The 144179-nt window shown below is 44.9% G+C and overlaps 1 long non-coding RNA gene across 1 annotated transcript; it reads left to right on the top strand.

Moving 5' to 3' along the window:
* The first annotated feature begins 50766 nt into the window (after positions 1-50766).
* On the top strand, positions 50767-140619 carry LOC147121885 (uncharacterized). Its single transcript, XR_015077647.1, has 5 exons — positions 50767-50975; positions 66109-66198; positions 119193-119298; positions 135848-136014; positions 138960-140619. It is a non-coding gene; the product is annotated as an uncharacterized LOC147121885 (long non-coding RNA).
* Positions 140620-144179: the final 3560 nt, after the last annotated feature.

The raw sequence follows: 144179 nt of genomic DNA, 5'->3' as shown, positions 1-144179 counted from the left end.
CTGAACTGGGATACACTTTGCTCCGCAGGATTTATATACCGGTGTGGTCACCACCAGTACTACAATGTACAGGAGCCATCAAAAAGTAGTCCATCACCTTAAGGTATCCTCTTAAGGTGGTACAGGTTATATACACTACAGTAAGTACCCAATTTTCTTTGGTTAGGGCAAGTTTTAGGGTCTTTTGTGTCCAAATCTTACCCAAGGGTAAGTCAGACTAGCCTGTAGAGTGGAAACAAGTCTTTGGTTTGTGAATTTTCGGCAGTTGGTTTCTTGTTGGTCGCGGTGGCCCAATATTACCTGGCTGGTGGTAATATTGGTGGCTGTTGGTTTCTGTAGGCCTTTGGTTGCCGCGATCTCCGTTTCTACTTCCTTCCTTCAAGTCTCCGATCTGGTCTTGGTGATCCGTTGAACTGTACTGTGCTGTTTCTCGAACTCTCGCTGACTGAACTGAACCGTTTCTTGATGACGAACTGACTGACTGTTAAACTGAAAAGGCAGGCCTCAATTATACTAATTTGAGGCCTGGCTTATCTGACCGCCAAATCTCGGGTTTCTTTGTTAAATTTGGCGGGCTCATTATTTTTTATGTGTTTTAAAACTTTAACGAGTTTCGGGGATGGTCCATCTAACCCTTAATCGGCCTTTTAACTGGTTCCAGGATTGCCTTGAAACTCGTTTAAAATGCAAAACTTTTGTCAATCTCTTTGATTGGTTTTTGGACTGCTGTTTGATTGTTGTATCCTGTTGGGCTGTGTTCTTTCCTTTGTGTTGCTGGGGGTATGTACTGTTTTATTCATGTACTTTGGCTCTGCGATTTTCGGCGGGAACAAGTTTCATTGTCTTTATGTAAAGGTTGAGGTGGCCTAGGACATTCCCAGACTGTCCAATATCCAAACTCGGGGGCCCACCCCACCTTCCCTGTGTCACAGCCTTTTGCAAGTCTGAATATGCCTTTTAAACCAGCCAAATCTTCCTGGGGTCTTGATTTTTAAAATCCCTTCGGCCCAATATTTCCTCAAACAGTCCAAAATCTCTTCCTTCCTTACATTTAGGGAAAATGTGTAATTTAACTCTTTGAATTCTTCTGTTGGGCCCAACCATACATTTGATCCTTTTTACAGATTTCTTCTGTGATGGTCCAAAATCGTTTTAAATAAGGTTATTCTTCTGTTTTGGGGTTTTGCAGAATTTTGCAAACCTTACACTATTGACCAGAAACTTAAGTGGACCAGCCATATAAATGCTGTGGCTACAAGAGCAGGTCAGACGCTGGATATTCTGCAACAAATGTCTCACCTCCTGACTCCCTAAAGCCTTTCCATAACCTACAAGAGAGAAGTCAAGAGTGTGATGGAATACTCTCCACTTGCCTAGATGGGTGCAGCTCCAACAGCATTCAAGAAGCTCGACACTATCCAGGACAAAGCAGTCCACTTGATCGGCACTCCATCCACTGGCTTAAACATCCACTCCCTCCACCCTCAGCACACTATGGCTGCAGTGTGTACTAACTACAGGATGCACTGCAGCAACTTGCTAAAGCTTTTTTGGCAGCACCTCCCAAACCCACGACCTCTACCACCTAGAAGGACAAGGGCATTGGGTGCATGGGAACACCACCACCTCCAAGTCACGCACCATCCTGACTTGGACATATATTGGCATTTCTTCATTGTCACTGGACTCCCTCCCTAACAGCATTGTGGAAGTACCTTCACCACACAGACTGCAACGGTTCAAGAAAAAGGCCCAACATCACCTTCTCAAGGCCAACCAGAGATTGGCAATAAATGCTGGCTTTGTCAGCAACGCCCACACCCCAAGAATGAATAAAAAGAACACTCAGCTCAGTGATCAGACAGGACAAGACAGGACCGAATGCAACCAATTTATATCCAGGAACGAATGCTTCTGCCAATAAAAAATTCAACAATCTCCAATTCAATACTTTCTCTGACATCAAAATCTAAAAGTTGAGCAACTTAGTCATCTGCCAGTCTTAAGAAATATTATCTAGTTTAACAAAATTTTGAAGACTGTAATGAGACAGTTAAAAAGATTACCATCTCGTGATTATGAATAATAATTTGTGTCATGGCATTACATCCTGTGATTTTGTCACCTCATGCAACACATTTTTAAAAATTGTGCTACTTTTAAGCTAAGTAAGAAGGGAGAGAGGCAAGGGAGCCAGGACTGCAGTTCAGAGTTGGGTCGGAGATAGCAATGGGAAGCTCAGGGGTGGAGTTAGGGAGTTAGGAGGGAGAGAGCAATGTGAACCAATAGTAAGGTTAGGAAGGACTGAGCAATGATATCAATCTGAGAAAGGTTTTCTTTTGGCCAATTTAGTGAAATTGAGCCTGATTTGAGCTGGCATGCAGAATGCGAGTGATTATAATATACTGGAGGCAGGGCGCAAGGGGGCGCTGACACACGGTCGTACTTTGACCTGACTGTCGGGGAGGGGGGGAGGGCTGATTTTCCCAAATTTACCTGTGTCAGCTGTGGCTCAGTGGGTAGCACTCTTGCCTGAATCAGAAGGTTGTGGGTTCAAGTCCCACTCCAGAGACTTGAGCACAAAAATCTAGGCTGACACTCCAGTGCAGTGCTGAGAGAGTGCTGCACTGTCGGAGGTGCCGTCTTTCAGATGAGAGGTTAAATCGAGAAACGTCTGCTTTCTCAGGTGAACGTAAAAGATCCCATGGCACTATTTCAAAGAAGAGCAGGGGAGTTATCCCCAGTGTCCTGGCCAATATTTACCCCTCAATCAACATAACAAAAACAGATTCTCTGATCATTATCACATTGCTGTTTGTGGGAGCTTGCTGTGTGCAAATTGGCTGCTGTGTTCCCTACATTACAACAGTGACTACACTTTGAAAAGTACTTCATTGGCGGTAAAGAAGAGCTGTAAAGAAGACCACGTCTGGTGGTCATGAAAGGTGCTATATAAATGCAAGTCTTTCTTTTTACTGAGAACACTCCTGTGATTTGCAGCAAAATCTCCCCGTGACAAATCACTAACCTTAGCCATGACAATCTTCATGAAGCAATGGAACTGAGTGAGCTGTGAAGGAAAGATGTGTGGGGAAGTCTCTCAGGGGGAGATATAGCTCCTTTGTAAGTGTGATACAGTGGGTTGTTCAGTAACTAACGACTGAGCTTCTCTCACTTGAGAAATTTCTCAATGCGCGAGAGCCAGACTCAAGATTTTTGATTCATTTAAATGGCTATTTGCCTGAGGCTTGTCTAGAACAAAGAACATCAAACACAAGAAGGGAAATGTGTTAAACAGAGTGTTCTGAGTTTCATTTGATTGTTCAATGTGACTTTTTCATCATTTTAAACATCCACATGTGTTATTTGTGATGGAGTTTTATCATTATGTTCGCATTGTGAACACCAACGTAGTTCAAACATGTTCAATGTGTTTTGCACGTATAGGATGAATAACTCTTTGAGATGGAAGCATGCCACGTTTCATACATTTAAACCATCAACGTCAAGTGTCTGCAATCAATCATGAAAGACAGTTGTTACCTTTTGAATCTTCAACTTCTCCCCCAGCCCTTCACATTTTCCACCTATTATAATATGCTTGAAAGATAAAAGAAGGAACAAGCTTTTTATGTGAATAATAAAAGGCAGACAATTTAGTCAGATGAATCAGTACTGTTAAATTCCCCAAGTTTAACTCTCTGGAACCTTTAGCATTGGAGCCAAGTTATGACAGATTTTCAGCATACCACTTCAATTTGAAAATAAGCCAAGCTACACATGTTGGGCCCTTGATCTTTATCAGTTTAGTATTACACTATAATTATTTCAGATTATCAAGTTACCATTCTGGCTTGATGTCTTGATCTAAGGTTAATGCAAAAATACAAGAGATTTCACAGCTAGGTTTCAATACACTGAAATGCTAAATCACAGCTTGGAATAACAGAGGGTTAGCACCCAGATTTTACCTCTGGCACTTGGGCTCAAATCTAACCTGGACTGATTGGGAAGAAGGAAGAGGGATAGTGTCCTCTCTTGGACACCTGTAAGGATTCTACATGAAATGAGTTTGGCCAGGCCCAAGTCTGATCACAGTTTAATAACTGGCACTGCATTATCAATGGGAATGGTCACAAAAATGGTTCGTTTGTGAGTTGAGTATATCACACTGATGGGCGGGACAGTCTAGACTTGGGGACAACTCCTATCGATACAACTCCATGACCAACTGGCAGGAAAGATTAAAGGGTGGTCTAATTGAGGTATTTAAGATGATGAAAGGAGTTGATAGGGTAGATAGAGAGAAATTAATTCTTCAATGGGGGAGTCCAGAATAAAGGGGCTAATCTTAAAATTAAAACTAGGCCACTCAGGGGTAATGTCAGGAAGCACTTCTTCACCAAAGGGTAGTGGAAATCTTGAACTCTCGCCCTCAAAAGCTGTTGAGGCTAGGTCAATTGAAAGTCTCAAAACTGAGATTGATAGATTTTTGTCAGGCAAAGTTAATAAGGGATATGGGGGGAAAAATCCGGTTGCTTTGCGCCTCCCATTAGCGCCCTAAGAGGGCACTAATGGGGCACAAAGCAACTAGCGCCCGGGCACGGCGATGTTTGCGCGCTCGCGAAATTGAGCAGAAATTTTGCGGCGACACTAAACACTACTGCCACGATCTCCTGTGCCCGCAGATCGTGACATCAGTTGAACGTGCAACGCCCCGGTAGTGCCCCGGACCGGATATTGAGTGGCGCCCCCTGTCTTACCGCCTGCTGCTAGCAACGACAGGTTGAGGGGAGCGTTTTGCAGTCAGGAAGGGACTGGGGGAGTGCTATTTAAAGGCGACCGCTTCCTGCCTTTTTTTGTCGCCAACATTTTTGCACCACACATTCTGACAGAGAGAGAGAGATTTCTGGAGAGATTCAACATTGTGTGAAGGAGTTTTGGGTACTGAGCAGCACTTTGCAGGTTCATTTTGATTTGACCTTCCTTTAGAAGAGACTATAGGGCTGCACTCTGAGCTCTTTCCCTGGGCCTCTCCATTGTTCTTTCCAGCAGATTTGATGTACAGGTCGCTCCAGGCCGAGATTCAAGGCTGCAATGAGGAGGGTGTGGATGGAGAGCAAGATCGACCCAATCCCCTTTAAGAACTGGCCGGCGCCATTGTGTCTGTGTTCCATTGCTGACTGACATCACATGAGCTTCGCCAGCCCTCTGAGGTAGCAGCTCGCTCCTCAGCATTAGCGCCTTAAGAGAGGTGTGTAGTGCCTGATTTAGCGCTCCAATCACCTCTGGGGCAATAGGAGCCAAGTTTGCAGTCAGAAGCGATAATTAGCGCCAGGCACTAAACTTTGCACCCGGCCGATAATTGCGCCCCAAACGGGGTGATACCGAATTTCTCCCCCATGGAACCTAGGCAGGTACAGATCAGCCATGATCTAATTGAATGGTGGTACAGGCTCGAGAGGCTGAATGGCCTACTCCTGTTCCTATGGGTGCTCATGGGAAGTGGTAGAAAAGCAACGGATACACCAGTCACAGGGAGGCAGTTAATGAGTTAAATGGCCTGATACGAGACTGTTCAATGTCTTTTTGTCTTTACCGATGGTGACTGACCTGGTGTGTATTTCCAGCATTTCCTGTTTTAATTTTATATTTCCAGTTGCTCCTTTTTAATTTTGAAGATTCCAAGAAAACGCAGCATCTTGGGATTTTCATTGACTCCAAGTTTCCCATCACTTCCCAAAAATGTCATTTTCCCATGGGGACCACTTAATCCCACAGAGTCTCCTCCAGCCAGATGGACGGGACAGTCTGGACTGGTGACAACTGCGTAACTCCCATCGATACAGCTCCACCACCAACTGACAGGAAATGTGTGCAGAGAAAATCCAAAGATGCAGTTTCACCTCCCTCCCCCAGTAGATTCAGTAAAAAAGCATTTGTCAGGAATTACAAGGCTTTCATCTAATCCTGGGAATTCAATGACTTCAGAAATAGTTTCTGAATGACATCGGTGGCCTGAAATTGTATTAAATTCTTCAATGCAAAAATGACAAACACGGTGGTTGTGCAACCAAACCACTTATTGTTTGGCAATGATCATGCCAAGCACAGATGAGATAGTGTTACAGAGAGATATGGGAGGGGCGGGGGTGATTTTAACCCTACCCACCCAGCAAGTGGGCATGGTTGCCACCCTTTACCATGGAGCTGCCTGGATCCGCCAACTGTGATTTTTACGCAGGTTCCTGGACAAGCAGCTAAGGTCGGGCTCCAATGACATGTTCGGGCCCCGCCTGTAATTTTAACTCAGGACTGAGTGGGGAAGCCGCTGTGGCTTTCCTACCAGGCCGAAGGGAGGAAGGACCTGTTGCAAAGCTTATGAAGCCCAAACAGGCACGTTGTTGCTTCAAATGATCCTCTGTGAGGCCAAGAGGAGCAGGAATGCTCCTTTTCTCCCCACAAGGAAAGTTCAGGCCGCCCCTGCCCAGACACATAGAAGATAGGAGCAGGAGTAGGCCATTCAGCCCCTCGAGCCTGCTCCGCCATTCAATGCGATCATGGCTGATCATCCAAATTCAGTACCCTGTCCCTGCTTTCTCCCCATATCCCTTGATCCCTTTAGCCTTAAGAAATATATCCAACTCCTTCTTGAATATATTTAATGAATTGGCCTCTACTGCCTTCTGTGGTAGAGAATTCCACAGGTTCACCACTCTCTGGGTGAAGAAATTCCTCCTCATCTCTGTCCTAAATGGCTTACCCTTTATCCTTAGACTGTGACCCCTGCTTCTGGACTCCCCGACTATCGGGAACATCCTTCCTGCATCTAGTCTGTCCAGTCCTGTCAGAATTTTATAAGTTTCAATGAGATCCCCTCTCATTCTTCTAAACTCCAGCGAGTATAAGCCCAATCGACCCAATCTCTCCTCATACGTCATTCCTGCCATCCTAGGTATCAGCCTGGTGAATCTTCGCTGAACTCCTTCCATGGCAAGAACATCCTTCCTCAGATAAGGCGACCAAAACTGCACACAATACTCAAGATGTGGTCTCACCAAGGCCCTGTACAACTGCAGCAAGACATCCTTGTTCCTGTATTCAAACCCTCTCGCTACGAAGGCCAACATACCATTTGCCTTCTTCACCGCCTGCTGTACCTGCATGCTTACCTTCAGCGACTGGTGCACAAGGACACCCAGGTCTCATTGCACTTCCCCTTCTCCCAATCTATTGCCATTCAGATAATAATCTGCCTTCCTGTTTTTGACACCAAAGTGGATAACCTCACATTTATCCACGTTATATTGCATCTGCCATGCTTCTGCCCAATCACCCAACCTGTCCAAATCATCCTGGAGTTTCTTGGCATCCTTCTCACAGCACACACGCCCACCCAGCTTTGTGTCATCTGCAAACTTGGAGATATTACATCTAGTTCCCTTGTCCAGATCATTAATATATATTGTGAATAGCTGGGGTCCAAGGACCGATCCCTGCGGTACCCCACTAGTCACTGCCTGCCACTCAGAAAAAGACCCGTTTATTCCAACTCTTTGCTTTCTGTCTGCCAACCAGTTCTCTATCCAAGTCAATACCTTGCCCCCAATCCCATGTGCCTTAACTTTACACGCTAATCTCTTATGCGGGACCTTATCGAAAGCCTTCTGAAAGTCCGCTCACCTTCTCTTCTGGAATGGGCGTCCAATTTTCCAGAGGCTGGCAGAAAGGATTTATTTTTAAATGTTGGAGTCTTACAGAAAAAGTGTATTCACACTTATGTTTTTTTTAAAAAGACACTGAGGCGCTAGGTGATTAAAATGCTAATGAACTCATCGTTGCTGTTTATTCCCCACAAAGACAATATATGTTAACCCTGCTCACCAATCAATAAACAGCTAACACCCATTGTGTTGGGAAGTGACTGGTTCCAAGCACTTAGCCAGGCTGGTCAGGCAAGCCTTTCCTTCTGGCGGTGAAGAGAGGGGAATAAAAAACTGGGATAGAGACACAGGTAATCAGCCAAATCTTCAAAGATAAAGTTGCCAGGGCAAGCTTTAACCAGGCTCAGAAGTTTAACATGCAGGAGGGTAGTTAAGAATTATTTTGTTTGTGTTAAGCATGATAACCCTTTGATATAGGGAAGTGCAGCATGTTCATTCTTTTCTTAATTACACAAAGACAAGTTGTACTGATTGAACTAAACCGCTACAAAAATCAATAATAAGTATAAAACCGGATGGACCACCTGGCATCAACCTAGGCACCGGCTTCGGACATGACAACGGCCCTGTTGTGTATGTACCTTTAAGAGAATAACTGGTCTCAGACTGCAGTACCAGCAGTGACCACCCCTGTATAAAAGGCGCTAGTGAGCCTCTGTTGTTTTAGTTTCACTATTGACTTCCACCAGTAAAGACGTGTTTTGTTCAGCTCCTGCTGTCCGTGTCTCAATCATTCACGGACAGAATACTGGCGGCGAGCAGATACGAACCTACCTACAGTCTGAAGCACCTCCTGGGATCCATTCCTACAGCGAAGTGAGCAGAGGTCGAGGCCAGAAAGAAAAGAAAGTAAGAGGCAGTAGAAACGGGCGTCGACCGTGGGCATCCGCCCTGTGTTGCAGAGTTGAAGATTGCTGGAGAAGCTGTCGGATGTGGGGCCTGGTTCCTGTCGACAGTGCTTCAGCTAATCGGGCTGGTGGCAGGTAGTGCACTGATCTTTCCTGGGCTGCGGCGGTCGCGAACTCGAGCGGGTGGTTTGCAACGGGGCCGAGCAGCGTTGTCGGGAAGAAGAGAGAGAGAGGGTGGAGCACACAGGGCGCGGCCGGTGCTACGAAGCTGGGCTGCGTATAGACCCACGAAGAGGGAGGCAAGAGTCCCACAGGGTTGTTCCACGACGGGAAACTAATTAAAAAAAAGAAATATTAAACGCGCAAGAAACCGCGAGGAGCTGCAGGTTGCAACGGGAACCGCGGAAAGCAGCGCTAACAACAGCGGGAAAGAAGGCAAAGCGCGGGAGGCGCCATCTTACTCAGCGGGGAAGAAGGCAAAGCGCGGGAGGTGCCATTTTGTTAAATCGGGGAAGAAGGCAAAGCGCGGGAGGTGCCATTTTAGATTTGCAAGATGCCGAAGACTGGCTGTATCACTGCTTTTGATAATACAATAGAGGACTGGACCACGTATGTGGAAAGAGTCGAGGTATATTTCGAGGCAAACAAAATAGCGGAGGAGAAAATGGCATCGATATTGTTAAACTTAATGGGCGCTAGAACGTACAGCCTATTGCGGGACCTGGTCACTCCAGCCAAACCGAAGGCGAAGAGTTTTAACAAAATTGTTGCTGTTCTACAGGAACACCTAAACCCTGCACCGCTGTTGATAGCAGAAAGATTTAAATTCCACAGGAGAACTCAGCACAAAGATGAGAGCAATGCTGAGTATCTTACGGAACTACGCAAGCTATCAAAGCACTGCCAGTTCAGAGCAGGACGGGCAGATACCCTATGGGACAAATTTGTCTGTGGACTCCTGAGTGAAGGAACACAGAAGAAGTTACTATCAGAGAAAGAGCTGACGCTAGATAAGGCTTTCAGCGTGGCAGTATCGTATGAAGCAGCAGCCAGGGGAGCTGCAGAAATTCAACAAAAACCACAGGAATACGGCACCCACGAAATGACACGGGGATTTACAAAATGTTATCGCTGCGGCAGAACTAACCATGACCAGAAGGACTGCTGGTCCAAAGACAAAATATGCAGGCAATGTGGGAAGATGGGACACATTGCACGAGTTTGCAGGTCTGGGAAGAAGACCAGCGACAACAAAAAGGCTACTAAGGAACCGTACAAGAAAGTACAAAAGATGATGACAGTAGTTCCGAAGACCAGATGAGCGATAGTGAATCCGGGAACAGGAGACTAAGCTGTCTCAAACTTCACAATGTAATCGCAAAAGAGGATCACCGAACCATTTGGGTCACCCTCACGATAGCAGGGTCCCAAGTTAAAATGGAATTGGATACAGGATCAGCGCTAACCGTCATGAATCGACGAGACTACGAGCGGCTATTTTCACACATACCCTTGAGAGAGACATCCATCGTCTTGACGACGTATACGGGGCAAAAAGTATACCCCAGAGGAAAAATAAGGGTGCCTGTCGAATACAACGGCAAGAAAATACGGAAATTGTATCTCTACATACTGCCAAATGGTGGACCACCGTTATTGGGACGGGAATGGATCAGGAAGATAAACTTAGATTGGCACTCCATTCATGCAATGACGGTGAACGGTAAAAAGGATGAAGACGTCACTCCTGGACGATTGTCAACAATCTTAGCTAACGCCAAAGAGGTATTTCAACAAGAACTGGGCACGCTTAAAGGCGTGACCGCCTCGATAAAAATAGAAGAGAATGCAGTTCCCAAGTTTTTCAAAGCAAGACCGGTACCATATGCAATTCGCCCAGCCGTCGAGGCAGAGCTGGAGAATCTGGAGAAGGCAGGCATGTTGTCTAAGGTCGACTGGAGCGAGTGGGAGACACCCATCGTTCCTGTCATGAAGAAAACGTTAAGCAATTAGTCCGGGGAGCCAAGGAAGATTCGCATCTGTGGGGATTTCAAGGTGACGGTGAACCCTGTCCTTCACACAGTACAATATCCTCTTCCAAGGATAGAAGACATCTTCGCCTCACTGTCTGGAGGGAAGCGTTTTACAAAAATTGACCGAGCACAAGCATATTTGCAGATGGAGGTTGAAGAGTCCTCTAGGAAGTATCTCACGATAAACACTCACAAAGGTCTTTACCAGTATCATCGATTGGTATTCGGAGTAGCATCGGCTCCGGCGATATGGCAAAGAGCGATGGAACAAGTCCTGCGAGGGATTCCGGGGACTCAGTGTTACTTGGACGACATCCTAGTGACAGGTGAAGATGACAGTGAACACCTTGCCAACCTAGAGCAGGTGCTCACTAGACTACGTGAACATGGGCTGCGAGCCAACCGCCCCAAGTGCGAATTTTTTAAGAAACAGATATCGTATTGTGGCCACGTGATTGATGAAGAGGGGTTACATAAGTCCCCTGACAAAATTGAAGCGGTTGTTAAGGCCCCAGTGCCTGAAAATGTGTCGCAACTGAGGTCATTCCTCGGATTGGTGAATTACTATCATAAGTTTTTGCCGAATTTGTCGACAATTTTGCACCCACTGAACGCCCTGCTACGAATGGGGGTAGCATGGAAATGGAGCGATGATTGTAAGCGTGCTTTTCAGAAGAGTAAGGACTTAATCACTTCAAGGGAAGTATTGGCTCACTACAACCCAGCACTGCCGATCAGACTGGCGTGTGATGCGTCTCCCTACGGCATTGGGGCGGTACTGTCACATAAATTCCTTGATGGTTTAGAGAGGCCGATAGCTTTTGCGTCACGCTCGTTAACTTCTGCCGAGCGTAACTACGCTCAGATTGACAGAGAGGCCCTCAGCCTAGTGTGGGGGGTGAAGAAGTTCAATCACTACCTGCACGGTCAAAAATTTACTCTACTAACCAATCATCAACCTCTTGTCTCCATTTTCAACCCTCAGAAGGGCGTACCGATAATGACAGCGCAACGGCTGCAGAGATGGTCCCTTTTCCTAGGGGCACACCAATATGACATTGAGTACAAAGGAACTAAACAGCATGGAAATGCTGATGGATTGTCACGCCTACCGTTACCGACGGTGGAAGAAGAAGACCTTGCAGTGGATCCAATGGAGTTATTCCACTCGACCATAGTCGAATGTCTCCCTGTGACGAATGCAAACATAGAAAAGGAAACACGGAATGACCCGACACTATCACGGGTCTATGATTTAACGGTGAAGGGATGGCCAGCACATGGCGAACCACTGCTGCCAGCATTCTCGCCGAGAAGAGAACAGCTGTCAGTGTGCAGAGGAACCTTGATGTGTGGATCCAGAGTAGTAATTCCACCTAAGTTGACAGATAGAGTGCTCAATGAGCTTCATGAGGGTCATCTGGGTGGGGTAAAAATGAAGGACTTAGCCAGAGCGTTTGTGTGGTGGCCAGGAATCGATAGAGAAATCGAAGAGATGACCAAGAGCTGTGCAGGATGCCAGAAGGTTCAAAACGCCCCACCACAAGCTCCTCTGCATCCATGGGAGTGGCCCTCATCTCCATGGCAAAGGGTGCACATTGATTTTGCTGGTCCCTTCATGGACTCGATGTTTTTAATTGCAGTGGATGCACATTCAAAGTGGCCAGAGGTAATAAAAATGTCCTCAACCACCACGGAAAAAACTATCACAGTTTTACGAATCATATTCGCCAGGAATGGGCTGCCTGAACAGATTTGCTCTGACAATGGACCACAGTTTGTGTCTGAAGAGTTCCGGAGGTTCTTAAAGAACAATGGTGTTAAGCATTACACATCTGCCCCATATCATCCAGCCACTAATGGATTGGCCGAGAGGTTTGTCCAAACATTCAAGAAGGCTATCAAGGCAATGTGTAATGAAGATATACCCCTACAACACAAGGTGGACAACTTCTTGTTTGCCTACCGGAATGCGACACATGCGGTTACCAACCAAACTCCAGCCATGATGTTCTTCAATCGAAGACTACGATGCCGCTTGGATTTGGTTAAGCCAAACGTCCGAAGAGATGTGGAGAACAGGCAGTTTCAGAATATGAATGAAAGGCCGACCAGGAGTTTTAAGATAGGTCAACCAGTTTTGGCCCGGGACTACCGCACTGAGAAATGGCAGCCAGGAACGATTTGTACACGACAAGGACCTCTCATGTATACCGTGGACGTTGGGGAGAGCATTGTAAGACGCCATGCTGACCAGATTCTAGAGTCACTGGAAAGCGTCAACTCCACACCACGATCTGATACACCTGGTAATGAAATCGATGTTCCAATTGCAGAACCGGTAATATTGGAAGCAGATGAACCAAACAACGACATTGATCCCGACTCAACATTGCCAGAAGAACCTGATACCCCAAAGAGGCGTTATCCAGACAGAATCAGGAAGCCTCCTCAAAGACTGAACTTATAATTGCTTAAACTTAACCAATGTATCTTGCAACAGTAATTGTGATTGTAATTAGTTATCATTTAGTTGTTAAATGAATGTTATGTACTGTTTATCTAAAAGGGGAGGAATTGTTGTGTATGTACCTTTAAGAGAATAACTGGTCTCAGACTGCAGTACCGGCAGTGACCACCCCTGTATAAAAGGCGCTAGTGAGCCTCTGTTGTTTTAGTTTCACTATTGACTTCCACCAGTAAAGACGTGTTTTGTTCAGCTCCTGCTGTCCGTGTCTCCATCATTCATGGACATAATAGGCCCACCCAGCCCAGTCAACCCTGCAAAGTCCTCCTCACTAAACTCTGGGGAGAGCTGTCCCACAGCCTAGTCAAGCAACAGCCTGACACAGTCATACTCACAGAATCATACATTTCAACCAAAGTCCCAGACGCCTCCATCACCATCCCTGGGTGTGTCCTCTCCCACCAGCAGGACAGACCCACCAGAGGTGGCGACATAGTGGTATACAGTCGGGAAGGAGTGACCCTGGGAGTCCTCAAGATTGATTCCGGACTCCATGGCATCTCATGGTTTCAGGTCAAGCATGGGCAAGGAACCCTCCTGCTGATTGCCACCTACCGCCCCCCCAGCTGATGAATCAGTACTCCTCCATGTTGAACACCACTTGGGAGAAGCACTGAGGGGAGCAAGGGCACAGAATGTACTCTGGGTAGGGGACTTCAATGTCCATCACCAAGAGTGGCTCGGTAGCACAACTACTGACCGAGCTGGCTGAGTCCTGAAGGACATAACTGCCAGCCTGGGCCTGCAGCAGGTGGTGAGAGAACCAACATGAGGGAAAAACCTACTTGACCTCATCCTCACCAATCTACCTGTTGCAAATGCATCTGTCCATGACAGTATTGCTAGCAGTGACCACCGCACAGTCATTGTGGAGATGAAGTCCCGTCTTCACACTGAAGACACTCTCCATCGTGTTGTGTGGCACTACCACCATGCTAAATAGGATAGATTCAGAATAGATCTAGCAGCTCAAAACTGGGCATCAATGAGGCACTGTGGGCCATCAGCAGCAGCAGAATTGTATCCAACCATAATCTGTAACCTCAAGGCCCAGCATATTCCTCACTCTACCATTACCATCAAGCCAGGAGACCAACCCTGGTCAATGAGGAGTGTAGAAGAGCATGCCAGGAGCAGCACCAGGCATACTTAAAAATAAGATGCCAACCTGGGGAAGCTGCAACACAGATCTACATACATGCGAAACAGTGGAAACAGCATGCTATAGACAGAGCTAAGCGGTCCCACAACGAAGGGATCAGATCAAAGCTCTGCAGTCCTGCCACATCCAGTCATAAATGGTGGTGCACAATTAAACAACTCACGGGAGGAGGAGGCTCCATGAATATCCCCATCCTTAATGATGGTGGAGCCCAGCACGTGAGTGCAAAAGACAAGGCTGAAGCGTTTGCAACCATCTTCAGCCAGAAGTGCCAAGTGGATGATCCATATCGGCCTCCTCCTGAGGTCCCCACCATCACAAAAGCCAGTCTTCAGCCAATTCGATTCACTCCACATGATATCAAGAAACAGCTGAGTGCATTTGGTACATCAAAAGCTATGGGCCCTGATAATATCCCGGCTGTTGTGCTGAAGACTTGTGCTCCAGAACTAGCCGCGCCTCTAGCCAAGCCGTTCCAGGACAGCTACAACACTGGCATCTATCCAACAATGTGGAAAACTGCCCAGGTATGTCCTGTCCACAAAAAGCAGGACAAATCCAATCCAACCAATTGCTACTCCATCAGTCTACTCTCAATCATCAGTAAAGTGATGGAAGGTGTCATCGACAGTGCTATCAAGCGGCACTTACTCACCAATAACCTACTCACTGATGCCCAGTTTGGGTTCCGCCAGGACCACGTGGCTCCAGACCTCATTACAGCCTTGGTCCAATCATGGACAAAAGAGCTGAATTCCAGAGGTGAGGTGAGGTGCCTTGATAACAAGGCAGCATTTGACCAAGTGTGGCATCAAGGAGCCCGAGTAAAATTGAAGTCAATGGGGATCAAGGGGAAAACTCTCCACTGGCTGAAGTCATACCTAGCACAAAAGAAGATGGTTGTGGTTGTTGGAACTTGATATACCTATCAATTCGTCCAATAAAAAGCGACGAGTTAGGAACGTAACTAAAGGTTTTTATTGACTAAATAACAGAGCCCACCCTCGTGGGTGATCGGGTCCAACAAGGAGGAATACCAGCCAGTCGACTACCTTTATACCTGGGCAGGTAGGTGGAGCCATGGGCGGAGTCGGAGGTGGTCAGCCCAGGTATAACAGCGTGACAAGTGGCGACCTCGTATCGTGATACAACAGTGATAACGGTGATAACAATACAACAGTGATAACTATAGTGTAACGATAAAAGTGGTTTACCACATTCACCCCTTGTTTAGATTTGAGTCCGGCGGGGTGAAGTGTACTACCAGTTCTGGTATGTCAGTCTGTCCGGAGGCCTCGTAAGCCTCTCCGATCGTCGCAGCGGCGGTGCTGCATTATCCGGTGTTAGTGCTGGTGTCTGCGTGGTCAGCGAAGGCTCGTGGGGTTCCGGCATGCCGTCTACCTGGGCTGGAATTGGGGGGGTGGTGGGGGGGGGTAAAGGTGGTGTCTCCGGAGTGCCCGAGGGTGCGAGGTCTCGTAAGGAGACAGTGTCCTCCCGCCCATCTGGGTAAGCCACGTAGGCGTACTGGGAGTTGGCGTGCAGGAGGTTCACCCTCTCGACCAGGGGGTCTGTTTTATGGGCCCTCACGTGCTTTCGCAGCAAGACGGGCCCCGGAGAGGTCAGCCAGGTTGGTAGAGTGGTTCCCGTAGTCGACTTCCTGGGGAAAACAAACATTCGTTCATGGAGGGTGGCGTTAACGGCAGTGCAAAGTAGTGACCGGATGGAGTGCAGCGCTGTCGGGAGGACTTCCTGCCAGCGGGAGGTTGGGAGGCCCTTAGACTTTAAGGCTAAGAGGACGGCCTTCCATACCGTCGCGTTCTCTCTTTCCACCTGGCCGTTCCCTCGGGGGTTGTAGCTGGTGGTCCTACTTGCTGCAATACCTCTCGCTAGTAGGAACTGACGGAGTTCCTCGCTCATGAAAGAGGAGCCCCGGTCACTATGTATATAGTTTGGGAACCCGAACAAGGCGAAGAGGTCGTTCAGGCATTTAATGACCGTGGTACTGGTCATGTCTGGGCAGGGGAAGGCAAAGGGGAAACGGGAGTACTCATCAACAATGTTGAGGAAGTACACATTACGGTCAGAGGACGGGAGGGGCCCCTTAAAGTCGATGCTCAGGCGCCCGAAGGGGCGGGTGGCCTTGATCAGGCTTGCTCTGTCCGGCCTAAAGAAGTGCGGTTTGCACTCGGCACAGGTCTGGCAGTTCCTGGTTATGGTCCTGACCTCCTCGATGGAGTAGGGCAGGTTGCGGGCCTTAATGAAGTGGTAAAGTCTGGTGACCCCGGGGTGGCAGAGGTCGTTGTGGAGGGTCTGAAGTCTATCACTTTGCGCGCTGGCGCATGTAATTCGTGACAGAGCATCGGGGGGTTCGTTCAGCTTACCTGGCCGGTACAAGATATCATAATCGTAGGTGGAGAGCTCGATTCTCCACCTCAAGATCTTGTCATTCTTGATTTTGCCCCTCAGCTTGTTATTAAACATAAAAGCGACCGAACGTTGGTCGGTAAGGAGGGTAAATCGTTTGCCTGCCAGGTAGTGCCTCCAGCGTCGTACCGCCTCCACAATCGCCTGGGCCTCCTTCTTGACCGACGAGTGTCGGATCTCAGGGCCCTGTAGGGTCCTTGAGAAGAAGGCCACCGGTCTCCCCTCCTGGTTAAGGGTGGCGGCTAGGGCGAAGTCGGATGCATCGCTCTCGACTTGGAAGGGGATGGACTCATCCACTGCGTGCATAGTGGCCTTGGCAATGTCTCCCTTAATGAGGGAGAAGGCTGCGCACGCTTCCTCCGTAAGGGGGAAGGATGTGGACTTCATGAGGGGTCTGGCTTTGTCCGCATAATTGGGCACCCATTGGGCATAGTAGGCGAAGAGCCCCAGGGTTCTCTTAAGTGCCTTAGGGCAGTGGGGGAGGGGTAGCTCCATGAGGGGGCGCATTCTTTCGGGGTCAGGGCCGATAAGTCCGTTCTCTACTACACAGCCAAGGATGGCAAGGCGCGAGGTGTTAAACACACATTTCTCCTTATTGTAGGTGAGGTTCAGCCGTTGGGCTGTACGGAGGAATTTCTCCAGATTCACGTCGTGGTCCTGCCGGTCGCGGCCGCAGATGGTGACGTTATCTAGGTAGGGGAATGTGGCCTGCAGTCCGTTCTGGTCAACCATCCGGTCCATCTCCCTTTGGAAGACCGAGACCCCGTTGGTGACACCGAAGGGGACCCTAAGGAAGTGGTATAGGCGCCCATTCGCCTCGAAGGCGGTGTACTGGCGGTCCTCGGGGTGGATAGGGAGTTGGTGGTAGGCCGACTTAAGGTCGATGGTCGAGAATACGCGGTATTGTGCAATCTGATTGACCATGTCAGATATGCGGGGAAGGGGGTATGCGTCCAGCTGGGTGTATCTGTTTATGGTCTGGCTGTAGTCGATGACCAGGCGATTTTTATCGCCGGTCTTAACGACCACGACCTGGGCACGCCAGGGGCTGTTGCTCCCCTCGATGATGCCCTCCTTCAGGAGACGCTGCACCTCAGAGCTAATGAAAGCTCTGTCCCCAGCGCTGTACCGCCTGCTCTTGGTAGCGACGGGTTTGCAGTCGGGGGTGAGGTTAGCGAACAGGGAAGGTGGCGGCACCTTGAGGGTGGATAGGCTGCAGGTGTTACGCGGTGGGCGGTTTAACCTTCGCTGGTTGTCGACTGTGAGTGGGGGGAGGGGTCCACCGTATGCTAGGGTTACACTTTGGAGGTGGGATTGGAAGTCCAGCCCTAGTAGGACGGCAGCGCAGAGCTGGGGGAGGATGAGGAGTTTAAAGTTTTTATACTCTGTACCCTTAACCGACAAGGTCACAGCACAGTAGCCGCTAATGTCCGTGGCGTGGGACCTCGATGCCATCGAGATTCGGTTGCGCGTTGGCAGGACAGGGAGGGAGTAGTGGCTCACCGTGTCTGGGTGGATGAAGCTCTCCGTGCTTCCGCTGTCGAACAGGCAGGTCGTGGCGTGACCGTTTACTTTGATGTCCATCATCGACTTGGACAGGTGGTGTGGGCGGGCTTGATCCAGAGTGACGGAGGCTAGTGTGTAGGTAAGCGAGTCGTTGTTGTCTGCGGGCGAGGCGGTCGTCGGGTCCGGGGGCCCGGTGGCAGTCGGGCGTGGTGGGTAAAATGGCGTCTCCCACGAGGTAGGACAAAATGGCGGAGAAGATGGCTGCCCCCATAACTCACATGAGGCACTATTGGGGTCGGTTGCCTTGATCAAAGATGGCCACCCCCATGACTCACGTGTGGGGATACTGGCCTCAGTTGCCGTGAAAGAAGATGGCCGCCCCCACAGTTCGCATGAGGCACTGCTGGCCTCTGAAGATCCGCTCCTGCAGGCCTTAGAGAAGTGGCCTTTCTTCCTGCAGGTTGCGCAGGTAGAGTTCCTGGCTGGGCAGCGCGACCTCGGGTGCTTCTCCTGGCCGCAAAAGAAGCAGCCGGCGGCCCGATCGCGGGTGCCCGATGTCGGAGCCGGTACCGGGGGTGGCGGGCCCGGTCGGGTCCAGGACGCCGACGCTGAGGTAGGTCCCGGGGGCGGCGCTGCGAAGGGTATTGCGGTAGGGGTCGGGCCCGAGTCCCAGGGTCGCGAGCAGTACCTGGAAAACGCCTCCTGGTCCTGATGGGCCACCTCCAGGGAGAGAGCGAGGGCTTCAGCTTTGTCCAGGTCGAGGTCTTTAGCTTCAAGCAGTCTTTGCCGTGAGTAGTCGGACCGTAGGCCTTTCACAAAGGCATCGCGGATATTATCTTCCGTATTTTCAACAGCCGTCACCGCTTTAAAGTCACAGTTCCTGCCGAGTGCTCTTAGCGCCCGTAAAAATTCAGCTACAGACTCTCCTGGCTGTTGCGGGCGGGATCTTAGGAGGTGCCTGGTGTTCATGTAATTTACCGGGCTGCGGTACTGCTGTTTCAGTAGGTTGATAGCGGCCTCGTATGTAGTCGTATCCTGGATGAGTGCGTATACTCTCGGGCTCGCTTGGGCGTTCAGAAGTCTTAGTTTGGATCTCTGCGGGGCGCCGGATTCTTCCAGGTAGGATTCGAAGCAGTCCAGCCAGTGTTTGAAGTTGAGGGCTGAGTTTGCTGCCTGTGGGTTTAGATCCAGGTACGGTGGTTTGAGGGCTTGCAGCCAAGCCGGCTGGTGTGGCTGGTGTAGCCCGGTGTCTGAAAGCTGCTGTGGCTGTGCTTCTGGGAGGGCTTCTGGCTGGCCAGTAGTAGACATCTTTAAAATTTAGTCAATAAAATTGATATACCTATCAATTCGTCCAATAAAAAGCGACGAGTTAGGAACGTAACTAAAGGTTTTTATTGACTAAATAACAGAGCCCACCCTCGTGGGTGATCGGGTCCAACAAGGAGGAATACCAGCCAGTCGACTACCTTTATACCTGGGCAGGTAGGTGGAGCCATGGGCGGAGTCGGAGGTGGTCAGCCCAGGTATAACAGCGCGACAAGAGGCGACCTCGTATCGTGATACAACAGTGATAACGGTGATAACAATACAACAGTGATAACTATAGTGTAACGATAAAAGTGGTTTACCACAGAACTCAAGCATCCAAGGACCTCAGGGCAGTGTCCTAGGCCTGATGCGCCATCAATTACTCAAAAGACTGAGGTTAAGCGAGTAACAACCAGGCTTTTATTAATTAAAGAATGAAGGTCTTGTCTCGAGTGGTCAACCCGTCCAGAATACTAAGGGACTGGGGGGTAGTCACTTATATACCTGGAATAGTGGGAGGAGTCAGCCGAGGCATGTCCAGACCTGTACCTAGTGGAATACACATACACATACAGACAGGTATAACAGTGGTTTACCACAAGGCCCAACCATCTTCAGCTGCTTCATCAATGACCTTCCCTCCATCATACAGTCAGAAGTGGGGATGTTCACTGATGATTGCACAGTGTCCAGTTCCATTCGCAACTCCTCAGATAAGGAAGCAGTCCATGTTCGTATGCAGCAAGACCTGGACAACATTCAGGCTTGGGCTGATAAGTGGCAGGTAACATTCGCGCCACACAAATGCCAGGCAATGATTATCTCCAAGAGAGTCTAACCACAGCCATCAACAGTATTACCATCACCAAATCCCTCAACATCAATATCATGTAGGTCACCATTGACCAGAAACTTAATTGGACCAGCCACATAAATACTGTGGCTACAAGAGCAGGTCAGAGGCTGGGTTTTCTGCATTGAGTGTCTCACCTCCTGACTCCCCAAAACCTTTCCACCATCTACAAGGCACAAGTCAGGTGTGTGATGGAATACTCTCCACTTGCCTGGATGAGTGCAGCTCCAACAACACTGAAGAAGCTCGACACCATCCAGGAGAAAGCAGCCCACTTGATTGGCAGCCCATCCACCACCTTAAACATCCACTCCCTCCAGCACTGGCGTACCGTGGCTGCAGTGTGTACCATCTACAAGATGCACTGCAGCAATTCACCAAGGCTTCTTTGGCAGCACCTCCCAAACCCTCGACCTCTTCCACCTAGAAGGACAAGAGCAGCAAGCGCATGGGAACACCACTATTAAATCCGTGAATCTTAAGGTATGGTGTTCTTCAATAAATAGACGGAGACTGCAGATCAACAATCAACAGGTGTTTACTGGATGAGGGTAGTCTAAAAACTAACAGTACAGATGCCTGCTCAGGGCTTATATAGAGGTGTGGTCACTGCCGGTACTACAGTATACAGGAGCTGTAAAAGTAGTTCTCTCTTAAAGGTACATACACTACAATTCCTCCCCTATTAGATTAACAGTACCATAACATTCAAATAACAGTTAACACTTTTAACATGCACAGTAACTGAAATACTCCATTTATAGATTCAGTCTTTGGGGCGGCTTCCTGATCCTTTCTGGATAGCGCCTTTCCTGAGTGTCTTGTTCTTGGTGCGGAGGCAATTCTGGCCCCCTGTCGTCAGTTAGTTCATCAGTTTCCGATGCTACTGTTTCTGGGGTAGATGCTACCAGTATGCCGGGTTCATCACCAGGTACGCTAGACATGGGGTTGACTCTTTCCTGTGACGCTAGGATCTGGTCGACATGGCGTCTCACAATGTTCTCCCCGACATCCACTGTGTACATTAGTGGCCCCTGCCGTGTGCATATCGTTCCGGGTTGCCATTTCTCTGTTCGGTAGTCGCGGGCCAAGACTGGTTGTCCTACATTGAAGCTCCTTGTCGGCTTCTCATTGATGTGCTGGAATTGCTTATTCTCAACATTTCTTCGCACATTTGGTCTGAGCAAATCCAGACGAGATCTCAACCTTCGGTTAAAGAACATCATGGCCGGGGTCTGGTTGGTAACTGTATGTGTCGCATTTCTGTAGGCTAACAGGAAATTGTCCACCTTATGCTGCAGTGGAATGTCGTCATCGCACATGGCCCTTACTGCCTTTTTAAAGGTTTGTACAAACCTCTCAGCAAATCCATTTGTGGCTGGATGATACGGGGCGGATGTGTAATGCCTTACCCCATTCCTTCTCATAAATTTCCGAAACTGTTCGGACACAAACTGTGGTCCGTTATCAGAGCAAATCTGCTCTGGCAAGCCGTTCCTGGCAAATATGGTCCGTAGGATTGCAATCGTTTTCTCCGTAGTGGTGGAGGACATTTTGATCCCCTCAGGCCATTTCGAGTGCGCATCCACTGCTATTAAGAACATTGAGTCCATGAATGGGTCAGCAAAATCAATATGCACCCGTTGCCATGGAGAGGAGGGCCACTCCCATGGGTGTAGAGGGGCATGTGGTGGTGCATTTTCGACCTTCTGGCATCCTGAGCAGCTCTTTGTTAGGTCCTCGATTTGTTGATCGATTCCCGGCCACCACACATAAGCCCTAGCAAGGCTTTTCATTTTCACCCCTCCCAGATGGCCTTCGTGAAGCTCATTGAGCACTCTCTCCCTTAACTTGGGTGGAATTACCACTCGGGATCCACACATCACTGTCCCTGGCATACTGACAGCTGTTCTCTTCTGGATGAGAATGCTGGCAACAGTGAGTCGCCATGTGTTGGCCATCCCTTCACCGTCAAATCATATACCCGAGACAGTGTCGGATCATTTCGGGTCTCCTTCTCTATATCCGCGTTGGTTACTGGCAAGCATTCAATTATCGACGAATAAAATATTTTGAAAGGGTCCACTGCTGGTGCTTCCACCGCAGTAGGCAGTGGCAGGCGTGATAGCCCATCAGCGTTTCCATGCTGTTTCGTGCCCTTATACTCTATTTCATATTGGTTCGCCCCTAGAAAAAGGGGCCATCTTTGTAGCCGTTGCGCAGTCATCACCGGAACGCCCTTCTTTGGATTAAAGATGGAGACAAGTGGTTGGTGGTCAGTCAGCAAGGTGAACTTCTGCCTGTGCAGATAGTGGTTGAACTTTTTTACTCCCCATACTAGGCTGAAGGCCTCCCTGTCAATCTGGGCATAGTTGCACTCAGCTGAGGTTAGTGACCGAGACGCAAAGGCTACTGGCCTCTCCAACCCGTCTGGGAATTTGTGCGACAGCACCGCTCCAATACCATGGGGTGATGCATCACACGCCAACCGAATTGGTAGTGCTGGGTTGAAATGGGCCAACACCTCTTTTGATGTGATCAATTCTTTGCACTTCTGGAAAGCTCATTTACATTCGTCATTCCACTTCCATGATACCCCCGTCTGCAGTAGGGTGTTCAGTGGGTGTAATACTGTAGACAAATTTGGTAAGAACTTATGGTAGTTCACCAGCCCGAGGAACGACCTCAGTTGTGACACATTTTCTGGTGCTGGAGCCTTGACTGCTGCCTCAATCTTCTCAGGGGACTTATGTAACCCCTCTTCATCAATAACGTGACCACAATACGAGATCTGCTTCTGGAAAAACTCGCATTTGTGGCGATTAGCTCGTAGCCCATATTCCTTCAATCTAGTGAGCACCTGCTCCAGGTTGGCGAGGTGATCACTGTCATTTTTGCCCATGACCAGGATGTCGTCCAAATAACACTGGGTCCCTGGAATCCCTTGCAGGACTTGATCCATTGCCCTTTGCCAAATAGCCGGAGCCGATGCTACCCCGAACACCAGCCGGTTGTATTGGTAGAGATCTTTGTGAGTGTTGATCATGAGGTATTGTTTCGAGGCTTCTTCTACCTCCATTTGCAGATACGCTTGGGCCAGATCAATCTTAGTGAAGCGTTTTCCTCCAGATAGCGAGGCGAAAATATCTTCAATCCGCGGAAGCGGATATTGTACCATGTGAAGGACTGGGTTCACTGTCACCTTAAAGTCCCCACAGATGCGAACCTTCTTTGGTTCCCCAGGCGCATTACTCAACGACCTCTTCATTACAGGAATGATGGGTGTAGCCCACTCGCTCCAGTCCACTTTGGACTGTACTCCTGAATGTTCCAAACCTTCCAGCTCCGCTTCGATGGCTGGGCGGATCGCATAAGGCACCGGTCTGGCCTTAAAAAACTTTGGGCTTGCATTTTCCTCTATTTTAATCGTCGCTGTTATGCCTTTTAGTGTTCCGAGTCCCTCCTGGAACACTTCTTGTGCGTCAGTTAGCATTTTTGACAGTCGTCCAGGTGTGACGTCGTCATCCTTTTTGGCCTCTACCGTCAGTGCCTGTATGGAATGCCAATCTAATTGTATCTTCCGGATCCATTCACGTCCTAGTAGTGGTGGTCCTCCATCTGGCAATACATATAGGTCCATTTTTGGTATTTCCTGGCCGTTGTATATCACGTTCACCCTTATTTTTCCTTTGGGGTAGACTTTTTGCCCCGTGTACGTCTTCAAGACAATCTCTGTAGCTCTCAAGGGTAAATCTAAGAATAGCCGCTTGTAGTCCCTTCGATTTATGACTGTTAGGGCTGATCCTGTGTCCAATTCCATTTTCACTTGGACTCCGTCTATCTTGAGCGTGACCCAGATAGTCTGGTGATCCTCCATTTTGATTACATTATATAGTTTCAGACAACCCAGCTCCTTGCTTCCGGAGTCTGTATCACTTTTCTGTTCATCTGAACTACTCTCCGTCACCTTATGTACCTTTTTGTACTTCTCTTGTGGAGATTTCTTGCTGCTGGTTTTCTTCCCTGACCTGCAGACTCTTGCTATGTGTCCTGCTTTTCCACACTGTCTGCACACTTGGTCCTTGAACCAACAATCCTTCTGGTCGTGTGTTGTTCTGCCGCAGCGATAACACTTCCCTGCTCCATATGACATTTCATTGGTGCCATATTCTTGCGGTCTCCGTTGTATCTCTGCAGCGCCCCATGCGGCTGCTTCGTGTGATACTGCCATGCTGAAAGCCTTGTCCAGCGTAAGATCCTTTTCTGATAGAAGCCGTTTCTGGGTTCCTTCACTTTGAAGCCCACACACAAACTTGTCCCTTAACGTATCTGCTAGTCCCATTCCAAACTGGCAGTGTTTTGATAGCTTGCGCAGTTCCGTTAAATACTCAGCATTACTTTCGTCTTTATGCTGGTTCCTTTTGTGAAACTTAAATCTTTCTGCTATCAGCAGCGGTGTGGGGTTTAAGTGGTCCTGTAGGATTTCCACTATGTTTTCGAAATCCTTATCCACTGGCTTCTCTGGGGTTATTAGGTTTTGCAGTAAGCCATACGTTTTTGCACCCATGGAATTCAACAAAACCAGTGCTTTCCTGGCATCTGGCACTTCATTCGCCTTGCAGTACACCTCAATGCGTTCCACATATGTCGCCCAATCTTCGACTTCATTGTCGAACACTGTGACACTGCCACTCTTTGGCATCCCTGGGTGTGGTTAGACAGGCTAAAATGGCATCTCCCGCGCTCTCCCTTCTTCTCCGCTGGCACAAAATGGCGTCTCCCGCGCTTCGCTTTCTTCCCACGCTCACCCTTCTTCTCTGCTGCGGCTTCAAAAATGGCGTCTCCTGCACTCTCCCTTCTTCTCCGCGGCTCAAATGGCGTCTCCTGCGCTTCCTTTCTTCCCCTGCGGACGCTGCTCAGCCCTTGAGCCCTGGCTGCGCTCTGCGCATTTTCCTGTGCGCCTCTCTCGTTGCCGCCGCTCGGTCCTGAACCCCGGCTGTGCTTTACCCTCTCTCTCTTTTTGTTTTCCGTCGACGCCGCTCGGTCTTCAACCCCCGGCTGCGCCCTGTGCGCTTTACCTTCTCTCTTACCCTGTCGACGCTGCTCGGCCTTTTCTGTGCCGTCGGTCGGCTCCAGCCGCCGCTGTCCGGGAAGGGTCTGCGCTGTACCTGTTGCCAGCCTGTTGCTGGATCGCCGTGGATAGAGAACCAAGCCCAGCTCTCAACAGCCTCCCCTGCGATGCTCACTCTCTGCCGGATGACTGGGCGGTTGCTCGTGGTCGACGCCCGTGCTTCTGGCCTCGACTTTCTTCCACTGTCCTCCAGGAGCGAATCCTTGGGAGGAAATGCAGAGTTGCAGGTAGGTTCGAATCGACCTCGTCGCCACTATTAAATCCGTGAATCTTAAGGTATGGTGTTCTTCAATAAATAGATGGAGACTGCAGATCAACAATCAACAGGTGTTTACTGGATGAGGGTAGTCTAAAAACTAACAGTACAGATGCCTGCTCAGGGCTTATATACAGGTGTGGTCACTGCCGGTACTACAGTATACAGGAGCTGTAAAAGTAGTTCTCTCTTAAAGGTACATACACTACAGCCACCACCTCCAAGTTCCCCTCCAAGTCACAAACCATCCTGACTTGGAAGTATATCACCGTTCTTTCATCATTGCTGGGTCAAAATCCTGAAACTCCCTCCCTAACAGCACTGTGGGAGTACCTTCACCACACGGACTGCAGCGGTTCAAGAAGGCGGTTCACCACCATGTTCTCAAGGGCAACTAGGGATGGGCAATAAATGCTGGCCTTGCTAGTGACGCCCACATCCCAGGAATGAATGAAAAAAACTAAGTGAATCTGATCATAACTGTTACTCTGCATGTTGACTTGCTGTTAAATAAAGTAGTTTAATGATTCGATACTGGCCTTGTTTTACCAAGTGCTTTCTTCATCTGCCTCCAAAAAGATTATAGGAGCACACAACTCGTGACCTCCATCAACGAGAAGGACAACGGAAGCAGGTGCATTGGAACATTTTCCCGACTTCGACATATATCAATGAGTCAAAATCCTGGAACTCCCTCGGGAACAGCACTGTGGAAGCACCTTCACCACATGGACTGTATCAGTTCAAGAAGGTGGCTCACCCCACCTTCGCAAGGACAACTAGGGTTGTATATGAGGGAATGTACGAAAGTTAGGATAGCCAGTTCATGTGTCAAAGGGGTGCTTGTGTATTGAGCCAAATCCAGCCCATAAGAGGTGTGTGATCTGCAATGGGATCAACTTGCTGCTGACCATGAGAAGGTATCTATGGCTGACCCTAAACTTGTAACAATGACATTATGGTCAATATCAGGCGACACCTACAAATTTAGTATTTTTCTCCTAAAAATCAATAGTTCAAATAAGAACCTGGTTTCTGATTTTGACCTCATCTTTTAAAAGATATTTTGGAAAGAAAATATCCAGATTGTTTAGCACATCTTTAGCCATTCTGTAATGTATATACCTTTAAGTGGGGAACTATCTTTTACAGCTCATGTATACTGCAGTGACCACACCTGTATATAGCCCTGAGTAGTAATCTGTACAGATCAGTTCCACTGTGAGCCACATTGAGTAAACACCTGTTGTACCGTTCTCCGCAGTCTGTGTCTTATTATACCCGGACACAACATTGGCGACAAGGCAAGTTCGAACCTACCTGCAACTCTGCATCACCTCCCGGGGATTCGTTCCTGGAGATCAGTGGATTGCAGGTCAAGGCCAGAGACTCGGGCGTCGACCACGGGCAACCGCCCAGTCATCCAGCAGAGACTCGAGAATTGCGGGGGAGGCTGTCGAGAGCCAGGCTTGGCTTTCCAGTCGAGGTGGTCCATCAAAACGGGCTGGCAACAGGTAGTGCGCAGACCCTTCCCGGACAGCAGTGGGCTAGAGCCCGACCGAGCGGCACAGCAAACGGCCGAGCAGCGTTGACGGGGGAGAGAGAGAGAGGGCAGAGCGCACAGGGCGTAGCCGGTGTTCAGGGGCCGAGCAGCGTCGGAGAGAGGGAGAGAGACGTGCAGAAACCCACGAGGCGCCGCCATTGCCACGAGGACCGCCGAGAGCGGCATTGGCAGCAGCGCAGGAGAAGCGCGCGAAACCTACAGGGCGCTGCCATTGCCACGAGAACCGACGGGAGCGGCGTTGGCAGCAGCGGGGGAGGAAGGAAAGTGCGGTAGATGCCATTTTAAGCCATTGGGAGACGCCATTTTAAACCACACCCAAAATGCCGAAGAGTGGCAGTATCACCGCATTTGACAATGAAGTCGAAGATTGGACTACATATGTCGAACAAATAGAGGTGTACTGCAAGGCAAATGAGGTGTCAGATGACAAGAAAGCGTTGGTATTGTTAAATTTAATGGGTGCAAAGACGTATGATTTATTACGAAATCTAGTAACCCCAACGAAGCCAATGGAAAAGAGTTTTGAAGACATAGTAATGATACTAAAGGAACATTTAAACCCCACACCGCTGCTGATAGCAGAAAGATTCAAGTTTCACAAACGGAACCAGCATAAGGATGAAAGCAATGCTGATTATTTAACAGAACTGCGCAAACTATTGAAACACTGCCAGTTTGGAGCGGGACTGCCAGATACCTTAAGGGACAAGTTTGTGTGTGGGCTTCAAAGTGAAGGAACCCAGAAACAGCTTTTATCTGAAAAGGACCTTACGCTGGAAAAGGCTTTCAGCATTGCGGTATCATATGAAGCAGCAGCACGGGCCACTGCAGAGAAACAACAGAGACCGCAAGAAAATGGCACAAACAAAATGTCATATGGAACAGAGAAGTGCTATCGCTGCGGCAGAACAACACACAACCAGAATGATTGCGGGTTCAAAGACAAAGTGTGCAGACAGTGGGGAAAAGTAGGACACATAGCATGGGTCTGCAGGTCGGGAAAGAAAACCAGCAATAAGAAACCTACCAAAGAAAAGTACAAGAAGGTACATAAGATGACGGAGAGTAGTTCAGACAAAAGAGTGATAACGACTCCGAAAGCAGGGAACTGAGTTGTCTGAAACTACATAATATGATCACAACGGAGGATCACTGAACCATTTGGGTCACTCTCAAGATAGCAGGAGTCCAGGTAAAGATGGAATTGGACACAGGATCAGCCCTAACAGTTATAAAACGACGGGACTACGAGCGGCTATTCTCACACATACCCTTGAGAGACACAAAAATTATTTTGAAGACGTACACGGGGCAAAAAGTCTACCCCAAAGGAAAAATAAGGGTGACCGTTATATATAACGGTAAGGGAACACCAAAGCTAGACCTGTATGTATTACAAGATGGAGGACCACCATTACTGGGACGTGAATGGATCCGGAAAATACAACTGGATTGGCATTCCATACAGGCACTGACTGTGGCTGACAAAAAGGATGACGACATCACACCTGGGCGACTGTCAAAGATCCTAACTGACGTGAAAGAAGTGTTCCAGCAAGGACTCGTAACACTAAAAGGCATGACAGCGACGATTAAAATTGAAGAAAACACAAGCCCAAAATTTTTGAAGGCCAGACCGGTACCTTATGCGATCCGCCCAGCCGTCGAAGCAAAGCTGGAGAGTCTGGAACGTTCAGGTGTACTGTCCAAGGTAGACTGGAGCGAGTGGGCTACACCCATCGTCCCTGTGATGAAAAAGTCGTTGAGCAGCACGCCTGGGGAACCAAGGAAGGTTCGCATCTGTGGGGACTTTAAGGTAACAGTGAACCCGGTCCTTCACACCGTACAATATCCACTTCCACGGATTGAAGATATTTTCGCCTCGCTATCTGGAGGGAAACGCTTCACTAAGATTGATCTGGCCCAGGCGTATCTGCAAATGGAGGTAGAAGAAGCATCAAAAAAATACCTCACAATCAACACCCATAAAGGTCTCTACCAATACAACCGGCTGGTATTCGGGGTAGCATCAGCTCCGGCTATTTGGCAGAGGGCAATGGAACAAGTCCTGCAAGGGATCCCAGGGACCCAGTGTTATTTGGAAGACATCCTGGTCACGGGCAAAAATGACAGTGATCACCTTGCCAACCTGGAGCAGGTGCTCACTAGATTGCAGGAATATGGGCTCTGAGCTAACCGCCCCAAATGCGAGTTTTTTAGAAATTCACCTTGCTGACCGATCACCAGCCTCTTGTCTCCATTTTTAATCCGAAGAAGGGCGTTCCGGTGATGACTGCGCAACGACTACAAAGATGGTCACTTTTTCTAGGGACACACCACTATGAGATTGAATATAAGGGCACAAAACAGCATGGAAATGCTGATGGGCTATCATGCCTGCCACTGCCTACTGCGGAGGAAGCACCAGCAGTGGATCCTGTCGAAATATTCCATTCGACTATAGTTGAATACCTACCGGTAACTAACGCTTGTATCGAAAAGGAAACCCGAAATGACCCGATACTGTCTCGGGTATATGATTTGACGGTGAAGGGATGGCCAGCACACGGCGACTCACTGTTGCCAGCATTCTCGACAAGGAGAGAACAGCTGTCAGTGTGCCGGGAGACCTTGATGTGTGGATCCCGAGTGGTAATTCCACCCAAGTTAAGGGATAGAGTGCTCAATGAGCTTCATGAGGGTCATCTGGGAGGGGTAAAAATGAAATGCCTAGCCAGGGCTTACGTGTGGTGGCCGGGAATCGATAAACAAATCGAGGACCTGACCAAGAGTTGCTCAGGATGCCAGAAAGTCCAAAATGCACCACCACAGGCCCCTCTACACCCATGGGAGTGGCCCTCATCTCCATGGCAACGGGTGCATATTGATTTTGCTGGTCCATTCATGGACTCAATGTTTTTAGTAGCCGTGGATGCGCACTCGAAATGGCCTGAGGTCATCAAAATGTCCTCCACCACCACGGGGAAAACTATTGCAGTCCTACGGACCATTTTTGCCAGGAATGGCTTGCCAGAACAGATTTGCTCCGACAACGGACCACAGTTTGTGTCCGAAGAGTTCTGGAGGTTCTTGAAAAAGAATGGGGTAAGGCATTACACATCCGCCCCGTATCATCCAGCCACTAATGGATTGGCTGAGAGGTTCGTACAAACCTTTAAGAAGGCAATAAAGGCTATGTACAATGACAACATTCCGCTGCAGCACAAGGTGGACAATTTCCTGTTCGCCTACCGGAATTCAACACATGCAGTCACCAACCAGGCCCCAGCCATGATGTTCTTTAACCGAAGGTTAAGATCTCGCCTGGATTTGCTCAGACCAAACGTACGAAGAGATGTTGAGAGTAAGCAATTCCAGCACATCCATGAGAAGCCAACAAGGAGCTTCAATGTAGGGCAACCAGTCTTGCCCCGCGACTACCGAACAGAAAAATGGCAGCCAGGAACGATATGCACACGGCAGGGCCCACTAATGTACACAGTGGACGTTGGGGAGAGCATCGTGAGACGCCATGCTGACCAGGTCCTAGAGTCACAGGAACAAGTCAACCCCATGCCTCACCCATACGTACCTGGTGATGAACCCAAAGTACAGGTAGCATCTACCCCAGAAACAGTAGCATCAGAAGCTGATGAACCAACCGACGACAGGGGGCCAGAATCGCCTCCGCACCAAGAGCAAGACACTCGGGAAAGGCGCTATCCAGAAAGGATCAGGAAGCCTCCCCAAAGACTGAATATATAAATAGACTATTTTCAGCTAATGTTGCATGTTAAAAGTGTTAATTGTAATTAGTTTGATAGTTAATTGTTAAATGAGTGTTATGGTACTGTTAATCTAAAAGGGGAGGAATTGTAATGTATATACCTTTAAGTGGGGAACTATCTTTTACAACTCATGTATACTGCAGTACCGGCAGTGACCACACCTGTATATAGCCCTGAGTAGTAATCTGTACAGATCAGTTCCACTGTGAGCCACGTTGAGTAAACACCTGTTGTACCGTTCTCCGCAGTCTGTGTCTCATTATACCCGGACACAACACATTCCTCCTCAGTAACAGTGAAAAACAATAGATTCAAATTCACCAAAAGCACAAAAAAATCCCTCCACTGCACATTGCAGAGCATATGGATATTAAATAAAATATAAAAATCTTCCATTCACAGATCGTACTCATTTGGACGGAGACGGATTCATTTTGCTTCAATATGTGACTTATTTTGAGGAATCTCACTTTTGAAAGTTAACACAGCCTCAGTTATTCAGTGGGTTTTTAATCTCTCTCACGTTTTACGATGGTAAAGTCTCACTCCTTGACCAAACTGGAGAGGACCGTGATCATAATGTTAGCCTCAAGCGATATGGAGATGGAGCGGGAAAGTGGAGTTGAGGTCGATCTTATCAGCCATGATCTTATTGAATGGCAGAGCAGGCTCGAGGGGCCGTGTGGCCTATTCCTGCTCTTATTTCCTATGTTCTTATGTTCTAGCCCATCAAATTACAAATATAATTCTAAAACAAGGCATAGCACTCTCTGCTCAATGGTCTTCCTGGGTCCCTTGGGATATGGAATAGTTGCTAATTAATTAGGATATGAGAGTGCAGGAATCTCCAGATTCTAAAACATCTTGGCTTCTGCTTTCTTCAGCTAGTCAGCTGGGACAGAATAAGTCTATCCAGCTGTCGCTTGGAGACCTTATTCTGTCTTACCACTTGGAGACATACGACATAGTTGAAAGCAACGGCTGTGCTAGTCTAATGCCTCAGAAGCATGAAAATGTAGACAAACTGAGCAATGAGTTATGAGGAAAGACGGGAAAAACATAAACTTTGCAGCCTGGAAAGGAGATGAGAGGGAGGGGATTGTGTTGCCGTGTACAGGATAGTCTGCGGTGTACAGGATAGTCTGCGGTGTACAGGATAGTCTGCGGTGTACAGGATAGTCTGCGGTGTACAGGATAGTCTGCGGTGTACAGGATAGTCTGCGGTGTACAGGATAGTCTGCGGTGTACAGGATAGTCTGCGGTGTACAGGATAGTCTGCGGTGTACAGGATAGTCTGCGGTGTACAGGATAGTAAGCAGTGTAGAAAAGTTGACTCAGAGCCACTACCTCAAAATAGACTGTCACAGTTAGATGAGCGGCACACGTTCAAACTAGCAAAAGGACTGAAGTCAGGATGTTCTTCTACACACACACACAACAGGTGGAATGGAATTCCAGTACAGCAGTAGACCAAAATCCTTAGAATAATTTCACAAACAGTCAGATAGCCTTCCTCCTTCTTGTGATATTGCAACCAAAATCGATACCCTTAATTATTTCCAAGCCACAGGTTCGAACATGTACTGCTAGCAAACCAGATAGGGTGCTGGAAACTCCAAAAAAAGGATTATAAATGCACAAAGCAGCTTTACTACTGCACACCCGTGGTAGAATGTCGTTAAGCCACACAATTGCTTAAGTTACGGCTCTAGGCATGCACGTCATCAAATCTTTCAATAGGTGTCACCTATTAATTGGATTTGATGGAACATATGTATATGTATTTAGCACATGTGCTGGTATTTAATATTGCGCTACGCCATTAATTCAGATTAACCATACTAACAATTAGCAAGGTGTTCAAAATATAATTACTTTTAAAGTAGGTTATAGATTCATTAGCATTTTTATGCAATCCTTAGAAATGAGTGTAGAGCTCCAGTCTTGTTTGCAGGGTGCAGGTCTTTCAGTTGGTTTTCCTGCTTCGGCTATGAATGATCCAAATTGATCCCTTGTGCTTTTGTGGTCACATCTCACTCAGTATTTCCTTTAGTATCAGGAGTCAGACTTGGTTCAGTGGTAGCACCCTTACCTCTGAATTAGAAGGTTGTGGATTCAAGCCACACTCCAGAGGCTTGAGCTCATAATCCAGGCAGACACTTCAGTTCTGCACTGTCGGTGGTGCCATCTTTTGGATGAGACGTTAAACCGGGGCCCCAGCTGCCCACTCAAGCGGGTGTAAAAGATCCGATGGCACAATTCGAAGAAGAGTAGGGGAGCTATCTCCGGTGTCCTGCCTAACATTCATCCTTCAACCAACATCACTAAAACAGAACATCTGGTCATTTATCTTATTGCGGTTTGTGGGAGCTTGCTTTTTTTAATTCATTCATGGGATGTGGGAGTCGCTAGCAAGGCCAGTGTTTATTGCCCATCCCTAGTTGCCCTCGAGAAGGTGGTGGTGAGCCACCTCCTTGAACCATTGCAGTCCGTGAGGTGAAGGTACTCCCACAGTGCTGTTAGGTAGGGAGTTCCAGGATTTTGACCCAGCGACGATGAAGGATCGATGATATACTTCCAAGTCAGGATGGTGAGACACTCAATGCAGAAAAGCCAGCCTCTGACCTGCTCTTGTAACCACAGTATTTATGTGGCTGGTCAATGGTGGCCCCCAGGATATTGATGGTGGGGGATTCGGCGATGGTAATACCATTAAATGTCAAGGGGCGGTGGTTAGGCTCTCTTGTTGGAGATCGTCATTGCCTGGCGCATCTGTGGCGCGAATGTTACCTGCTACTTATCAGCCCAAGCCTGAACGTTGTCCAGGTCTTGTTGCATGTGGGCATGGACTGCTTCATTATCTGAGGAGTTGTGAATGGCACTGAACACTGTGCAGTCATCAGCGAACATCCCCATTTCTGACCTTATGATGGAGGGAAGGTCATTGATGAAGCAGCTGTGCACAAAATGGCTGCTGCATTTCCCGGCATTACAGCAATGACTATAATTCAAAAGTACGTCATTGGGTATGAAACACTTTGGGATATCCTGAGGTCATGAAAGGTTAGGTCTGCTGCACCAAATTCATATTACGCACTGGGAAGCTGCACAATGCATTGACTTTACCCAAGCAGTAGTAAAGCTGTTTTGTGCAATTTTAATCCTATTTTGGAGTTATATTACTATGTATTAATAGTAATTAATTCAACTGAGGTTAGCAGCGTTTTGACAGAACAGGATTTGAAATGAATACTGGTTGGTTCGACCGAGCCCAACGCATTTAGTAACAGAGCATTGGCACAGGGAGCATTACTCATGAGGTAGATTCCTAGTCGGTGTATTCCAGTGCTAGTGCACGCACTGTGCTTCAACATAAAGAAAGCATCTTGTGCAGCCTTTTTACAACCTACTTCCACCTGTGCGCATAAACAACATCTGCAGTTTCTATTACGTCGGTAGGCTTGTGGGTTTTTTATTAATACAAATCAATGACTTGTCACTAATCCGCTCCACTGTCTAATGGTTTTCAGATTTTTTTTTTCTCTGACTAAGTTGCCTCGTGTGTTTTCTCTCTCTTTGCTTAATTTCAGTTTCTAATTAGTTAGAATATGCCCATTTACTTCTCAGTAATAAGATGGCAGTGCTGTATTGTAGTCTCGCAGCCTGAAACAACCTATAGAGTTGGCCACATTACCATCTACGCAAAGCGCACACAGTTTTTCTCCCCATAAGGCCTCTTACATCTTTTGCAGCCTCCATTAGTCGGGAGCGAGAGCCAGATCTCAGTGAACTGTAGCAGTCGGGTCAATAATAATGTTTTAAATGTAATCCTAGCATGCTTAATGGTATTCTTTTCTTGAATTTAAAAGCTAGGGCCTTAAAAAAATGAAGCCTATTATGGAAAATCTATTTCTATGAAATAGCTATCACGATCTGAGAATCATTTAATATTGATGAGTTCACTATGCGCAATCTTTGGAAGGAGACAGAGTACCTCATCTGATCATTTGAAATTGGGCTTCATGCATTTGCCTGTGCGTGAATCTTAGAAGCACAATACATGAAAACACTGTGGGGTACTGTTATGGCTCCTTGCTGCTGGTGAAGAAGGCGCCTTGCTGCCAGTGCAAATCAGAAATCTGGCCACGAAGCGCCTATCGTTTTTGACAATTCATTTTAATCGTCAGGAAATGGTGGGCAGTTTGCTCCCAAATTTCTGATATGTGCTGCAGGCAAAAACTTTCGGCCAAAAGTATGAACTTGTAAAATGACCCCGTATATCAATAATATAGTAAATCCTTATGCCTGCGTACAGTTCCTGTCAATTTTTTCATTATAAATCCAGGCCTAGAGCTTCTGCTAGTTTGCACTGGTTTTATCAGCACAATCCAGCTGAAAGCAGCCAAACCAACACGAAAGATCGCGGAATTTTACGTCAAGTCTAAATCTAGTTTCCGCGATCTTTAACGCTGGTTTAAAAAATATCGCGCTGGAAGCCAATCCCGCCCACAAACCTGGCCATGCCCCCAGATTGAAGTAATGAACATGGTGAGTTTCCGCCAATTGTACCCGTTTGCGGCCGTTAGAGGGGGCCCTTCAAATTAAGCTTTTTTTTTAAGGCGCTAGACACGCTTTAAAAGTTATTAAATATTAAAAAGTGTTTAATTTACTAAGAAACTGACTGGTATTTATCAATGAAACTAATAAATGGTTCAGTATAGTTTTTATATGTCCTTTTCAGTGATTTAAAATCAGGTTACGCACAGGTGGTGGACTAGGCATTCTTATTAAAAATGCTTATTTTTTGTGATAAATCCATTTTCAGCTGTATTAATAAAACTGCACCAGGTTACCACTCTTAAATATATCAAGAAATATTTTTTTAATGCAAATAAAAAAAATGATTATGTTCTATTACGTTGCCCAATTGTGCTGGTTCATGGAAAATTTTATGTTTGTGATTAGGCAAATGAGTTTGGGTGGAAACTTGAGCCATAACTTCATCCTGGAAAAACAATGCAACTTCAAACACAATTTCCCCCCAGTTTGCTGATTGTGCACAAAGCGAACTCTACCTCTCTATGTCCACATTTATAATGGAAAACCCTATGTATAACTGTCACATCGCACTGACACCCTCCCTCTGGTGGAAGGAGGACAGCACCACCACTGACAGCAGGCTGTAACTACAGCGTGACGTGTTTACATAGGCAGTTTCCATTATAAACGTGGACATATGAATTTATAATTGAAATGAAAATATGGACAGTGTATGATTTTAAAATGGGGTCTCGATTATTTCTGCACACCCTGGTCCACCTTCGACCCGGACTTCCCCTGAATACCACACTTGGTTTCGACAGGCCATGTGCGATGTTCTGGGAAATATATTTGTTTCAGAGGGGAATCGTATGTTGTACTGCATAGCTATTGTTTTCTGCAACAACTCTTTCAATTTATCTTTCAAGAATAGATTAGCAAAAAAAAACCTGTGGTGACTACCACTTATACATGAGCAGGTTTTTTTTATTCCTCTCCATATCGAAGAGCACATAGGCACAAGTGTAGGCTACATGGTTTGTTGTAATGGAATACAGTTTTAAATATATATATGTGTGCGTGTGTGTGTGTGCGCGTGTGTGTGTGTGTGTGTGCATGTTGAGCTCTATATCCTCCTTATCAGATTCTCACAAACAGCTGCAAATTAGTTTTTCCTGCAGTGTTCGAGTTCTCGTCATACACCTGTGGTGGAGGTTGATTTGGGTTAGTTACAAATATCAGATACAGTACATTAGAAATACATAAAACACCCTTCTAGCCATGTGGCATAATGCACTAGGTGTCAACACATGTAATCTACACCCCAGCTTCCCACATAACAGACTCCTATTTTCAGGCTGTCTTTTAAAGAAAGAAAGGACTTGCATTTATATAGCACCGTTTACGACCCCAGGACATCACAAAGCGTGTTACAATCAATGAAGTCCTTTTGAAGTGTAGTCACTGTTATAATGTAGAGAGGTTCTTCCTCACTGAGAGACTTTAACTGCTCCTCCCACCTGATACTAATTTCAGGCTAATTCTTGCAGCCAGTTAGTAGCAGTCACAGTTCCACTTACAGAAGACCTAGGAAAATATTCCTTCTTTACAAGCAGAGGTTGTTTAACATGAGGACAAAAGAGAAAAAGCTGCAATAGCTGTGTAAGTAGATACATCATTGGATGTAGAACTGAACATGCTGAAAAGTGCCTGCATGTGAACATCAGATGGACAGGATCAGACTCAGTTGTGATACCCTCCCTAGTCGAGTAGTCTTCTGACATTCACCGACCAGGCTGCACATGAAAAATGACGACTTGAACAAGGTACAGAAGAGCTGCTAATGTCCATAGAACATATGCCTGGGATAAATTCGTGTTCTCGAGAAAGGAAGGGACAAAACTGGGAAAATGGATAAAAATGGAGTTAGTAACTGAACCGCAAGTTTTTAAATTAATGATAAAAGGTAGCTCCCAATTATTTATTGATGTATTAAAGATCCAGCTGCTTGAATAATTAATGGAATTAAGGGTCTGATTTTCAGAAATTTGCAATTTTTCTGCACTGCTGCTTCACCAATAGTTGCAATCTTTCACAAGCCCAGTACTTTCAAAGGATTTGCATCAAAACTGTGATGTCCCAATCTGAAAATCCCTGCCACTGGGCCTCTCTATAATCAGCCATGTTGTCAAGGTCTGGACAACCTGGAACAAAACCCTAGAAGAATATCCAAGGAATCTTCTCCTGCTTTAAGATGATGTTTCAACAAACTGGCCTTCCACTCTGGATTTAACCGGTCAGATTGAGGGGGGTGAAGGACCCTCGGCCTGGGGAAATGTGTGGGTCTGCTACAGTCCTTTGAGAAGGAACTTGATTAGCTTCTGAGGTGGAGGAAACATTGGGGGGGAAAGGGAACTGGGAATGTATTTGAAAAGAAAGAACGTAAAAAGATATGGAGAAAGGTCAGGGAAATAGGATTGGATCGGATAGCTCCAGTTTACGAGTTAGTGTGTGCACAGGCATGATGGGGTTCATTGGTTAACTAGGTTTGCCTAATGCCGTGTCATGGGTCAACATGGTCTCCTTAGTGCTTGCTTGATGCCTTACAGAGTTGGGAAGGGATTTCCTGGAGCTTTACACAAAATTAGCCAGACTTTCTTTCCTCTGCTTTTTTTTGCTTTCCCCAGGAAAGCTAATGCATTACTAATGCTTGGGGAGAGTGGTGAACAAGATTATATCGTCTAAAGGAAAGAGGTAGCATTGATGGGCATTGACTCTTTTCATATGTCTGCTGTAATTTCTATGAACTCATTTAACTGGAACTAGTCTTATTTCCCTGCCCTATCCCTGTATCCTTTTATAATCTCCCTTTTCAAGTGCTTATCGAATTCCCTCTTAATTAATGTTAAAATTCCTGCCTCAGTAACTACTTTTGGTAAAGCACTTCATGTTCTAGTAACACTCTGTTTGAAAAAACATTCTTCCAGTTTCCCTTTTCGTCGTTCCATTCATGCCATGAGTCTATGCACACTTGTTACTGATTTACAAAGCAGTGGAAACAATCTTTCACTGTTTCCCCTTTCAAAACCTTTCATAATCTTAATAAAACTTGTAAGATCCTGCTTAACGTTTTCTGTTGAAGTGGGAAAAAAACAATTTTTGAAGGTTTCCTTCATAACTATAATTTTTAATTCCTGGCATTATTCCAGTGAATCTTTGCTGTGGCCTTTCTATCTTTTACTTAATGGAACACATGCAATACTCCAGTGGAGGCCTAGTCAATGTTGCGTACAAACAATACTACCTAGCTTTTATATTCACCTCCTCCCCCCTCCGCCCCGCCAACCCCATGTATTAAACACAGAATTCCATTTGTTATTAATGGCCCTTTTATATGTAGCCTTACTCTTAATAATCTATGTATTCCTAGATCTCTCTGTTACTTTACTCTTAAGAATCTTACCATTTATGCTATACTTTCTTTCACTACCCTTTTTCCCAATATATTACTTTCTATTTCCCAGAATAAAACTGCTTCTTTCCCAAATGACCACTTCCCATTTCTCTGCATCTGCCACCTATCTGCCCACTCTGCTAACTTGTCTATGTCCTTCCACAATCTCCTGCATTCTTCATCACAATTTGCTATGCCCCCAAAGTTGATATTTCAGCAAAATTCAATATCATTTCCTTTGTGTCTACGTCAAAGCAATTGACATAAATGGAAAACAAAAGAGGTCCTGTCATCGCACAACTCCCTGGAGCATACCCCTACTCACAGTCTGCCAATGCCAAAAATATCCATTTACTGATATCGGTCCTCTAGCCATTTCTCTATCCGTACAACTGCATGCCCTTTAATATCAAATAACTTCATTTTCTTAACAAGCACCTTACGAAATGCTTTTCTGAAAATTGATCTTTACAGCATCTATCACATTCTCTATCTTTTTATTGTAATTCCTCAAAAAGTTCAATTAAATTAATCAAATCCATGCTAACTACCTTTGATAAGCCCATATCTTTCCAAGTTTTCACTAATTTCATCTTGTATTATAGACAACTAAGATTGGATAAAGTGATCTATTATTTCCTAGTTTATCCTTTTCTTTAATAGGGTAAACATTTGCCACATGCAGCCCTTTGGCACAATTCCTGCTCCCAAAGAATTTTGGAAAGTTATGGGAGTAAGTACCTCTCCTATCTCCTCTCCAACTTTCTCCAGCATTCTATGATGCCTACCATCGGGGCTGCTTGACCTTTCTGTTTTTAGTCCCATTAACTTTTTAATACGGTTTCATTTTGACTTTTTTTTCCAGTAGTGGCTCTTCTATAATCCTCCTCAGGATCTCTAGACAGTCCCACTTTCTCTCAAAACTGACACACAATATTTATTAAGCTCTCTTTGTCTCTAAGTAGACCACTCCTTTTTAACTTATCCTTTTCATTCTTATGTGCTTCTGATAGCCCTTGCTGTTTCCCTTTATGTTGGTCACTAGTCTTTTATACTCCTTTGCCTGAGTAATCTTTTTATTCGCCTTATATACTTTTTATTTGTGTGTCATTTTTCTTCTACATTAAACCATAAACATTTGTTTTATCCCAATCTACCTTAGGACAGTTGAAGTTCCTCATTATGAGATATCTTACAACTGCAAATCTCTTTAAATTGTCTACAAATCTCATCCTCAAATTTCTTTCTTACATTGGTCTACAGTGAACTCCTGATCTCATGTTGATCAGCAAAAGAGATATAAAGACTGCTTAAAAGCAACTCTGAAACTTTGCATAATAGACATCAGTAAGTGAGAATGACTTGCTCAAGATAAGAAAACACAGTGAAAACCCATCCATGAAGGCAACTCCTATTATGAGGCCCGTCACATTACTGATGCTGATGGTAAACGTCAGCTGAGGAAGCCTCACCAGATAAATTAAGATTCCCAACCTGGTGTATCTGGGATCCACTTTTCACTCTGTGGATGCTTACTCCTAACAAAAATTGATCTCGTCATTCATCAAAAAACTGACTGCCAAAAATGAAAGGATATTTTGGCTGTCTTCTCTGATATCGAAGGACAAACAAATTCCCAATATGGTAAAAGGTCCCTTATTATTTGTTATCTCTACCCAAATAGACTCCATCTGGATATCAACATCAATAAGAACTTTTCTTTCTAAGGCTGTAATGGCGTCCTTAATTAATTAGTAAGGGCACTCCTCCTCTCTTTTCCTTCTCTATCCATGCTGAACATTTTTACAAGGAATATTTAGTTCCAAGACTCACCTGGCTGAAACCTTGGGGTCAATTTTAACTCAGGTGCGGGCTATTGTCGTGTTCCCCGAATTTCGTGTTTCCCACACGAATCTAAATGGATGTGGGGGATTGATGCAATTTTAACTCAATTGGCCAATTGATTTCCAATGTGTGGGAAGCCTTTGCAAAGGGGTTTTTCATGACTGAAAGTCCCCTCTGATGACATCATCATTGCTGCTGCATTTAAGGTCCACAGCAAGCCTTGCTTCTTCTGCAAGCTTCCAAGCTTTCTCCATTTGATGGCACAGGAACCTGCAGGAACAATGGCCAGCAGGAGGCCAAGAGCAGCTCCTAAGTTTGATGAGGCAGCACTACAGGCATTGGTGGATGGGGCTAGGGCCCACAGGGAGGTCCTGTTCCCTTCATCAGGGAGGAAGAGGCCCCCCAGTCAGACCAAGGCTGTGTGGCTACAGGTGGCTGGGGAAGTCAACTCCTTGGGGCTCACACGGGGCACCTGGATGCAGTGCAGGAAAAGATTCCATGACCTTCAACGCACTGGAAAAGTAAGTATGAAGTTCCCATCACCCTCAATCTGATCCCTATTGCCTTTCCTCACCAGCACTCAGCTTTAGCAATCTCTTCCTCCACATCCCACTTGACACTCAGATCCATGCACCCTTACCCATTCCATCTCTCGCTATGCTCACAATCACATAACTATGCCACCATGCAGCCCTCACACTCCCTATCACTCTGATGCTATGAACACAACTGACAACACACAGGGAAGGCCCTTGGTCTTGCAACCTCACTCTATCTTTGTCTCCTTCTAAGTATCTATGCTATGCAATCTCTACACTCATTCATTCTCACTCAACCTCCACTTGTCTCCCTCATTGCAGGAAAAGAGAGCTCACAATAAAAGGGAAAGAGCCAGGCCTGGAGGAGGCTCACCTCCTGGGAGGAAGCCGTCCTGGAAATTGTCGGGGTTGAAAAAGATGCGCAAGTTGGGGACGGACAGACGGGTGCATCACAGCAAGCTGGTGACAGAATAGTTTTCCATCTCCCTCATTGACATTGCATGAGTCACTGATAATGATTCTGAAGCTATAACAGATGGACTTATCATCATCTGCAATATGCAATGTGCATGTAGCCTTGACCTCACATCTCTAACTCTTTCCTTTACTCCCCCACAGGACCATCGAGAGCCCCCGTCCCCACTGTCCAGGAGGAAGAGCCTGAGCTTCCAGACTCCTCAGAGGAATCTGCATCCTCTGAGGGCACAGCGTCAGCAGAAATAAACGCACCCAGCACCAGCGCAGACACTCACACCTCAGTGGGACCTGCGGGACATAGAGTAGTGTTGTCACCTGGTGTATCACAGCTCACAAGTGAGCATCAGCAGATTGTGGAGACAGGGACAGCAGTGGAGAGTCCTCGTCGGAGGGCACAGGACTCTGCCAGCTCAGCTCAGCTGCATGTCGACCCTCTGCCTCTGGGCCCATCCATAAGATCAGAGGTGATGGAACTCCATGCACAGATGCAGGAGTCTCTGGCAGGTTTTGTCTCCAGGGTCGCTGTGAGTGTGGAGCGAATGGAGGAGTCCATAGCGACCATGAGCAGAGTCTTTGTGGAGTCATTGGCGCATGAACGCATCAACACGGAAAGGATGGCTACCTACATGGAAATAATTGCTATCTCCATGGTAAGGCTGGCTACGGTAGAGGAGAGGAGGGTTACGGCCATGGAGGAGGTTAGTCGCCAGGGTATGGAAAACATGGTGAGTGTTCAGAATAGAACGACATCTCTTGAGCAGCGATGGGCATCTATTGAACATAGAAACCAGATTTTCATGGAAGTCCTTCTGAGTAGGACTGCCATTGCAGATACGGGTCCCCATGGCCCCCCTGATGTGCAGCAAGGTGCTCTCAAGCCACTTGCAGGCGCGGAGGGGGAGCTGACCCATGAGAGGGAGGTTGGTGGCAGATCTCAAGGAAGTGGGGGTTCCTCTCCAAGCGCTCACACTTCCATGCCACTGCAGAGCCTTCAGTCAGAGCCCCACCGGAGTCCACACCCAACTGAGATAGACGTCTCAACCCCTGCACAGCTGCAGGAGCAGCAGACTGTTGACAAGCCCTCACAGGCTCGCCACCCCAGAGGATGCCCGCCAAAAGTGTCGAGACATGAGCAGCAGGAAAGTGAGCAAGGAGCCTCCATATCGGCTGAAACAACAGGGGAAGCACCACGCAGGAGCATGTTTAAGAGGAAAATAAAACAAAGTAGTCACAAGGGTAGTCACTTGGGTGAAATTTTATGTATTGTCAAAAAAAGCCATCAGATGAATTCTGTCAATAAAAAGTCTGATGACAACTGTTGCAGTTCTGGCATGTGTCATTTCGCGAATGGGGCTTTCACATTGAGGGCTTAGGATTAGTTGCAATTGTCAGTATGCTGGACAAATAGCTAGGAATCCGCAGGGCCTTGGCCATTGTCGATGCTCAGGTAAGAAGCTGCGAGGCAAAAGTGCTTGATTGGCTAGGCTAAGCAAATCTGGCCAGGATGAGTGCATTCTTTGCATCCCGGGCAGCAATGTTCTGGCGTAATGCTGCCGCTAGTTGTTGGTCCTCTGCAGGATGGTAATTTTCGCCCTCCTCCTTCTCCTCATCATCATCTGAGGAGGGTATGTGAGGAGCCACTTGGTCCTCAGGAATCTGCAAGCCATGCGCTGTGCCATGTTGTGAAGTGCACAGCAAACCACGACGATTCTGGAGACCCTGGCTGCTGAGTACTGTAGGGCTCCACCTGATCTATCCAGGCATCTGAAGCGCATCTTCAGCAAACCGATGGTTTGCTCGATTATGGATCTGGTGGAAATGTGGCTGGAGTTGTAGCGCTCCTCAGCTTCGTTGGCTGTTCCCCTCAATGGCGTCATTAGCCAAGTCCTCAGGAGATTGCCCTTGTCTCCAAGTAGCCATCCGTGAAGTTGGTCTGATGGCCTGAATAGCGGAGGCACACTACCCTGGCGCAGTATGAAGGAGTCATGGCAACTGCCAGGGTACATGGCACAAACATGCAAAATTTCCTTCTTGTGGTCACACACCAGCTGAACGTTAAGGGAGTGGAAGCCCTTGCGGTTGACAAAAATACCTGGATTGCGATGGGGTGCCCTAAGGGCCACATGTGTGCAGTCAAAGATGCCCTGCACCCTTGGAAAGTCTGCCAGATGAGCTAATCCAACCGCTCGCGCCGTCACACTTGCGCGATCCTTGGTGAAATGGACGTGATTGTGCGCGAGGGCAAAGAGGACATCAGTTACCTGCGTGATGCAAGTGTGTGCGGCCACCTGGGAAATGCTGCTGATGTCTGCTGATGATCCCTGGAATGAGCCGGAGGCAAAAAAGTTGAGTGCGGTGGTGACTTTGATGGCCACTTGTAAGGAGTGTCCACCTGGTCCTCTGGGCAGCAGGTCTTGCTGTAGCATTGCGCAGATGTCAGTCACTACCTCTCGCGAAAGTCAGAGCCGCCTTTGGCACTGCTGCTCAGTCATGTTGAGGTAGATGACCCTGTGTCTGTAGACGTTTGGGGGGTATCTCCTGCGCCGACGGGCTTTCAGGCGCTGGCCCCTTCTGGCCTGTGCAGCTTCAGGTGGGTGAGCAGCAGCCTGGCGCTCCTGCTGCTGTTGCTGGTGCTGCTGTTGTTCCTGGTTCTGCTGCTGCCACGCCTGTTGCCCGACCTCCTCTAATGCCCAGAAGGGATGGAAATAAATGGCTCCCCTGCTTCTGGCATATGCCTCCGTTGAGGAAGCGCTGAGTGAAACATAGAAACATAGAAGATAGGAGCAGGAGTAGGCCATTCGGCCCCTCGAGCCTGCTCCGCCATTCAATGAGATCATGGCTGATCATCCAAATTCAGTACCCTGTCCCTGCCTTCTCCCCATATCCCTTGATCCCTTTAGCCTTAAGAAATATATCCAACTCCTTCTTGAATATATTTAATGAACTGGCCTCCACTGCCCTCTGTGGCAGAGAATTCCACAGGTTCACCACTCTCTGGGTGAAGAAATTCCTCCTCGTCTCAGTCCTAAATGGCTTACCCCTTATCCTTAGACTATAACCCCTGGTTCTGGACTCCCCAGCCATCGGAAACGCCCTTCCTGCATCTAGTCTGTCCAGGCCTGACAGAATTTTATACGTTTCGATGAGATCCCCTCTCAATCTTCTAAACTCCAGTGAGTATAAGCCCAATTGACACAATCTCTCCTCATATGTCATTCCTGCCATCCCAGGTATCAGCCTGGTGAATCTTCGCTGCACTCCTTCCATGGCAAGAACATCCTTCCTCAGAGAAGGCGACCAAAACTGCACACAATACTCAAGGTGCGGTCTCACCAAGGCCCTGTACAACTGCAGCAAGACATCCTTGTTCCTGTACTCGAACCTTCTTGCTACGAAGGCCAACATACCATTTGCCTTCTTAACCGCCTGCTGCACCTGCATGCTTACCTTCAGTGACTGGTGCACAAGAACACCCAGGTCTCTTTGCACTTCCCCTTCTCCCAATCTATTGCCATTCAAATAATAATCTGCCTTCCTGTTTGTGCCACCAAAGTGGATAACCTCACATTTATCCACATTATAGTGCATTTGCCATGTTTCTGCCCAATCACCCAACCTGTCCAAATCGTACTGGAGTTTCACGACATCCTCCTCACAGCATACCCTCCCACCCAGCTTTGTGTCGTCTGCAAATTTGGAGATATTACATCCAATTCCCTCGTCCAGATCATTCATATCTATTGTGAACAGCTGGCGTCCTAGGACCGATCCTTGCGGTACCCCACTAGTCACTGCCTGCCACTCAGAAAACGACCCGTTTATTCCAACTCTTTGCTTTCTATCTGCCAACCAGTTCTCTATCTAAGTCAATACCTTGCCCCCAATCCCATGTGCCTTAAATTTGCACGCTAATCTCTTATGCGGGACCTTATCAAAAGCCTTCTGAAAGTCCAAATACACCACATCCACTGGTTCTCCCTTATCTGTTTTACCAGTTACATCCTCAAAAAATTCCAGTAGATTAGTCAAGCACGATTTACCTTTTGTAAATCCATGTTGACTTTATCCGATCCTGTCACTGCTTTCCAAGTGCTCTGCTATTACATCTGTTATAATGGACTCTAGCATTTTCCCCTCTACCGATGTCAGGCTTACCGGTCTATAATTCCCCACTTTTTCTCTACCACCTTTTTTGAATAGTGGGGTAACATTAGCTACCCTCCAATCCATGGGTACTGTTCGAGAGCCTATCGAAATCTGGAAGATGACCAGCAATGCATCTACTATCTCCAGGGCCACTTCCTTAAGTACCCTAGGATGTAGATTAACAGGCCCTGGGGATTTATCGGCCTTCAATCCCATCAACTTCCCCAACACCATTTCCCTACAAATACTGATTTCTTTCAGTTCCTCCCTCTCATTAGTCCCTATGTTCCCCGACATCTCTGGGAGGTTAGTTGTGTCCTCCTTTGTGAAAACACAACCAAAATATGTATTTAATTGGTCAGCCATTTCTTTGTTCCCCATTATAAATTCCCCTGATTCTGACTGCAAGGGACCTACGCTTGACTTCACCAATCTTTTTCTCTTCACATATCTATAAAAGCTTTTACAGTCAGTTTTTATGTTCCCTGCAAGCTTACTTTCATAATCTATTTTCCCCCTCTTAATTAATCCCTTTGTCCTCCTTTGCTGAATCCTAAACTGCTCCCAATCCTCAGGTTTGCTGCTTTTTTTGGCCAATTTATATGTCCTCTCTTTGGATCTTATGTTATCCCTAATTTCCCGTGTTAGCCACGGTTGAGTCACCATTTTTGATTTATTTTTATGCCAAACTGGGATAAACAAATTCTGTAGTTCATCTATGCGATCTTTGAATGTTTGCCATTGCCTATCCACCGTCAACCCTTTGAGTGACATTACCCAATCAATCCTACCCAACTCGTGTCTCATACCATCATAGATCCCTTTATTTAAATTCAGGACCTTAGTCTCTGAGTCAACTACTTCACTCTCCATCTTAATGAAGAATTCTATCATATTATGATCGCTCCGACCCAAGGGGCCTCGCACAACATGATTGCTAATTAATCCTTTCTCATTGCATAATACCCAGTCTAAGATGGCCTGATCTCTAATTGGTTCCTTGACATATTGGTCCAGGAAACCATCCCGTATACACTCCAGGAATTCCTCCTCCACAGTATTGTTACTAATTTGGTTAGCCCAATCTATATGTAGATTAAAGTCACCCATGATGACTGCTGTGCCCTTATTGCACGCTTCTCTAATTTCCCTTTTAATGCCATCCCCAAGCTCTGCATTACTGTTTGGGGATCTATACACCACTCCCACTAACGTTTTCTGCCCTTTGGTATTTCTCAGTTCTACCCATACAGATTCCACATCATCAGAGCTAATATCTTTCCTTACAATTGTGTTAATCCCCTTTTTAACCAGCAATGCTACCCCATCTCCTTTTCCTTTTTGCCTATCTTTCCTGAATATTGAATACCCCTGGATGTTGAGTTCCCAGCCTTGGTCCCCCTGGAGCCATGAAGGTGGCGAGAGGAGTTTCCCAGGAGTTCACACTGGAGATGTGTGTGCAGCTCCAACCTTCCATAGGTGTGGTTAAGCCTGGTAAAAGTTGCCCCAGGCCTGAGACAACAAAGTCCTGCCACCTGCAAATGATGACTGATCAAATCTCCTCTTTACTGGTTGACCTGCAGTTGATAGTCAGCAAGCCAATAGTGCTCCCGCCATGTTTCACAGTCGTGATTCCCACCAGGCATGTTTTATGTGGGAAAAGGGTTAAAATTGCAAGGAGCTGTTAAAATGGGATTATAGAAGCCATTTAGTGGTGATTAAGTGCCTTAAAGACCAGTCCCGCCTGTTGGATGCGGAACGGATTCGAGACCATCAGACACGCCTGAGTAAAAATGGCTCGGAGTCAGGAACCAGGCGGCTCACCCGCCAGTTTTTGAGATTTTAACCCCCTGCACACCGCCAAGCCCGCCTCCACGGCTCAGTTAAAATCGACCCCCTTGTGTCCTTCCATTCTAATTAGGGCTTCTGGTTCCCCAAATTTATTTCTCATGATTTGTACATTTGAATATGAACATTGCAACCCTGATCATTTTAAGTTCTTCAATACTTCTGCTTTTTTTAAATTATTTCCTTCACTATCCTTCTCATGTACCTCTCTCTCTTCTACTTCTTTGTAGCTTCTCTTTCTTAAGGTTAAAATGTAAGATTGCTATACCCTTTCACTATATTCATTCTTAACTCTTCCCCCATATAATCTAAGATTTTCCCCTCCTATCTGCCTCACAAGTTTAATCTCCTCCAATTTCAACCCAGCTCCTGGTGAACATATATCACAAAACTACCTCTGATTTGGCACTAATGGGCTATTCTCACTCAGGCTGGTGTGGGGAATGGAAAATATTACACTGGTGCAGTAGGGGTTGAAGCATACCTAAGGCAAAGAAGAGGAAGCTTCATTACTCTGCATCTAACCAAAGTGATCCGATGTGGTGTTGCTTAATGTTTGTCAGTCAGTGCCCAAAATGGGAAAGTGTTCTTTCCATTCTAAGCACAAAATTTGACTGCCTCACATAAACTGTGTAAACTGGCCACATTTGGTCTTCTTTTCCCCAAAATATTAGAATGTAACATATGTAGCCCTGGACCCATTTGGTCAGGTGCAATTCTGCGATTCCGAAAAACATACAAATCACCGAAGGGGAAGTTTACATCCAGCTCTGCAAGCACCACAGATGCAAAATTGCCGATGGAGCTGACATGTGAAGATATGCAAGAGTGCCATTGATTTTAATGGTAATGATGGAATAATTACGTAATGTCGCATGACCTCAACTTGTGCCTCATTGCTTCATCCCCATGATCATCAGAGATTTTAAGAGTGCAGCACAAATTGCAGAGAGGAAAACTTGCTAACCTTAGCATTACAAATTTAAACAATAATTGCAGTCACATCTAACCACTGAAGAGATGTTTCGAGTTTATTTCTGATCCCGCCCCAAACATACAGTAATCTTCACAATAAAGAAATGTTTTTCTGTCAGGATCCATCACCTATGCCAGGTTGATACAGACATTATAACATTTGCATCGGAAAGGGCTGTTGTCCACTGTCATTTAAAATAGCGTGAAAAGGATCTTCCCAATTGGCTCAGTCACTAAAGGTACAATGTGCTACAATAATGACCAGAGGTGTCAGCCTTGGCTCAGTGGGTAGCATCCTCACCTCTAAGTCAGAAGGTTGTGGGTTCTAAGTCCCACTCCAGAGACTTGAGCACAAAATCTAGGCTGACCCTCCCAATGCAGTCGCATGGCCACTCCCAGGGACTGTTTTCAGATGAAATGTTCAACTTAGGCCCTGTCTGCCTTTTCAGCTGGACGTAAAAGATCCCATGGCACTATTTCGAAGAGCAGGGGGGTTCTCCCCAGTGTCCTGTCCAATATTTATCCCTCAACCAACACTGCTAAAACAGATTTTCTGATCATTTATCTCATTGCTGTTTGCGAGATCTTGCTGTGCGCAAAATTGGCTGTTGTGTTCCCTACATTAAAACAGTGGCCGCGCTTCAAAAGTACTTCATTGGCTGTAAAGCGCTTTGGAACATTCTGAGGTTGTGAAAGACGCTACATAAATGCAAGTCTTTCTTTTCTTTCCCACATTTGATCCCTGGTTTGGGCTGAGTTAGCTAATCTGAGCCAGGGCATTGAGAATTACTACAGTTGGCCATGGGTGAGATAGAACAAAACCAAACACACAGCCAGGGTTCTGGTCCCTAATTATCACCTCTGACCTCTGACCGCTGCTGGGAAGTCCCACCCTTGGACAGGAGTTTCAGGAATGGCCTGTTGGGCTGGAGACTCCCCCCTTCCTCAAACAAGGACGTCGGCATGAGAGGGGGCAGAGCCAGGGACTGTCGGGGGGTGATACACAGCCCAATTTTTTTATCCATTGACTTCAATGGAAAAACAGAAAACCGGGCGGGGTAGAAAATAGGCTGCCGATTCACCATTGTCCATTTTGTGCTACTGCTGAAGACCAATTTCATCCCCTCTGTGTCAGGAACTCCCCTATCTCCGGCCCTCAGACTGGCATTGTACCAGCCAGCCAAAGGGTGGATGTGGGCCCAGGATAGGAGCGTGGCCTAGATGCTCGGAGATGAAAATACTACTTTGTGAAAAAAAAATTAACTTCAGCTTCCTTACAAATATTCAACCCATAAAACATTGATCTTAAAACAATTTTAAACTTAAGACACTTGGCTTGCAGAGTAATATTTCATAATGCAGTGATTAATTATACATTATTGGATCTCATCAGAATAAATCTAGATTGCAATTCCGATTTCTGAAAGTTATTTGAGTTTAGTGTTGAGCTGACTTATACCCCTCATCCTGTCCTGAGCACAGGTTAGCCATTCACAAACCAGCAACAATGATATAAAACGATAGTCACTGTTGAACCAGTTAAGCTTCTCATTCCTCCTCCCCTGACCTCTGCCTAATGATGGCTTCAGACCTTTTCCCAGCTAATTCCCCTGTCAGTCTAACTCCCACACAGTCATTCTTCTGCGATTTAAAAAAAAGAGGCTTGGACTGGGAGGAACCGCATGCCTTCAATCTTCCAGTGCGGCCAATGGAAGAAAAAAATGTCTCGCTTAAAGATTATCAGCTGAGCCAATGGTGTGCCTCTATGTGCTTCACGTGACTACATTTCCCCCTGTCTTTCACATGGGTATTATATAGTTCAATTCAGAGCAGCAGATAGAAGCAATACTAGAGCACTGGGATGTCTGCACACAAGTGTCTGACTAAAGTGACTTTAAACTGAATCATGTTTTCTTTGTATAATTAATGGAACTTCCTGGTCCCTTCCCTCTCACCTTGTACTAATACTGAACGAGGCACTGTACAGCTTGAAGAAGATTGATAAGAGTCTATTCTAGCAACTGAACTGTAAGTATTTCTTTTAATACACTTGCCTTATGAGGTAGCTTCACTGCACAGATCCAAAAAATGATTTGGCGTGTGCATGATTTCTGTTTAAATGACCACACGCTTGCAAATAAATATATTGGAAGAAGGTTTGAGGTTTGATGAAAACAGCTCACATACCGCAGAGTAACCTTAGATCACTTTTTTGGTGGGGGTGGGGGAGAAAGTCGGCAGCCTGAGGGAGCTGTCTGTCTGCTGACTGCAGCACAGACTCCTTTAAGCAGAGACAGCCCGCTGCATTATTCAGGGTGCAGGATGAGATAAAGTATGCTGCTTGTGATAACACATTCGCCGTGTCCAATCAGTTCCACTGCGAGCACTAAGTAGAACAAACTGGACTGACCCTACGACGAGGGGGTACGGCCCTGTCCAGCTAACTCAAAGAGTTCAGCTCGTACAATGAGTTGCTGAAAGGGCAGGAGCTCTCAGGGACACAGCTGCAGAGCTTTGAAATTCAAACAAAGGGCAAGCAGGAGGGAATTTTTTTTTGTTTACATTAATTAATCTTTCCTACATATTTCTGCATACAGCACTGAGCAGTGGCCAATAAATCCTGAAGCAATCTGGACTTCTTTATTCAGACAAGCTTAAATCCGCCTCCCATTCTTAGGAGACTGCTCAGATGAAATCGAGTATATAAATTCATTTAACAAGGGAATATATTAGGTATTTTTTTTCCTGAGCCGAGTCCTTTTTTTCGCCCTTTCTTTGTCTGCCATCATGTCATCTACGACTCCTCCCACCGACCCCCCCCCTCACGCATTCCCCCCCCACCACCCACTGTGAGCTGAGACACCTGAAGGCTAGACATAATGATCAACAGTGCTCTCGCCTGTCTGGCCTGCAGCCAGCTTTTTTCTACAATCAAGGAGCCTGCACGCAATGCATGACGAGTCTGTTCTACTGCACCGAGAGATCGGCAACAGTGGGCTTCCATATGCTGCAGATAGCTAACTGCAAGCAGTAAACAGGAGTGAGCTCTTCCTTTGTTAGCTTTTTTTTAAACACAAATTAATATGTCATTTTTGAGGCACCCACATTCATAGCAATGCTGGCAAACCCTCCCGATATAACTACTGCTATAAACTTTGTACAGAGTTTGACCAGACCAGATGGCCGTGTGCCCTTTTATTATTTAGATGAGACTCTTCCTTTCAATAACATCATTCTTCCTGCTCATAAGGCCCTGCTTAAAATTTCCAGCAAATGGAATCAGCTGAGTATTTTCAATACTAATTGACCATATGCAGAGGAAGGGCCCGTGTGGCAATCAGTAGGACCATTGTAAAACTAACGGGATCAAGCTGGTCTTTGTCTCGTTTGCAATAGTGGAAAAATTGGGCAAAAATTTAAATATTTTTGCAATCCTGACGTGCTTTATTTCAGGACTGTCTCATTTCTGACAACTCATTTATATGAAAGCTCTGGAACTGCTGCCGGGGAGCAAACTCATTGAACTAACTGATCTGTTCCAGACATTTCCATTCATTTGTTTCAGTATCGCTGCAGTAAAATAAAATCCTCCATCGCAACGAGCTGTTTGCTGTGGACAGAAAGCTTACCACTTCAAAACTTCGTCGCCCCTTTGAATTTTTTTTTGGAGGGGTGAAAGCTGAGGGGGTGGGTAGAGAAGTACTTAATTAGTGCCAAACACAAATAGTAATATTGAGTGAAGTGTGTGATCCTAGTGCCTTCCACACAACTCCCAAGCAAACTGATCTCCGTCATACATGGGATGATTTATCTCAACTATTGCATTTTTTAAAAAGCTGTCTGGAGTAGTGCATGGTTGACACTGTTTCAATAATAGGCCTTTAGAATTTCTGCTACCTTAGCAGGCATTCCACGCCACCATCTCCAGACAAAATACCTACTTCACTGGCCAGCGTGACTGGGTCTTTGAAAGCAAATGACTTGCACCGAGGAAAGAATTTTGCTTCTTCTGTGGTGATCAACTGAATCGTGCTACAGCTGTGCTTAAGTGCACACAGACAATTTGGTCTTCAAAGGACTGGGTACTTGCACGACTTATGGCCCTTTTAAAACCTTACAATACAAGTGTCTATTACCCGGACTCTTCCTTTATTATACCTTCCTCCTCTACCTGGATTTGTATGCAAGTCAGACAGACAAGTCATTTGCCGGCAATAGGCCATGTTTGATTAAAGGGTGGCGGGGAGGGGGGCGGGGGGTGCGAGGGGGGCGAAGGTGCTTCATCCATTATGGAACGTAGCAGGGGAAATATCACCAAGGTAGCTGTCGTTTACATAACCTTCGAACAGCCAGGTGTGTCTGAAGACATTGGAAGAAACTGGAGCTTTACTTCTCCCAAGATGGAAATTAAACAAAAGAGGTGCAATATATATATATCAATATATATATATATATATACATACACACCTTAAACAGCTCCTGCAGCAAGAGTCAGCTTTTAATGATAAAAGTATTTGACAGCTGAAACAAATCACCACCACGCCCAAAGAGGAGCTGTGGCTTTTTCACTGTATTAGTTCTGTTATCAAAGCACCAAAGAGCGTCTGCAATCTCTCCAGACTTCAGCTCCTAATAATGCGGATTTAGATCGGTTTGATGGAATTAGGAGGTAGTCATAACAAGGGGTTCCTGTGAAATCTAATCTTTTTTTTAAAAAAAAGCACTGCCTATTAATGCTCGGAATTCTTCCAATGCTGAACGTGGGGGGGTGGAGCATGGGGGGGTGGTGGTGAAATGAGAAGCTGGTGGATAATTACGCTGCTGGTGATCTTAAGTATATTCTTTGGATTACCACGTCTGGAAAAGAAGAAAGGCGAGTGTCGCATGATGAATCCGCAGGGGTTGTCTGGACCTTTCATACAGTGCAAAGTCTGTGTAGTCAGTGCCCTAGCCAGGGTCAGCCTTTGCCCTCACACGCTCCTCCCTGTTCCAGGTGCAGACACTTGCTTGCTGCCTTTGCATGAACTGAGCAGGATTGTGGTGATGTAAGGCATGCATGAGTTTCAGCCACTGAATGCTGGCGCGCGGGCCAAATTAAGGATCTACATCTGTATAAACGCCTGCACAAGCTACAACATTCAACCAGACTGAATGAATGATGCTGCCGTAGTCAAATCTGCATCATGAAGCATCATCAGCCGACAGATCGTATATCATTTTACAATTAGCTTAAACCTTTTTTGAGGACCCTGGGAGTTTCAGTGTGCCACAAATAAATTTTAACAAGCTCATATTTTCTTTCAGCCAAAGACACACTCGTTGTCCTCAGTATTTGCTTCATTCTGTTTTGTGAAAACGCAACGCTTTAAAAGTACATAAAGTAGTTTTACAAAAGATTTGCGGGTTTTTTTTAATTTAAAGATGTTTTGAAACCTGAGAGTCCTCAAAGGGTTAAAGGTACCGAGTCACCCCCACAGGGAAGGGGAGGCGACACGTTGCTCAGAATAGCACTAAAGCTGTTACCATGGCAAATGTTCCGTTCAGTTAAATGAAAGATGGCGTTGGAGGAGGGAGCCATTGTCGTCACTCAAATGGAAGATGTTCATTGCATGTTTGCAGTATCTCGATGAATCCTTGCTGTGAGAATTGTTGAGGAATTGCATTTTCAGCACTAATTTTTTTACAACCCCAGACTGGCTACTATGTGGGTAACAGGAATACCTGGCCAGGAATTTTCAGACAACATAGTGTCTTTTGGCTTACAGTCGTAAGAACTAACATTAAAGAGTGCAATAATGTAAGAAGTTCCACACTACGCTCTACATTATGGAGAAGTTTCCAATTAAATAGACTTCTTCTCAACAGTCGTAACGGGCCTTTTACTATTTCCATTTCCCATTAATCCAATGACACATAGAAATAGACCTGGGGAATTTGAAAAGGAAAATCGAATCAGATTACACAACATGGAATACGTTCAGCATGAAGAGTTGATTGGCTAACTCAGTATTTTTTGGTCATTTATTACATTGTTTCCTATTTCCAACCAAGGCCCCACTGCCGCCCCCCTCCCCAACCATTCACAATAGCCATTTCATTCAGGCCATTTATGTGCACGGTTTTTAGTCAATACATTTTTACCACAGATTTGATTATCAGCAAATCTTCTGACACATTTCTTCATAAAAAATGTGTCCCCTGTAATCCATTTTGCCACCCTCTGTCTGAAAGACAAAGCCAAACCTCGTGACAATCAATAATTGAGCAGCCAGCAATTGAATTCTGTGAAGAGATGCATTTAAAATCAAAAGCCCAGACATGCTGTGAGCCTGACTGTCTGGTTGAATTGCAGCAGACATGCGGACCTGTCTAGAGAGAGCTTTGCTGAAAAGCTCTATCACTCCATCTAAACCTAACGTTAGAGAATTCCTCCATCGAGTGTATTAATCCCATCCCTTTTCAGCAGAAGCTGGGTGTTATTGCACTGTTGCTGATTCTGAAAACTAAAAACATACAAAAATGGGCAGCCACCAATTAAAATGCTTAACTAAATCAGTGGGACAGAATCTCTCTTCTGGTCAGAATGTGTGGCCATTGAGTAATGCTGCACCAAGAGCACAGTCATTTCCTCATTTGTCAGACATTATGAGCTATTGAACAACCCGCCATTGAACAGCACATTTTTGCCCAATTGTTCCATTTTAAGAATACCTGATTATTAACAATTTAGCTTAGTGGGTTTAGATTTTTAGTAAAAACAAGTGTAAGAATTCTAACAGTAAGTCAAAATACACTCATTACTGACGCGATTAAAAACCCAAACTAATTTCGAGAATTCATTTGAAAACTAAAAAGTGCCCTGTAGCAGAATTTAATGTTTTCCACCAACTTGAAGTTTTCCTTCTGCTGTTTTATGTTGTGGAAATGAAAGGTAATGAATAGCTTGGTTGTGACCGAGGGGCATCCAGTAAAGCTCAACCCATTTCATTTGCTGTGCATTAGTTACACTCCTGGTCACGCAGCCTTTTCACCAGGGTATTCAGTTTCCTATTTGTGGATCATAATTTATATTTTATGAGGTTGTGCATTACAAGAGTCAACTTTTTTTTTAAGCACCCTGAAGCTTTGTTGGCCAGAAGCAAACCTTTTGGCTTTTAAGATCCAGAACTGACTGTGCAAGCACAGACATAGTCAGTAGTATTTTGTGTTAAGGCAGGTAAAGGAAGGCAATAGAATTGTGGGTTTTCTGAAGAGTGCACCAACAGTACCTGTTGATACAGAGTATATAGGATATAGATTGAGGACCGTTTCAACCTGTTTTAAATGTTTGCTCCCTTTGTCTTCTGAACATGTCAAATCATGCATAGTACATTCGGAAAAACACCAATTTCCCAAGTGAGGTAGCTGGGGTATTGGGTGTTGGTGGGTTATTTGGTCAAGAGAGCATTACAGTCGACCCCTGTCCTATCCGTACACCATGCTCACACTACCAGCTGGGGTTGCTGCAAGATAGTAATCGGGAGCAGGGACCCCAACTATTGCTTTTCTTCTGCCCAGGACACTGGGACCAATTGTTCATTTCACTACTGCTCCGGCTGAGATCAAGGATTATGCCAGTGACCCTCCTGGTCTATTTGGCTCAGTGTTACAATAGGCAGTATGTACCTCCACTGAGTTATTCGTGGAGCAACAATAACACGTATTGTAGCAGTTACACGTTTTCTCAAAGGATATATAATTGTTGAAATCCGTGCATTTCGAAAAAATTAATGCCGGAACTTTGAACATGAATTAAATCTCCAGGGAAACTGGCCTTCAATGGACTAATGCTCAGGTGATCTCCTATGGGAAAAGGCAGAGACTGGGAACGTGAGGAGGCGGGAATGAGGAGCAGTCCTTTCCGTTCCAACCAGCTCACCTCGAAGTGCAGCTCCACATCCAGGACCTGTACAGAAGGTTTTCTTCTCGCCCCAATTCGGACACCGAACTCTCATCTTTTCCCACTCCCTCCCTCTCTGTTATACTGTTTGACTGGATGAAGGAACTGTCTGATATACTGAGTTACTTCATTGTATCCTCTGGCAAAAAAAAGTAGTAAAAACAGAGTAGAATAACCTCTGTAAATTGTCAAATAATCTTATAAATTACAGTAGATCCTGATGCAGAAAGAAGCAAACAGTTAAGAGAGAAAAAAAGACACCCAGAGATGGACTTAATCATTTCTTATCTTATACTCCACCCTCTATTTGACACCAGAATTTGTTAAAAAATTGCAGAGGTAAAAACACCATTAAGCATGACAGAAACTGTATTAGTCAAACTGACCTCTTTGTACAGCAGTTTTATCAAAAACAACAGGAAATGGGTGGCTGGAAGTGGGAAAATTAAACAAAACTGTACCATCTAAGCATCTTTTATGATTAAGAAATCATAATTTTAAACTGTACAGTATTAGAAGTTTTAATTGTACCATCCACCACATTGCACAGGATTCCTTTAAAGACGAGCAGTGTCTTTTTGTTTAACAAATTGAGACTAAGCACTGTAACCCATAGAGTCAGTGTGGATCTCACTCCTATGAAAACAGTCTAATCCATTCACACATTTAAAATTGTGGAAGAAATTTAAGCAACAGTATAGAATTACCATTCCCTGACTTTCATCAGTCTTCATTCCGAAAACACCAATAAAACCATACTTGATTTTGCTGAGTTTGTTTCATAGGAAGGCAACTTAAAAAAAAACCAAATCTAAATGAAGAGATTTTGATATTAAAGACAATCTGATAAGAAATTCATGTTATGGAGATAGTCTAAAGAAAATTGCTTAAATGATATGTTGGATTCATTCCCAACTCTCTTACCCAAGACATCAATGTAGGAATAAAGTATTGAATGTCAACTGGGGACCGAGCCGGGTCATGGCTTTGGCTCTGAGATTTTTCTGCAATCTGCCAAACATCCTAAACTGCCATAACAAAGCAGTTATCATTTTAAAACAATGCCTTTTGGTCATTGGAGCCCAACACAATGTTTATTTTTCGAATATACAGTGCTTTCAAATTTTGCTTTGTAGATTAATACACCACATTGTTTTGTCTGAAATAAAATGTCTGCAAGGTTTCAGCCAACAGTTTTCTCACCCTCGTTGACAGCCATAAACACAGGGCACTGCAGAAATCCACTGCCAGCTCGCACCACAATGCAGGACACAGGTCGATGGGTTATAGTAACCAAGCCAGACCATTGCAGAATCAATCCTTTACAAATCAGTTAACAGATAAAGGCACATCCTGCTTCAGCTCTTCCTAGTATTTCTCATTAAATGTAGATGAACTTGGTTAGTGTGGCTCCTTAATACTGTGAATCAAAAATCGTGTTCTCTTGCTTTCCCTTATACTGTGCAATAGTTGCCGATCTCACCAATCTTCCAAACATAAATTTGTTTTTAAAGAAAAACAGATTATGGGAGACTTACCAGCAGTGTAAGAGGGGAAAAAATCCAATAGTCATACCACTGCATTAGTATTGATTTCTGTCTATCAAGGCTTGTTCCATTTGTTGTGCGAAAATAGACAGGGTCACTTTGATTTAACTACAATGGCAGGTGCAAGGCCATTACCAGGACTTTTAAGATAAATTTATACAGCAAATTTGTTATATTTGTCTTTGGAATTGTGACATTTTCCTTGTACAACGCTTAGAGATCAGAATTGGATTCCATCCCTTCAAGTATTTCATTGATAATTTTACACTGTTATTTTCAATTATGCAACTCATTGCTTAAGCTAGAGGCAACCAACTGTGAGTCTTTTACTGGGGCTTTTGGTCGTATTAAAGGTACCGTATCAATATAAGAAGTGGTTGAGAGAACGTAATTACACAGCAGGTTAACAGCTTTGACTACATTAGTTAATACAAGCTTTTTAAAAAATTCCTCAGCCTAGGAGCTTAAACTAAAACCAGCTATAACCATACAAAGTGACCTTTCACTGGTTTTGAACAGTTGCTGAAATGAAAAATGAAAGGCGGCTGTCGATAATGCCTGAAACAACCCATGCTTTCTCTGCGTAACAGCTTGCGGCTGAAAGGATAAATTTTACACAGTTCAGTGAGAACAGTAACGTTGAGGAATTCTGATTTTTCAGCACTTTGCTTTCCCCTTTCACATACTGTTTGCAGTTATTTGAAAACACATGCACATTCTTAATCCTTAAAGTACAGAATGTCCTTCACAGATTTCAGAATAGCCACATGTTTCCTATCATGCAACATCTGCAAAACTTGACTCTACACTTTCAATGTGGAATATTGAAAAGTTGAACCAGAAGAATGTATGGAACCAAAGGAAACCTTTCAATCATGGTATTGTACAAAGAAACTAAACATTGCTTTAAAAAAAAAGATTTCCCCCTGTAGTCCTCAAAAGGTTAATAAAAATATACGTAGTGTCACAGTATAATAACTTCTTTCTTTCTCAGCCAGCTTTCTCATGAAGCAGAACGCCATGGATTTGTATAAAAATTGTTCCAATGTTTGACCTTTGACCAACTGAAAATGTGAGAAACTTTTTTGAGCTATAATGCAGCATTTCATTTTAAATTTGACTGTGTTCAGCCAATAGGTACAGATACATATAAAGTATTCCCACTGGTCTTGTGTACTGCATGTACACATCCTAATAAAATAAATCATTTAATTAATCCAAAACGGACTAAACCCCAATGACCTTTACCCTTCTCATAGAATCATAGAATGGTTACAGCACAGAAGGAGGCCATTCGGCCTGTTGAGCCCGTGCCGGCTCTCTGCAAGAGCACTTCAGCTAGTCCCACTCCCCCGCCCTTTCCCCGTAGCCCTGCAAATTTCTCCCCTTCAGATACTTTTCCAACTCCTGCTTGAAAGCTGTGATTGAGTCTGCCTCCACCACCCTTTCAGGCAGTACATTCTAGATCCTAACCACTCGCTGCATAAAAAAGTTTTTCCTCATGTCGCGTTTGGTTCTTCTGCCAATCACCTTAAATCTGTGTCCTCTGGTTCTCGACCCTTCTGCCAATGGGAACAGTTTCTCTCTATCTACTCTGACCAGACCCCTCTAAATAAAATAATTATTTGTTACATATTATCAGTGAGATGAAGATCACAACTAACTTTGGCTAAATTTAGTCTAGATGTGGAGAGGAAAGTTGCTGCTGAGTACAGCCTGTCAACCCTGGAAATAGATTTCATAGACATGCTATTGACACACACATAGACCTTTTCTTCATTCCAAGTGCCACCACACTCTATGCTTTCATTATTGTCATACTTAGTCCATGTTTGGTACTTGATTACTTAGGATAGGTCCACTGATCTTCGCCAGTATTACAGACTCAGGATAAATCAATAATGTATTTAGAATAGAACCTTAAGCATGATTAGGTAAACCAGTGTTACATAACATACTTCCTTCTGAGCATGGACCGGTTATTTATTTAAATTGATCTGCAACAATTGTGTGTGTGGGGAGGGGGTCAGAATGGGCACCATATTACCAAGTAGGTTAGCGTATCAAAACAGGCGTGGAATGAATTAACTAGCATCATACAACACTAGTTTAACCAATCATGTTCAAAATTCTAATGTAAAGATCATGATGGATTCAGTTTATTTGATACGAGAAGAGGACTGAAACTAAACAAGACAAAGGTGTAAAGAATCTAGGCGAATAGACGGTAGAAAGTTTGGAATCTTACATAGAATTACATAGAATTTTACAGCACAGAAATAGGCCACTTGGCCCAACAGTTCTATGCTGGTGCTTATGCTCCACTTGAGCCTCCTCCCACCTTGCAAGGAACATAATCAGAGGAACCAATTTGGTTATTAATCTATGCATCTGACTCATGACAAAATGCTTGTCTTCATGATGGGACTGCAATAGAGTAAGAGTGAGGTCACAAATAAGCAGTTTGTGGATGTAAGAACTAAAATATTGTCTTGAGATACAGCAGTATCCTTGGGGCACAAGAGAACCAACCAACATTTGACTTTGAGCATTATCACTCACCCTTGGTCACTTCTGGAACTTTATATGGTGATGCATTATTTAAATCCTTCAAGGTTTTCCTGTGCTATCAATGTGAATATGGATTTGTGCGAGTTGCTTTTATATTCAGTAAAGATTAAGTGGTGAATCCTGACATGGGCAAAGCACATAATGGAACTAAGTACCTTGCAGTTCTGTAACATTTTTTAGGGTGGGTCTCATTTTCTATTTGCAGATCCATATGATTACCCACTGATTAGTGTCTACATAGTACATTAAAAAGTTTTATTGTAATGTTTTTAGTTTAATCTGACTGACTAATTGGAGTGCTGACTACCCTTGATCACGACAGTTAATCATGCCTTATTTGAATGGATTGGAGTGGCTAAAGGTTATGCTCAATTTTCTGTTCATGATAGTTAGTATGATTAATGACACTTTAAAGATATTATATCGTGTAAAAATGCCCACTACTTGGTAAATAAGTACAAAATACCAAAACACATGGAACTGAATAGCTAAAATCTTTAGATGTGACTAAAGAGAATGCATGGACTTGGAGCATACTGTCTAGAAAATTGATGATTAGACTTGAAGATTGATGGACTTGACCTTCAGGCTTTTTGCTTAACCATTGAGCCTGTAGTTAGACAATACCTAAATGTCTATTGTGCCTTACTTGAGATGTGAGGAACGTCTGGTAAGAACACTGCTGAATAGGCCAAGATAATCCTACTGGGGACAAGCACAAATGTACCCTAAAGAGTAGGCTACTTAAATTTTAGAATGGGGAAGCTTGAAGAAACCTAGTTACTGCAATTACATGCTAGACTTCAATTTGTGTGCTTTTAAATTTCATCAAACAGTTGTAAATATAGATGGATAAAATTCTGCACCTAAAACAGTTCCAATTTTCCATTCCTCTGAGTCTCCCCTCACCCACTGTCCCTCTTGGCTTCCTGAATTCAGCACATTCCAGAACTGTGCCATCATAGGTGCCAAACAACGGTGTATGTTACAGCAATGTGAGTTAAGGCACTTCATGCTCTATTCCATATTGGTGTTATTTAAGGTGTTACTTAAAATGTTACTTAAGAGTTTTTTATGCATTTAACTCTCCCAATTGGCGTGTAAGGTGTAACCACTAACATTTTTCTTAAGCCTCGCTGAACTATCTTGGGAAGTATTTCCATGTTAAAGATGCTTTGTAAATGCAAGTTGATTTTGCTGTTGGCAGTTGTTGGTGTTGGCAGTCTGTTGTTAATGCTGGCTGGTGGTGGTAGTGATGGCTGGTGGTGGTTGCTGTTGATGCTGGCTGGTGGTTGTTGGTGATGGCTGGTGGTGGTTGCTGTTGATGCTGGCTGGTGGTTGTTGGTGATGGCTGGTGGTGGTTGCTGTTGATGCTGGCTGGTGGTGGTAGTGATGGCTGGTGGTGGTTGCTGTTGATGCTGGCTGGTGGTTGTTGGTGGTGGTTGCTGTTGATGCTGGCTGGTGGTTGTTGGTGGTGGTTGCTGTTGATGCTAGCTGGTGGTTGTTGGTGATGGCTGGTGGTGGTGGCGATGGCTGGTGATGTTTGTTGTTGGTGGTGGCTGTATTTGGCTGTTGTTGATGCTGGCTGGTGGCTGTTGGTGATGGTGGTTGTTGGTGATGGTGGTTACATCTGTAATGAAGACAAATCCTCTTGCATATTTTCCATACTTCATGCTTGCTACTGTCATGTGACAATATAATCATGTGCACATTGGCACTATAATATTTTTACCAGTTTAACAAATAGTATTTCAACTTTTTCTCTAAAAATAACTTATAATAATTGGTAGTTAGTAATAACCAGGCCAAATACAATAAATATTCTTGTGGTAAGTAAGCAAAATAGCATAAAGAAGATCAATCTACTCTGCCCAGGGTGTATCTAATTGGGGGGAAGAAACTTTTTCTAGCATGTTTTATACAAGTGAATAGATAAATCAATACTTTCTACATTAAACTGCGTACTCTCCATAGTTAAGTGCACTATGTACAATTTTAGTCAGTTAAGTAAAGATATCATTTCTTTCTTAGCCTTAAAAAGATAGTGAAATATTATAGCTTGTCTTGGCCTGGCTTACATAAGCTAGTCCAATAATTTGGCTTAAACTGGTTAAAATATTGTTACAATTACTGAGTCTACTGGGCAGCCCATAGACTGTCAAGATTCATCCATCACTATAATGAGGTGGCATCCGTTCTGCCCATGAGTGCCATGTAGATCTACAGGATTTTAATTCTGTCTGACATACAGTTGGCTTAAGATGGTATATTACTTTCAATATTAATGCAACATACTAACTCAAATCTAAGGGGAAGCTAGATAAGTACATGAGGGAGAAAGCAATAGGAAGATATGCTGATAGGGTGGGAGGAGGCTCGTGTGAAGGATAAACACCGGCACGGACCAATTAGGCCATATGGCCTGTTTCTGTGCTGTAATTTTTATGCAATTCTATGTAAAATCAGTTGGGCACTGACTATAATTGAGCTGGTGCCATCTGACTGGAGTCAGTACATCGCAGAGTGAGACTGGCAATGTACAGCTCATGATCCTCCATCTAAGTGGCCAGTTAAACCATTGAGCCATCGCCATGGCCTGTAGACAGCTCAATTCAAAGCAACCCAAGTACTCCGAGCAACTGCCATTACAGCCACTCTGTGGTTACATGTTATTTGATTTCTTATACTCGCATGACTTTGAATGCTGTACATTTTCTTTCTTTCTTGTCCCCCTCCCCCACATTGGATCAAATATTTGACTGATTTGGTTACATATGGCTGGATAGGAATTTTTTTTCAGCAGTTTAACAGATTTTTTTTTTTTATCTGTTATCCGGTCATCAAATGTGACCTTAAATAGAACATAATATGTTAAATGATACAATGCAAACAAATAAAACCTCTGTTCACCACAGGCATGCTTCCATCATAATAAGTAGCTGCACAGTATTATCATGGTGCCAGAGAAAAACCATAAGAGTCACAAGGAAGACAACAACCATAACAAAGACATTTTGCCCAAGTAAAAAAAAAAGGAATTTCTTTGGAAAATGCTGGATTCAAGAAATGCCATTAATGTATATTATCAACATACATTTAAAAATGATATTGTATCAACAAAATATTCATTTTACATACTGCATGAAATTTCATTTTCAAAATTGAGTTAGGTCTGAAATAGGCCTGTGAATGAGGGCTGTCCCATTGGAATTTGATCTCCTGGGGTTTCTTCAAACTGAGGAACACCGAATTTCCTTTGCAGTGTCCAACAGATTGCATAACATCTGCAAAAAGTGGTTTTCTGCAGATTACTGGTTATTGTAAAGAACAATCAAATAGATGAAACTGCAGAATATTTCTTAGTTTGCACCATTCTGCTGCCAAAACGATGATTTGGACCTCTTGAAGTCCATATTCTCCTGATCAGATTACTTCTTGCTTATTTCATGGTGGCATCTACCACCAGATTATAGAGCACCACGAACAATCTTTTTGGGACGGGTGTCTTTTGTGAAATTCATTCATAGAATCATAAAAGTTACATCAGCAATCTGGAAGGTTCTGAAAGTAGCTGATGACTCTGATGTTAGCTATGGAAGGTTATGTTATCTACGACAGAGTAGAGTGACTGAATTCTGGTCAGGAATGAATTTAAAGGTACTTATCATTGGCCTGCTAGTCACAGATTTGTACTCTTTATTCAACTAAGATTTCGGCAGGCTATCGTTTAACTTTTCTGGTTTAAAATTGGATTTTTAAACAGCAGCACACTTCCATTTTCAAAACTGCTCTGAAGACCATGAGTTGGATTTGTATCACTGATGGTTAGAGTTAGTCAGAAGGGTACAATTGAGCACATCAGTGCAGAGTGGTAGACATGAATGTTTAATTTAAGACGGGGAGGAACACTTGGTTACTCCAAATATCCGATGTTACTTCCATCAGTTTCTAATTATTTGGAGAACTACATTTTCCCACTTACTGTACTGTGAACCCAAGGGTCTCCGTTTCTAGTGGCAGGATATGAAAATAACCTTTCACTTTCCTCATCTGTCACATTGATTAATTAGCAGCTCACTATAATCTCCAAACTGAAGCAGCCTAAAGGAAGTGCCCTTACTGTGGCAGCAAGCTCCAGGCATCTTGCTTTTGCTGTGAGGTGTTGGTGTGTGAAGTAGAGAAGGAGAGATGGAAGTAAAGAAGGAAAGACATTTAAAGTAAAAACTTTCAGTACAGGCTGAGGCACAGGATCAAGGTGAGCCCAACAGGTTGGAGATTTATATCTCAGCCAGCAGCAGTCACAGCCAAGCTGATTCTTGGGATTTATTCCTACTTTTATTGGTTCATTCTTGTTACTTTACTGTAGAAGACTGATTGACTCCTACAAGTTTTCTCAGAGGTTTCCAGATGTTTTCAGCGCTGGCTGTCTTAATTAAATTACACAGAAGATAACATTTCTGGATCAGTAATCTCATTATTACTCCCACTATCTAAACAGATCTCGAGAGTTTCTGGAAATTATGATTCCGGGGTGACATCATCAATTCCCCTTTGCTCGCCCCTCGAATGGCGCTGAGTTGACAAAAATTTCAGGGTTGAGAGAGCCTGACAAATGACTGCCTGTCCCCTCCTCCACCATCTCAGCAATACTAAGCTCTCGTCAAGACATGCCTGAGACAAAAGCAAATAGACTGAATTTTTCCATGAATACGAGCGCACTGTTACTATCAAAATCCCACAGGAAGGAGGAAAGCAGGACACAATTTCTTTTGAACAACAATGGCTGCTGAGAACTAAATTAAAACCTGTTCTGTTCAGATTTAACACTTCAGGCAAGAGTTTGTTTTTTATCTTAGAAAGACCTTGCTCCTCATTTACAAAATAATCTGGCACACTCACCGCTTGGAATATCATACATTTTAAGGTTGTACATTATACCAATTACTAGTGCCAAGGTGTGATTTGGTGCTTAGCTTCAAAAACCTACAGAGTACAAAATGCCCATTTGCAACATTTACGGGACAATATTTTCTTCATCATTCTTAATACTGAAGATATTACAGAAATGTGTTCTGACACATAATTCCACTTGTTTGTCCTCCAGGCCACTCAAGTCTCTGTGAATTTGGGTCAGCAGTTAAGTCGAGCATAAGAGCAACGTGACTGTGGACATCACTGTCGGTTTCACATCAAGGTAGGTGAGGCATATTATGCAGCATACTTGCCCTAGAGGCACAGACACAGATTAGTGTGTTGTGTTGGAAAAGTAGGAAATGATTGAGCCAAGCCATTTTTCTGACCCAAATCTAAAGCCTCACGCAACTGGAAGGTAGAATTTTGCTACCCTCTTATTTACTGCACATCTGCTGTAATTGCTATTTACTGTAACTTCAAACTGTCTGCCATAAAGCAGGTGATGAGGATCACGGGCGCCTCCAAAAAAGCGTTGGAGGTGTCTGGCATTCCAGAGAGAAAAAAAATCCACCTGCCTGGACTCCTGCCCATGTGACGTTCTTCCTATTTATAGCACGTAGAAAACAAACCTTTCATTAGAATGTCTGGTTTAAACTATTTGATCTCTTGTTCTCTTCTGAAGCACAATCTATGCAGCATTAGTAAAGGATTTTTTTTTACAGCCGTTTCTGATTAGACCCCCAAGCTATGTCTAAACTATGCAAACTGAAAGACAAGAGACCATTAGTCGTTATGTATTCTGTCATTTGCTCCACCGTCCCCCTCACTCAAAAGGTGGTCTTTGCCTCATCAAGTGTTTTCAGACTTGCTTTTATGTTCATCTCTTCTACAGTAAATGTGCTGGATATTTTAAGCTGTCATCATGATTAAAAACAAAATCAGCCTGTTAAAGTGGTCAGACAGTCAGAACCTTGAAGATTATAGGTACAGAGAAGAGGAGATGCTGGTAGTCTGAAAGCTATCATTTTAATGATAGCCTTTCTGCGGTTGAAACAGCTGAACCAGCTGTGAAAGATGCTGCTGCTTAGCCTGCTATCTGGGAGCAGAGAATTACCGAGGCCAGCGAGCAAATCCTGTGTGTCCGATTTTAAGATGCAAGAAGTGTTCAGGGTCCCTTTTTACAAGCTTCACACCCTCCAGCTGCTTTACATCCTGTCTCTTCTCATTCACAAGGAGATTCCATTCGCTGCCTTCCCCAGCTTTTTTTTGTCCTACTGATTTAACAGTAATTCTCAGCCTTTGACCACTGTTCCGTGCTGGGAGTTTCCAATCCTTAGCAAACAAAAGAGGATGTTTTAAAACATGAAAGGAAGAGGATGTGTAGACATCCACTTTACAATTGTGAGCCCACTTTGGTCCAGGTTCCTAAGCATGTTCAAACAACTTTCCTCATAACGGCAGCTTCAGCAGGAACACACTGCTCAAATCAATCATCCTAGCTCAACCTGAGCCCTAGCTACCTTTGTTTAATCAGGAGAGGCCTCTCTTCACCGATTCACAATTTTTCATACCAAGTAGCTTTTCAACCTTTCCTGAACCCAATCTTCTCCATGGTTCACAGAATGCAAACTAAGATAATGTGCCCTTCATTCATCAAAATGTGTCCCAATTGCTCCTTTCAAAAGGCAACTCTGGCTGTGTACAAGCAGATAATTTTAGACTGCTTCAGGTTCATTTCAGTGGTTTTTTTTTGGTATTCATCTATTGTTTGTTAGAAAGCCGTTCAAATTGACTTTACATTTGCCCTGGAGGTACTTAAAAGTGATTGGCTGAAAATAAATTTGTTTCTTGTATATCTGGGTATAATACAAACAAATAATGGATTGTTTAGCAGATGTAGCTTTAAATATGACAATTGTCTCTGTCAGATATTTAAATAAAAGAGGGGGGAACAGAGTAATGTTCATTCATTGACTAATGTTCTTCCTGATCCTCAGTGCTAAGGATGAGTGCAAATCTGGGCCAAGTAGATCAAAGTGTGAGCTAATCCAAATCTGGTTGGTTTGATTAAATTGGGATAAAAATAAGCTTTGCTTGGTTCCACCCTGGAGAAGGTTTGATTTATTCATCTCATTAAATGCTAGACATTTTACGTACTGGAAGCATCGTTGGCATTTTGCTTTGGATAATGACTATTTAGTAGTTTACTCCTAGCTGCAAGTTAAAAAAGATTGGGTTTGTTCAGAGTGCATTAAAATGAAAATCTGATCCAGGACCAGTACATCATCTCTATTTAGTGCACCTGTTCACATATTTTAATTTCCCCGAAGATAAGACATTTTATCTAAAGTTCTTAACACTACATACAAGTGGTAAGCAAGTACTTTGTTCCGGTTATTACAGATTTCTTTAAACAGAACCCAAAACAAATACTGAAGAGTTGGAGGCACAGAAAGATGTATTGGTGCAAATACATAATTCTTTGAAAGTGTGAGTGCAGATAAAGTCATATAACAACCTATAGCATTTTGGATTTTATAAACAGATGCATGGAGTACAAGAATAAAGTGGCAATGATGAATTTGTACAAAACATTGGTTCAGTTACAGTTAGACTGTAGTGTGTAATTTTGGATGCCCGGTTAAAGAAAGGACATTAAGGCCACACAGAGCATACAATATAGCTTCATCAGGATGATGCCAGGGATGAGAACCTCTAGAAGCAAGACTTGAGAATTGAAACTATTTCCACTGGAGCAGAGAAGGCTAAGAAGAGATTTAAAAACGATGAAAGTTTTTTTTTACTAGAATAGATTGAAGCTATTTCTTCTACTTGGGGAGTTAGTGAGGAAGGGTCGTCAATTTAAAATGGTCACTGAGTGAGAAGAGAGGTCAGGAGAAATGTATTTATGCAGAGAGTTGTTGGGGCATAGAATGCTTTGCCACAGGGAGTAGTTGAGGCAGGGAGCAGATAAACATTTGAAGATGAAGATGATACAGAAGGCAGAATGGGCAATGGAATTAGTGTTCGATTGCTCTAAGCAAAGAAGTGGCCCAGACATGATGGATTGAATGGTCTCTTTTTGTGCTGTCAACTTTTATGGCACTATAGTTTTGTTTATATTAGCTTTCTGTTTAGCTTTATTGATTTTGTCAATTCATTCATTTCTAATCTTCACTAACATGACCTTCCAGCTAGGAGTGCAGGTAAGTGGAACTACTCAGTTGCAACGCCAACTCTATTCACATGAGTCAGCCAGTAGGAGGTTTTTATGTTTGCGTGAGTGTGGTTATGGGTAATTAGGAAGCCCATCAGTTTTTCCCCCATTTGGAATGCCCCCCTACCAGAAGGGAGCAAAGAATCACCAAAACTCACAATCTTTCTGGTTGGCAAGTTGAAAGGTCAACCATTGTCAGAGCTCAAGTCTGCGGGCACAGAGACGAGAGGTTAACGGCCTAAATTTTCACCGCCAAGATGCTCAACGAAGCCAAATCTTTTAGCATTTTCAAACATCAAGTCCCAGCTTGCAATGTGCGTAGGCATCTGCATATGTACTGATGAATCTCAAGTAAAGTTACACCATTTGCAAAACTTCAGAATCTGATTAACTTGAAGTTGTATTAAAACAATAACCGCTCAAAACAGGGACTGCACCTAGACCTACCATGAAGAGAGGAAGTTACCTGACCTTTCCAGATTTTCATTTTATTTTTAAAGTACTTCAGAATTAAGGCTTGTATGGTTGCACTCAAGATGTAATTTCTAACATCTTTTGAGTTTGAAGATTATTCTGGTGTGATTTAGGGTGTTCACTTGGCTACTGCAATCAGCTATAATCCAGCATGAGCAACTCACCAATAGCTCAACAGATTCTATACTCTAAGTACCTTGTTAGCAGTGTAGAAAATTTAAATGCTTCTTGCAGTCAAGTATATAGCGAGATCTCACCAATACATCTGTAACCTTATTGTACACAACTTGCAATAATTCCCAACTTGATTGCATTTCTTTGCTCCAAATCTCCATTTTGTATTGATATTCAGTTGCATTTATTCTCAACAACGCTCGCTCAGCCAGGTGGTCCTCAAACTGGCTGACCAATTCCCTCTTTTTTTTTATTTTGGGTTCCTAGTGGACCTGTTTGAGTGAGATTCTAACAAGATTTGCTTATCTTCTGTCAATAGAGTGCAAGGATTAGTTTTTAAATCCATCAGCACCGGATATGAGCATGAATAGGAACAGTTTATTGCCACTGCTGTTTACCCAAGCAGTAGTTCATGTAATGTTTTGTGTTGTTTTTACAATCAATAGTTAGCTAGTGCACTCATTTCTAAGCCATGGGGGGGTGGTATTTTTGGATTGGAACTTTTTCCCTCTCCAGTAAAGGGTTCTCTAATGCAGGACATTTCACTCAACTGCGAATTATAGGTTTTGAGAAATCCTTGTGACAGACACAGATCTCGCCCTCTAATCCCTCTTTCAGCAGGCTTTACAGCTGCTGAGAATTAAAATAAGAAAAGGAAGCCTGAGGCAGATAAACATGCAAGTCCTTTATACCCCTAAAATTATAGGGTATGTAGGGTATAAACTCCAATTACTGTAGTGACAGGAAAACAAGCTTCTGGGCCAGAAATAAGCCAATCCAAAGATGATGCAGTGGTGTCTATCTAGAAATGATTTTCTAGTTAATGTTTTAACTTGGTGCGTGCTGGCTAGAAGTAAGCCTCATGGTACATACACTCAGCGCCAGTACAGCTTAATCATTTGCGCCACGGTGCCAAATAAACAGCATCGATGCTGCTGATGTCTCGTCATCTGTTGTGGGACCACCTGGAAGAGATGGCCTTCCATCTGTATTGACAGTGTCGCACTGTCGAAGGTGTCATCTTTTGGATGAGACGTTAAACCGAGGCCTCATCTGCCCTCTCGTTTGGACGTAAAAAATCCCATGACACTATTTGAAGAACAGCAGGGGAGTTATCCCCAGAGTCCTGGCCAATATTTATCCCTCAACCAACATCCCTAAAATACATTATCTGGGCATTGATCGCAATGCTGTTGTGGGATCTTGCTGCGTGCAAATGGCTGCTGCATTTCCCTACATTAAAACAGCGACTACACTTCAAAAAAGTACATAATTGGCTGTAAAGCGCTTTGGTACGTTATGAGGTTGTGCAAGGCACTATAGAAATGCAAGTTATTTTTTTTGTTCCCACAACCACAGGAAATCTGAAAGCAACACAGAGCTGAGTTTTTAAACCTTAGAATTAAAAAGAACTCGGGCAGTCCGCTGAACCATTTTGGCATACATTATGGTAGAAAGGAGCCAACTCTTTCTAAGTTTCACCCACAGTTAGAGGCCGGGGAGCAAAGCTTCGTGCCCATGTTTAAGTATCTCTGCTTTTTTTTGTTTCCAGGCTGGCATCACAGGCAGTATAACCATGGCTGTTGGCCTTCACCACCCTCGGGAAGGCTCCTGAGAGGGCGTAGTATACCTAGGCTATTAAAGAAAATTTAGAGGAACAAGTTACTCCCTGGTGATTGTTAGTAACTTCACAGTCACCCGATGTGAGAATGCGTACCAAAGGAAATGGGATTCATCATTTCATTGGTCACGTCATGTAAATCACTTGGGACTTTTTATTTAATAGAAGCCTGGCCAATCAATGCTGAGAGAATAAGTAGTTACTGTATTGAACTCAATGACACTGTAGTCACATTCTTCTTTCATTCCTGAGAAAGCCTTTCTGAACTCATTCACCTCTGCAGTGCTCACGAGATATGGATCTCTCACATTGCAGACAATAGAACGAGTGTCATATATTGTACAGTATTCAAAAAAGTATAATGTAGCCCCTTTCTTTTTAACTGGCTGTAATAGTAAAAATTTGCAATGGGAATACTGGACTAATTATTTCACAGCCATGTTGTGAGTAAAGTACAGACTTGGAAACTGAGGAAGAGTTTCATCACCTGCACCCCTGTTTAAAGTCAAACAAACAAAAGTATTCTCTAATGGAATATTTTTATTTAGGCAGTGAATACTGGTAAAATCATTCCAGCAAAACTACTTGCAGTAGTTGCCGTGTCTGACGAGGTGAATGGAACTGAATTAACATCAGTCGAGATGCTGTTATCAACCTAAAGTGCTTCGACAATCTGATTTCAATGTTAATTAAGCTTCTTCACACTGTGGGCTCCGTATCTTTCCTATCCATTCCACCAGTGCTGCTATTAGTACTCAAAATTGAAATATTATTTTTAAAAATCAAAAGGAACTAACCAAGTTAACAATAATTCCTTGTAAATGTTGGATTTATAAAGGTTCCTAAACGATGAGAATTGTGGTTTCAGATTGAACAAGAATGGAAATAATGATTCTTTTCAGATGATATAAATTTAATCATAAGTATCACATGGGATGTCTAGTTCATTCTAAACCTTTGAGACTGTGGTTGAGGTGGGGGGGGGGGGTGGGGGGGAGATTTCTGCTAAAAGCTCCATTAGTTATAATTTAGTGATTTCAAAAAGGGGGAGAAATCCCACAAAGAGTAGCACCAGAAAAATAATTTTAAATAAATTGTCAAGAAGAAAGTAACCCATTTTTGGTAAGCCTTTCAATGGCAATAGTCTGCTCTTTTACTTTAATGTCACATGCCAGTGGTTATTAAGTCACCATTTGATGGCACATGAAAACAGAAGTACCCATGCTCTTTGTTAATACAAATGTGTTCATTACTATAAAAAGATTGAAACTAAAGTATTTCAACTAACTGCAAATATAGAGATAAATAAAGAAGTCAGTGGATGTTATTTAACAGGGCCAGTAATGACGGTCACTTGGACATTGGCATCAAATAGTAATGGCTGGAAAGGGACGACATTCTGGAGGAGGGAAGCAAGAAGTTGTTAACTCCACCTAACAGCTGGTGGTGTTTGATGGTAATATACAAACATAAATGGTCATTATTTTTCTTAAGTTAAAGTCCAAATGTGGTTTTGTTCAAAATTCAGTGATTCGACTCTCTGGTGTTACTTGTGATGCATGTGAAAAGGGTTGCCAAGCAACCACTGCAAGACTTATTTTCTCATCATATCTGGTTTATTAAATTATGGTTTAAAAAGTAATATTTTCAAAGGAATGTTATGTACTCAAAATAGCTGAAAGATGCTTGAGGATCTATTGAAGCCTACGACTGATGTGAAGGGAGTTTTTAAGACATACATCTTTCTTTGAAACAACATATATACATCCTGACAGGTTATGGGTTGTGAATACAGTAGTAGTGACCAGCTTGGCCATTCCTGTTTTAGAACTGTAATAATGTGTGTGTGGTATAAACTACTGTACCTTCACATCCCTCTGAAGAAATCCACTTCAGTCAGTTACCTTCATGGATAACCCAGATAAAGTACTCCCTTTGTAAAAATTCTTTACAAATATGGTTCTCAGGCCAGTATTATACAGATACATTGTACTTTTAAACCTCAGGCATCCATATGTCCAAATATATATGTCACTTTGATGCAGTACTGAAGGAGTGCAGTATTGTTAGAGTTGGCCTTTTTTTCAATAAGACTCTAAACCGTGACCATGTTTCCGTGCACGGCTAGAAGTAAAAGATCCTATGGTACTATGGGAAAAACAGCAGGGAGTTCTCCCAGTCTCCTGTGGAATGATGCAGCTCCCAATAATTTGCCAGATCACCCTACATTATTATAGTACCATGACTGTCCCTTAAACATATAGATCATTGGACAGCATCAGGATAGTATCATATAGTATCACGAACATACCATTCACCTGTAAAATACATGTCAAACTGAACACAGGACAAAATACTTCAACACTGGCACCATAGAAAGGATTTGTACCTTCAGTTATCAATGATGGCACAACAAACGATGACGGTGTGTGTATCTCCTGATCTGGAACACTAATCCTTCGAGTATTCTAATGTTAACAGATGTGTTTCTTCTGAGGCAAATGCTGAGCATTAAAATCACAGCTCATCCACGATATGAATCTCACAGAAAAATAAACAACTGATTTTGAGCAAATTGCCAATTAACTCCAATAATCAAATGTTAAACCATGAGTTTGTGCAGGAGGGAGGGCTTTAGTTTCCTGGATCACTGGGTCTGCTTCTGGGGAAGGTGGGACCTGTACAAGTCAGACGGGTTGCACCTGAACCGGAACAGGACCAACATCCTTGCGGGAAGGTTTGCTAGTGCTTTTGGGGGGAGGTTATAAACTAACTTGGCAGGGGGATGGGATATGGAGTGGAGCTATAGTAGGGGATGATGCACAGCCAAATATAGAGGAAGAAACAAGTCAGCCTGGAAGGCAAAGCAAATATGTAACGGCACAAGGGAGTATGTCAAGGCTGGATGGCATTTATTTTAATGCAAGGAGTCTTGCGAGTAAGGCAGATGAATTGAAGGTGTTGATGAACATATGGGAGTATGATATTGTTGCTATCACAGAGACATGGTAGACATGGTTGAGGGAGGGGCAGGATTGGCAACTCAATATTCTGGGGTATAGAATCTTCAGGCGAGACAGAGGGGGGTGTAAAAGAGGAGGGGTGTCGCAATATTAATCAAGGAGTCAATTACTGCTGTAAGGAGGGATGATATCTTAGCAGGTTCCTCTAATGAGGCCATATGGGTAGAACTTAAAAACAAAAAGGGGGCAATCACTTTGCTGGGAGTGTACTATAGGCCCCCAAACAGTCAGGGGGAGATAGAGGAACAGATATGTAGGCAAATCTCAGAGAAGTGTAGAAATAATAGGGTAATAATAATAGGGGATTTCAACTTCCCCAATATTAACTGGGATAGTCAGAGTGTGAAAGGCTTAGAGGGTGCAGAGTTCTTAAAGTGCATCCAGGAGAGCTTTTTGAGCCAGCATGGAGAAAGTCCTACAAGAGAGGGGGAAGGCCGATTTTAATATGATAAGGCAGGGTCTGGTCAAAGTGGACTGGGATCAGCTGTTTGTAGAAAAATCCACATCAGAGCAGTGGAAGTCTTTCAGAAAGGAAATAGAGAGTACAACGCCAACATGTTCCCATAAAGGTCAAGGGTGAGACCAACAAGCCCAAGGAACCCTGGATGTCAAGCAATATATGAGAATGGATTAGGAAAAAAAGGGAGGCTTTTGGCAGATACAAAAGACTAAAAACAGTGGAAGCCCTAGGGGAGTGTAGAAAGTACAGGGGGGTACTTAAAAAATAAATTAGGAGAGCGAAGAGGGGGCATGAAAAAACACTGGCGGGCAAAATAAAGGAAAATCCCAAGGTCTTTTATAAGTATATTAAGGGCAAGAGGATAACCAGGGAAAGAGTAGGGCCCATTAGGGACCAAAGTGCCAATCTGTGTGTAGAGCCAGAAGATGTAGGTGGGGTTTTAAATGAATATTTAGCATCTGTGTTCACTATGGAGACGGACGATGTAGGCATAGAAATCAGGCAGGGGATTGTGATATACTTGAACAAATTAGTATTGAGAGGGAGGAGGTACTAGCAGTTTTAGCAGGCTTAAAAGTGGATAAATCCCCAGGCCCAGATGAGATGTATCCCAGGCTGTTGTGTGAGGCAAGGGAGGAGATTGCAGGGGCTCTGACACAAATTTTCAGAACCTCTCTGGCCACAGGGGAGGTGCCAGAGGACTGGAGGACAGCTAACATAGTACCATTATTCAAGAAGGGTAGTAGGGATAAACCAGGGAATTACAGGCCAGTGAGCCTAACATCAGTGGTAGGGAAACTATTGGAAAAAATTCTGAGGGACAGAATTAGTCTCCACTTGGAGAGGCAAGGATTAATCAAGGATAGTCAGCATGGCTTTGTCAGGGTGAATCATGTCTGACCATTTTGATAGAATTTTTCATGGGGGTGACTAGGTGTGTGGATGAGGGTAGTGCAGTTGATGTGGTCTACATGGACTTCAGTAAGGCTTTTGACAAAGTCCCGCATGGAAGACTGGTCAAGAAGGTAAGAGCCCATGGGATCCAGGGCAACTTGGCACATTGGATCCAAAATTGGCTTAGTGGCAGGAGGCAGAGGGTGATGGTCGAAGGTTGTTTTTGTGACTGGAAGCCTGTGTCCAGTGATGTACCGATAGGGATCGGTGCTGGGTCCTTTGCTGTTTGTAGTGTACATTAATGATTTAGATATGAATGTAGGAGGTATGATCAGTAAGTTTGCAGATAACATGAAAATTGGTGGGGTGGTAAATAGCGAGGAGGGAAGCCTCAGGCTACAGGATGATATAGACTGGTTGGTCGGATGGGCAGGACAGTGGCAAATGGAATTTAACCCTGAAAAGTGTGAGGTGATGCATTTTGGGAGGACTAACAAGGAAAGGGAATACACAATGAATGATAGGACCCGAGGAAGGACAGAGGATCAGAAGGACCTTGGTGTGTATGTACATAGATCCCTGAAGGCAGCAGGACAGGTAGATAAGGTGGTTAAAAAGGCATATAGGATACTTACCTTCATTAGCCGAGGCATAGAATATAACAGCAGGGAGGTTATGATGGAGCTGTACAAAATGCTAGTTAGGCAACAGCTGGAATACTGTGTGCAGTTCTGGTCGCCACACTATAGGAAGGATGTGATTGCATTGGAGAGGGTGCAGAGGAGATTCACCAGGATGTTACCTGGGCTGGAGCACTTCAGCTATGTAGATAGACTGGACAGGCTGGGGTTGTTTTTCTTAGAGCAGAGAAGGCTGAGGGGGGACCTGATTGAGGTGTACAAAATTATGAGGGGCATAGATAGGGTAGATAGAAAGGAACTTTTCCCCTTAGTAGAAGGGTCAATATCCAGGGGGCATAGTTTCAAGGTAAGAGGCAGGAGGTTTAGAGGGGATTTGAGAAAAAACTTTTTCACCCAGAGGGTGTTTGGAATCTGGAACTCACTGCCTGAAAGGATGGTAGAGGCAGGAACCCTCACAACATTCAAGAAGCATTTAGATGAGCACTTGAAACGCCATAGCATACAAGGCTACGGACCAAGTGCTGGAAAATGGGATTAGAATAGACAGGGCTTGATGGCCGGCGCGGTCACGATGGGCTAAAGGGCCTCTTTGTGTGCTGTATAACTCTATGGGGGGAACATTCAGTTGGTAGCGCCACCCGTTAGCGCCTTAAGAGGGTGCTAAGTGGGGCGCAAAGCAACTATTGCCCGGGCGCGGCGATATCTGCGCCTCTTGCGAAATTGACCAGACATTTTGCAGCGGCGCTAAACAATACCGCCACGATCTCCTGCGCCGGCAGATCGTGACATCAGTCGAGTGCGCAATGCCCCGTTAGCGCCCTGGACCGGAAATTGAGTGGTGCCCCCGCCTTACCGCCTGCCGCTAGCAACAACTGGTTGAGGGGAGCGTTATGCTGTCAGAAAGGGACTGGGGGAGCGCTATTTAAAGGTAACCACTTCCTGCCTTTTTTTGTTGGTGACATTTTTGCACCACACATTCTGAGAGAGAGAGAGACATCTGGAGAGATTCAACGCTGTGTGAAGGAGTTTTGGGTACTGAGCAGCACTTTGCAGGTTGGTTTTGATTTGCCCTTCCTTGTATCTATTTACAAGAGACTGTGGGGGCTGCACTCTGAGCTCTTTCCCTGGGTCTCTCCATTGTTCTTTCCAGCAGATTTGATGTACAGGTCTCTCCAGGCCGAGATTCAAGGCTGCAATGAACAGGATGTGGATGGAGACCAAGATAAACCCTCCCCTTTAAGATAAAAACAGAAAATGCTGGAGAAACTCAGCAGGTCAAGCAGCATCTGTGAAGAGAGAAACAGAGTTAACGTTTCAGGTCAATGACCATTCATCAGAACTCCCCTTTAAGAATTGGCCGGTGCCAGTGTGTCTGTGTTCCATTGCTGACTGACATCACATGAGCTTCGCCAGCGCTGTGAGTTAGCGCCTTGATCCTTGGCCTTAAGACAGATGTGAAGCGCCTGATTTAGCGCTCCAATCACCTGCAGGGGCGATAAAAGCCAAGTTTGCAGTCGGAGGCGATAATTAGCGCCAGGCGCTAATCTTTGCGCCTGGCCGATAATTGTGCCCCAAATGGGGCGATACCAAATTTCTCCTCCTATGACTCCATGAGACCGCACTTTTATCAAAGCAGCCCATAAACTATAATTCACTGGGAATATTATCATGAATGTGTTATGACATCATTCCCATTCATTTAATAAAAGGAATAACTCCCACTCTATTATTAACTTCCCCACAAAAGAACACAGAGTGATGGTTTTAAAAGAAAAGCAAATATAGTGTTCGCAATAACTGGCTGTTTGCATCAACTGTTTGAAATAGAACAAAACTTCAAACTGTGCTGTAACTTACCCCAGAAAATTAGAAAGCGGTTCACATGGAACATTGCAAATGAACGTGTATAATAGCAAATAAATGACTTTATAATACAGTTTCAGCGAGTACTTAGTGGGCAAGGGGCAGCCTACTGGCATCCATCACTGGCTCACAAATGCAAGATTAAATTACATCGACAGTCTTGCAAGGTTGCCAGAAAGCTCTTATGTGTTCAGCGTACAGTAATTATCAACATTACCTCTAATAAATGTGATATAACATCAGAACTCGACTAAGGTTTTAAATGGTCTAATTCCATGGCCACTCTCAAAAATCTTACATTAAAACACATTCTAACAAGGTATCAAATGATATTCCCAGAAGAACGGGCTGGACTCAAACTTTTCGTGCTGAATGTGCTCTTTTTTGGTTTGGATTCTCCTGTCTCAGCAACATCCCCATGGCTGGGGTTACAAAAAATGAAACTCCGCAAACCTTAACCTGTATTAATTATATACAATTGATTGGAAACTTATACTAAAAAGCTAGCCTTGGTCTTCTAGTTATTTTAACATACAATGGATAATTATGAAAGGCAACAATTAAATCAAAATTGGCTATTTAACAGAGAAAAGCTCAATTCAACATGCAGACACTAAATAAGTAAAGCAGGTGATAATGCTCAAACTAATATATATGTTTCATTGTTCTATTCTGTGAGAACATTTTTAGATAAGCAACGAACACTGGAACAGACAATGAATCTACTATAAAAGTGGTTATGACCTAATATGTATGTGGAACTTAGCGCTCCACTGATAAAACAACAGGAAAAAACTGATGACTCTTTACTACTGCACTCAAAGCTATAAAATGCTTACTTAGAGACAGTTCTCAGAGAAAGAGCTTTCAGACATTGCTTATCTATCATTGTCACTTAACAGAATAAATGAGGTTTTCATACAAGAAGCCACATCATTATCTTAAACAGACTGATTGGCCAGGTGCTGGGGTAAGATAAATGGAAATCTTTTTTAAATCAAAGATATTTTCTGTACAGTCACAATCAGAAGCCTAAAATCTCAATAATGATGACTTGGCTAAAGAAGTTGGTAGCACACTTGCCTCTGAGTCCTGAGGTGCTGGGCCCAAGCCCCACTACAGATTTGAGCACATAATCAAAGCTGACACTTTGACGCAGTACTGAAGGAGTGCTGCATTGTCAGAGTTGCTGTTTTTCAGACAAGACGTTAAACCATGGTGCTGTCTTGCTGCCCAGCTGGAAGTAAAAGATCCCATTGGATTACTGGAAGAAGAGCAGGGACTTCTCCCAGTGTCCTGTGAGATTCCTTCTTCAACCAACACCACCAAACACAAATTATTTGGTCCTTCATTCATTTGCTATTTGTGGGACCATGCTGTGCGCAGATTGGCTGCTGCATTTGTCTACACAATAACAGTGACTACATTTCAACTGTAATTCATTGGCTGTGGAGTGCTTTGAGATGTCCTGAGGAAATATATAAATGGAAGTTCTTTTTTTCTTACTTAATGAGTAGAAATGGTAGTAGAAATCTAGAATTCTCTCCTCAAAAGGCTGTAGATGCTGGGACAATTGGAGCTTTCAAGACTGAGATCAATAGATTTTTGTTAGGAAAGGGTATCAAGGGATGTGGAGCTTAGGCAGGTAAATGGAATTGAGATGCAGATTGGCCATGATCTAATTGAATGGCAGAACAGGCTTGAGGGGTTGAGTGACCTCCTCCTGTTCCTATGATCCTAATGTTGAAGGAGTAGCTAATATTATATGGTGTTGAAATAAACAAATAGCCTAAGTGGTATGAGGGCAAAAAAAATAATTTAAATAACCCAATAAAATGTATACAGTAGTATTCATTTAACAGGGAAAATTTGGTAAACGGGATGATTGAATTTTCACCAGAGTATGTAGTTTAACATATCTAGAAGGAGCCATAGTTAACAAAATAGTGCATCGCTTATCTAAAATTAGATAGAAATGATTTGCACCTACTTTATATCTTAGTTTGGTCAGTACAGTCTAAACTAATCAGGGAGATGTCACCAGAGAAATAATTTACAGTGTGAAGAGAAGCAAAGAAAACGAGTGCACGTGATGAGCTTGGCTTAAAATAACTCTTCATTATCTGACAGACATAATTATTCAGTGACAGAACAGCAGAGTCTGTGACAACAACAATATCTATTTAATTTACTGTCAAATCACAGGCACCAATTTGATCAGGCATCTAAGTGGGGACTGCAAGCTCTGTCATACCACTACTAGTCTTGTGTCCTTCTACTTTGCTGTCCTAATAATGGTATTTAAATTACAGACTTGTAGTTGTTTTGCAGTCACAATAAAACCTCAGCATATTCTCCAGTCTCTCATTACAGTCTGTCTGTGCAGCAACAACCCTCTCATCTTCCTTTCATTCTCCTCAGCTGCCTTCAGTGAATAAAATATTCAAGGTATCTCAGTGAAATAGAAAGATCTATCTCTCTCTTTGGGCGAATATTGCAACACTGTACAAATCTTATTTCAATTTCAGTAGAACTTTTCTTACATTTCCTTTAAAGAGGTTTGAGGAATAATGAAAATGAACCCAAAGCAGCTTTCAAAAATATTGCTTGTGAATTCCCCCATGGCATTGTTTTATAATGTGGGCCCAGTAAGCAATTTGTCCCACTTCCAGCAGAGATACAGCCTACCAAAAGGATTTTGCTCTTTATCTCTCCTGAACCCATTCTCTCTGCTTAACAGTGAGTCTCCCTAATCCTTCACCTTGCCTCAGGATCAAGCCCTGCCCATAACGGGATATCAGTTCCTGTCTCTTCTTGACTCCATTCAAAAGGGTTTGTCTCTTTTGCTGTCTCCCTCCCCTGGTCTCTGTTTGTCTGTCTGTCTTTTCCTCTCCTTATCATTTCAAATGGATGTGTCACTGCCACCTTACTCAATCATCATATCTTAAAAAGGATCTCTCTCCCTTCTCACCCTCTAACAGTGTCCATTTCTTTCGCTCCCCTTTACCCATTGCCTGTGTCACAGTGCTGTTGAAATAAAGGCCTAGAAATTGGGTTGGTAGCGCCGGCGCTGAGCGCCTAAAGAGACCTAGAATTGGGGCGAAGCCCTATGTTGGGGCGGGCGCTATGAAGATAGTGCCAACTCAGATATTGACTATACATTTAGCGCCTGCGCAAAGTGTTTGTGCGCGCCCGCGAGCACAAGCGACTCATGACATCATTTCAGTGTGCAACGCCTTTTAGGAGCGCCTGAGCGCATATTGGGTGGCGCCCGGAGCCTTAGCGCCCAGCGCTATTAGTGACAGTTCGAGGGAGGGCTAACAGGCCCTTCTCGGAGTAGGGGGGCGCTATTTAAAGGGGACAGCGCTAGTGCAGAATCTTCTGCCACTTGGACTGCTCATTGCGATCGCTGCTACAGAGAGTTGGCGAGCAAATGTGGAGCGGAGTTCTGGGAATTAAGCTTTACAGTACTTGGGACCTTCAACCCTGTCTGAAGCACTTGCAGCACTACACCTAAAAGCCTTTTGACCAACTGGCATCGGAATGGGAGCTTGTTTGGAGGGCGATGGCCTCATCGCCCAACACTGTGAAGGGGCAGAGAGACGGCGGGAGAGAGGGCCGGGATTCGCCAGAAGGAGGAGGGGCAATGGAGGTCGGCCAATCCGACGGGATGCTGCGAGGGTCTTCAGGCAGCAGGTGACAAGCCTTGACATGTCGGAGGAGCAGTGTTTGGAAAGGCTCTGAATCTGGAGGGACATTGTTACTGATCTGTGCCACCTGCTTGGCCAGGATCTGCAGCCGCGTGAACGCTGCAGAACCTCTCTGTCCGTGATGGCTAAACTGACTGATGGCCTCCATTTTTATGCCAACGGATCCTTTCAGTCAGCCATTGGGGACAATGCGACTGCCACTCAGGCTGCAGTCCACTGTTGCATCCGGCAAGTGACAGATGCCCTTTATAGGCGAACGCGTCAATTCATAACCTTCCCTCGAACCCTGCACAAGCAGGCGGAGGAGGAGGAGTATGAGGAGGAGGAGGAGGAAGAGCAGGCGGAGGAGGGGGAGGAGGAGGAGGAGGAGGAGGAAGATGGAAGGGCTGCTGAAAGTGGAAGGTCCATACGTCAGAGGCTCCTCTGGACTCCTGTCGACACCCCTGTGGCGGAATGATGAGAGTCTTAACTCATGCGCACTTTGGATGTTTGAGGGCCTCTGAATGCCAGCATCACTGAAAGTAGTCACATGCACCATGCCACATTGAAACTTCTGTTTATTGGCACAAAAGTCTTTCATTACAGCCAAACAACGTCATGTCAGCAGAAACCATAACTTTAAAAAAAACTGTGAACTGTTCGGCAAAGCCGCAAAACTCAACCAACCTTCTGCAAATATCACAGCAGGTGAGGGTGTCCTTGAATTTGGACAAACAAACGTCTCAGCACCTCCCTCTACAACTGACCCCTTGAGGGAGAACGACTTCTCTTTCACGCCCGGCCCCTTCCCTCCCTGCTGCTCCTCCGTAATTGGACCCCAGTGGCGGGCTCAAGGCTGGGGGATGCCTCCTGACTGTCTGGAAGCGCAGAAGCCCCTGAGGGACGGCCTGGCCGACCTCTGGGCTTGGAGGGTGCAGACCCAGGATGCCTGCTGTGACCATGGCTGGAAGCAGTGTGGCCTGCAGGTGGTGGCAGCTGCAATGCAGGCGTCCCAGCGCTGGCATGTGCAATGGTCTCCTGCCGAGAGAGGACACCTGCACCATGGTCGGATGACACACTGGCTATCTGAGGGGAGCGGCTCGGCTCATCCGCCACAATCGCATGCTCCACTGATTCCTGGCCTTGTATGGGAGTGGAAGGGCCCGGGGTGATCCTGTCTGATGCAGAGAGGGTGGCTGCAGTGAGAGATCGCGTTGCGTTAATCTGGCTGTGGAGGAGCCCAGCAAGTGACTGCGTGGCAACAGTGAGGACCTGTGTGCCAGGTGCCAGTGCTTCGGAGAAGGCCTGGACAGTTCTTCCCATAGCTTCGGACAAGCCAGGTGCCAACCGCTCCACTGCCTCAGACAAGCCCTGCATAGACCTTTCCAGGGATTGTCCGAAGCCCTGAACAGTCCTTTCCATAGCCGACTCAAAGCCGTGGACAGTCCTCTCCATTGTTGGGCCGAAGCCCTGGATAGTCCTGTCCATTGTTGCCCCAAAGCCATGGATAGACCTGTCCATTGTTTCCCCGGACACCTGGAGAGACCTCTCCATTGTTGCCCCAAAGCCCTGCAGAGTCCTCTCCATTGTTGCCCCGAAGTCCAACATACTCCTAGCCAATGAATCTATTGACTCAGGCATCTTCTCCACTGCAGCCATCAGCTCCGTGTGTCTGAGCCGGGCCTGTTTGCTCATCTCAGCCAGGCGACGGACCTCATCTGCACTCTGTGCAGCAGTCATAACGACCTGCCTTGCCCTGCGGGGAGACGGTGGCCGCACTTGCCTATCCCCCGTGCGTGGCTGCATGCCGCTTGGTCCGGCAACTGGTTCATCCTCAGAGCCACCCCACCTCCCCTCCAGGGGACTACTATCCCCAGTCTGCAGATGTCTCAGCTCCCCGGATTCTGCAACGGCTGGTCCGGATTCCTCCTGGTCCTCGCCTCCGGTGGCACTGGCACTGGCAGCTTCAGCGCGTTGAGCCCGAGTTGGTGCTGCTTCATCTGAAAGTGGGAGGTGGAAGAGTGGCTTTAGCAAAAGGACAGCTTTGCTGAAAGGCATGCCAGATTGCAGCAAGGCTCTGACATGGCTGCACACTGAGGATGCATGCTGGCGGGGGGACCAAGTGGAAGGCAACAGGTGAAAAAGCTGAGAGTCTTACCCTCGCTGTCGGTAATGGGGTCGGCAGATGCAGTGGTCACAGGACCAGACAGGCGTCCTCCAAGTATCTGGTGCACTCTCTCCTCCAGATCCGTGAGAGTGACCACTTGTGGAGGTCCGCCACCGGTTCGACGCTGCTCCTTCCGAATCATCGCCAGCTTGGACTGCAGGGGAAATAAGGGGAAGTTCTGTAACATGATGCCTTGAGACCTCATCGCATGCCCCCCATGGTGCAAGAGCCCTTACATGAGGCCTTGAGACCTCATCGCATGCCCCCCATGGTGCAAGAGCCCTTACATGAGGCCTTGAGACCTCATCTCATGCCCCCCATGGTGCAAGAGCCCTTACAGGAGGCCTTGAGACATCTGTCCATGTGTGTGGCCAGAAAGGGCCATGGGTGCTTGCTGACAGCTGGCCATTGGGGCATCATGGCAACAGGGTGGCCGAAGTCAGCTGCAGGTGCAGGGAAGCACAAGTTTGGTAAACCATCACTCACCCTAACGATCCGTGTGAGGTCGTTGAATTTCTTCCTGCACTGAACAGGGGTCCTGGTCGCCATGCTGCTGGAGTTGACCCTCACAGCAACCTCCCTCCAAGATCATCGGTAAGCCTTCTGATTCGGCCTCTTGCCATTATCCGGATACAGGACCTCTCGACGGTGTTCAACTGCAGCCACCAAGTGGTCCAGGGCCTCAGTGCTGAAGCGCTCTGCTCTCTGTCTAACCTTCTCCATGATGAACAAGTTTGTACTGCCAGACAAGAGCGAGCGCCGAATCTGAGGCCTACAGGGCGTTGGGTGTTGATGCTCAGACTGACTGACCCACCCCTTTAAGAGCCGGCCGGCGCCTGGAGGTCTCGTGCTTTCCCGTAATTGACTTCACCTGCGCTGCGCCCGTCCGCGTCAATATTGAGTAGCGCCTGACCTTTTGCGCCTTAAGAGCACCGTGCAACGGCTGATTTAGCGCCTCAATCCCCTTTGATGGCGATGCAACCCAATATCGCACCAGGCGGCGATAAGTTTCGTCTGGCTATAAACTTTGCGCATCGCCAGTTCTAACGCCTCAAGCGGGGCTATACCCAAACCGTGTTGGGAGTTCGTACATCAGAGGTGGACGCCTGTGCACATCAGTTTTCCTTACTCTTTCCTCCATTTTTCACTTATTTATTTTCACTTTCCTGTTTTCTATTTCTTCTTCCTGTTCTGTTTCACTGCTCCTTTTCCTGTTTGTTTCCGCAACACTTTCCCCAAAACATTTCTTGCAGAATTCCCAGTCCAGGAGACTGTGTGGGTTGCAAATGCTGCTCAAGAATGAACAATCCATAGTTAAGTCTTATTGGAAGGATGCTCCCAGGAATGCACAGCTGGGCATCGGGGCTGGGATGCAGACAAACTCCAGCAAATTGATTTCTGTGCAAGCTTGAGAGGGGAGGAGGAGAGGAGGGTAGTAAGATGGCTGCATGGTGACTCCTGATCAGTTCCTTTGCTAAAGCTGTGGTGGTGCCTCAGAATTTTAGTCTTAGGATGCTGATGAACAAACGTAATACATACTTAGCCCAGTTGTCTACCAGGAGTAGGGAATACCTGGAGTCCGAGAAGTTCAAAGGACCAGTAGGATGTACTATTCTACTTGTGGAAGGATGGTAAGCTCTGGCGAAAGAGAGGATTCTTGTTGTAATCAAGTTTATATGCAATGTGATGAATTTTGTTTTATCTGGGATATAGTGGACTGAGTGAGGAACAGTCATGGTGGCTGTGTCTTGGGGAATTACTTTTGTTATAATGTGATTGAATAAAAATTTAGAGGTAGAAATCGAGCGTGTAGGATGGTTTTTTAGGCAACATGAGTGGCAAACAATGAAAATATGAAAAAATGGAAAATAATCAAATAGAAAGGAAAAAAAAGTAAACAACAGCGAGGAAGGCTAAATTGTTATGACATAAGACAGTGGTCACACAACACAACATTTTTTAAGATTCTAGTCACTATAACCTAAAAGCTTTATAGCTTTGTGAAAGCTGGATTTGGGAATTGTTAGGCCAGACTTTGTGTCTCTAGCAGGGTTTGGGGATGACGCATATACACACTATAATTTCCATTGCAGGAGTGGCAACTTGCAGTCCCATGGCCTCTGTGTAAAACCTTTAAACCATTAACCAAGGTCATCTTTCATTTCAGCTGTCAGAGCAGTGATCTTCATCCATTTTTAATTCTCCATGCCGCAGAAGCAGGAGGATTGAAGTTCTGGTATTGTCTTTCTGTGGAGAGTTGCTGGTCACATCAGCAACTCAAAATTCCTTTTGCATTGAACTTGATAAATTGGTTTCCCTCCAAGCCCCTGCTCAGAAAAGTGATTTCCTTCAACAAAGCCACAATTCTTTTCAGAAGTGGAAGCACTTTAGAGAGATCAAAACATGGTAATGCTTGCCAGAATTTTCCCGGTGAACCTCGCATCTCTATTTAATCAAGTTGGTCTGTAGACTTCTCATTTTAGAACCTATTTTAGCTTCCAGACTGATTGAAGGTGACCCATGCCATCTTGGTTTGAGTACCGAGTCAACAATTTGGGAAATCTTTGGATTCAGATCAAATTTAGCATGAAGAGCTTTTCTTTTGAACTATTTCTTTTGAAAAATGAATTTGTTTCTCAGCAAATTCAGGATGGTAGCCCTTTGTTGTGTTTGTTTCTAGCCTTCCCTCAATAACTTGAATACTGGTACATTTGAATTAAATCCAACCGGTCGCAATATGTCATCATTATACAAATGATCAATCTCCAGGAATTCAAGGTGCCTGTCTCTGGCAGATTAATTTCTAATGACAACAAATCTTGTAGGAGATAAAGTGTAATGGGTGGATTGCTCTCATCAGTGTGTTTATTCCTTGTAAAAATAGGGTGATGTTGATGTAATGTCAAATTGTAGATTGAACTATTGTTAAACTTACTAGCCCTAAATTTCCTTCAGGGTTCCAGAAGACTCCCATTGGTAACTCTCTTGGCAGTCTGGTGGATCTACTGGAAAAAGACAGGGACCTGGTTATGCTGGTTTCTAAACAACTACGGGAATTCCCAGTTGGCCTCATTAGGGGTGGAACCTCTGCCTGCCCCTTTGAAAACCACTGACACCAAAGTGGGTAGAGCCAGGGGTGGGTAATCTGTATGTTGAGAGTTCCTGTTTCTCTGGTTCAGAAGGAACTTGGCATAACACTGGAGATCAGTACTTTGAGAAAGAGAAGGAAGACCCGCTTCCAGAAGTTCTTCATTAAAGGGCCAAGCAAGGGATATGACCTAAACCCTGAAGAACAGGTTTGGTCATTTTTTGAGAAAAAAAAATTGAAACAGCCCCTTTAATCAGAGGGCCAAGGGGTGGGAATTCCATTAGTCTTGGGGGGTGAGGGGTGCTGACACCTTCCCCCACACTATGTGGGGCAGACACTGGATTTTCTAGCTGCATGGGGTGGGCAGGCATGAGGGATATGGCCATAGTGTCATGGGTGCCTACTGGCCCCAGATAAATGAGGAACAAGTTGAAGATTTACTTTGATTGGTTACAACAGGAAAATTAATTTCTGGAAGAAACTTACCAAGGAAACAAATTTCAACTTGAGTGCACAACATCTGCTGAAGCTCAAGTTTTGTCTTTGACAAAGAAAAGTAAGGAGGTAAAGGTGGAAATTGTGGAGGTACTGGCCATAATCTTCCAATCCTCCTTGGATACGGGGCTGGTGCCAGAGGACTGGAGAATTGCAAATGATACACCCTTGATCAAAAAAGGGTGTAAGGATAAACCCAGCAACTACAGGCCAGTCAGTTTAACCTTGGTAGTGGGGAAGCTTTTAGAAACTATAATCCGGGACAAAATTAACAGTCACTTGGACAAGTATGGATTAATTAAGGAAAGCCAGCACGGATTTGTTAAAAACAAATCGTTTTTAACTAACCTGATCAAGTTTTTTGATGAGGTAACAGAGAGGGTTGATGAGGGCAATGCGGTTGATGTTGTGTACATGGACTTCCAAAAGGCATTTGATAAAGTGCCACATAATAGGCTTGCCAGCAAAGTTGAAGCTCATGGAATAAAAGGGACAGTGCAGCATGGATATGGAACTGGCTCAGTGACAGGAAACAGAGCGTAGTGCTGAACGCTTATTTTTCGGACTGGAGGAAGGTATACAGTGGTGTTCCCCAGGGGTTGGTACTAGGTGATGTGCCTTCAATAACTCAAAGACAAGGAGTTTAAAGGATTCAACTAAGGCTTTTAATCACTAAGAACATTGCAGCATTACAGGTCTTCCCACATCGGGCGTCTGGTAGGAATGACTCATACAGCTCTTGAGACCTTTATATGGCAAAAGACAGGGGCATAGCCAATACACACAATAGGAACAAAAGGGGGCGGTTCACACAATACAAGCAGGTAAAACACATGGGCTGATGAAGGCATATATTTCATCACATTCACCCCTTCTACAGATTTAGTCTGTCCGGGGGTGTGATAGTCCTTCCTGAACGTCGCAACAGTACCTCGGATTCTGACCGGGGGTCCGTGGTGCCCTCCTGGGCATACCCATGTGCTGGGGGTGTTGCAGGTACTGCTGGGGGTGGTGAGGATACCTCTGGGGATGGTGGAGGTTCTTCTGGGGGTGGTGGTGATGGGTCGTCGTCGTCGCTTCCTGCCGAGGCGAGGTCCTTTATGGACACGGTGTCTTCACGCCCGTCGGCGTGCTTGACGTACGCGTACTGTGGGTTTGCGTGGAGTAGGTGTACTGCCTCCACGAGGGGATCCGTTTTGTGGCCCCTCACATGCTTCCGTAACAGGACTGTCCCTGGGGTGGTGAGCCACGAGGGTAGGGATACTCCGGAGGTTGATTTGCGGGGAAAAACAAACATCTTCTCGTGAGGAGTGGCGTTAGTAGCAGTACACAGTAGCGACCTTATCGAGTGGAGTACGTCTGGGAGGACCTCCTGCCAGCGGGAGGTGGGGAGGCCTTTAGACCTTAGTGCTAAGGTGACCGCCTTCCACACTGTCGCGTTCTCCCTCTCCACTTGCCCATTACCCCGGGGGTTATAACTAGTGGTCCGACTCGTGGCTATCCCCTTTGACAGCAGGTATTGGCACAGTTCATCGCTCATGAACGACGCCCCCCTGTCAGTGTGGATGTAGTTGGGCATGCCGAACGTGCAAAACAGGTTGCCGAGGCACTTGATGACCGTGGCACTGGTCATATCTGGGCAGGGGTAGGTGAATGGGAAGCGGGAGTACTCGTCCACAATGTTGAGAAAGTACACATTGCGGTCGGTGGAGGGGAGTGGTCCCTTGAAATCTAAGCTCAGGCGCTCGAATTGCCGTGTAGCTTTGATCAGGTGGGCTCGGTCGGGCCTGAAAAAACGGGGCTTGCATTCCGCACAAGTGCGGCAGTCCCTGGTCATAGGCCGGACCTCCTCGATGGAATAGGGCAGGTTACGGGATTTTATAAAGTGGAATAGCTGGGTGACCCCTGGGTGGCAGAGGCCATTGTGGAGGCCCTGTAGCCTGTCCCCCTGGATGCTGGCACACATCCCTCGTGATAGGGCGTCGGGGGATTCGTTGAGGGCCCCCGGCCTATATATTATGTCGTACTCAAACGTGGAGAGTTCGATCCGCCACCTGAGAATTTTGTCGTTCTTGATCTTACCCCTCTGTTTGTTGTTAAACATGAAGGCTACCGACCACTGGTCGGTAAGCAGGGTGAAGCGTTTGCCGGCTAGGTAGTGCCTCCAGTGCCGCACTGCCTCCACTATGGCCTGGGCCTCCTTCTCTACCGAGGAGTGCCTGATCTCGGGCCCTTGGAGGGTTCCTGAGAAAAAGGCTACGGGCCGCCCATCTTGGTTGAGGGTGGCTGCTAAAGCGAAGTCGGACACATCGCTTTCGACCTGGAAAGGGATGTTTTCGTCCACTGCCCGCAGCGTGGCCTTCTCAATGTCGTGCTTAATGCTGTTGAAGGCGGCGTGGGCCTCGGCCGTGAGTGGGAAGGACGTTGATTTCAGGAGGGGACGGGCCTTGTCGGAATAATTGGGTACCCATTGGGCGTAATAGGAGAAGAACCGCAGGCACCTTTTCAGGGCCTTGGGGGCGTTTGGTAGGGGTAGCTCCCGTAGGGGGCGCAATCGGTCGGGGTCCGGACCGATTTCCCCGTTTTCCACCACGCAGCCCAGGATACAGAGGCGCGTGGTGCTAAAGACACACTTATCCTCGTTGTAGGTGAGATTGAGTCTGAGGGCGGTTTTCAGAAATCTCGCGAGGTTCGAGTCGTGGTCTTGCTGGTCGTGGCCGCAGATGGTGACGTTGTCTAGGTATGGGTAGGTGGCTGTTAACTGGTTCTCATCGACCATGCGGTCCATCTCCCGCTGGAAGACCGAGACCCCGTTCGTTACCCCAAAGGGGACTCTGAGGAAGTGGTAGAGACGTCCGTTCGCCTCGAAGGCGGTGTATGGACGGTCCTCCGGCCTAATGGGGAGCTGGTGGTATGCCGATTTTAGGTCGATGGTGGAAAACACCCGGTATTGCGCGATTTGGTTAACCATATCCGCTATGCGGGGCAGAGGGTAGGCGTCTAGCTGGGTGTATAGATTAACCGTCTGGCTATAATCTATCACCATCCGCTTCTTTTCGCTACCCTTAACTACTACTACCTGGGCGCGCCACGGGCTGGTACTGCATTCGATGATACCCTCCCGCTTGAGTCTTTCTACTTCCGATGCAATGAACCGTCTGTCCTCCCAGCTGTACCTCCTACTCTTGGTCGCTATGGGTCGACAGTTGGGTGCGAGGTTGGCGAACAGAGAGGGCGGCTTGACCTTCAGGGTAGCCAGACCGCACACTGTGAGGGGCGGCTGGGACCCACCGTAGGTAAGCGTGATACTTTGGTGGTGGCACTGGAAGTCCAGACCCAAGATCACGCTCACACAGAGATCTGGCATTATCAATAGTTTAAATCTCTGTAATCATTGCCTTTTACCGACAACATAACCGCGCAGAAACCTGTAATTTTTGAGGTATGAGTCTTATCGGCCATGGCAATTTTGCCCTGTGTGGGGACTACCGTTAGTGAAAGTCATTTTACCAGGCTAGGATGAATAAAGCTTTCGGTGCTCCCACAGTCAATCAAGCATTTAGCCTTGTTCCCGTTTACCTCTATGTCCATCATCGATTTAGACAACGGATGCGGCCTGGACTGATCCACTGTGATCGAGGCCACCAGTGGGTCCTGGAGGTCCGTGTAGTCGGGGCAAGATGGTGGACTCCATGAGGGTGGACAAGATGGCTTCCAAGATGGCCACTCCCACGGCGCGCACGCGGCAGTGGTGGAGTTGGAGGCGGGGTTCCCTCTGCAGACTTTGCTGAAATGTCCTTTCTTCCCGCATTTAAAACAGGTGGTGCCCTTCGCTGGGCACAGATGCCTGGAGTGTTTGTCCTGGCCGCAGAAGTAGCATTTCGGGCCCCGATGCATCGTGGCAGTAGTGGGGCTCCTGTGTGGAGGCTGGGGCTCCGATGGTGCTGGGCTGGCCTGAGACCTGGGAGGTGAAGATGGCTTCCAAGATGGCGGCCCCCACGGTGCGCACGAGGCGGAGTGGGCCGCGTGGCCTGGGGAACAGGATTCAGAGTTCTTCTGGGCCATATCCAGCGATCGCGCTATGTCTATAGCCTGTTTTAAGTCCAGTCCCTCCTTTTCAAACAGTTTCTGCCGAATGTAATTTGAACTGAGGCCCGCAATAAGGGAGTCTCGAATCAGCTCCTCCGTGTACACGATGGCAGACACGGCCTTACAGTTACAGTCTCTGCCCAGTACTTTTAGGCTTAGCATAAAGTCCTCTAGTGACTCACCATGTCGCTGCGTGCGAGTAGTCAGAAGATGCCTGGCGTACACCTCGTTTATTGGCCGCACGTAGTGGGCCTTCAGAATGGTGCAGGCATCCCCGTAGCTGGTGGCATCTTGGATGAGAGGGGAGACCCGATGGCTCACCCAGTTTCGCAGGATTCCCAGTCTCATGTCTCCGGTAGCGGTTGCGGCTGCTATGGTGGTGGATGAGTTTGCAATGAAAAATTCGAAGCATTGGAACCAGTGTCCGAACTGTGTGGCTGTGTCTGAGGCATGGGGGTCCAGATCCAAGCGCTCTGGTTTCAGGAGTTGATCCATCCTGGTGTTTTAGTGATTAAAATTGATGTGCCTTCATAACTCAAAGACAAGGGCCTAGAAATTGAGTTTTGGCGCAGCAAGGGCTTTAGCGCCGGAAGTTAGTGCCGGAGCTAAGTCGCGCTGGTCGGGCCCAAAATTCAATAGTTCTGCGCCCAAACGGCTGCCGGCGCTGCTGAGAGCTGTTTGCGCCTGAAAACTGGCGCAACGCGCTGAATTTCGGCGCTATTCCGGCGCTGCGGCGCCCGCTGCGGTGCGGCAGGTTCGGGAAGTGCAGGCCTCCTCCTTCCCTTAAGGAGGAGCTGCCTGCACCCGGCCGCGGCCCGCGAAAATCTTTTTAAAAATGAGCCCGGCACCTCGGACAAGTGCCGGGCTTGCTTCTGTTCCGGGGGGGGGAGGGAAGTCCGGGGAGGGAGCTGCGGCCAGGCGGCCGGCGGGAAAGCGGCCGGCCGCCGCGGGGCCTTTAATGCGCCGGCGCAAAGTCATGTAAGACTCTGTTGCCAGAGTCTTAGTTGCGGCTGCCACGGGCGAGGCGGCCGCAACTGAATTTCGGCGCTGGGGCCCATCGGCATGGCAACCGGGACGCTGCGCACACCGATGACGTCATCGGTGCCGGCGCAGCGCTACCGGTCTACCGCGGCGGAAGGGCCCCAGGCAATTTCGGCGCCGGCGCCAATTGCAGCGCTAGGCCCTCTAGCGCCGCAAAATCGGCGCTAAGGGCACTGAATTTCTAGGCCAAGGAGTTTAAAGGATTCAACTAAGGCTTTTAATCACTAAGAACATTGCAGCATTACAGGTCTTCCCACATTGGGCGTCTGGTAGGAATGACTCATACAGCTCTTGAGACCTTTATATGGCAAAAGACAGGGGCGTAGCCAATACACACAATAGGAACAAAAGGGGGCGGTTCACACAATACAAGCAGGTAAAACACACAGGTAAAACACATGGGCTGATGAAGGCATATATTTCATCACACTAGGACCACTGCTTTTCTTGATATATACTAATGACTTAGGCTTGGGTGTACAGGGCACAATTTAAAAATTTGCAGATGACACAAAATTTGGAAATATAGTGAACAGTGAGGAGGATAGTGATAGACTTCAAGAGCACATTAGACAGGCTGGTGGAATGAGCGTACACGTGGCAGATGAAATTTAATGCAGAAAAGTGCGAAGTGATACATTTTGGTAGGAAGAACGAGGAGAGGCAATATAAATTAAAGGGTGTAGGAATGTCTAGTTCCTATCCAAAGACTGAGGTCCACTCAGGTGATCAAACAAAACGAAGTTTAATGGAAACAAACAGGTTTAAACAAGTAACTGCAGGAGAACATCGAGTGTAGGTCTATTCAGTTCGGAGGCTTCACGAGGACTGCTCCGGTGGTCCTGTGGTTGACGTCATGACGTCATCACGTTCTTCCCGCCAGTGGGGGATCACGTGATGAACGCGTGACGTCATCGCGTTTACCCACGCTGTTAAAGTAATCACGCTCTGTACAAGTAAACAGTATAAATAAAGATACAGACTCAGGCTGTAGCTAACATGTTGTTAAAGGGAATTATATACAAATGATCTGAGTCCTTTAGTAGCTCTGCCACAAGGGTACAATTCTAAAGGGGGTGCATGAACAGAGAGACCTAGGGGTATATGTGCACAAATCATTGAAGGTGGCAGGGCAATTTGAGAAAGCCGTTAAAAAAGCATACAGGATCCTGAGCTTCATAAATACAGGCGTAGAGTACAAAAGCAAGGAAGTTATGATGAACCTTTATAAAACATTGGTTCGGCCTCAACTGGAGTATTGTGTCCAATTCTGGGCACCGCACTTTAGGAAGGATGTGAAGGCCTTAAAGAGGGTGCAGAAAAAGATTTACAAGAATGGTTCCAAGGATGAGGGACTTCAATTACGTGGATAGGCTGGTGAAGCTGGGGTTGTTCACAAAGATAGGTAGGAAAGTAAATTGTGAAGAGGACATAAGGAGGCTACAAAGGGATATAGATAGGTTAAGTGAGTGGGCAAAGATCTGGCAAATGGAGTATAATGTGGGAAAATGTGAAATTGTCCATGTTGGCAGGAAGAATAAAACAGAAGCATATTATCTAAATGATGAGAAATTGCAGAGCTCTGAGATGCAGAGGGATCTGGGTGTCCTAGTGCATGAATCACAAAAGGTTAGTATGCAGGTACAGCAAGTAATTAGGAAAGCTAATAGAATGTTATTGTTTATTGCGAGGGGAATTGAATACAAAAGTAGGGAGGTTATGCTTCAGTTATACAGGGTATTGGTGAGACCACATCTGGAGTACTGTGTACAGTATTGGTCTCCTTATTTAAGAATGTAAATGCGTTGGAAGCAGTTCAGAGAAGGTTTACTAGACTAATACCTGGAATGGGTGGGTTGTCTTATGAGGAAAGGTTGGACAGGCTGGGTTTGTATCCGCTGGAGTTTAGAAGAGTAAGAGGTGACTTGATTGAAACATATAAGATCCTGAGGGGTCTGGACAGGGTGGATGTGGAGAGGATGTTTCCTGTTGTGGGAGAATCTAGAACTAGGGGTCACTGTTTAAAAATAAGGGGTCGCCCATTTAAGACAGAGATGAGGAGAATTTTTTTCTCACAGAGGGTCGTGAGTCTTTGGAACTCTTTTCCTCAGAGGGCGGTGGAAGCAGAGTCTTTGAATATTTTTAAGGCAGAGGTAGATAGATTCTTGATAAGCAAGGAGGTGAAAGGTTATCGAGGGTAGGCGGGAATGTGGAGTAATCAGATCAGCCATGATCTTATTGAATGGCAGAGCAGGCTCGAGGGGCCGAGTGGCCTACTCCTGCACCTAATTCGTATGTTCATACGTTCACCTTAGAGCAGAGAAAATTGAGAGGAAATTTGATAGAGGTGTTCAAAACCATGAGGGGTCTAGACAGAGTAGATTGAGAGAAACTGTTCCCATTGGCAGAAGGGTGGAGAACCGGAGAACACAGATTTAAGGTGATTGGCAGAAGAGCCAAAGGAGACATGAGGAAAAACCTTTTTACGCAGCGAGTGGTTATGATCTTAAATGCACTGCCTGAAAAGGTGGTGGAGGCAGATTCAATCATGGCTTTCAAAAGGGATTTGGATAAGTACCTGAAGGAAAAAAACTTGCAGGGCTACAGGGAAAGGGCGGGGGGGGTGGGACTAGCTGAAGTGCTCTTGCAGAGAGCCGGCACGGGCTCGACGGGCTGAATGGCTTCCTTCTGTGCTGTAACCATTCTATGATTCTATGAAAACTCAGTGATCTAATTTGTTGGTTGCTTATTCAGTGCCCCAATTACTAGTAGAAACCATCATTGATGTATGAGCTAAAGGCAGCAAAACTGTTAAATTAGTAGTGTGTTATACCGACAGTGCTCTGTGCTGCACATTACAGGACAAGTTGATGATGCTCCACAATTGAAAACAAGTAGTAACAAAGTGACTGTTGGGCTTTAGGATTAAAATGTGCCTTGCTTTTGTGGCTGATACAAGATCTGTTATGCCAGTAGTTAGTTATCTGTATACTGCATGAATGATAATAAAGATCTCCCAAAATCTTGTTTTCACTGAACTGCCTGAAACCATTTCTGTACTATGGAAAGAAATCAAAATGCGTAAAATTCTCTCACACAATTGGAACCAGTTATCAAACACCACCATCAGCCAACGGCTATTCTGCAGAATTCAGTGTCTTCCCTGCTGTCAGACCTCATTGTATTTAGTCATAATGCACCCTTTTCTTACAATGACTGCATCTGAATCATTCCATTCCAGGGCAATAAAAGTCTAAACATGTCTGCCGTGTTTCATTCATGTGGAACATGGGCAGGGTCTGTGATAATAACAGCATTAGTTCTATTTGAGACATTTTTCTGGAGGTACTGTATGCACAGTATGTTTTCTGTATGTTAATACTGGTATCACTGTGTGATTAACATTCTTTCAATAACCACCAAAACATTTCACTTCTTTGTTCCAAATGGTCTAGAACTTCAAACATTATCTTGCCAGAGACCAATGGTTCAATCTTGCCTCACCCAGAATATTGAGTTAACTGAAACACTTCAACTTTACACCTGGTGTATTATATTTTGCCTCCCTACCCCAGAAGAAATGTGATGTGCCCACATTTTATGATGTCACCATATTATATTTCAGAATTTAAAAAAAACTTCTTGGGAATGACGCCCGAAAGTCAGCCAACCTCTCAGAGAAGTGTGCCTCAAACCTCCCTACCATAGCACGAAATACAAAATGTGCATCAGCTGGGAGCGTAGAGATACCAGAGCAAATCAAATAAAAGCACAAACACAGCAACCAACAATCCCAGTTTCAAAGGTTCATTATCGGCTTTCCAAAAATTAGTAATCTTGACTCTTGCCCTGGTGGGTGGTGAAACACTTGCGTATCATTGTGCAGGTAAATGGTCACACTTTGAAAATAAAAAGAAAGGACTAAAGCAAAAAGGACCTTTAATTCTCTCCGTGAAATACACTGGTGCGGTGGTGTGGGGGGTGGAATTGGTCTCAGCCGATAGCGCGTCCGTATTACACCCCGCCTGCTTTTCTCTTCCATAGAAAAGAAAAATCGGTAGGGTAGAAAGCGGGCTGCCAATTTGTTTTCGCCTGTTTTGCACTGTTGCCAAAGACCAGTTTCACCCCCACTCTATCCTCAAAACGTGTTTGAAAGGTGTGTTGTCAGTGAATCTTTACTCATTGGCACCTTGATAGTATTTAAACTTGTCAGTTGACGAGTCTCATCTTTTTAAATAAGTACACAACTAAATAATAAAGCCAGCTCAGTTCTGTGACCGATCCTGGCAAATGAGAAATAGTTTTCTTTGATGGAGCATTGGCACATTCAATTATAATGAGTTTCCCAAAAACCTAGGAGGTGAAATTTGACTTGGGCGGGGACACAACCCCGACGGTATCTCATTGATCGCCCGTAATACGCCCCGCCCGATGTTCAGTTCCATTGACTTGAATAGAACTGAATATCGGGCGTGTCGTATCACGGGCGGCAAAAGCGATTCTGCCTGTTTTGTGCCCCTTCCATGTCCAATTTCACTTTGACTGCATTTACCCTTGGAGTAATGAATACATTTTGCTGTATTCAAAATAGAGTACAAACACATGGGGCTACCCAATGGCCTGACTGCCAACAGATGGATGTAAACCTTGGTGCGTGGCCCTGAGCACCATTGGAGCTATTTCTGCCTGTTTCTAATAATATGAGGCACAGCTGTGGTGAGACTTTTTTCCAGAAGGGGAATAAGCCCGCTATAATCCACCTGTTCGAATCTGTGAGCATCGTACGTTGAACATTGATGGAGTGGCACCGACAGCGGCTGTGGTGAAGCACAAGGTCTAGTCAGTGCCACCCTCCTATTTACCAGACCAAGTGGTTTGTGCAAGGATCTAAGCACCTGGAATTTCCACGGGGGTTTGGGGGGGGGGGGACTGCGGGTTGCCTGATCTCCCGCTGTATCTTTGGCGGGAGATTGACAGAAATCCCGGAGAAAGATGTTTTGGTTGAAGAACTAAAGAAGGAAAAAACGTTGGGAAATAAATTGATTCCACCTGAAAAATAAAATCTTCAAAAAGTTATCAGCCTATTTTCTTTTTTTTAACAAGTTCCTGATGTTTTGGGATAGCTGCACACCCAATAATTAAGAGTTAGGACATTTTCAAATACATGCTAACCATGCATTTTTACGCTGTAACTCCATCGCACACAAATCAATTCTCCTTTGTCTACCCATTCCGCTTTGCTTGTACTTTATATTCCATTAAGGAGTCAGGTTTCTATATTTCTCAAAAAGCATTGTAACCACATGTTCGTTTCAAGATGCACTTCTTTCTATAATCTGGATGAGGCACGACTGAAACATTGGTCTCTTGTCTCTGGCTTCTTAGACAATTCTGCAATGTAATGTTGAAATTCTAGACCATTCAAAACAAAGGGATGAAATGTTTCTATGACTATTTAAGTGATCATTTTTAAGTCAGAGGCTGAGTATTCTGTGGCGAGTGTCTCACCTCCTGACTCACCAAAGCCTTTCCACCATCTACAAGGCACAAGTAAGGGGTGTGATGGAATACTCTCCACTTGCCTGGATGAGTGTAGCTCCAACAACACTCAAGAAGCTAGACACCATCCAGGACAAAGCAGCCCGCTTGATTGGCACCCCATTCACCACCTTAAACATTCACTCCCTCCACCACCAGCGTACCATGACTGCAGTGTGTACCATTAGGGATGGGCAATAATTGCTGGTCTTGCCAGCGATGCCCAGATCCTATGAACGAATAAAAAAAATCTACAAAATGCACTGCAGCAACTCATAGAGTTATAGAGTCATAGGGCTAGATTTTCAGTATAGACAGTTTTGGGGCGCTAACCTTAGCGCCCGCCCGAAGTTAGCGCCCGCCCCAAAGTAGCGCCCCGTTGCCGGAAATTCAGTGGCTTCGCCCGAAGAGAGTGGTGGAGCGCTAAAAGAGGCGTTCCACTCCTACCTTTAGGCGCTAAGCCGGCGGTCCAGAGGGATAGCGCCCAGGCGGGGCGCAGCACGGGTGCGGTCATTTTTGCACTGACAGCAGACCCCGTGGTGCCGACCAGCTCTTAAAGGGGGAAGGGACGAATTGGTCTGCTGCCACGCCCTGCACACTGCAGCCTTGCAAAGAGGCCTCAACACTGCTGCTCAGCCCCAGGGAGTCATGGCAACGCCAGAGAAGGCCCGTCAGCGTGCCCTGCGCTTCTCAGAGGGTGATCTGGACATAATGGTCACAGCTCTGGAGGTGAGGCGCAAGATCTTGTTTCCAGAGAGTGGGAGGAATCCAACCCACCATAACTACACCAAAGCCTGGAAGCAGATCGCCCAGAGGGTGACGTTCACCGGCGAGGCCCCCAGGACCCACAAACAATGCCGTAAGAAATACAACGATCTGACCAGGATTGTGAAGGTGAGTAGCCTTTCCAGTCTCCTCCTCATTCTTGCATGTACACCTGACATGATGGGCAAAGGGACCTGAAAGTCCTATTGGCCAGCCCTCAGCCAGCAGCATTGGGACAGTCATGAGCATCAAATGGCCATTCGGCACTCTACACTTTGGCCAAGCTATTCCACCATGGGAGGCAGTGCACAGTACATCAGGGCTTCACTCTGTCCAAGCTATTCCACCATGGGAGGCAGTGCACACTACATCAGGGCTTCACTCTGTCCAAGCTATTCCACCATGGGAGGCAGTGCACAGTACATCAGGGCTTCACTCTGTCCAAGCTATTCCACCATGGGAGGCAGTGCACACTACATCAGGGCTTCACTCTGTCCAAGCTATTCCACCATGGGAGGCAGTGCACACTACATGAGGGCTTCACTCTGTCCAAGCTATTCCACCATGGGAGGCAGTGCACACTACATCAGGGCTTCACTGCGCACTTACAGCCCGTCCTTTCTCTTGCAGGCTAAAGTAGCGTTTAATCACCAGGCCCGTGCCAGGGGTGGCCACGCCAAGCTGCAGAAGCTCACTCGGCTGGAGGAGCGCGTGTGTGTGCTCATGGGAGCCCGTGTGATTGTCCCCACAGCGTGCGGTGTATCCGACCCTCCACTGCCCGGCAATGGTAAGGACCTCGCCTTTTGGCCCTCTCGCGTCGCACTGGCCCATCCGAGCTACCTCCTTTGCCACTGTCCCACCAATGCGCTGAATCCCACCAGTCCTAACTCCCTCGCTGACGCCGTCTCCTCACTCTGAAGCTACTCTTGTGCATTCCTGCTTTCAGCTGGTGACGACCAGGACCCTGAAGCTGCCAGTGACACCACCTCCGACCAGGAGGAGGTGGAGGAGCACGCCGGACCTTCGGGGGAACAGTCACGTCCCGCAGGAGAGGAGGAAATGCTTGACACCTCCTCACTGGACGAGTGCCTGGAGGAACTGTCGCAGGGCAATGCAGCTTCTGGGACCAGTGGCGTCCAGCCACCCAGCAGCCGTGCGCGTGGCCCGCGGCCTTCCCCCCAAAGGGGGGAAGGATCAGAGGGGAGTGCTGCTGCTCGGCACACTCGCCGTCACCAACGCGGCAAGGGTCCCCTAGTTCGGCCCCCTCCTCCCCAGCGGGAGAGTCGCGACTCCAGTCCGGACACCTTCACTTCGGAGGAGGTGCGGAAGCTGGATAAGATGGCCGACGACTCGGACCGGCGCCACACGGAGCTCATGAGCGTGGTGGGGCGCATGCCTGAGGCCATCGAGTCGCTGGCGACCAGTGTGCGCGAGTTCGGGGCAGCAACTGCCGCGAGTGGCCGCATGCTGACTGATGCCGTCAAGACCCTGGCGGATGTGATGCGCGCGCACACCAGGACCACAGGGCCACTCACTGCTGCCACACGCGCTGTCTCAGGCAGGCATCGCCAGGGCAGGCGCCGCGCTGGACCATCCCAGCAAGCCGCCCGTCGGCTGATTGCTGCGGATCCTGCAGTGCGGGCCCGGCCGAGTGCCACCGCGCCACAGCACCAGCCAGCACATCCCAGACGCCAGCTGGCCCACATTGCGCCATCCGTCACCGCCATTCCCCCTCTGGGGCGTCAACAGCAAGCGGCTGCAGCTGATGGTGGCCAGGCTCAGGTGCGCCACTCAGCAGACGGCCCCTCGAGGCCCAAACGCCGTGTAGGCCGCCCCCCAGCGGCATCTGGCGGAAGGGCATCTGAGCCTCAGGCGCCTTCCCCCAGCCTTGCAGCAGCCACTGGGCAGAGCTTGCGAAGGAGCAGCAGGCCGGGCAGGGGAGGCAAAAGGCTGGCCAAGGTCTCGCCCTCGCGGGCCACTCAGTAGAGGGTGTGGGCAGCTTTCCTTTAATATGGCGGTGGCCATCTTTATTTTGCCCATGGTTGTGCTTTTGGAGGGCTTATTTTTTGCGTTAGGCCGACGTTGAGGCCCAGTTTGAAGAAAGGTGGAGTGGCTCCTCCCCAGTTTGTGGGAGTGAGTCATTTGTTGGGCTTTTTGTGGGGCCCGTTTATTGTTTTTGGGGAATCATGTGGGAAGGGCTTTTCATTTTTGTGCAATAAAAAATTATCTTTATTCATGCAGTCTCCATGGTTGTTCTTCTTAGTGTTTGCTGGCTTCGCCGGCTGAGGGCTTGCGGAGCGGCTGCATTCATCTTCCCTCATGGCCCCTGGCCATTCCCTGACAGGGGGCTTAGAAGTACCGTGTAATAAGGTGGCGTCGTGCGGCCCTTGGCCCTGGTCGCTCCCTCCTGGGAACGTACTCCTGCTCCTCCTCCTCCTCCTCCTCCTCATGCTCCTCCTGCTCCTCCTCCTGAGGTGCTGGTCCAACGTCAGGTGGCAGTGCCTGAGTCCTGCGGATAGCCAGGTTGTGTAGCATGCAGCAAACCACCACAAATTGGGAGACCCAGCCCGGCGAATACTGGAGAGCTCCTCCGGAGCGATCAAGGCAGCGGAACCGCTGCTTGAGGACCCCAATAGTTAGCTCGATGATGTTGCGGGTGGTTTGATGGCTCTCGTTGTAGGCCTCTTCAGCAGCGGTCCTGGGCGCGCGGAGCGGGGTCATGAGCCAGGTGCACAAAGGATAGCCTTTGTCCCCGATGAGCCATCCTCTTGGGGGAGGCTGTGCCTGGAACATGTCATGCACAGTACTCTGCCGCAGGATAAAGGCATCGTGGCTGCTGCCTGGGAAGCTGGCATTGACTGCCATGATGCGCTGCTTGTGGTCACATACCAGCTGCACATTCAGAGAATGGTAGCCCTTCCTGTTGCGATACTGCTCGCCATGCTCCAGAGGGGCCCGCAAAGCCACATGCGTACAGTCAATGGCGCCCTGCACCAAGGGGAATTCCCCGAGTCTGGCAAATCCCAATGCGCGCTGATGCTGGCTCTCGAGGGCCATGGGGAAGGAGATGAATTGGCTTCTCCTTCTGAACAGTGCTTCGGTCACGTGGCGGATGCAGCGATGCGCGCCATACTGGGAGATGTTTGCTATGTCCCCAGCAGCGTATTGGAAGGAGCCGGTGGCATAGAAGTTCAATGCCACCGTCACCTTCACTTCCACCGACAGAGACGTCCTGCACCTGAGCTTTGGCCGCAGATCTCGGCGAAGCAGGTGGCAGATCTCTGCAATCACCTCCTTTCGGAATCGGAGCCTTCTAACACATCGCGCGGCACTCATGTTTAGGTAGGAGCGCTGCTGGCGGTATAGCCTGACTGGGTAAGGCCTACGTGGCCGACGCCTGTAGCCCCCTCTGCCTCTAGCCAGGGCTGCCCCTCTCACAATGCGTCTGCGAGCCTACGGACATGGCGCTGCAGCTGCGCGTTGGCACCCCATGCAGCCCCCATCAAATCCTGGCAAACAGTCTAATTTCCAAATGGCCACTTGCAGCGCTATTGCCTGAGTCCAAAAATACCTGGCTCTTGCTGCTTGAAACCAGTTAGCTATCCTCCTTGTTGTGTCTCCAGAAATGCGTTGCACAAGACTGTTTTCTGAAAAAAGGATGGCCTTTATACTGGAGAGGACGTTCCCTTTAATTAGCGCCCCCCGGGGCCCGCGCTGGTTGTGTTGCGTTCCTTTTTCCAAACGCTCCGGCCGCCCGCCGCACAATGGGGCGGTCCAACTGAAGTTTGCAATCGGGGCGGCCAAAGGGCGTTGCACGAGGATGTGACGTCATTTTCTGCGCGCGCATCCGGGCGGGCGCTAAACTTTGCGCCAGCGCTAACGGGCAACTTAATTTGGGGCGGGGCGCAAACTGCGCTGCGCCCGGGCGCTACACGCATAGCGCCCGGAAATCACTTCTCTTAAGGCGCTAACTGCTGGCGCAAGCGACTGAAAATCTAGCCCATAGAGTTTTACAGCACAGAAAGAGGCCCTTCGGCCCATCGTGTCTGCGCCGCCCATCCATCCCTGTCCAGTCTAATCTCATTTTCCAGCATTTGGTCCATAGCCTTGTATGCAATGGCATTTCAAGTGCTCATCCAAATGCTTCTTGAATGTTGTGAGGGTTCCTGCCTCTACCACCCTTTCAGGCATTGAGTTCCACATTCCAACCACCCTCTGGGTGAAAAAGTTCCTCCTCAAATCCCCTCTAAATCTCCTGCCCCTTACCCTGAATCTATGCCCCCTTGTTATTGACCCCCCTACTAAGGGGAAAAGTTCCTCTTTATCTACCCTATCTATGCCCCTCATCATTTTGTACACCTCAATCAGGTCCCCCCTCAGCCTTCTTTGCTCCAAGGAAAACAACCCCAGCCTGTCCAGCCTCTCTTCATAGCTGAGGCGTTCCATCCCAGGTAACATCCTGGTGAATCTTCTCTGCACCCTCTCCAAAGCAATCACATCCTTCCTATAGTGAGGCGACCAGAACTGCACACAGTACTCCAGCTGTGGCCTCACCAGCGTTTTGTACAGCTCCATCATAACCTCCCTGCTCTTATATTCTATGCCTCGGCTAATGAAGGCAAGTATCCCATATGCCTTTTTAACCACCTTATCTACCTGTTCCGCTGCCTTCAGGGATCTATGTACATGTACACCAAGGTCCCTCTGACCCTCTGTACTTCCTAGGGTCCTACCACTCATTGTGTATTCCCTTGCCTTATTTGTCCGTCCAAAATGCATCACCTCGCACTTTTCAGGGTTAAATTCCATTTGCCACTTTTCCGCCCATCTGACCAACCCGTTTATATCGTCCTGTAGCCTGAGGCTTTCCTCCTCGCAATTTACCACCCCACCAATTTTCGTGTCATCTGCGAACTTACTGATCATACCTTTTACATTCTCATCCAGATCATTTATGTAGATCACAAACAACAAGGGACCCAGCACCGATCCCTGAGGTACCCCACTGGACACAGGCTTCCAGTCACAAAAGCAACCTTCGACCATCACCCTCTGCCTCCTGCCACTCAGCCAGTTTAGGATCCAACGCGCCAAGGCACCCTGGATCCCATGGGCTCTTACCTTCTTGACCAGTCTCCTATGCGGGACTTTATCAAAAGCTTTACTGAAGTCCATGTAAACCACATCCACAGCATTTCCCTCATCCACCCCCCTAGTCACCCCCTCGAAAAATTCAATCAGATTTGTCAGACATGATTTACCCTTGACAAAGCCATGCTGACTATCCCCGATTAATCCTTGCCTCTCCAAGTGGAGACTAATTTTGTCCCTCAGAATTTTTTCCAATAATTTCCCTACCACAGATGTTAGGCTCACTGGCCTGTAATTCCCTGGTTTATCCCTGCTACCCTTCTTGAATAATGGTACTACGTTAGCTGTTCTCCAGTCCTCTGGTACATTCCCTGTGGCCAGAGAGGTTCTGAAAATTTGTGTCAGAGCCCCTGCAATCTCCTCCTTTGCCTCCCACAGCAGCCTGGGATACATCTCGTCCGGGCCTGGGGATTTATCCACTTTTTGGCCTGCTAAAACCGCTAGCACCTCCTCCCTCTCGATGCTAATATGTTCAAGTATGTCACAGTCCCCTTGCCCGATTTCTATGTCTGCATCGTCTTTCTCCATAGTGAACACAGATGCAAAAAATTCATTTAAAACCCCGCCTACATCATCTGGCTCTACACACAGATTGCCTCTTTGGTCCCTAATGGGCCCTACCCTTTCCCTGGTTATCCTCTTGCCCTTAATATACTTATAAAACATCTTAGGATTTTCCTTTATTTTGCTCGCCAGTGTTATTTCATGGCCCCTCCTCGCCCTCCTAATTTCTTTTTTAAGTATGCCCCTGCACTTTTTATACTCCTCTAGGGCTTCTTCCGTCTTTAGTCTTTTGTAACTGCCAAAAGCCCCCCTTTTATTTCGAATGCATTTTTGTATATCCCTTGTCATCCAAGGTTCCCTTTGCTTGTTGGTCCCACCCTTGACCTTTACAGGAACATGTTGGCGTTGTACTCTCTCTATTTCCCTTCTGAAAGTCTCCCACTGTTTTGATGTGGATTTTCCTATAAGTAGCTGCTCCCAGTCCACTTTGGCCAGATCCTGCCTTATCATATTAAAATCGGCCTTCCCCCAATTTAGAACCCTTATTTCCGGGCCGTCTTTGTCTTTTTCCATGACCACCTTAAATCTCACCGAATTATGGCCAAGGCTTCTTCGGCAGCACCTCCCAAACCCGCAATCTCTACCAGCTAGAAGGACAAGGGCAGCAGGCGCTTGGGAACACCACCACCTCCAAGTTCCCGTCCAAGTCACACACCATCCTGACTTGGAAGTATATCATCGTTCCTTCATCGTCGCTGGGTCAAAATCCTGGCACTCCCTCCCTGACATCACTGTGGGAGTACTTTCACCACACGGACTGCAGCGGTTCAAGAAGGCGGCTCACCGCCACCTTCTCAAGGGCAATTAGGGATGGGCAATAAATGCTGGCTTAGCCAGCAATGTCCAGATCCCATGAACGAATAAAAAAAATAATATAATAATAAACGATTTCTAGAGGGCATTGCGAGGACCATTTTTGTTATTCAGAAACTATGACACCATCCAGGTGAAAACCTTTGCGTGAAAAGAAAAGAAAAGTTGAGAAAAGACAGTCGGGTCGATCATGCTCACAATATTTATGCACCATCCAACAACAACTTGCATTTATATAGCATATTTAATGGAGTAAAATGCACCAAGGTGAGTGACATGAGCGTAATCAGACAAAAACTGATACCGAGCCAAAGAAAGAGATATTAGATCAAGTGACCAAAAGCTTGGTCAAAGAGGTTTAAAGGAAGGTCTAAAAAGGAGGATAAAGAGGTGGAGAGGCTTGTGGTTTAGGGAGGGAATTCCAGAGCTTGGGGCCTAGATGGCTGAAGGCACAGCTGCCAATGGTGGAGCGAAGGAAGTGGGAGATGCACAAGAGGCCAAAGTTGAAGGAACTCAAAAGTTCTCGGAGGGTTTTAAGAATGGAAGAGGTTACAGAGACCGCCCCAACCACTAGTAATGCTAACTCCTGAGGGTGGAAAAGGATTAAAAGGATTCAGAACCTAAAGGGCAGAGATGGAGCAGTGATGCATCACGTTGGGAGTGCCTGCACAGCAATGGCATGCAGGTCTGATCCCCACACTGCTGAATTGCTGATCCCCACTGAGCCAATACAAGAGGTTGCCAAGCAGAGGCCAGAAAGGGGGAGTCAGGAGAAGAATCATTCCGAAACTGCTTTTGCATGTTTTCTACTGGCCAAGTTAGAGCAGCATTGGCATCAACCTGGGACCAGATCACCTGCCTGGCCTCTTGCACACAGATGGTAAACAGCCCAGGGATTATAAGGAAAATGCTCAAATGCCTTGTAAAAGACTGTTACACAATGTGACCTTGGCACACAGAAGGCTTTATCATTATATATTTTTTTCCATTAACATTGTTATTTATGTAAAATCATACCAAAATTGTAGAGAAATAGAAGAACGCAGAACATCACGTTCCATATTAATGAAAATCCTTTGTCAACCACACTTCACCTCTATGCTTAATGACAATGTCTTTGGTAAAAGCTGCCAATGTCTACATTTCTCTTTGTTTTCCTGGTAACCCAAAATTATTTTAAAAGACCTCTGTAAAGCATGATGTGCGGTTTTGCTTAGCCTGACTGAAGATATTTTCTTGGTGTGTATTCAATTTCAGAAACTTGGTCAGATTAACTCATTTGAATTTCCATTCCTTCATAGTCAACCAATCTTTTGGTGTTGCATTGGTCTTTTTACCAGCGCAGCTATCCCTGTTCTCAAAAAAACCTGATGCATGTCTACTAATCTTCCATCTGTGTCATCTGAGTGCAAGACACACAAATTTGTAAATTTCCAGCAAGGAAAACGTTATCACATTGAAGTTGCATTTGAATCTAGGCCAACAATCGGTACTCAAGGGAAACCTGCCCTTCTCCCAGCACCCCTCCCAGTTTTTGTAGGAACAACGGTGAGTAAGGGAGTTAGTTTTTAGAAAGCCCAGTTGCATTTCCAGGTAAAGATGGGGATTAGACTGAACATAATGTTCTTCCATCAAAAACTGGAATGAAGTGCTTATTATTTCATAACACAAGGGAATAAATTAGCACAGGGGTTCTCCCACTTCTCCACAGGAACTTCGGCAGAAGAGCTATGGAAACCCCGGAGAAATGGCACAAATGATCTGCGTGGCTCCTCTGCCAAAGTTACGATGGACCAGACAGAGGACCTGTGCAAAAATAAACCCTCAAGAACTTTCAGCAGCAGAAAAAGGTCATTAGGGCCAAACAAGTCCCCCTATTTCCGATAAATCGAAATCGTTGGTCTACCTGTCTTGGCATTAAACCCTTCCGTCCCTTCCTTTTCCAGATATATGGCTCTAATTGCCTCTTGAATCCATGTATATCATTTGTTTCAACAGCTTTCTGTGGTAACTTATTCCACAATGTCATATGTAACAAGTAATTCTGCCTGAGTCGCCTCTTTATTCCAACTATAACTTGTGTCCCTGGGATTTGAGTTTCTCACCATGATGAACAATTGGACTGGATCAATTTGGTTAATGTCCTTCATATTCTTCCAGCCTTTAGAAACTTCACCAGATCCCCAGTAGATTCTATTGATATTACAAATGGTTTTCCTAACATTGGCATGTAAATTAACAAGTTACCCCCAAGATTCTTTGCTCTTGTTCCAATATCACTTCAACAGTACAGTATTTTCATGACACAACTCAGCCCAGGCCCCCCTTCATTAAATAGTTTGAAAAATTCGAACAAGACTGAAATAAGATGCACAAAATCATCAGTCATATGGTCTGTCCAAATCAACAGCATGTTGATTGAGGAAGTTTACACTGCCTAGCAGGCCAAATACAAACTCGAGAGAGAGATAAAACTAATCCAAATCAAGATTCCATATAAGTAGACAAATCCTCACCAAGCTGCATTAAGTGCTATGGCTGGTGAAGGGTTGGAGCAACACTTAACTTGCATCTGTTTATTACATGGGAGTAAGCACTTACATAATGATTGGAATGGTATGTCTGTGGGTGCACATAGAATATTTTTCTTGATTAGGAAAGAATGTTTGGGAATAAATCTTTTCCTAATATGTTGATAGGGTGAGATGAAGTAAGGGGGGGGCATAAACACCTGCATAAACCTGTTGGGTCGAATGGCCTGTTTCTGTGCTTTAAATACAATGTACTAATAATATTTAGAGGGAATGTTCAACCAGTTATTATTTATTGAGGTGATTGGTTGCCACTGAATACAAGAAAACACAGCGGTGATACCGATGTGAGGTGACGTAATCACTTTGGCTTATCCCGCGGGAGAACTCATAAAACAAAGGTTTAAACTTCGGAAAGGATCAGCTGTAGCAGCAATGCTCCACCAGTGGCTAGGAGGTCATATGGGCATGGGCCGTTTCTGGATGTCTCGGTTTAAGCCTACCCAACAATTCTCCCAAAAAAATTAGACAATCCCTTTGCAAAGTGCCAGTAACAGAGTAGTTAGGCATTTGATTCATGTGCGTGGTGCTTGGTTTCTGTTTGTGGCATCAATCCAACCATATGCATGTGTGAGGAGAGTTGCCAGTTCTCAAGCTAGGCTGCTACGTTGGGGCCATCCCAACCTTTGAACAGACAACAACAACAAAAATTTCAATCGTCTGCCTCAAACTTTGGCCTGCTGCATGGTTCCCATTAGATATTCCATGAAGCAGTATTAGTCAGGGCTCGGAAAGTATCCACTCACTCTCATGACTCTAGGTCCAAAGTAGTAGAGAGGCTCATAAAGGGAGAAAGTAATAGAATACAAGTTCCAGAAAGCTGTTACACTCATATCTTAGCTTCAGTAGTTGAAGGCCCATCAGTTAAGCCATGAAATAAAATTTATATTTTGCAGGTGAGTTATGGTTAGCCTCACAGTGGAATACAAGTCATGTTTCACAGCTTGCCATAATATATTCGCTCCACGCTGCACTTCAAAAAAAAATATTTTGCATTAACATTCCCTTTAAAAGTCCACATTATCATGTAACTACCAATCCATCGTCATAAATGGCAAACACCAAGGGCAATTATGACCCTGAACTATATTAATTGTCCCAGAGCCACTTTTAAATTCCAATCTTTGCCTGCTAAAAAACAATTTGTCTGTCTGGTAAACTTCCGATCTGCTGCCTTGCTCCTTTTCATTATACATCACAACCTTCCCTCAGCTGCTGAATAAGAAACTTGACTGCACAGCCTTTCGGACAATAAGAACTGGTTATACAAATACAAACGTTTCATTATTTTTTTGTGCTGAAGCTGGGAGATCCTGGGTTCAGGCACCCACTGTCAACATCAAGCCATTTCCACTCCCAGATTAGGTATAACACAGCTAATAAAGTTCCCTCTACTCTGCTCTAAAAGGGTCCCTCAGCCCTGACCACAGAAGTACACCTCTGCTGCACAAACGTCTCATTTTGTGTCCCATTTCCAACCATCCTTAAGCCTATCTGAATGACAATGCCTCTTATTGCTTAATTAGAGGTACCTTTGTGTTGTGGGCTCATGCCCACTAGGAACGTTTTAGACTGGCCAAACTTATTTTTCACAGGCCAAGAGAGGAGACTTTCATCTCCTCAATTTGGATAAATTTGAATCCAGGTCCTGTAGTTAAAAGTTCCATGTCTAATCTACTCCACCATTCAGCTCCCTGAAACAATTTTGTTTAAGTCCCACCTGAATGATAAGCAGTTGCACACTTTCCATGAACACAAAATACATTCGCCCGGACAAGCTACCCTTACAGAATCAAAATATAGCTGTCCTAAAATTGAACCCCGAGATTCATACTTCCCCTAGTTTAACAGATATCTCAGCTGAAATAAAAACAGGAAATGCTGGAAAAGCTCAGCAGGTCAGGCAGCATCTGTGGAGAGAGAAACAGAGTTAACGTTTCAGGTCGATGACCTTTCGTCAGAACTCAAAGGTCATTGACCTGAAACGTTAACTCTGTTTCTCTCTCCACAGATGCTGCCTGACCTGCTGAGCATTTCCAACATTTTCTGTTTTTATTTAGATTTCCAGCATCCGCCGTATTTTGCTTTTGTGTCTCAATTGAAATGGTGGACAAAGGAATCTGATACAAATTCATGACCGTGCTCATCTGCTTATGTTGCACGGTGCGATTTCACCACAAATATTTTCAGACAGGAGTCAGAAATTACAGTACAGAAGGATATCATTCAGCCCAATGTGCCAGTGCAAGCTCCATACTGGAGTTAACTACCCTAAACCCATTTCTCTGCTCATTCCCCATAAACTCTAAGATTTTTTTTCAAGTGTTTATCTAATTCCTTCTTGAATGTTGTGATTATCTCAGCATCAATAGCTACTTGTAAAGCATTCCATGTTCTAATATGCCTTTGCAAGAAAAAAAACATTTTATCCTCCCTATTTTTGCTTTCAATACTAATCCTAATTTGATAACCACTCCGTACTGAATCACCAACTCCTGGAAATAACCTTCCACTGCTCATTGTCTTTGGCACTTCGATTACATCAGCCCTTAATCTTCTCAATTGCAGTGAATGCAACACCAACTGTAGCTGCAAAATTGATCATTTCTGCACACAAATTCTCTGCTGCACTTCATCAACTTTACCATTCAATGGAAAAGACACTTAATTCCTCTTAAGAGTAAGACATGGCAACAAGTAACATGGTGTTAGAGGTATAGTTCAGCTTCTGAAACAGTCCTCATGGGAAGCGCCATGGTCTCAGGTGTCAGGTGCAGCACACACACAAAAGCAGATTTTAGTTCAACTACCGTAAAAAAAATTTGCCATGTTGATATTTTCTCTTGGTTCAAATGCTGATAACAGTCAACGCAATTAGCAATAGGATAATTGTTTCACTGAGTCACTGTGCACATGTGCAGTTACAAGCACAGCAGGATCTTGAAAGTGACTGTATGGAGCAGTAATACTTCTGCAACAAGAATCTCTCTCGACCGAATTACATATTCAACATATAGGGAAATTTTTGATAAATTATTTTTTGTTGTGTATGTAATATGTGTGCTACTTTGAACCTATGGACAGGACTGCACTACTTGTTGGGCGTAGTGATACGCAGTACCACTACTGGCCATAGGGGTATAAATAGTACTGTGGGTACTGATCCCCCTCAGTTCCCGCCTGTGGGCATGAAGTAAAGAGCTACGTGTAGTCCCTACCTCCAACCAGTAAAGACCTGTTTTATTGTTACTGATTAAGTCTGAGTATTAATTACTTGAACAACTCACAGATTTAACACTGGCGACGAGTCAGGTTCTTACCCTGCGGCAGTTGAAGAGAGGTTTCAAACATCACCACCCCACTAGAAGCGACAGGCTTTAGGACTCTGAAGCCTCCATCAGCGACTGACAGCTTCCAGCGACTGACAGAAGTCTTTCTGAAGTTTCCTTGTTCAACCTAGGTGGTGGGGTAAGCCGTGCAGTGTTGGCTGCAAAGACAGGGCTGGGGAAGTTGGAGAAGATAAGGGCGATCGCAATCCCTGATAAGAGCCGCGGTGAAACGCGCGAGCGGGTAAGCCAGAGCCCGGGAGGGAGCGAGCAAGAGCCGCTTCGGTCGGGAGCCACTTCGCGATCCAGCGATCGCATCCGCTGATAAGGGCAGCACTCGGGCGATCGCGGCGAAGATAAGGGCCGCACTCGAGGGCTGAAGGGAGACGGCGTCGGGGGACGGGTGAAGACCGCCAAGCGCGGGAAAACCGCCATTTTGTGGGCGGAGGACGACGGCAAGAGCGGGAAGCCGCCATCTTTGATAACAAGTAAAAAAAAAAAAATCTGAGAAATTGCAAATCTACAATGCCTAAACACGGGAATATTAGCACCTTTGATAGTGACCTCGAAGATTGGGCCATATATGTTGAAAGAGTAAAAAATTATTGTAAGGCCAATAAAATTCGTGACCAAGATAAAGCTCTAACATTATTAAATTTAATGGGTGCGAAGACATACGGGCAATTGAAACACCTGTTATCACCAGATGAACCGGCGGATAAGATGTTCGATGAGATTGTTACTGTCCTGAAAGATCATCTAAACCCCACGCCGCTGATGCTAGCGGAACGATTTAAATTTTACGACAGAAGGCAGCTACAGCATGAAAGCAATGCTGATTATTTGCTGGAATTGCGTAAATTAGCGAAATATTGCCAGTTTGGAACGGGACTGACAGAGGCACTTCGAGACAAATTTGTGTGTGGTTTATTTAAACAGGATACACAAAAGCGACTGCTCGAGGAGAATGAGCTGACGCTTGAGAAGGCGGTCACTATGGCAGCAGCACACGAAGCCGCAGCGAGAGGCACGGCAGTAATGCAGCTACGGTCACCGGAGCTCAGTGCACACAAATTGGGTGTGAGTTCTGGCAAATGTTATCGTTGTGGAAAGACAACGCATGATCAGAACCAGTGTTGGTTTAAAAACCAAGAATGTAGAACTTGTGGTAGGCTTGGACATATAGCTAGAGTATGCAGGTCAGGGAAGAAGACCAGCAACAAGAAGTCACCGCAAGGAAAATACGCAAAGGTACACAAGGTGACCGAACAGGAGTCCGATTCAGACGCTAGCAGTAATGAACTGGCTAGCTTAAGAGTACTCAACGCTGGTAAGGGTGCAGACCTCCAGACAATTTGGGTCACTCTTCAGATAGAAGGAGTCCAAGTAAAACTGGAATTGGACACTGGATCGGCATTGACGGTCATAAATAAGAAAGATTACGGAAAGTTATTCCAACATGTTCCCCTACAGGATACGGGGATTATATTGAAAACATACACGGGGCAAAGAGTGTACCCCATCGGGAAAATAGAGGTTGCAGTGGTCCACAAGGGCGAAGACAGTCAAATAATGGACTTATATGTGATATCTGAAGGAGGTTCTCCACTACTAGGACGGGAGTGGATTAGGAAAATGAATATGGACTGGCATTTCCTACAAACAATAACGAGTGAGAACTCGGTGAAGATAGTCGGCCCAGACTCTGGAACGGATGATGGTAAGCCCAACTCAGGTGCAAAAGACAAAGTTTCAGCACAGAATTCCACTGAGCAACAACAACATAGTTTAACTGTGGATTCTGAGTCTGGCAAGTCTACTGATGTGCCCATTTCTGAGGGACACCGGGCTCGAACTCAACTCCATTTCAAACTACAACAGCAATTAGAACAAATGCTTCGCCGTTTTGAGCAAGAGTTGAATGCAACGAAAGAGTTCTTTGATATAGAGTTGGAGAATCTGGAAAGACAACAGAAGCAGCTGATGGAGAAAATGGAGCAGGAGCACACAAAACGTCTGATGTCAGAGGAGTTAACGGTCAGCCAACTCCTGCATATGCTGAAGGACAGGACTCTGAAATGGGAAAAACTTGAACATGAACTTCAATATTCAAACGAAAGGGGTTCGGAGCTCTCAAAGGTTATTGGAAGAGCTGAGGTGGCAACACAGACTGAGATGACTGCAACAGAGCAGCCCTTGGATGCCAAAAGTACGCTGACTCACGTCAACGTAGAACAACAGACCGCTGAAACAGCTGCTCCGGTAGAGGGATTGAATAGTCCGATCAATCAATCTCCAAAAGAAGTTGAAGTAGTAAAATCTCAAATGAGGTCATTAGTAAACGACTTGCTGAAAGCCCAGAAAAAGCTGGATGAAGAGGTACGCATGAAGAAGTCTCTTCAGGAAAGATGTCTGGACTTGGAACAAAAGCTGGCTAACGCCCAGCTGGGTATGGAGGAAATAGAAGACCCTCTCGCTGGCCTAGATCAGGACGACACCGAATATTACTATGTCCTGTCCTGCCCAACTTGTAACTTCGACTCCCACCATACAGAAATCATGGAGGAGCACCGAAAGTCTACGGAACATCGGGAGAAGGTGGCTCTACTACGGAAAAAGGAGGGAGAGAAGGAGGAACTGCGCATGCAGCTGGCAGCTGACAGTGGAGCCCAGAGAGTCTCCAAGAAGCAGAAAAGGAAAAGTCGAAACAGAAGATGACCCATCTGAACCATTATTACCTCTACCAGATCACACACGTGGTCCCTCCGAACGGAGCCAATTCAGTTCGGAAGTTCAAACTGTTAAATCCATGGAAGGACTATTGAATGAGTCACTCCAGCAACGTGAACCGACTCCACCACAGAGATTGAATCTGTGAACTGTTTTCCGCAGAGACTGAATCTGTGATCTGTTTTGACATGAAGTTATCTATGTATCTATGTTATTCTGTTATGTAAACCTGAAGTTATATATGTATATATGTTATTACGTTATGTTAAATGGGGAGATGACTGTAAAGCTAGGAAGGGAGGAATGTTGTGTATGTAATATGTGTGCTACTTTGAACCTATGGACAGGACTGCACTACTTGTTGGGCGTAGTGATACGCAGTACCACTCCTGGCCATAGGGGTATAAATAGTACTGTGGGTACTGATCCCCCTCAGTTCCCGCCTGTGGGCATGAAGTAAAGAGCTACGTGTAGTCCCTACCTCCAACCAGTAAAGACCTGTTTTATTGTTACTGATTAAGTCTGAGTATTAATTACTTGAACAACTCACAGATTTAACATTTTTGACCTTCATTTTGCACTGTTGATAAAGGAGGAAGGAACAAGGCCGCTGTAAGAATGGAATGATATTAAAATCAACGATCAGATATACAACTAACTTGATCTCACATAGAACCTGTTTTTAAGTGGAGTCCCCTGTAACTCAAACTGCAGCTAAAACTTGACTATTAACTCATCTCCTGTCCAGAATGTTGAAGCATTTCTACTATTTTCAAAGACTATTGTTTTCAGTCAACTCTAAAATTCTTCTTTCCAATTTTTCTGAGAGCTGCTTTAAATAAAGACAGAATTATCCAGACATGCTATTTCTAAAGGAGTTTTAGTTGCTTTAGCAAAGCAATTTATACAATCCACGTAAGGGAGTGATTGAACTATTTGGTCATTTCTTCTCAACAATACATTTTTTGTTTTGGTGCCATTCACTGTTTTCAAAAGTAAGTAACGCTGTATTATAAAAGGCTGATAAATCAAAACTAAGGAATATTGGAAAGCGTGTAGTTATGTCAGTGCCGTTGGAAAGATTATATTGCACTTACAGACTCTCCGCCCCACCTTCCACTTTAGACTGCAGTACCAAATAGAAATTCCATTGTAAAGCTGAAAACTTTGTGGATTTATTTGGATTAATTCCACTCATAAATCTATGATTTTAATCTGTTCTCATCACCGTAGTTGGGTTTAGGTTATCTGAAACCAGTTCTGTCTTAATGTAGTACAGGAAGTGGGACAAGACACAGTTGGTAACTGAAACCATCAAAAGTTTAATGTCATTAGCTAAGAATGGATCAACTAAGGGGGTCTAAAATTATCAAAAGCAGCAACTCACAGACACTTGAAACTTCCGTGAGTCTCCATTTTCAGTCTGCTGCAATCCCACACCTAGTAAATGACTCGGGGCTGTAGACAGTCAGTGTTTGATGGTATCGGCTGCAGCTGAGCCCCTTGTTGCTGTTTTTTTTTATTTTGCCGCAGACACACTGTCTCGGGTTTGCTTGAAGTGCCTCTGGAGGGCTGCCCATGTGGAGCCAGCACATCCCTGAGGCCGTGCAGTTTGACTTGGCTGTCAGTCCCATCACCTGAGCGCTGTCACAGTTCCAAAGGAGCAGAGAGGTCTCTGGGAACAGGCACATGCATACCAGTCTACAGAGAACACATCTGCTGTGCCTTCTGCTACTTGAGCCTTTTCTAAAATGAGTCACCACTGGCTTAGTTTAGTAATTTATCATTACAGACAGATCTTGTTTGCAGCTCATGCAGCACTGCAACTTCAAACATAATAGGTTGAGGTGCTGGGACCTTTGATCCACATCCACAGTTAAGAAATGTAAAGTAAAGGGTTCGATTTTACTCCTACCCACCCAGCAGGTGGGCAGTTACAAATGAGCAGGTACCTTACCCGCTCAAATCTCCCACCATTTGCAATATTCACCTGCAGGTTTCTGCAGGCAGCTGAGGTGCCTGCCTAAAACAGGCCAGAGCCTCAGCAATCTATGCAAATCGGGGTACTCTTACATCAATAGGATCCCAAAGCAATTTTAACTGTAAAGCAGTAAAGCAGCTGTGGCTTTCCCGCTCAACAAAAGCTGATCTAAAGATGAAAGAGGTGCTCTTCTGGTAAAACTAAAACTTTTCACCGGGCCCCACTAGTTGCGGCCTCCTCAGCCCCGGACTCCATTCCCTTCCCTCCCAGGAGATCCCACCGCTTACCTGGAACCCATTGGGTGGCCAAGGCATTCCGCGTGAAAGGGGGCTGCGGCATTTAAATGAGGCCCAGTGGTTAAAAAGAAAGAAATACTTGCATTTATATTGTGCCTTTCACGACCACCGGACGTTCTAAAGCACTTTACAGCCAATGGAGTATTTTTTGAAGTGTAGTCACTGTTTGAATGTAGGAAATGCAGCAGCCAATTTGCACACAGCAAGCTCCCACAAATAGCAATGTGATAATGACCAGATAATCTGTTTTATGATGTTGGTTGAGGGATAAATATTGACCAGGACTCCAGGGATAACTTCCCTGCTCTTCTTCAAAATAGTGCCATGGTATCTTTTACGTCTATCTGAGAGAGCAGTCGGGGCCTTGGTTTAACGTCTCATCCAAAAGACATCGCTCAGTACTGCACTGTATGTGAGTGTCAGCCTAGATTTTTGTGCTTAAGTCTCTGGAGTGGGAACTTGAACCTACAACCTTCTGATTCAGAGGCAAGGGTGCTACCAACTGAGCCATTGGCTGACACTTAAAAACTCTGTGTCTATGCTTCCTTTGCGGGGTGAGAAATCAGCTCACTGGTGCGGTTTCCCGCTGGAATCCCGCTCCAAGTTAAAATCCATCACATAAACTTGGATTTTGAATATCAACCAGCTCCATTCATATATTCACTCATGTCTACAGCACCAAGGGTCAACATTCGTTGACTACAGTACAAAATTCATGACACTAACATTAAACCGTCTCCGAGTTTTCCATAAAAACACTGAGGGAAGAAATTATCGTTCACTGCATATTGTGGCATTTGTGAAATAAAAACAAGACAGTGATTTTTCATTGATGTGACAATATGTTCTGGTGGATTCAAACTCACATTAATTCATTATCGTAGCATTTAAGTAGCGGGGTCCTAACATACTTAGGGTGTTTGGGACAATAGTTTTGTGGTTAGGTTTACATGAACATAACATAGATCAGAATATCAGATAGCTACCACGTTATGGTTTGGCTTACTGAATCTCAAAAAGACTTAAAACCTATTTGCAGCAAATTCACATATACAATGTTATATATTTGTTTCCTTAAACTGGACGAAGGGAGAGATGGGAATAATACCCTCTCTACAATGCAGTGCAAGTAATTTGCAGAGTGTCGCAGGCTGCAATACTAGCTTTAGGCCTATTTTGCTTTTATGGCCCAACATAGGTTAGTGTGTAGGATTATTTGAATGAATTCTATATGCTTTTTGTATTGAATCAATGTGTAACAAAACTCACATTAATGGCAACCTATCAAATTATTACTTGCTTTTACATGATGAGGAGCTGATACCTGTAATAAGCAACCAATTTTCAAGAGTGGAAGAAGCATATCTTCCATATCCAAGCTCTACAAGTGAAATCTATGTTGACTATCCCAATAACAAATCACATGGATGCTACTCATCATTGTTTCAATGCTGACAGGCAGGCCAATCAATTCTAAGCACCATTATGCTGCTTGTTTCTGACTAAGCCTATGAAAGAGGTGATACTTGTGGCTGAGCAACATGGAAGATTTGCATTGGGTGTTTTTAATTCTGATGAAGACCATTGCATTGAAAAACCTGATTTCAAACAAGAAACAATAAAAACTCACCACCCCATTAAAGTACCTGCTGAAGCGTTTACTGTAACTTAATATTTGTGGGTGGAAGTTTCATGATAATTGAGGGTATTTTCTGAGGGGATTCTGAAAAGTTTTCACATCAGGTACAAAGAGAAAAAATGCTACTCATTTTAAGATATATATCTAGATGGATGAATTAAAAAGTCTAGAATGCCTAACTTATTAGGGAAATTGAATGTTGGGATGATTTCTCCAACAAGCAGAGATGGTTAATTCTGTGCCCCTCTCCCCATGCCACCTTATAAAGATACATAGTGAGATTATTTCTGGTTGGATCCAGAGTACTTCGGGACAATAGTCATCAGCTTTATTTGCTATATCCCAAAATAATCATATCATTGAATGTCTGTGTAGCATAACATTAGGAAAGGCTAAAAACACGATTAATGTGGCACTGCTGCTTCTTGAAGCGATACATGGAGTTGTTTTCTCAATAACTAACAACACTCACACATTACTTGGAACAATAAGGGCAGCACGGTGGCATAGTGGTTAGCACTGTTGCCTCACAGCGCCAGGGACCTGGGTTCGAATCTGGCCTCGGGTGACTGTCTGTGTGGAGTTTGCACATTCTCCCAGTGTTTGCGTGGGTTTCCTCCGGGTGCTCCGGTTTCCTCCCACAGTCCAAAGATGTGCGGGTTAGGTTGATTGGCTATGATAAATTGACCCTTAGTGTTAGGGGTATTAAATACGTGGGGTTACGGGGATCGGGTGGGATATGTGTCGGTGCAGGCTCGATGGGCCGAAATGGCCTCTATCTGCACTGTGCGGTTTCTGTGATTCTGTGAATAACACCGATGAATAGAGTGCAGCCATTTTATAACAAATTAATTGCAGATATGCTATTAGCAAAGATGCTGAAAGATGCTAATCACTGAAACATTGATTCCTGTACTAAATTTCAATTCACTTTTTCCTTTCAGAGATCAAAGGAAAAGATAGGCTGCACATGAAATGAGACCGGACAGTGGAACAGCCTGAAATGAGCCTTAGCAACTGTGAAAATAGCTGAAAAGGGTATTTTTTAATGTAAGTTTTTACTCTTCAATATTAGTTGGCTTTTCAGAGTTAATTGAATAAAGACCTGATAAGACTGCTTTGGTTCCCATTGTAAATCTTTTTAAAATCACAGTGTTTTTGTTTCCATCTCCACCTATTTGATACAGTGCTGGTGGGGAAAGTAATTTCATCCAGCAAATTGGGAAATAAGTGTACAGAGTGCCTCAGGGGTGTAAAACTGGATCATTGAATTCTTCATTGAGCTCTCACTTGAACACTTGAACACTTGGCTTCACCAGTCTCAACTCGATCATTTGTGGAACAGATTGCATTTCAATAGCGCCCGCATGTAACAAAATGACCCAAGGTCTTCAATAGGCACCGGAGCAGGAAGAGGGAGAGAAATGATGAATTAAAAAGATCAGTTTTGGAGAAGACTTTTGAAGGTGGAGAGGAGGTGGTACAAGGCAGAGAATGAGAGAGCGAGGGAAAAAGAAAAAGAAAGAAAACAAGAAAGAAAGAACTGGGGGCGGGGGAACAAACGAAGAGATATCCTTCAGATCTTTGGGAGAGGAGCAATGAAGAGGAAATCAATTCCCCTGCTAATGACGACAGCCACAGAATTATCCACAGTTCAGATCATGTTGCCCGTTCCATCCCCGAACACAGAACAGAACAGCAATAGATGAGGAAAATAAGAGAGAAATGAGAACGTGCAGAAATTATGTATTTATAAACATCAGTTTATAAATTGTATAATTCGACACACTGTATACTTACTAAAATGTACTCCTTCGTGCCTGAGTTTTGCCATTAATTGCCATTCTCGTACCGAGACTTCTTGAATTTCCAAAATAGGAACATCTGGTGCATCATGCAACATCTGGTATTCTGGTTTTTATCATGTTACTAAGAAGGAATACATTTTTAAAAACCTTTGAAGCATCATTACAGAGTACATTCTTGATATTATTTCTTTCCATTTTTTTCCTGAATTGAGCATATAAAATTTAGCGCCTCTAATACACACGAAGTTGCTCATAAAATGGGTGGTTCATCCTCTTATTAAATCTCCATTTAAGCAAAAAAGCCATTGGCGAGATTTATTGTCAGTTTTTAAGTGCCTGATTTCACATTGATCAGCCCCATATCTGTTTTAAATGTAATAATTAAATTTGGTCAACAAAAACATATTTCTTATGGGATCTGTTTAAAAATTGTTTTTTTATATCTAGGATACAAGACTAATATTTACAGACAGAGCTTGCTTTTGACCTTAACCCTTGTGACAAAAGTTCTCCCCCATTTCTTCAATCAGTTTAAAACCAACATTAAGCTTTGCAAGGCTGATGTTATAGTAAGTGACTGGACCAATATTTAGTAAATAGAATTGTGAGCAACTGAATAGGTTTAGTGGCATGGCATGAGGCACGAATGTTGTATGGTCATTTGAATCACCTCCACCCAATTGTTTTGGAGCATGATGGAGAGATGGGGATAGAGCAAAAATCCCCATCAATGGAGTTTAGGTCCAGAATGGTATTAGTTAGTAACAGTTACAGTTGGTTTCAGTTTCTTTGGGCTAGGGAGGGGAAATTAACCAGGGTTGTCCACTTCTTATCGTTATCCAATGAATCCTGCTGGATAGTGCACGAGTGTCATTCCCTCTGTGGTTAAATTGGCCACTAACACTCAATGTGTCAATCCACACATGTAGACTGGGTACTTGAAGTCAGATATCACAAAACCAGACGTCAGCAGAAGTTCACACCTTACACCTTGCTAAAAGAAGGGAAGGAGAAAGAGAAATTGGCAAAATGAATAAATTATTAGCAGCTTCTGTGCGATTTCCCACTCTCGTTTCCTCCCGCACCCCTTCCCCAGACATAGTGATCTTCATATGGGAAATATTACTTTAAGTAGTGACACAATGGCTGAGATTTTCCTAACCTCGGCGGGTCCGGGGCGGGCGACGCAGTGCTGGGTCCCGCCCCTGCTGCTGGCTCCATCCCACTCTGGAAAATGATTTTACGTTGTTAAGCCTGCCCAGCGCGTTTCTCGGTTCAATTAGAGGATGCGGGTCTGGTGACATCATTCATGACACGTCATCAGCCGGTTTCCTTAAAGGGACCATGGCCAACTTTCTCTTAACATTTGTGCTGTCAGTGTTCTAGAGCATTGAAGTGCTGCAAACACTGACAGTGACTGCACAGAGGTGCATATGGAGGGAGTCAGAGCACGCAGGGAGGTCCTCTTCCCTTCCGATGGGCAGAAGAGACCTCCCCAGGAGACCAACACAGCCTGGTTGCACATTGCACAGGAGGGCACAAGCAGGGATATGATCAGGAGGACCTGGTGCAGTGACACAAACCTTTCAATGATCTCATTAGATCGCGAAACCTTAGTACAAAGCCACACTCACCTTCATCCTGCTGTGCCTCTCATCACATCCCCATCATTCTGCCTTCCCTATCCTACCCCTGCACATCCTTACTCACACCAACTTACCTTGCACCTCCACCCATCCCTCTCTCTCTATCTACATTATCACATCCCCATCTCACTAGGCACCCCTCACACTCACCCTCATCCTAGTCCAATCATACCAACTAACAACACACAAGTGTAGCCACTTGGGTGTTTTATCCAACGTTCATGTAAAGTTTCTGTTCATGTGCTGTCAAACATTGAAACCTTTATTTTCAACACTTTCCGTTCTTGGACAGATTTGTGTGCACCTTTGGAAGTGGCTTAGTGCGTTGCAGTGAATGGTGAGCCATAACAGTACCCCCATAATGGTGGTGCATGTGAAAGGAATGGCTTGGATATTGTAGGGTTGCTTTATGGTGTTGGCGTGGGGTGGTGCCAACCTGGCACATCATGTGGCAGCCAGTGTGTACAGCATCAAGTGAAGTAAATCTGGCCATGGTGAGGCCATCCCTGGCCTCCCAGGCAGCAACATGCTCAGGTGCTGATGCCCTGTGTCCTGTGCAGCATCAGGTGATTGCGGAGAAGGTTGATTTTGTTGCTGGTGTGCCTGGTGCTGCTGGTGTTGAGGCTGATTGTGGTCGGATTCAGAGGACTAAGGTGAGACAGTATAAAGGGCACCCATGTTGATGGAATAGATGGCAGGTGAAGTAGAGATGGTGAGAGAGTTCTTCCAATGAGGTAAGAGTGAATGGAGAGTGGAAAGTTGAAAGCCTGCTGAATCTGTGCTAGAAATGGACTGAGAAACAGCTTGTGGCTGAGGAAAGTGAAGATCTATCAGGTGGGAGCTTTTACTGTACAGTTCAAGCTGTCAAGTAATCAGCTGGAACAATGGCCACTGAACTCCCACCTCAGGTTGACAGCCATGGCCCCTAAACAGCGTGGACCCCGTGGCCATGAAGTTAAAGTGAAAAGGTAAGTTAAAAAGCCTGTTAATAATCTGTCAACTAGCTGGTAATGAGTTTAATTGGGTTGCCCGCTGCTGCCTGTCGGGTCTGCTCTGCGCTGACAGACCCGACATTGGTAAAGGCACATTGTGGTGGGTTGACAGCGGGATCCCGACCCACTGTCAAAAAAAAAATCAAATTTCCCGCCCGACCTGCCACCGATCCCGCCCGCTGACCCCCCAAAATTCTTGCCTATGTAATACACATTCCTGTCCAACACCCCACCATATTAATTGTGGTAACATGAAAGAACAACAGAAATTAATTTAAGTTACATTGAAATATTATTCAGCAGCATACTACTTCTCATTAAAGCATCAAGTGAATGTTTTAATGCAATGTATTACAAATCGCTAACACAATTGCCGCTTAAACTAATGTGTGGATTGAAGATGAAATCTATTGTCTTAAGAAACCAAAACATGTTAAGCTTCTGATTTTAAAAAGAGCAAGTGTTTGAAAACGAGACAAAGCAGCCATTCATCACTGGAAACAATAAGACATTGTTTCTTGCTGGAATAAATTGAAAGAAAAGACTTTGGGCTGTTGTGCGAGACAGTTCTTCAGGAGGTATTGTTAACTATGGTGTGTTGAGAGCAAAGTATATTCTAGACATCATTCTGTACAAATAGTTCCATAAAGAACTTGCTTTGTTTGCAATACATCGAATATTTTACTTTATCTTACAATTGTCGATCCTTTCAATAGCAATCTGTGTGTTTGCATTGCAAAAAATATAAGAATAATCTATACAGTGTAATGACCTCCATCCCATTGATATGAATTGATCAATGCAAAAACCAGCATAATGAAAGAATGAGATCATTACTTGACTAATTTTGGAAATAGGATACAGCAAGTAATATGGGAACAAGTTGGGTCTGGTTCCATAAAAGATTTTATATAGATTCTTACCACCATAAAAGGGGTTCTTACATACAACAAACTGAACGGCAATGTCCCTTTCTAATGCTGCTACAGTACCAATAATGGATCCATCACCTCTCCAATTTGTCTAAGCTCTCTAAAGACCATTTTGTAACTGTAAAAGTAAGACATCATTGTACAACAGGCCAACATATAATTCGTAGTAACATTTTAAAAATGTTGTTAAATCAACAACTCCCTCCCAAAACAGTTCACTGTTGCACTCATCTATACTTCAGCCCCATCTGCCTCTGCTATTGGTTGACATAGACATTAAAGATCCCAAGGCACTATTTGACGATCAGGGACTTATGGTAATGTCCTAACATATTCCTCACTCTGACCAAAACATTCACATTCACTAATCATTATTCCCAATGCTGTTTTTACGGATCATGCCATGCACAAAACGCCTTTCCATATTTGCCTACATAACAACCATCCCTGCATTTCAAAGAAATTAATTGTATATGAAGCATTTGAGGTATGACTAGGCACTATATCAATGCAGCTCTTGCTTCTTTTTGTTAGCAGTCAGATGAGGGTAGGCAGCACTTCTTTTGAGAAAACAACAAAACCCAGGTCACCAACATGAGCATTCACCAGAGTTTACAGATGAGCTATTCTCGCTTGCTGAAGTACTTGATTTACTTAAAATCCCCTAATACTGTGACACCGTCCCTTTAAATGCAATTGTGACAGAGAAGAAAGAAAAATCTGTGCTCCTTAGTCACTTTTTTTTAAATCGTGTTGCGGTTTGAAATTTTAAAGGGATGAAAATTCCGATGTACTGCTCCTTGGCATAAACCGGGAAACCGCATTGCGCACTCTTGGCCCACAATATTCTGTCCACTAAAATGACTGGCAGAAAATCACAAGCTAGGAGTGCAATATGGGCTCCTGGCATGCACCACGGAGAATCCCATCAGAATCTTTACCCCTTAGGTTTTAAACTCTCCAAAATCCACTCACAGCAAAATGCCAAAAAAGATCAGTATTACAGTTGGAACAGATGAAAATCTTTTATGAATACTTTTATTTAAAATGGGAATAACTGTACAAAATGCATCAGCTTAGACATTTCATTGCTGCACTGTGTGTATTGTTTAAGTGCATAGACACAACACTTTGTCTCCGATAGACTGAAATTGAATGTATTTTTTAAGAAAGGCTGAGGCAAGCAGCCAACTGGTTATACAACAGAATTTGTAATGATTCTCCTCCTACAGACAGTGGAAATGTTCATCCACTGTACTTGGACCTACAGTAAGCATCCTACAAGAGAAAATGTGAGTCAGTGGTGAGTTGCTCATAGACAAAACCTCCTTCGCACGCATGTGCCTATTTCAAAATCAATCTGAATCACAGGATTAGCGTAAAGTACCTGTGCTTACAACAGATTACACTTAAAACACCCCTTCACCTGGAACCAGTGCTGCATCTAACCTTAAACTACTAATCTACACCGTTCAATGCACCTCTGTACTTCAAATCACTTCTCAGTATATAGTGCACAACCATTGTCTTTCGGATGAGATGTTAAACCATCTGCGCTCAAGTGGAGGTAAAAGATCCCATGGCACTATTTTGAAGAAGAGCAGGGGAGTTCTCCCCGATGTCCTGGACAATATTTATCCCTCAATCAACATCACTAAAAAACAGATTATCTGGTCATTATCACATTGCTGCTTGTGGGACCTTGCTCTGTGCAATATGGCTGCCACATTTCCTATGTTACAACAGTGACTACACTTCAAAAGTACATCATTGGCTGTAAAGCACATCGGGATGATCTAAGATTGTGAAAGGTGCTATATAAATGCAAGCCTTTCTTTCTGTATTCAGCTTTCATAAATGTGCGGCCAGTTGTTTGTTTCTATTCAGATGACTACTGCAGGAAAGTGCATCCCGCCTCAATGATCACATGTCCCTTGGCAGCCAAGCATTCCATGGCTCACAATGAGGTACACGCCATAATTAGTGCCCCGTATTAAGAATAAAAGGTAATCAGGGGCATCCAAAACTAGGGGCCATAAATATAAGATAGTCCCTAATAAATCCAATAAGGAATTTAGGAGAAACTTCTTTACCCAGAGAGTGGTAAGAATGTGGAAATTGCTACCACAGTGGAGTAGTTGAGGCGAATGGCACAGATGCATTTAAGGGGAAGCTGGATAAGTACGAGGGCGAAAAGTATGGAAGGATATGCCGATAGGGTGAGATGAAGTAGGGTGGGATGAGGAGCATAAACACCTGCATAGATCAGTTGGGCCGAATGACATGTTTCTGGGCTGTAATTGCTAAGTAATTCTATGTAATGTCACCACACAATTTGAAAAGCCATGGTACATCAGTCTGACAGCAGGGCTGGCCATTAGAATGAAGGTGGGTGCAAAGGGAAAGCGGCATCAACCCCATCACAAATCATCCATTACTTTTATATTCTAAAGTACGGAAAAGTGCCATACTAATGCATCATCCTGCATAACAGTCAGCAAAGCTGCAACACAAGAGATCCAAAGAGCAAGGACACATAAACAAAAGCTTCGAAGATATTTATCACACCACTTTGGGTCTGTGTATGTGATTTGAAATTGAAGTCACAGAGCTTTAGGTGGTAGTGTAATTATAATTATAGTTGAGACTCGCTCACAAGCAGTACACATTATAGAATGAGGCACTGAATCAACACTTCTCCTGCCACCCAGTAGGTATTAAATAGGTAATTTTAATCTGTTTCTGTTGTGCATTCATGCCAGAGCTTTATCAGATCATTGGGCTAGAAACAGCCTCATTTGTGCATTAGAGCCTAAAGAGGCCTTTCCAGCTTAAGGGAGAGGAACAAGAAAATAATGGGTGCACATACCATTTGAAAACCCGGGTGGGGTGGAAATAAGTAAACTTTACGCTGATACCATACTAACCCTTCTGTAATAGCGCTCCAGATTAAATAAAACGTCACACAGCAAAATGGGAAGAATAGAACCAAACAGTGCACAGTGGCAAAAATACACTTGTGCAGGCCGACAAATGTTTAACACAACACAAAAGGCATTAAATTTAGCTCCTGGGCTTCTGCTAGGGGATGAACATCACAGCCTGGGTCGTTTGGAGGAGGAAGGGGAAGCTGGTGGCGGAAGAATCTCATCAGGCATCAAACACACCTCCCGGTGGGCAGACTAAGGAGCAGCTCTGATTGTGTCCACCTTGACTGCTGTGGGCTGGATCGGCCCACTCTCCCAACCAGAGGAACATAGGGGTGGATCTAAGACTGGCAATCTCAACCCTGATGGAAAGCTTGAATCAGTCCAGATGGCTTTACTTAGAATACAGCACCGTAGATACTAATCAGCCAGTTTTGCTTACGGCTTCTGTATCTTTTATTTTTTGCAGGCTGAGGAAGGAAGAGGGGAAAACAATGCAGTCTTTGATATTATGCAATGACTAGAGCTTTACTCCTGACATCTTCAGAGTAGATTTTAGATTGTAGTGTGGAAAATTGATTACATTATTTCAAAAAGTATTTTTAAATGTTTCAAATTTTCATTGCATCATGAAGAGAACACAGCATGTTATTCCTTTCATGGACTGAATTTCCCACTTGACAATCCAAGCAGTTTCTCTGTTTGAATGTTACATCGAATTTACAGCACAGAAACAGGCCATTCGGCCCAACTGCAGGGGGTGTGGGGTTTACCAGTACTGCTCATTTATTGGAATTGAATTCAGACTGACAGCTGGGATGATAGTGTTCTCTCTCCAATGGCTGTTAAGGGCCCTGGCTGAAATTAGGTTTGGGCAGCTTTAAACCAGCATCCCCCCACCCCCCCACCACCCAATGGGCACGAGTCCGTACTCAAATCACCCTCAGACTTGGCACAGTTGGCAGGAGCTTTGTGCTTTCACTTCCAAGGCCGTAAGGATAATCAGCATGGGGAATGCAAAGAAAGTCCCCTTGCTGTAGTGTCGTGTGGAGCCTTTGGGAGGCTGAGATTTAGACACATTGTCGGGGGTTAGGGGGTGGGGTGGGAGGAAGCCAGCAGGAGATCTGCATTGTAACTAAGCCAGGCTTGACAATACGTCATACCATCATACGATGCTAAAGTAGAAATATCTCTCAGTTTGGTACCTTGCTGCAGTTAACATTTTAAATGCACATACATATACAAATATTTGTAACTCTTATTTCAAACTGAGTGCTGTGCAGTCAGAATGATGTTACAAACCTTCATACAAAAATCAGTGCCCGCAAATGCAATTACAGACTTTTCTACTGCTATTTTTAAGGCCTGCTCTCATCTTGTAGGCTGCAGGGGAATTTATGTTATCAAAGCAGTCTTTTTTTTTCTGATGTCACACATAGGATTACAAGGCAATCATGCACCCAGTGCAAGAGGTGATGGTGGTAGTGTTCTTGTTTTACAGTGAAGAAGATAGTCATCGAGTCTTTTATCCATCCTCTCCCTTCTCCTCCGCACCACCCCCCCCCCCCGCCACCCGCCACCACCAACCACACCCCCCCCCCCCAACCCCCACAGTAAAATTAGATTCCGGGACTTTCCTATGACACCATAAGGGACCAAACTACATCACATAGCCATATAAGATGTTATGAATTGTACTAGTATCCTTTGTGAAGGTTAGGAGAAAAGATACATCAAGAGAATTTCAAAATCAAGAAGGAAGATTTAAATGACATTAAAGATGATCATCATGTTTATAATTTCATTACACAGAACACATCTTCCCCTTATTCTTAGAATATTATTCCGAGAAATGTCCATGAGTTACGACTGTCTTATCAATTGAAACAAACTCAGTGAATAACAAGAAAAGCACTTTAGAAAGATGAACAAATAAACACGAAGGATTCATCATCACCAGGATGAAGTACCAGTATCATGATTTAGATTTGCACTCCTTAATAGTCCTCTTTTGATCCATTAGATAGTAAGCATTATATTCAAAAGAAAACACTGTGATTCACACAAAGTCAGATACTTGCATCATTTAACATTTCAATGGTGCTCAATTAGAAGGTCCAACTGCTGCCTCACTCTTCACTTTGAGTTTGTTCCAGTTTCATCATGCAGCTTGACAGGTTTAATTTCAATACAGATTTCCATGTTCAGGCATTGAGCGTGCTCTGCAACATCTTACAGTAGCAATTAGTCTAATCTCTCAGATCAAAGGAAGCAGACTGCTGGAGAGCGAGAAAGCCCAGGGTGCAATTAATGATGGGCAGTAAATCCACTTCAGAAACTACTCTTCAGTCAGAAACTAATTCTTTGCACTTTGAAGTCATGTTTCTTTGCAAAATTGGTCAGTACACCTCATTTTATACCATTAAAGTGTTTCAGTGCCATTCCCCAAGTATCTGAATTAAATGGGCAATTTCTACCACTTAAAGAATATTGATGAACATTTTCTCCACATCTGCTTGGAGTTGAACAAGTCATTTTAAGGTTGGTTGAGGTACAGGCTTTTGATCAGCATTGCTATTTCAGTAAAAATCTGTCACTTTTAGTCCATCATTTTTTAAAACTTATTTTTGTATGATTATTTTAATTCAAGTGCAGGTGGTGTCATTTCCAAAATGTTCTTGTATTTGGGGGGGGGAGGGTGGGGGGATGATAGAAGTTGGCGGTTGGCTTAAAGCTGTCTCTCATCCCTTTAATGCATTCATTTGTTTCATTTGTTTGAGCAGGGAAACTATACGTAATTTTGTAGGGAACATTAAGAATCAAGTATTAAACCATATTTATCCATTGTACAACCATGTGGCTGTGCTGTCTCGTGCTTAATTCATCCCCTGTAACATTGTTACCACACCATCGCCCCCACTCCCCAATGTATCTTCACCATTGAGTAAAGGTTTGGGTGTAGAAGAATTTTACTGAAGGGCAACTGGTGTATTATTGTAGAGTTGAGTACTCGGCCAGTATGAAGTTATGTGTAGTAAATATGTTGGTAACATCCGGTTACGATTTTCCTGATAAAAACACGAAGCTTGCTGATCTGCAATCCTTAATGTTACTTTACTTTTACCAATAATTCAGAACCAAAATAAAACCCTCTAAGTCAGGGTAGTTTCTGTCTCCGCTAGTTTTTACACTTTCGAAACTACTTTGCCAAGTATGCAAAGTTGCTACAAAAATATCAAAAAGTGCCACCATTTGATAGCATAACCTAGTCACCGTTATTTTTCAAATTCAATACTTAGCTCACTAGTACTTTCCCAGAAACTAGGACACTTCTAGAATGACAGAATCTTACAACACAGAAGGAGGCCATTCGGCCCATCTTGCCTATGCCTCTTTGAAAGAGCTATCCAATTAGTCCCATTCTACTGATCTTTCACCATAGCAATGCAATATTTTTCCTTTTCAAGTATATATCCAATTCCCTTTTGAAAGTTACTATTGAATCTGCTTCCATCACCCTTTCAGGTAGTGTTTTAACTTTTAAGGCACTTTCCTTGCATACAAACGAAAAGTACTAAAAGGAACACAAAATAAAATCAAGTTTTTTTTAAGCAAGGACAGTGTAATATTGTTCCTGTTGTGAATATGAAAAGCCTTTTTTTGTGTGGGTTGTTACTGAGCCCACTAACTCCCCACATGGAAACCAGCTCATCTTAAACCAGCCTTTTATGATTCACCTACACAGCCGGTATATAAAAGCTTTCGACTTCACCGTACCATAATTCAAACATATCTGAAGCCCATTTAAAGTCCCTAGTGTGCTTACTTTACAGCACAGTATGTCAGCAAAGCCTCTTGTTATCACACTAAAGTGTTTAATGCCACCACAGCAGGATCATCGACAACAAGGACGAGCATGTAACGGAGGTTTGTTCAGCTTTCCTTAAAATATATTGCTGCGCCTTTTAATGGATCCCATACACCATTCGGTTAATTGAACTTAGTCGCTAATGTCTGTTTAGCAGCTAACGGATGGATCCCAGTGAGATACGAGTGACTTTTGTTTAAATGTTAACTCATTGGGTATTTAATTAGGTGAAACTGACTTGTAATTACTAAGCATTTTCTATTGGTATCTTTTTCACATTTTTAAAATCCTAATGAAAGCTTTTCCAACATCTAAAGAATTTTGTGTTATGAACTTGCCGAAACTTGATAAGATTGTTGAAGTGACTGAAGTAATGCGATATGTTCTGCAGGAGATGGGTGTGCAGCCCTTTGGGTGGTGACTGTGGTCAAATGTGGAGTCTGAATAGGGAAACCTGTTTAGGGAGAAAAGGACTAGTTAAGGAATATTAAGGATGAGAAGGAAAAAAAGTCAATTTTTCAATTTAGTAATCATGGGCAGTTACTTTATTGGAATTGGCCACATTTAAATTTAGTCGCTGTGTTACAGGATCACAAAACAGGGAGTGAAGCCTTGTGGTGTTTTCTTTAAAAGGTTGGAACACTGGTAGGTGCAGTTCCATACAGATCTCATTTCTCTTTGAAGTAGTTGTATTACCAGCTGCACATTTTCATTTAATAGTTAACCATGAAGGGGTCAAATCAGTCCCTTCTCCCAACTAGTCATTTACAGATTACTTAGCAGACTTATAACAAAACGCAGAGGGCCCCCTGCCATCAGAAAATGGATCCGTCTGAGTCATGAATTGAACCCATGACTTTGAGCTGAATTGTCCCGAGCTTGGCTAAGATGGCAGTAGGACATCTACAATTGACCTCCGCCTCCTGCTGGACATCTGGCGGAGATCGGATCGGGCTGGGCTGCGATGCCTGCCATGGTTCAATAGCTCAACACTCGCTAGATAAGCTGACCCATAAAGAAAGGAAGGCATTGAATCAATACAGCGGCTGGGGCCAAAGCCTCTGGGAGAGGAAGGGGCTGGGGGAAGAAAATTGGGGGGGGGGTGGGTGGATGGCTGGGTGGGGGGAATTAAATGCATGGCATGTACATCAAGACACACAGCAAATGACAAATTAATGTTTTTCAGTTAAGGCCTTGAAATGACAGGCATGTCAGCTGTCACAACATTCACAGAAATGATTGTGTAGGTTTTAATATTCATTCTAGAAGAGATTTTGAAGAAATACACACAGAAAAAAATCCTGTTCCTGAATTCAAGCTGAGCTGAACGAGAGTGTGTCAAATCAACATGAGCTTGGTGAAGATTTTAGTTGTGTCGGGAACATGATCCAATCAGAACTCATTGCATATTGATTTAAGTCTATATTGACCAGAAAACAGATTTTAATTCAATTATCAGAAATGAAAGGATAAAAAAAAGTAACTCGAGATAACCGTCCATGAGGCTAACTGAGTTCACATCTGTATTGCTGGCAAATGATTAGCACATGTCCTTTTGGCTGCACTGTTACAGTAAGTATGCAGCAGCCTGGGAACACTAGATTTTTTCCCTTGTAGTAGCAAAACGTTCCCACCTCAATCAGAGCATTTGCAATGCTATAGTGAAGCAAAGTTGCTTGAATCTGGGTAGAGCGTTTAAAAATAATCACATTGCAATATGGAACATATTAACTCAAACGACCCTCCTGGCTGCTGGACTGTATAATCCTAAAATAGCATAACCACATTAAGAAGTACAAGCCTGGCTTTCTTGAGTGTGGGTGGAATGTGTCTTGTTAATGCAGCTTCAAGCTTCTTTTATGTGGGGTGTTCTCATGGCAATACATCAGTCAAGATGCTCCCAAAGGAACGTGGCATTAAATGAACCCTTTTTGAAAAAAGAATTAAATGTTGGCACTTTCAAAATTAAAAACATTTAACATTAGGCTTGGCCAGGAGCTCCGTAGGAGAGAATTGACTCCCAACGAGAAAGTTCCTGGTGTTGGAGTCACTGACTCATAGATATTTGAATTCTTTGTGCTTCACTGGGTGGGTTTTCCTAGTTCTTAGCCAGACCATGCTGAGGAGTGCGGAGAAGGAAAACAATTGGCAGGACCACCTGCTTCTCAAAGCGGCACATTGTTCCTCATCTTGTTTCCAGAACATTCCAGCTGGCAGTCCTGGAGAGGCCCGTGCTCAAATCTAACTTGTCCTCCCAGCAAAAAGGAGGAAAATGTAAGAAATAAAATGATTTTTTTTTACACATCATTTAACCAGTTGATCTGGAAGGGAAAAAAATGCTAATCCTGTTGTAGTTACTGCAGCTGTGGTTGTGACTCAGAGGATTAACTAAAGAAATGACCTAAGCTCTTAATAATTAAAGAGTAAAAGAGATCATGTTGGTCCGTGCAGGTACACAGATGCAATCAGGGATAGAAATAAAGATGATTTTTCTTTCCCCCTGGGAATAAATCTCATCTTCTGTTCTGTCAGAGCAGCAAATTTGGGTCAGAATATCTGAGCTGTGCCATGCCACACGATCCAGGAGGAGACGCTCTATTTCACACACTCGCCCTCTAGATGGACTAGTTAAGACAGTTACTTCAATTTGGCACAGGTCACTGGCCATTCCCATGACAGATGCCGTTAGCAATTCAAGGCCCCCGTGGATATCAGTGACAAACACAAACTGATCCCAGATTCACTTCTGTCGCTTCTAGTTTGATGTCAGATTTTAAGCAAGGGTGGTTGGGGCAGGGAGGAGGGGCGTTTGTACAGTGCAGGAATTTGCCTGGGTAGTTGCTGAGAGCTAGAAAAGTTCTTTAATTTATGAATGACCCACTTACCGAATCTCATCAGGCAGAGACTCCACTGCTTGGAATAAAAAGGACTGAAAATCATTTTGAGTCATCTTTAGGGTTCATGATTCCTATGTACCAAGAAACAAATAAGTATTAAGATAAAATATTTTTTATTTTTTTGCTTTTTGTAAGAAAAATTATTTTAATTTTGCTTTGGGTGTGTTTCTGTAATATAATAATCCAACCTTTTTTTGTGTCTAACTAATTTCAAATTAAAATACAAAATTGAATAGTTAACATTTGTAGAGAGAATGTCCCACTCCCTCATTTGTTTGTAAACAGGACACAAATACTAACTTAAACAAAAGCAAAATACTGCGGATACTGGAAATCTGAAATAAAAACAGAGAATGCTGGAAATACTCAGCAGGTCAGGCAGCATCTGTGGAGCGACCCTCGTCAGAACTGGAAAAAGCTGGAGATGGAACAGGTTTTTAAGCAAGTGTAGGGGCAGGGAAAGGGGGGAGGGGAGGGATGATGGTGCAAGGCAAATACTAACTTACAGCATGTGGTTGGAGTATAAATCTGATAAGTGTTTTTGCATCATATTTGATCCCGCAAAAAATGAATCCTATTTACTGTAAAAAAAATTTAAACCACACCAAAACATTTAAAGACAGGTTAGTATTTCCCATTTTATAACATATCATTCCACAATTAATCACTTGATGACTGTAGTTATTCATATGGCTAATTATACTGCTGATTTCACAAAGACTATGGTTATAGATTTCTTTGCTTTTCGAACTTTTAACTCAGTCCTTGTATATTCAATCGTCAGAACAAATCTACATAATAGATCAAAATGCAACTTCTGAGCACACTCACTCAAAGACTACCTTATACCCACTTCTTCCATCCATTGACTTCGAGATTCATGTCATACCTCCTAAGAATATATATAATTATTTGTAATTAGTATGATGCAGCATGTTTTCTGAGACTTTGATGCGGTGTGGATTTTCCAATCATCTGGCCTCCAAGCAAACGTCTGAAGGTCAGTTGAGCTGATTCAAACAAGGACTGAAACTTGACCTGCCACAGAAGCCACAGTTGACGGCACTCGCAAGAAATAGAGTTCAGTGGGAGCTGCGGCGGTGAGCTGTGGGAATGAATCATTGACTTTGCTGCAATTGATTCCACTGATCAAAAAAAAAACAAATCATTAGCTGTTTAAATGTGCAACTTTTAACTTCCTCCCAGGCTTGATCTGAAATCTGCTCCATAAGACTAAAAGATAACTAAAACAAGCAAGCTTTTAGCACTTGAGAGCCACAAGAGATCGTTGTTCATCGAGATGTCTTGAAAGAGGTTTTTTTTATGTTTGAAAAAAATTATTTGGAGGAGCACAGTATCTTGATTAACATGATACTGCAATTTTCAATACTATCATTTGGCTGCAAGCAAACTGTCTTTATCCAATAAAAAGGCCTTCATAAGAACATAAGAATTAGGAGCAGGAGTAGGCCATATAGCCCCTCGAGCCTGCTCTGCCATTCAATAAGATCATGGCTGATCTTCGACCTCAACTCCACTTTCCCGCCCGATCCCCATATCCCTTGATTCCCCTAGAGTCCAAAAATCTATCTAATTCAGCCTTGAATATACTCAACGACTCAGCATCCACAGCCCTTTGGGGTAGAGAATTCCAAAGATTCACAACCCTCTGAGTGAAGAAATTCCTCCTCATCTCAGTTTTAAATAGCCGACCCCTTATCCTGAGACTATGCCCTAGTTCTAGACTCTCCAGCCAGGGGAAACAACCTCTCAGCATCTATCCTGTCAATCCCCCTCAGAATCTTATATGTTTCAATGAGATCACCTCTCATTCTTCTAAACTCCAGAGAGTATAGGCCCAATCTACTCAATCTCTCCTCATAGGACAGCCCTCTCATCCCAGGAATCAATCTTCATGGTGGTCACCAGCACCCATTATCACAGCCCACAGTTAACCTGATGTTGCCATAGCTTATCCAACCCAGCATTGGGGTTACCAACTCTTGTTGGAGGTAATCATGGAGGTTTCATCACATAACCTCCTGCCTCCAACCACCAACCCAGACAGCCTTTTATCCCCCTCAACAATATTTTTATAACTAATAAAGGAAATTGTTTAAAAAAAATACATTTTTAATGCCCCCCCCCCCACCTATGATTTTTTTCCTGGGTTGCTGGCAGCAGTGTCCAGGAGATTAGTCTTAAATTGCTGGAAACTCTAGGACAATCCTGGTGTGTTGGTAATCCTGCACAGCATCCATGTTGTAATCTATATATGGATTTCCAAATATGTTAAAAGCAAAATACTGTAGATGCGGGAATTTTGAAACACCAACAAAAAATGCCGGCAAGTCGGCGCCCGCAGAGAGGCGGAGACAAGCACAAGTGCAGACCCTTCTTCAAAACGGATAAAGGTCTCCAAAGACGCTGACTGGGCTGTTGTGGGGTCCAAGGATTTCGGTCTTTTTTTTGGCTTTCAAAATCTGTCTTTTACTGCAAGATTGATCCACTCCGATTTCGTTTCTTTAGCTCCTCAGATTTCTACGGCAACCCTTATTCTCTATCAGGTAGGGTGGACGGCTGTTGGAAGTGGACTTTTTCATGGCCACGATCAGTGCTGCCCCGTGACTGGCCAGCAGGAGGTGCACTTCTGCCGACTGGGAAGCAGACTTTGGCCAAGGGGTGCCTGTTTAAAAGTAAGTAGTTCTATGCATTCGGTACTAGACATTCCTCACAGCTTGGAGGACTTTTGCTGCTCTGGAGCTTGCGCCTACATTAGACATCATGCCACCAATACATACGTACAGGCTTCTATCCAGATTCACGACCATATAATTTCAATATGAGGGCAACTCTACTTATACATTATATATAAAAATAGGATAAACCAATCCTTCTGTTCAGGGAATTGTTTCAAAGATCCGACTTCCACTGTAGCCATTTGCCAAATCTAATAAGAAGCGCTTACAAGTTTAACATGAAAACAGACAATTGAACGCATTCCAAATTGATTGTTCACAATACCTTTCAACAAATACCCACAACTTTAACATCGCTCCCTCCCCCCCCCCCCCCCCCCCATAAATGCTTTCATTCAAACTCTGGCTGGGAAGGGCAATAATTCAACTTTGACAGAGTTACTTACTGCTTTCAACATATCTTTTAAGGACCGCTTGATGTCTGATGGATCTTGAATATGTTTGAATTGATTTGAAAGTCAGCCACTGATGCATTATACCTAAATCTTGCTAGAAAAACAAGAAAGGGAAATTGCATCTTTAAATCATTATCTTGGCAGCTGCACCCTTGCCAGACATGAACCTTTGGGTGCAAGCAGCAATAGCTCTGTTTCTCTCCCACATGGAAAGCAACGTTTAAGCTGTTTATAAGTTATGATTGAACCTGATAGTTACAAAGAGAGTATTCCCTGTGTTTGGTGGATTTAAAGCCCTTGTGTTGGCTGGAAGGAAGCAGACAAATCAAATCCTACTGTGATGACATAACCGCTGAGCACTGACATCTTCTATTATCCACTGAGCATGAACATTAGCTTTGGAACATTGTCAAAGGCAAGTTACTATTGAAAAGAATGTGGTAGGTAATTCCAAGAACGGCTCTTGCCAATGGTGGGTCAACCCAACACCTTTAAAAAGGTCAAAATCCTTTAAAGAAAATCCACCCTTAAAGAAAGCATGCCATATACAAAAGCATGTTGATAGGTGTTGTAAATCAGTTTTGCTTATTTTTCAGCAAGCATTTAGGCATATATTAATTATGTCAACTTGATCAGTTGATAGCACCATCAAGTCAGAAGGTTGTGGGCTGAAGCCCTTCTTCAGAGACCTTGAGCACATAACCTAGGCGGACACTCCAGAGCACTACTGAGGGAGAGTTGCACTGTCAGGGGTGTTGCCTGCCCAATCTGGGTGGGGGGGAGGGGGGAGCATAAAAGATCACGTGGCAAGGAGGTTTCTCTGTATCCTGGCCAACATTCCTCCCTAAATATCACCACTAAAAACAGATCAACTGGTCATTTATCTCATTATTTGTATGAGGGAACTGCTGCCTGGCAGTTGCCTGATCTATTTGCCTACAGAACAACAGTATTTAAGCATCCAAAGTAATTCATAGAGATATGAAGTGCTTTGCGGTAACTTCAATTACATGTTCTTTCCATCTATATTTTTGTTAATGTGGAGTTCATTTTTAAAAGGATAGCTGTCGAGTATTCAGGCAAAGCAAACACCTTCAAGGTTCTAAGTTGGCATATATACTGAGGAACTGCAAGGAGAAATTGATATACCATAAGTGGACTGACCCAACAACAGATGGGTGACAAAACTGGCAGAGTCACTAGTAAGATGACAGTTCACATCCCATGGATCCTCTTGTGCAGCATGTCTACATTTTATTTACATCTCATTTTAAGCACAAAGTGTGCTGATGTGTTGGATTGCAAAAAGGATCCTGGGAATATCATTGAATTCTTGCCTCTCCTACTGCCTTCTGTATTCTATGACATAATCTCCTCAGTGAAACATGTTTCATGGAGTTGGCATCATCACTTGCAGTAAGTGGTTTTCAAAGAACTCCAGAGCCCTGCCTGCCCAACCCTGTTCTATTACTGTTCAGGGAATGCTGTAGATTCTAGTAAGGAAACATAAATCTTATTTCAGTTTTTTTTGTTTTACTTTTCAAATTAAATTGAACATCTTCCTATCTCCAGCAATTCTAAATAAATAACATGAAACAAGCAAACAAATGTTTGCGACTTTGCGGCAACGCTTAACAAAACAGAAATGCTTTTAACGCACTGTGTTATTAAGATGGTGATTTGAGCCTTGAGGTAACCACTATAACATTTCTTGTGTCCGGTCACCCTAACCTTAACGTCCATGTGGTGGAAGCTACAACCCAGCAATTCCTTTATAATTATATACACTGAGCACAAACTAGATGAGTGGAAAATTTAGATCATCCCTTATAACCAAAATGGATGTAAACAATCCACTGCTTCAATGCTATGTTGTGCTTTTCATATACTGCTTCTTTTGGATCTTATGATCTACACACGCATGCACACACTGTACAATGTAAGAGAAGTGCAGTTACAGGACATTTCATTGAACACTAATAGTTCTTTACACAAAGTCACCATACTAGCCAGCTAGCTGCCATCTGTGTCACAAACCCACCGCGGAAGCCATTCTTTTCTCTTTAAACTTCAATCCAATCCCCAGACAGGTAAAGCGATTTTCTTCCGCTGATTTTGCACTTAAAGCCTGTCGGGAGGTTTCTCTGAATTTAGCTGGACTGTTTTAACTGAAAAGACAATGTCCCCTGTGTTTACTTGCTGCATACACAGGGAATTTACAACTATTTAAATAGATGCCAAGTCGTAACGTAAAACCCAGAACCAGAATCGGTCACGCTAACCTACTTTACCATAAACAGGCTGTAATCATGCAAAACAGCATATTCCACATGTGCTGTGGTCACCCTGTATACCATCTAACCGCAGAGAGCCAAGTTGATGAAAACTGCTGTGTTAAATATTCTATATGGATTCTGCCTTTGTATGTACATTTTAAATACATCCTTTCAACGTTTGTATGATTAATCATCTCTTTCCTTTGTGCAGATTCCAGACTTTTATCCACAGGCAATGCAGAGTATTATTCAAAAAGCATGCCATTTGAAAAGGAATTTCTTTGTAAGATGCTTTTCTTGCTGTCACCATTGTACATTTAATTGCCTTTTCTACCAAACTTTCCATTCTCAATGGTTGGATTTTTCTTTGGGGGGGGGGGATGTCTTTCATCAATCATTGCCTCCTCACAGCTGCAAGGACATTGTTAGCACTTTAAAGATTATAATAGCAAGAGATTTTTTGCACTAAAACAGATTTCAAAAATTCCTAAAACAAGTTGTTCAACTGCAGAAGAAATCGACAGCGGTTCTGTGTATTCTCCTGGCTCTGAATCTCACTGTGTTTGCAGATGTTAACTGATTAGGCAGCTTTACGTCAGAAAACTGCAAAGGAGGAACTGCACTCCGCAGACTAAGAATTAATTCGACTCCTTTGTTAAAAGTCTCAGCGATCCGGGATTTTTTCCCATTTTAAATTCCAGTTCATTTAATGGTGGCTTCAGGGAACATTCAACGCTGTCGGTGAGTTTGATACTATTGGAGAAACCATCGACCGTTGATTGTACCTTATAGCCAACCTCCTCCACCTGCCTTTGGGCGAGTTCAGGCCGTGTAGGTTGGTCCGAACCCTATTTGTTATGACAGACGCTAACACGATCATTACAGATAATTTCAGGGAATGTGAAAAACAAGTCCCAGCAAAGGTCACAATCAACATTCATTGCTGTCGGTGGGTTTAACTATGTGGTAAAGCTCGCTGAACAATGAATGCAACTGTGGCCCAGATTTTAGCAGCGGCGCCAATAGAATCGACATTGGACAAGGCAGAACTGCGATCGCCAGTGATCCAAGGATGGGTTTGTGCAAAGAAATTAGCCTTATTTAGACTTTACATTCTGTAATGTGTGGTTAAGACATTAAAATTAACCTGTAAATTACAATGAATCATGTGATGGTCAAAGCCCTGTCTGGAATTGATCGAATATTTTCTGTGTACTGTAGCTTTAACATTGAAACTTGACTTTTTTTTAAAGTGTACTGTTCAGACTTCCTGAAAGCCTTGGTCTGTGCAACTGAGATATTCTGTTCAGTTAAGAAGTGGTGATTGCAAAAGAGTGACAAGGACACAACCAGAAGTATATGCACACCATTGTGAAAATGGCCAACTTAACAGTTTTCCAAATATTTAACCGTTGAAAACATCCTCCATGTTGTGGAACAAATTGGGGACGGCTATTTGCCAGGTGACTGTGTACAAATAGCTGAACCGGCCTAAAGCAAACACAGGTTCATTCAAGGAATTGAACTAAATGAAGTATCTAAGTAGTTGATCACAGTCCTTTCCGATCAGTGCCGTTGACATCAACCTTTCGACCAGCTCCTGCTGGACTTGGTCTCCGGCCCTCGCGGTTGGCGTTGAATTCAGCTGCTGTGTCTGGCTGGCTCCCAGTTTACAAAAGAGTGCAGCCTCTTCTGTTTACCACACCTCCCCAGTAATGTCGCCGATAGTATCGGACGACCATCACCGATGTCCCCAGGAATTCCAGCTCACGCGCCGCATCTTTAACTGAATGTTTTCTTTCACTGAGCTCTATATTTTTATATGATAAAAATGTCACGGGAAATAAACTTTGGATTTGTCTTAAAGAAAACTCTCCAGCCTCCCTTATTCTATCCATGTGCCAGATGGCACTGTCATATATGTCAGCTGATGATAATGAAATGTTTGTGGTAACTTGCAGTAACCTTTTTAAATAGACATACTGATAAAGAAAATGCGCTTTGCTGGTATTTGGAATAGTTTTAGGGTCTGGCTGCCAAAACAAATATTTAAAGTGTCAAACTGTATGACAGCGCATTCAGCTGCGCTTACTCTGGACCATTAGATCTGAGATACAGTCGGGCAATCTTTCTAAATCTGGAATCATATTCTTTTGTTTTTCTTTAATGCGTGATGACTAACTGAAATAAATTCCATAAAATACGGGGTCTACCTTACTTTTCCCGCTCCTTTCCTGAAGATTGTTACTCTTAGTATTGGCTGTAAAACGCATTGTGAAAGGTGCTATATAAATGCAAGTCTTTCTTTGTTCTTTAGTACAGTATGGCCCCTCAGGTGCCTGCAGTCTGATGAAAGTCAAGAGATTATAATTTCACTTTTAGCAGAATAAGTTGTTCCAGTTTGTTGCATAACTTTCCGTGCCATTTACAAAACTGTGAATCAAAAATTATGTCACCTTTATTGCAAGAAATATATAGAACCAGAGGCAGAGGCAGTTAGGTGCAAAATAGAGAGCGACGGAGCAAAGATTTAATCGCTTTCCCTGACTTCATTCACACTTGGGGTTTCTCTACTCATTCTCTATGTGAACTGCTTTTATGATCATCCTTTTTGTAAAGCACGCACTGAAAACGAATGCTAAATTGTACATTAACCGTCAGAGTCTTTCATTTTAATCCATGTTTTGATTTTTTAAAATACTTTGTATCTTCAGTCAGAATGCCTACAAGATTGGAACAATTTATGGAATTCATATCATTTTAGCAACATTAAGAGATTCGATTTTAATGAGGTGTTTCACACTAAGAGTCAGACCTGACTACTGGGTGCAATGTTATTCCGAGTGTGATATGTTTGCTTTCTTTTTTCCTCTCTCTCCCATATCCTGTGTTCTGAAGGTGTTGTCTCACTCAGCTGGTGTACAAGTCAACAACAACAACAACAACAACTTGTATTTTTATAACGCATTTAACGTAGAAAAACGTCCCGGGGCGCTTCACATGAGTGTTAAAAGACAAAAAATTTGACACCGAGCCATATAAGGATAAATTAGGACAGGTGACCAAAAGCTTGATCAAAGAGGTAGGTTTTAAGGAGGGTCTTAAAGGAGGAAAGAGAAGTAGAGAGGCGGAGAGGTTTAGGCAGGGAAATCCTGAGCTTAGGGCCCAGGCAACAGAAGGCATGGCCACCAATGGTTGAGCGATTATAATCAGGGATGCTCAAGAGGGCAGAATTAGAGGAGCACAGATATCTTGGGGGGTTGTGGGGCTGAAGGAGATTACAGAGGTAGGAAGCGGCGAGGCCATGGAAGGATTTGAATACAAGGATGAGAATTTTGAAATCGAGGCACTGCTTAAACTGGAATCAATGTAGGTCAGCGAGCACAGGGGAGAGGGGCGAATGGGACTTGGTGCGAGTTAGGACACAGGCAGCTGAGTTTTGGATGACCTCACATTTACGTAGGGTAGAATGTGGGAGGCCAGCCAGGAGTGCATTGGAATAGTCAAGTCTAGAGGTAACAAAGGCATGAATGAGGGTTCCAGCAGTGGATGAGCTGAGACAGGGGCGGAGATGGGTGATGTTATGGAGGTGGAAATAGGCGGTCTTAGTTATGTTGCAGATATGTGGTCGGAAGCTCATTTCAGGGTTAAATGTGAAACCAAGGTTGTGAACAGTGTGGTTCAGCCTCAGACACATGTTAGGGAGAGGGATGGAGTCAGTGGCTAGGGAACGGAGTTTGTGATGGGGACCGAAAACAATGTCTTCGGTCTTCCCAATATTTAATTGGAGAAAATGCCTGCTCATCCAGAACTGGATGTTAGACAAGCAGTCTGACAATTTAGAGACTGGAGAAGTTGAGAGACGTGGTAGTGAGGTAGAGCTGGGTGTCATCAGCGTACATGTGGAAACTGGCACCGTGTTTTCGGATGATGTCGCCAAGGGGCAAGATGTAGATGAGAAATAGGAGGGGACCAAGGATAGATCCTTGGGGGACTCCAGAGGTAATAATGCGGGAGTGGGAAAAGAAGCTGTTGCAGGTGATTCATGGCTACGATTAGATAGATAAGAATGGAACCAGGCGAGTGTAGTCCCACCAAGCTGTACAATGGTGGAGAGGCGTTGGAGAAGGATGGAGTGGTCAAATGTGTCAAAGGCTGCAGACAACTCAAGAAGGATGAGGAGGATAGTTTACTTTTGTCACAATCACAAAGCATGTCATTTGTGACTTTAATGAGAGCCGTTTCAGTACTGTAGCAAGGGTGGAAACCTGATTGGAGGGATTCAAACATGGAATTGTGGGAAAGATAGGCACAGATTTGGGAGGCGACCACATGTTCTAGGACTTTGGAGAGGAAAGGGAGGTTGGAGATGGGGCAGTAGTTTGCAAGGACGGAGGGGTCAAGGGTAGGTTTTTTGAGGAGGGGGTGATGACGGCAGATTTGAGGGAGAGGGGGGACAGTACCTGAGAAGAGAGAACCGTTAACAATATCAGCTAACATGGGAGACAGAAAAGGAAGTTGGGTGGTCAGCAGTTTGGTGGGAATAGGGTCGAGGGAGCAGGGAGTGGACAATGAGCGTGGAGAGGTCATGAGCGGGAGATCAAAGAGAAACTGGAGAAAGATGTGAGTTCAGGGCTAGGGCAGGAGGGAATCTTAGAGGAAGTTTGGCCCAGTGGGCTAGGGGAAGGGAGGGAAGTGGCAGAGACAGCTAAATGGATGGTCTTAACCTTAGAAACAAATAAGTCCATGAGCTCCTCGCACTTGTTGTTGGAGGTGAGGGTGGAGGAGACAGGGGAGAGGGGTTTAAGAAGATGGTTAGCAGTGGACAATAGGAGCCAGGGTTTATCTTTGCATTCCAGAATGATTCTGGAATAGTGAACAATTTTGGCAGATAAGAGCAGGACCCGATAATGCTTTATGTGGTCCAGCCAGATCTGGTGGTGAATGGCTAAACCAGTTGTCTGCCATATCTGTTCAAGTCTGCATCACTTGGATTTAAGGGAGCAAAGATGAGGGCCGTATGGCCAGACTGAGAGAGAGTAATTGTTTTAATAGGGACTAGGGCATCAAAGGTGGTGGTGAGGGTGTGGTTGAGCAGATAAGTAGCTGCAAAAATGTCATGGTGAATAGAGGGCCAAAGGCTGGACAGTTGGGATTTTATAAGTGCAGTTGTAAGAGAGTTAGGAGAGAGTTTTTTTCCAGGGGCAGACACAGAAGGAAGTAGAGTAGCGCTCACTCTTTAGTATCTCACACAAGTGGCCATTAATAATGCCTTGATAACAACAGAAAATGCTGGAAAAACTCAGCAGGCCAGGCAACATCCGTGGAGAGAAATTAGAGTCAACGTTTTGGGTCAAAACCCTTTATCAAGACTAAAGAGGCACAGGGAATGAAATAGATTAAGAGGCCGGGCTGGGAGAGAACAAAAGAG

Source organism: Somniosus microcephalus, chromosome 3 (genome assembly GCF_052327205.1).
Source record: "Somniosus microcephalus isolate GS21.2 chromosome 3, FLI_Smic_1.0, whole genome shotgun sequence".
NCBI lineage: Eukaryota > Metazoa > Chordata > Chondrichthyes > Squaliformes > Somniosidae > Somniosus > Somniosus microcephalus.
Note: the sequence above shows the minus strand (reverse complement) of the source record. Positions and strands in the feature narration are given on the sequence as shown.